General features: G+C 44.6%; 1 protein-coding gene and 1 long non-coding RNA gene across 3 annotated transcripts; one reads left to right on the forward strand and one right to left on the reverse strand.

Annotated features, from left to right (window-relative positions):
* Positions 1-30,268: 30,268 nt before the first annotated feature.
* On the reverse strand, positions 30,269-114,671 carry STAC (SH3 and cysteine rich domain). 2 transcript variants are annotated; one of them, XM_081164774.1, is made up of 11 exons: positions 114,046-114,299; positions 74,961-75,237; positions 52,982-53,082; positions 50,872-50,953; positions 48,867-48,982; positions 44,567-44,648; positions 42,197-42,267; positions 41,511-41,599; positions 38,656-38,707; positions 36,401-36,538; positions 30,269-33,205 (listed from the first exon to the last, which is right to left on the reverse strand). In XM_081164774.1, exons 1-11 carry the CDS (start codon positions 114,160-114,162, stop codon positions 33,107-33,109), a joined length of 1,224 nt encoding a protein of 407 aa, XP_081020900.1. In that variant the 5' UTR covers positions 114,163-114,299; the 3' UTR covers positions 30,269-33,106. The 2 variants fall into 2 exon arrangements, with proteins under 2 accessions (XP_081020900.1, XP_081020899.1); XM_081164773.1 differs by lacking the exon at positions 74,961-75,237 and having other exon boundaries at positions 114,046-114,671.
* LOC308570326 lies at positions 31,411-39,908 on the forward strand. Its single transcript, XR_014001127.1, has 2 exons — positions 31,411-31,480; positions 39,700-39,908. It is a non-coding gene; the product is annotated as an uncharacterized lncRNA (long non-coding RNA).
* Positions 114,672-121,896: the final 7,225 nt, after the last annotated feature.

Below are 121,896 nucleotides of genomic sequence, written 5' to 3' on the forward strand. Positions count from 1 at the left end.
TCCCTGAGCTCTGGCCTAGCCAGCTAGGGGTGATGGGAGTTGTAGTCCAACAACATCTGGGGACCCACAGGTTGTGAACGGCTGCCTTAGGGGAACAGATGTGGCTCATTGGTTGATAGGGATGGGCTAATCCATCAATTCTTATACAGTGGTACCTGGAGTTACAGAAATCGTACCTCGAGAACGGAAATCGTGCTCCAGCGGCACGGCAGCAGCAGGAGGCCTCATTAGCTAAAGTGGTGCTTCAGGTTAAGAACAGTTTCAGGTTAAGTACAGACCTCTGGAACGAATTACCGTATTTTTCGCTCTATAACACGCACCCAACCATAACACGCACATAGTTTTTAGAGGAGGAAAACAAGGAAAAAATATTCTAAAGGAAACAGTGGATGTATGATTTTTGTGGTTCATGCTGTGGCCACAGACATGTGATCTGACAGTGAGTTTGGAGTAGCCCAATGCAAAAATCCTGAGGATCCATGTGGATCCGTGCTTTGTAACCACGTTTTAAGTGGGGAGGGAAGGAAAAGCACTCAAGGGACAAGGAGCACGTGTGGGGTAGGTGGAGAAGGATGCTGCTAATAATGCAGAAGAGGGGTTTAAGGGGAGAAGAAGCACGTGTGGGGTGGGTGGAGAAGGATGCTGCTAATAATGAAGAAGAGGGGTATAAGGGGAGAAGGCTCCTCTCCTTTCCCACTTTGCTCCTTTAAAGCAAGCAGGCTCTGCTTTTCTCCCTCCTCCCCGCTCATCCCCGGCTTAGCGAGCTGAAAAACTTTGCTGCTATGTAGTGAGCTGAGTGGGGAGGAGAGAGGGACAGAGAGCCTGCTTGCTTTAAAGGAACCCACTTTGCTCCTTTAAAGAAGCAGGCTCTCTGTCCCTCTCTCCTCCCCACTCAGCGGCTCTTCTCCCGCTTTGCTGTTTCAAAGCGAGCCACGGAGGAGGGAAGGAAGGGGAACCATGGATTCTCTGCTCACAACTGCAGAAGATTCCGCCCCCCCCCCCGCCACCCCTAGGCATTCCCTCCATAACACGCACAGACATTTCCCCTTACTTTCTAGGAGGGAAAAAGTGAGTGTTATGGTGCAAAAAATACGGTAAGTACTTAACCCGAGGTACCACTATATCTCATTTTCCCAGTCTTAAGTCCAGTTTTCCACATTGTCACATCAGTGAGATTTTTTATTTATTTATTTTTTAAAAAGTCTCATAAAAATTCATTAGCCTTTTAGTGTGAATTTCTCCCAATATATGCATGTTGGTATGCAAATCTGCCAAACTGCTTACACTTGACCTCAGTGTTTGCATTTTTGTACATTTTACTTGCTGGAGAACTACATGGCAAAATCCTGAAATGTGCAAATTAGGAAGGATAGTCATGCTTCAGTTCTTGTATGGTTTCAGAAAATGCAAATTAGGTAGGTGCAAACTCTAGGAAGGGGGTAAGAACATTGCTCTGCATACATGAGAACTCTTTTGACCAGCAGCTATGGTGATGGAGGTAGTCAGACCTAAGCTACTCGCTTCCATATTTGAATTCAGTGGCACCTGTCTGTGCTGCAATACCTGTTGCACCCGTGCTAGAAGCTGGCTACGTGCTCTGCATGTAAGGTAAAGGTAAAGCGACCCCTGACCATTAGGTACAGTTGTGACTGACTCTGGGGTTGTGTGCTCATCTCGCTCTATACGGCGAGGGAGCCGGCGTTTGTCCGCAGACAGCTTCCGGGTCATGTGGCCAGCATGACTAAGCCGCTTCTGGCGAACCAGAGTAGCGCATGGAAACGCCATTTACCTTCCCTCTGGAGCGGTACCTATTTAGCTACTTGCACTTTGACGTGCTTTTGAACTGCTAGGTTGGCAGGAGCAGGGACTGAGCAATGGGAGCTCACCCCATTGCGGGGATTCGAACCACCGACCTTCAGATCAGCAAGTCCTAGGCTCTGTGGTTTAACCCACAGCGCCACCCGCGTCCCTGCTCTGCATGTACTATTCTACTAAAACTTTTTAAAATTCCACAGCCTCCTTTACTGAGCAGACTCTCCCTGTGAAGGGTAATTTATGACCTAAAGGGAGAGGATAGTCCTTGTTGACAGCAGTGATTTACGAATATCATCTGCTATGCACGGTACGTGGATATTATGGTTACTGCACCAATTTCTGATTGGGGGTAAAAAGCTTACAAGGCCCTAGACAAGGGACAACAGTATTGCTCTTTTGGAGAGATGTGAGCACATGAATGAACTCCATCGCCAACTTTTGCAGATGAAACAGAATGTATAAAGACTGGCTATGAATGTCAGCAAAAGTTCAATGTTTGTTTATTACCCTTTGGAAAATTGCTTCGGCAAATTTATGCAGGTAGCTTTTCTGGCTGGATAAACATAGCAATACCACTTGGAGAAGCCCATCACATTTCTCACATCAATGGACAGCTTTCATCAGCTTTGCTCGAAACAGCCTCTGAAATGTCTGGGCAGTTAAAGTGAGTGACAGCTTTTACGGCGATGTCCATCTCCGCAACGCCCGTTGCCCATTCCTTGCTTAAAGCCTCTGTAGCAGAAGAGCACTTAGCCAACAATGGCAATCCAGACATTATCAGGAAATAGCAATGATTCATGACAGATATTATGTATTATGGGCAGAGAAGCATTACTTAGCTACTGACCGAAAATGAAGGAGTAATGGCAAACGGTCTCTTCCTCGGATACACAGGTAAAGGGCCCAAATCTTGCCTAGAGCATAATAAAGACCGACGGCTCAAAGTTTGATTCTCTTTCTCCCTTTTATTTATTCCAGAAAACTTGATTTATAAATGAGAACACTTGTTTCATTACAGAAAGAAATCTATCTGCTGTGTGCCCCCGACAAAATGATTTGCTTCTAAGCTGTTCTGCCTGCTGATATGCATTTCCCTGCCACATTTGTACACCCGCTTGTCAGTTCCATAAATCATTACAGATAAGCAAATCCTTCTCTTAACCTTTTGGAGTGATAGCGTGACTAATGTTTTCTGAAAAGTATTACTCCCAGTCTTGCTTGAAGGGACGGATGTGGATGACTCCGGACTCTGCATGACAGAACCAACGCTAAGAAATGGGCCTCGCTCATTTCACAGGTCTTGCAAACCCCATTCCTCAAATACTGTGTTATGCCAAATTGTTAGCATTCATTGTATGATGCTCCAGCAAATATTTAGATTATGAACTGATCTTATTTAGGTCACCAGTTACTAGGATTTTTACTTTTTATTTTTTGCTTTTGCAGTCCAGCTCTAACCCTGAAGTGGTTTATTTCATGATGCCTCACAACCCCCAATTATAGATACTCACCTGCTTGCCTCTCAAGCAATTTATCAGACTAGAACACAATCAATTAATTTGTTTGCAACAATATTTTATTTATTCAACATGATTTATATACCACTTAATCATCAAAAAGCAGATTAAGCAGTTTGAACTTCCTACCTTGAGAAATTAGAAATCTTTTTCTCTTTCTTTTTTTTAAAATACTTTTTATTGAATTTTTCAAAAACAAAATAAAATAATCTTTACAGTCATTCTTAGTGTCGTCTTATTTACATTGCGTAAAATCACGCCTCAACTTCCTCCCTTCCCAGTTGCGGTTTTCTTAATGTACATCTTCTCTTACAGTTTCTTCTACATTTCTATACACATCACAAGAATTATATTAACCCTGCTGTAGTTTTTAAACTTCTACAGTTAATTCCTATATATGTTACAAATTTACCCCGTCCTTCTACAAACTTTTTGGTGTCGGATTTTATACGTCATTTTCGCTAATTCTGTATATTCAAAAAATTTAGCCTGCCATTCCATAACCGTTGGGATCTCCGGTGACTTCCATTTTTGGGCTATGAGGATCCTAGCTGAGAAATTAGAAATCTTTTTCTCATTGATGTGGGTTATGTAGTTGCATAGATGAGTTCCTAAATGGCATTGGGCTTGGTTGTAGCAGGGTGGAGTCAAGAGTTTTTTGTTCGCTCTGTTCTTGTTTGAGAAAGACAATAAAGTTCTTGTCTCGCTTTCCAACTTGTGTGCCTTCTGAGCTTTCCATGACATCTACTAAAGAACCCCTGCTTGTTGGCCATAGAACCCCCTTTATTGCACAGAGGTCTGGGGTCTTAACCTAGTGTATAGAGCTAGTGTTGGAGGCAGGACTTTGGGGGCACCCCCACCTCCATAACTGCCTGGCTTTAGACAGGCTTTTACAGAATGTTGTTTTTACTCTGAAATGTAAATCTTGCTGCTTCTTTTTCAAAAGAAGCAGTGGGCTAAAAAAGAAAGACATATTTTCATTTTATATATTTAGTTTTGAATTAAATTGTGAGCTGCCTTATGTGATGGGAAATAAATAAATAGCTAATCGCAGAGAGACACTATTGTGCTGAAAAAGGAGGAACAGAAAGGTGCTAACTAGATGACGATATTTGTTGAACAAAACTAAGTTCGTGCTTGAAGTAGCTAAGAATGAAATCAGATGTAAAGTTTTAAGTGTGGCAGACGTGGGTTGAATGTGCACTCGCTGTCCTGAAAAACAGTTGGTGAACGTGTATTAAAACCACTTCCACTGTACTTAAGATGTTATGACTGACTTTGCCCTAATGGTGCCTGAGCAACTTACTCGGGAGTAACAGTTTAGGGTATGCTTACTTCAGACAGGGCCTTGGCTAGGTCTGTTGTGCAAAATGATAATATGGTTAAGGAGGCTGACATGTAGGGCTTTCCCCATGCTTCGCCAGACAGGAAGTGTGGTAAGTGTGTGATGTGATACCAAAAAAGTCGTTCTGCACAAGACCAATGATTCATGTCGCCTAGCATCCACTTTCTCACATTGACCAATAAGATGCCTTTATTACTACTACTACTACTACTACTACTACTACTACTACTAATAATTTATTAATTTATTAATTAATTTATTAACACAACATTAAAAATAACTTTAAAAGGTAAAGGACCCCTGTCAGTTACATCCAGTCACGAACGACTCTGGGGTTGCGACGCTCATCTCGCTTTACTGGCCAAGGGAGCCTACGTTTGTCCGCAGACAGTTTTTCCGGGTCATGTGGCCAGCAAGACTGAGCCGCTTCTGGTGAACCAGAGCAGCACACAGAAACGCCGTTTACCTTCCCGCCGGAGTGGCACCTATTTATCTACTTGAACTTTGATGTGCTTTCGAAGTGCTAGGTTGGCAGGAGCTGGGACCAAGCAATGGGAACTCACCCCGTCGCCGGGATTTGAACCGCCGATCTTCCGATTGGCAAGCCCTAGGCTCAGTGGTTTAGACCACAGCGCAACCCGCATCTTACAATCACAGAAATCCAAATAAAAATCACTGGGAAGGAGCAAAGCGGCATAAACTGCTCTCTGGAGGTCTATATATTTGTGTTGTCCCAGTGAGTCATAATTTGGCTTATTGTGTTATGTGAACCAGGCTAGTAAAGCCATTAGCAAGTCTTGGTTAACAGTTCTCACATCAGAATGTGAGAATTGCAGGAATACCAAGACAGGACAGCCTTCCTTGGGTAGTGTCAGGGCTGCTCCAGGTCTCAGCTCACAAAAGACCAACGCCAAGTTCTTCTTATATACAAGGATGTTTATTGCAGTTCATTATTGGTTCCACAACCGAGGCGCGCAGCCCCGCGTCTCTTAGCCTTAGACATTAGAAGTCCCCTCTGAATCGGTCCCTCCCCTACACCAGTTTAATAAGCTAACGCTGCTCCACCTTTTTCTCTCTTTCCTTTTCCGCAGGGTCTTTCTGCCCGCCGGGGTTCCTCCCTTCCTGCTCTCTCCTGAAGCGGAGTCTCCAGACTGCTCCTCCCCCCTCCTGCGGGCTTTGGGACCTGGCTCCTCCTCCTCCGGGCTCCCTGTTCTCCCGCGCGCCTCCTCATTTGAACTTGGCGCGCGCGCCCAACCTCTGACCTTCCTTTTGACAGTTATGCTACTCCCCTCACTGCCCTCCTCCCCTTCCGGGAGAACGGCTTGCTCTGATCCCTCCCCTTTCTCTGTCGCCGGAGCTGCTCCCTCTGACACACTGGAACCTCCCCCTCCTTCGCTGCGCTCTGGTGGGGAGGCTGGCCCTGATTCCCAACTGCCGCTTTGGGGTCCCCTGCTGGCCCCCCGCTCCTGACACTTTCCCCCTGGGGCTCCCCTTGCCCTTACCACAGGCGCCCCCTTCTGGGAATCCTCTGATTCGCTGGAGAGACTCATGGAATCCCCTGCGTCATTGCTATCCTCTTCCTCGCTATCCTGGGATTCCTCTCCATCGCTCTCCATTTCCTGCCTTCCCTGTGCCTCTGCCCCTGTACCCCTGACAGGTAGTGTTGAAAAAAATTCCCCTCTGTGGAAGCCCCACATTGGCACTGTTGTTGAATCCAGCCGAAGACTTGACCCTGTAACATGGAAAGCAGAGTATCATTCTTGCATAGCATGTGCCACAGAAGGCAAAGGCAGCATTGATGTGGATGGCATTTGCTAATTTACAAAGAAGACAAGCGACAAAGTTTGTTCAGTCATGAGCATATAATCCATCACCACAATGTTGCTTCGGACAATGGACTGACACTTACTAAATTTAGAAGCTGCAATGTTCTTTGGGAGAGTGTGTGTGTGTGTTTTAGCACTCAATTTAATTTGTTGTCTCACATAAAACATTCCCCCTTTCTGTCTCTTAAGACTTCTCTAAAATTAATGTTAATTAATTTTAATTAATTAATTTTCTGTTCTTTAAACTGGGCGCAAAATTAATATAACGGGGTGCGGTTGGTCAAAGAGTACCAGTGTTGAAATAACTCTGAACAGTGTTTGATACTTCTGTAAACCTACCACAGGAGTAAAGGTAAAATTACATAGCGTTAAAATTAATTGACTCTTCAAAATTCATTTCAAAATTTTCCGAGTGATTAACTTTGTTGTTGATTGGATGGTGTGTGGATATTAAAATATTGCTCAGTATTCACAGAATAAAGGTAAAAGCTAAAGGTAAAGGACCCCTGGACAGTTAAGTCCAGTCAAAGGCGACTACGGGGTGTGGCGCTCATCTCGCTTTTCAGGCTGAGGGAGCCAGCGTTTGTCCACAGACAGCTTTCCTAGTCATGTGGCCAGCATGACTAAACTGCTTCTGGCACAACGGAACACATTGACGGAAACCAGAGCGCATGGAAACACCATTTTCCTTCCTGCCACAGCGGTACCCATTTATCTATTTGCTCTGGTGTGCTGTTGAACTGCTAGGTTAGCAGAAGCTGGGACAGAGCAACATGAGCTCAACCCATTGCACAGATTTGAACTGCTGACCTTCCAATCAGCAAACCAGTATATGACATCTAGTAATATTTAATGGCATTTAGTATTTTAAATTAATTGATAACTGATATACAATGTTATTTCAGATTTTATACCAGCAAAATGAAAACAATAAATATGGGTCAAATTTTGAGGTAACCTTTCACATTCAAAATTAGAACTTCAAATCTGAGATTTTACATTCAGAGTTTGAATGGTGATATCAGAAACTCTGGCAGGTTGTGTTGTTTTCAGCTCTAGCACAGGGCTATTAGACGGTGGCTTGGTGGTGAGTTAGAGATTCTGAGTGGCTCAGGTGATACTGAAGAGCTCTAATTTCTTGAGTGTTCCCTTTATTTGTGCCCTGCTATTATCAAAGGACTTTTTGCTTTGATTGAAGAGATAATATTTTTTATTAGTGAACAAGAAATGTAGAATTATGAATAAGGGAGGACCAATCTTTGTTTATAAAGACTGTTGGGATTTTAAAAGTTAATTATGGCAAGGATAGATGGTGTTTTTATTTTCAGTTGCAACTGTTCCCCAGATGCTAATTTGGAAGCCAGAACAATATGTCCTTGCTCCGTGGATGCTCAGGTTGTAAAATAAGGCCATCATATGAATAGAGAAATAGTTGTTGAATGTCTACTTTTTTGGCGGGGGGGGGGGGGGACGGACGGACAGGAAGCTGAGAAATGAATGTATTTCCATTATTAATTGCCTAATATGTATTAATTACTCAATTGCCAACATTTTCCCATAACACAGTATGGGTCTCTTCTCCATGTTGACCTTGGCAATAATCCTATGAGATTGTTGAATATGATGGAAATTGCGGATATGTGAGGGGTAAACTAGCATTTCTGGGATTCTTTATGGGAAGATATGATTTAAATGTCTGGCATGTACACAGCCTGCCTGGGCCAGAAGTATCCCCTCAGGAGTCAGATGGGTTAAGGGTTGTTGTCTTTCCAGAATGCACATGAAACAGTAAAGTGAAAAAATGTACATCCTATGCATACAAAGCAGATGATAAGTTAAAACCAGGGGCGGGGGTACACATGCAAGCCTTACACCCCCAAATTCCCAGACTCCTCTTTGCATAGTAAATATGAAAGCCTGAAGAAGTCTTCCTCAGACCTTTATAGCTATCACACAGACACTCTGCTCAGGCAGATAATCCTTCCTTTAAGTCAGGGGTCAGCAAACTTTTTCAGCAGGGGGCCGGTCCACTGTCCCTCAGACCTTGTGGGGGGCCAGACTATATTTTGGAGAAAATTAAAAAAAAGAATGAATTCCTATGCCCCACAAATAACCCAGAGATGCATTTTAAATAAAAGCACACATTCTACTCATGTAAAAACACCAGGCAGGCCCCACAAATAACTCAGAGATGCGTTTTAAATAAAAGCACATCTACTCATGTAAAAACACACTGATACCTGGACCGTCCGCAGGCCTGATTTAGAAGGTGATTGGTCTGGATCCGGCCCCCAGGCCTTAGTTTGCCTACCTGCACTTTGAGTGGAAATGAGTGTTCTTTCTCTCTGCTCCCATAACTTGATTAAAATTGGGTGAGTGCCAGATAAAGTTGCTTTGGTGGCCATAGTTGGCCATCTCTGTTTGACGCCCATTTTAATGAAGGCTGATGTCCCTAGGGCTATGTACTTCCATAAGGGATGGCTTGATTTACAAAGACATTGGGAGAGTACAGCTCTTGATGGCTTCAGGGGACTTTGCTAGCGTTCCTGGAAAAGTTTATAAAACTGCTGACACCCCTATGATGTGTCACTGTGTGTGTGTGTTTATGGAAAACACGTAACAAAAATCTGCATTTTCTTTGACTTGCCTTTCCAAGGGAGCCACCTGTTGAGCTGTCCTGTTGTCCCCTTGTCTCATTCATCATTTTGGTTCCCTTTCCATGCTGAGCAGGCTCACAGCTGTGCTGTGCAGCTGATGAAATTGCCACCGGGTCATGAGCCTGGCAGATATGGGGCCTTCCAGGTTGTGAGCTGTGGCTTCTGGGGAGAGAGAGGGGCTGGTTCTGTCAATGGCTCCTCCAGCAGATCACTCAAGGCTTGTGTGCTGATGGTTTTACCCCTTTGGTTGCTCGCTGTGTCAAGAAATAAGTTCTGTGTTTACGCCTTGAAGCAGCTGCAGATCTTCTAAGCTGTGACTAGAAGGAAGACTCTGTCAAAGGGTTTTTGTTATGTACTTTTAGGAAAACAAGCTAACAGGCAAAGCTACTCCAGTTTAAAAAACCTAATTTATTCCTCCAAAAACGCACTGTGAGCAGATGCACACCTTTCTAGAAATGACTGCTTTTTCCTAGGTGTATTTAAAAATAAGCCTTAAATGTTTTTAAGAAGCTAGGTTCTCTTAGTATGCTGGATCATCCAATAGTAAGATTTTGACTTATTACTTACACTGAGGGGTGGGGCAGTGGGTGCCAAGTCATTTCCCCGCATACAATACATTTTCCAATCTCACATTATTTGCCTAAAATTTCCATACCTCTTATGATTCCATTTCTCACCAGGGAAAGGAGATAATCTTAACTCAATTATAATAAGTATTACATTTCTTTTACCCCCCTCTGTAATTGGAAAACGGATTGGTAAAATAAGGAGATGTGAGTTGAAAGGCATTTGCATTCCAGAAAAGACGAGAAGCTTGTGTGATCAGGGTCCGCTTCTGTTAAATAAATTGGTTCGGGATTCATCAGGGAATATTATAAAGGTTTTCACCTGGGTTACAGGTAGCATCTTTGAACAGGCCGTCTTGAAATTGCTTCCCGTCAAAATCTGCTCTCTGGGTCACTATTTTCTTGTTTTCTTTGGTTAATTGAGCAAAGCAAGATAGCAAAAGAAAGGAGTGACGTTTGGGGTTCTGGAGTGGTTTTTACCAGCCCACCTGCAGTGGTATGTGTTATGTATTGAAGTTCTCACGCTGGGCCAGCAGGGGGATACTGTAGATAGTTCAGGTCCACATATGCAAATAAGGGATCAAAAGTGACGTTCAGTGATTGGATAGTTACAGAAAATGGTTACTGTTGCGTTCTAGTGGAGCTCTATATAAGCAGGTTGGCTGAACCCTTCAGTTCAGTCCTGTTCTGGCCTGTGAAGAAACAAGAGCTGTTTAAAGAATCTCTGTGTTGTCTGATATGTTCACCCACAACCTAACAGTATGGATGAGCTTCTGACTTTGGCTTGCTTTCTGATGAGCAGAAGAGTTCCCCTTATGATGTGTTTTCATTAATCTTGCCTGCATTATGGAATTCCAACCAGGGCCAGCCCAGTATGTTTTAGTGCTGAGGCGAAATGGAAAGTGCCATCTCTGATGACGATGTTGGCATGTTGTGGGTATCAAGGAGTTAACGCTCTGTGTTAAGTGGAAATGCTGACTCATTAGGTATGAGTCCCCACAGAGGCACATTATAATAATCCAATCTGAAAGTTAGTCATACCCATAAGTTTAAATGGGTCTACTCTGAGGATGACTAACATTGGATAAAAGGTCTCATACTTGTAATGAAGTTTTAGTGACATCTTTAGTTTTCTAAATGAATGCACATGTTCTTTGGGTTCTGCTCAGTCCTCCTGCACTTGCACTACAGAGTTTAAGTGTTTTTGAGAAGTTTAAAGGTATTTGTTGGAGCAACATCACATGGCTGTAATAACTCTGCTGAACCCTAAAGACGGCTTTTCTTGTTCTCTTGACAATTACTTTCCCCTTATTGCCTGCATGAGGATTTCTCATTGTGGGGCTGCTTGGGTGGCCCTGAGTTGTAATCAGATATTATTCTTTGAGAGAAAAATCACTGAAGCATTTGATGAGGAAACTAAAACCTAGTATGTTTTACCTTGGATTTGCATACTGATGAGAAAGGGAGGGGGAAGGGACGTCATTAAACTGGTCCTACTTGTTTTGTCAGCATTATTTTAAGATTAGCAGAAATCATTCTGTGCGGAGGGGCTCAAGATAGGAAGGATTTAGATAGCAAAAAGTTAGATTTAGATTAAATGTTGGGGAAATCCTTTGAGCTGAACAAAAAGATTGATGCTGGAAGCATGAAGTACTAAAGAGATTACAGAGTTACTAACACTTGATTGTTTCAGAGGTTATGAGAAGAAATATATGTCAAGAATAGTAGGCTATGCATGAAGTAGAGGGGGCAGGAGGACTGCCTTTCCAGTGTTTTGGAAATCTATGGGGTCCATAATGTGGCGGGGTTCAGGGAACTGAATCACATCTTCTGAAATATTTTTTCTTAGATCCTTTGCCAGGGAGTACTGGGTGACAGGCAACTTAGCAAATCCTGCCATAAAAACCCGGACTGTGCCTTAAGAAGTGCTCTAAGGGTCACTACAGGTATACCATTTAAGGCTCTGGGCTCATCTACACTCGTTGGTTATAATGTTAAAGGTACCCCTGCCCGTACGGGCCAGTCTTGCCAGACTCTAGGGTTGTGCGCTCATCTCACTCTAGAGGCCGGGAGCCAGCGCTGTCCGCAGACACTTCCGGGTCACGTGGCCAGCGTGACAAAGCTGCATCTGGCGAGCCAGCGCAGCACACGGAACGCCGTTTACCTTCCCGCTGGTAAGCGGTCCCTATTTATCTACTTGCACCCGGGGGTGCTTTCGAACTGCTAGGTTGGCAGGCGCTGGGACCGAACGACGGGAGCGCACACCGCCACTGGGATTCGAACTGCCGACCATGTGATCGGCAAGTCCACAGCGCTACCCGCGTCAGATTAGTTATAATGTTAGAAATGCGTTATAAAAATGTGGCACCAGAGGGCGCTGTAGAGCAGCACGCCTTTGACAGTGGAAAACTGCTTTGACAGTTATATAATGTTATACTGCATAACGTTTTTACAGATCAATGTAGCTCCAGTCTGTGTTAGCTCCTGGTCATGCATCTACTATCTATCTCGTTCTCTATACAGTGGTACCTCAGGTTAAGTACTTAATTCGTTCCAGAGGTCCATACTTAACCTGAAACTGTTCTTAACCTGAAGCACCACTTTAGCTAATGGGGCCTCCTGCTGCTGCCGCGCTGCAGGAACACGATTGCTGTTCTTATCCTGAAGCAAAGTTCTTAACCTGAAGCACTATTTCTGGGTTAGCGGAGTCTGTAACCTGAAGCGTATGTAACCTGAAGCGTATGTAACCCGAGGTAGCACTGTATATGTAAAATCCATATAGCATGCGAGATGTTGGGTAAGGTAAAGGTAAAGGTACCCCTGCCCGTACGGGCCAATCGTGTCCGACTCTAGGGTTGCGCGCTCATCTCACTTAAGAGTCCGGGAGCCAGCGCTGTCCAAAGACACTTCCGGGTCACGTGGCCAGCGTGACGAAGCTGCTCTGGCGAGCCAGCACCAGCGCCGCACACGAAAACGCCGTTACCTTCCCGCTATAAAGCGGTCCCTATTTATCTACTTGCACCCGGGGGTGCTTTCGAACTGCTAGGTGGGCAGGAGCTGGGACCGAACGACGGGAGCTCACCCCGCCGCGGGGTTTCGAACCGCCGACCTTACGATCAGCAAGTCCTAGGCGCTGAGGTTTTACCCACAGCGTCCCCCGCGTCCCCGAGATGTTGGGTAGGAGGGATCTAATCTAGATCCACTGTCCTAGTTCTCAGTGGGGGAAGAACTGAGTATAGTTTCTGCCCAAATCTTTTAAAGCTCTGATCAGTATGATACATAGGGAAACTAAGGTTCGAAGGTGGAGCAGGTGCTACACACGCTAAGCAAGCCAAGGTGTTGATCCAATAAACAACATGTGCCCTTGGGTGCCATTATATGGGAAAAGGGTGGGCAAAAGTTTGTCACACCAAATGGGCAAGGAAATCAGAACTCCTTCTGGAGAGCTGGACCTGATCTAACTGGTACCCCCTGTGCTGGGGTCTTAATACCCTAGGCGATGGGGGAGGTGACAGCTGCTGCTCTGAACCAGACAGGGTATCTGACTTCTCTGAAGATGATGTGGTCAGGGACAAGCTAGAGAGTGCCATACAAGATAGGTATGCCCACATAGTTCATTGAAATTTAAGGAGCTTTGCATGGATTTTTATTTGCACAGTCAAACTGTGAATTAACATTGTGCTGGCATTGCGACGGAACTATTTATAATGCCACTTTGTATGTGTTGCTTTTGTTGTTGGCCTCCACCTGTCTGGAGAGGCAATGAAGTGTGCCTCCAGACTGCTGGAGAATCACAGCGCCTGCTGTGGCTATGGAGACTGGCAACTTGTAAGTGCTGCCGTTTTGTTGTGTTAGCAGCACCAAAGTGGCCTGTCTGGGGTGCAAGCCTGGGCTATATGTATAGAGGTCCTAGGCTGCCCATATGAAAGCACCCCCCCCCCCGGTCTCACTGATGTGGTCCAAAGGGACTGTAGCCATTCAGTCATTGGCTGTTAGTTTTAAAGAGTAGTTAAAGGCTGTAGTTAAAGAGGTTCTGTAGTTAAAGCTACAGCTGCGGGACGCGGGTGGCGTTGTGGGTAAAACCTCAGTGCCTAGGACTTGCTGATCGTAAGGTCGGCGGTTCGAATCCCCGCAGCGGGGTGAGCTCCCGTCGTTCGGTCCCATCTCCTGCCCACCTAGCAGTTCGAAAGCACCCCTAAGTGCAAGTAGATGAATAGGTACCGCATTATAGCGGGAAGGTAAACGGTGTTTCCGTGTGCGGCACTGGTGCTGGCTCGCCAGCTGCAGCTTCGTCACGCTGGCCACGTGACCCGGAAGTGTCTTCGGACGGCGCCGGCTCCCGGCCTCTTGAGCAAGATGAGCGCGCAACCCTAGAGTCGGTCACGACTGGCCCGTATGGGCAGGGGTACCTTTACCTTTACCTTTACCTTAGTTAAAGCTACTCTAAATACTTTGTAAAAAGGTAAAGGTAAAGGGACCCCTGACAATTAAGTCCAGTTGCAAACGACTCTTGGCACTCATCTCACTTTAAAGGCTGAGGGAGCCAGCGTTTGTCCGCTTCCGTAGACTGTTTTTCTGGGTCATGTGGCCAGCATGATTAAGCCGCTTCTGGAGAAACTAGACCAGCACACGGAAACGCCATTTACCTTCCCACCAGAGTGGTATCTATTTATCTACTTGTACTTTGACGTGCTTTCGAACTGCTAGGTTGGCAGGAGCTGGGACTGAGCAACGAGAGCTCACCCCGCTGCAGGGATTTGAACTGCTGACCTTTTGATCCGCAAGCCCAAGAGGCACAGTGGTTTAACCCACAGCGCCACCCGCATCCCAAATACTTTGTAAGTTTCCTTAAAGTGTTGGTTTGGGTGGCCAAACACAAAAGAGGATTGAGCTCCTGCACCTTTCTTAAATAAACTAAGACTTTCCCTGTATTTTTAGAAAGCAATAAATTTGTCACGAGAAGGCATTTTGATGATGGATTTGATGGTGGGATATGTCTCAAATATTCAAGACTAAGCCACATGCTTGGATCTGAACTTTCCTTGCTATGATCTACACATGTCCATGCTATTGCTTTGGGTCACAGTTTTTCCAATCAAGTTGCGAGAAAGAGGTATTTTTTTGAGACTCTTAAAGGTAAAAGGTAAAGGTACCCCTGCCCGTACGGGCCAGTCTTGCCAGACTCTAGGGTTGTGCGCTCATCTCACTTAAGAGGCCGGGAGCCAGCGCTGTCCGCAGACACTTCCGGGTCACGTGGCCAGCGTGACAAGCTGCATCTGGCGAGCCAGCGCAGCACACGGAACGCCGTTTACCTTCCTGCTGGTAAGCGGTCCCTATTTATCTACTTGCACCCAAGGGTGCTTTCGAACTGCTAGGTTGGCAGGTGCTGGGACCGAACGACGCAGTCCTATTCATGTCCATTTAGAAGTAAGACCCACTGAATCCAGTGGTACTTGATCCTGAGTGTAAGCCCAATTAAATGCAGTGGGACTTGCATTTCAGTAGACGTGTATAGTAGGGTTCAGCTGCAACAGAAGAAAGAGTTTATTAATATTTAAAGGTTTGCAAAATTGTGAAAGTTAAAAGGCACATAATTCCAACTGCAAGTTTTCTGAAGAGCTAAAAACATTAATTAGAGGGCTGTATCGAGGTGAGTGCAGGTTAATGGAATTCATCAAATGCCAACTACTGGCCACAAAGCTATTCAAAAAGCTGCCCTCTTTTCCAGGAAGCTAGCTCAGAGATCTCATTGTGTATAATGAAACCACCCAACAAGGTTTTTATGAATTTGTGATCTGGTTTTTTATTTTCCTAGAGTGAATAGGGTGGAAATGAAGCCTTGCTTTATTTTCTAAAGAAGCCTTTACTTCAGACCTTGAACTGAATCAAACAATTGGATTGGGCTACTTTCTGTGTTGAATTAGTGTGAACCAAATCTTGCAGTCAGTCCACACACCTAATAGATACCCCCCCAAAAGCATGTGCATTGGGGTAGCCAACATATGTTGTGGGCTATATCTCCTCCTCATCCCTGATCACTGGCCATTCTGGCTAGGGCTGATGGAACATTACCACTTTGGCTACCACTGTCATACATAAAAATTTGGACTAGGACTGGTATTTATTGTTGTTGTTGTTGTTTAGTCGTTTAGTCGTGTCCAACTCTTCGTGACCCCATGGACCAGAGCACGCCAGGCACTCCTGTCTTCCACTGCCTCCCGCAGTTTGGTCAAACTCATTTTAGTAGCTTCGAGAACACTGTCCAACCATCTCGTCCTCTGTCGTCCCCTTCTCCTTGTGCCCTCCATCTTTCCCAACATCAGGGTCTTTTCCATGGAGTCTTCTCTTCTTATGCAGTGGCCAAAGTATTGGAGCCTCAGCTTCAGCATCTGTCCTTCCAGTGAGCACTCAGGGCTGATTTCCTTAAGAATGGAGAGGTTTGATCTTCTTGCAGTCCATGGGACTCTTAAGAGTCTCCTCCAGCACCAGAATTCAAAAGCATCAATTCTTCGGCCATCAGCCTTCTTTATGGTCCAGTTCTCACTTCCCTACATCACTGCTGGGAAAACCATAGCTTTAACTATACGGACCTTTGTTGACATTTATTAATTATGTATAAATCTTGCACCCCAAATGCTATGCACACCTGGAAGTAAACTTGGCTAATTTTGATAAGAGTGGAATGGCAGGTTTGTTTATTTATTTCAGTATTTATACCCCACCATTCTAGGCCAAAGACATACTTAAAAGTATAAAATTACAACAACAAGAAATCCATGACAGAGTGAAAGGAAGCACACCAATAATACCAGATTATTAGTGTGCAAGGAAGCACCCTAATAATACCAGATAAAAACACCTGAACTAGGGTCCCAAATTGAAAAAAATGCACACCAAAAGAGTCTTAAGAGCAAAGAACAGCCAAATGAACCTCCCTTGCTGGAGACTGTTTCATACTTGAGGTGCCACAGTCAGAAAATTATTCCCTTTTTTCCCCTCCACCCTTGGCACCTTGGCTGGCAGGAGACCAACGGAAGGGGACTCAGGAGCAGAGCAAACATCCAAGCAATAATTGTCTGGCATTTTAAAGCAGTCCAGTGAACCAGACATGGCTTTCAGGTTGAGTGATTAGCTTTGAACCTTGTGCATTGCTCGTCATACAGAACTCTTTTTGTGTTGCCCAATTTCATTTTCTCTCCAGTCTGCTTTTCTCGAGCCTTGAAATAAAACGTAATTGAGGAAGCCTGTCTCATATTTTTCCCTGAAGGACTAGAGTGCTAACCAAATAATAAAGGCATTTTTACTAATTGATGGTTTCTCTGGGGACACGGCGAAAATTAGAAAAGAGAACAAGAGGCCTCTTCCTTTGTAGCCTGACACACCTGAGTCGCTATGAGAGGCTCTTGTTCTGCCTTTGTGGTTGTCATGTCTTGTGTGAACAGTAATATTGGAGGGTTCATGTTGCAAGCAAACCTATCCCTTATTGTACATTGTGCACCGCTGACAGATGAAAATCCATTCTTTACATGGAGAAGCAGCTTGCACTTTATGTGACCTTGCCCATTTCCAGGGCAGGAAGTCTTTGGAAAGCAAGTAGAGACTGCCCTTTCTCTGTCATGTTCAGTGTTGTGGTTGTTTGCTACTTCCAAATGACTATTCTATGCAGCTACTAGTTGCTTTATAGACGTAAGCTGCAAACCATTGGCACCAATTGACACTTGAAATGTAGGGCACATTTGATTGCTGAGCACTTTTAGGAGGTGAAAAAATATCTAAGTTAAATTTCCCCCCATGAGGTGCACACCCAGAAACTGGAGGATTATGTTGTGAGTGGCCATCAGGTGTGTGCGCGCACATGTGCGGTGTCGGGATAGTATATCTGTTGCCTGAAATTTGAGCCATCTACATGTGCCATTTGTCAGACAGCGGGAAGAGTTCTTGTTCTAGGAGATAATTGCAAGTTTTATGTAGTGGACAAAATGACATGGGTTTCAAATTCAAGCATAAAACACATTGGCTGGCCTTTGGTTGAACCTAATCTACTTCTGAATGTGGTGATCTTCTTGTATCTCTGATCTCTCGCTGTGTATAGTAAATGTGATGATAATCTCGACAGTGGAATCTTTGAAAGGAGTAAGGCAGTTCTTGCCTTATGGAGTCTAGAGAATTTAGACCCACTTTTGGACATTCCATGTGGCATATGTATGGCAATTGCAACAGGGAGAGCACATAATGAGCTACTTTATGCTGAGTTTGACCAGTTGTTCTTCCTCTATGCTAGGAGTTAGGACCCTCGCAAATAGTTTAGATGTTGCTTCCAGCATTCCTGACTGCAGATTCCTCACCTCTGTTCTAGCCTAAAGGTGTTTACCCTGCCTGTAAGCTGCTCTCTGAGTTCGTCTTCAGGGTTGCTGCATAGAATAATAGAATTGTAGAGTTGGAAGGGACCCTGAGGATCATCTAGTCCAATTTCCTGCAATCCAGGAATATGCCACTGTCCCATACGGGGAGCAAACTTGCAACCTTGGTATTATCAGCACCACTCTCTAACCAGCTGAGCTATCATGTAATCCTTTAATAAGTTACCAAGGATTTATGTCCAAAACATATGACCTATTCCATCACTGAGCTGCTGAATCATCTAACTAACTACTTAATTAATTAATTAACAAAACTAATGAGCCTAAAGCTGAGGCTCCAATACTTTGGCCACTGCATAAGAAGAGAAGACTCCCTGGAAAAGACCCTGGTGTTGGGAAAGATTGAGGGCACAAGGAGAGAAGGGGATGACAGAGGACGAGATGGTTGGACAGTGTTCTCGAAGCTACCAGCATGAGTCTGACCAAACTGCGTGAGGCAGTGGAAGACAGGAGTGCCTGGCGTGCTCTGGTCCAGGGGGTCACCAAGAGTCGGACACGACTAAACGACTAAACAACAACAAAATTTTCTTTTGCATGAGAATTTCACCTAGAACATAGGTCTTCAACTGGTGGGTTCTCAAATGCATGTTTGGGTTAAAAGTGGGTTCTGTGTCAGAAAAGTTTGAAGGTATAGACATATACTATGGATTCAGTAATGTAGTCCTTTATCTATCATGGGGTTTTAAAAATAAAAAACCCAGCCTAAATGTAAACTAATATATATGAATGTATATACACCTCTTCTCTTTTCCTGGATTTATTCTTCCAGGTGAACAATAACTTTTAAGAATAAAATTGACTTTGTTTAGACAAGTGAAATATCTTGTGGTTCAAACCTTCTGCCAGCATTTGTCTTGTTAAAAGTGTCAATAGAAAGCATTTCAATTTTTCTTTCCCAGATAATAAAATGGCTTGTTCTTGCCTTTTCATTGAGATCTATTGAGAAACTCAATAGAGGGGTATTTCTTTTAATGGGAGATTCCTTGAGAATCAGCAGCGCTCATTCATCCTTTTTCTTTTTTAGAAATAATGTCTTTCAGGAGGGATGTGATGTTGCTATCTAGAGAGGGGGAGGGGAAATCTCTGTTCTGGCTGTTCTTGAATCTTTTGAAGCAGGGACATGATATGAAAGATGTGAGTAATAGATGCTCGGAAAATATGTACCAGTATGATGAATTGACTTTGCCCTGGACTTGAAAGTCTTCACATATTATTCATGTGTGGCTCAATAACTTCTTTTTGACCTCATAAAGCTAAGCTTCATGGTTGATAACAACATGCAGTTGCAATTTTAAATCTATGTTACATCACAGTATAGAGGTGGTCTGTTCACTCTCCAGTGATGTTTGGACAGCAAATACTGCTAACTCCAGAGTCTTGTGACATCTTAAAGGTTCTTGTATAAGCTTTCAGGTGGAGCAGAATGCCCACTTTGTTGCATGGCGGTCAAGGAAGTGGTCAAATATAGAATACAGAGATGAGTTGTTTTTTAAAGAAAGTAAAATAATGCAATGTCAAATAATGCAAGAGGTGTCAGAAGCTGCTGAATAGCAATTTATGAAAACATTCAGTTTTATCCACTGGAGTCTGAATAGAGACAATGGTTTCCTTTCCCACCGAAGGTGTTAAATTTACTCAGCAATGATAAGATGTTTGCATCATCACCAGTTACTGTTGCTGTGAAGGTCATTTTGCATACAGGTGAGCACTTGCCACAGACTGTACTTTCTGCATGCCATTGCCATTTAACCTCAACCTTTACACGCACATGCCTTTTTTGCACCCATGTGTGTATTCATACCTTTACCTTTACTTTTTACACTTCATGCATATGATAAGGTTTAGCCTTGATAAGTCTTAAAAACCCACAAGACTCACTGCTTCGGCTGCAGCAGATGACAGCACTACCTTCTCGAAACACTACTATGTGGTGCATAAATGAATACAGATTTTTTTTTTTAAAAAAATCCCAGTTACATTTGAAAGAAACTTCAAAGGGTTACTTTTAAAATCTGTTGCAGCAACAGGCTGTCTGCCTCAAACGCTAACAGAACAATCAGGAGCTAGCAGGATTGTAATTAGCTTAATGTCCCTGGAATGACAATGTCTGATCCCTAATCACAGTAGTCCTGCTTGTTATTGGCCTTTCAGAGTTTGGACTAAGCCAAGTCATGCAGAAATGTCATTACTTAATTTCCTAGTGGAAATGTGACACAGTCCTTGCTTATAACTCCTCCAGTTCTTTAAGATTGATGCTATGCACATCCTGGGTCTGTGTGCTCCAGATAACAGAAGCAGGATAATTTTTCACTAACTTCCTTGTGCCAAATATTGAACTTTGATTAGAGGATGAGATTTATTCCAAATGACCCTGTTATGTAACAGCCATCAGGTGGTAATGAAAAGTGTAGCTGAATATTCCATGCTCATGGTCCAGGAGTTGGTTCTCAGGCTACTCAATTATTTTCCAATCTATGATGCAGATATTGGCTGGATTTGAAGCTGGAACCCAGTTGCCTAAGACTTAACAATCTCAGTCAAATATGTACTAAAAGGCAGAACTTATCACTGAACAAAACTCACTTGAGTGGATGCTTTTTATGGTAATGAATGGGAATTAATGTGCCTGTTGTAGCTCTTGATGCATGCATCTACCAACCCCCAATAGTTACAAAATTGGTCTCATAAGTAGTTTAATTTGTGAATTTAATTTGTGCAATAAAGTGTTTCTGGCATTAGTTTGTGTGTGGGAAGAACTGCATTTGAATATCAAGGGTTAAGTCAATACTTCTTGAATGGAATGATTTCACCTAAGGAACATGGATTTGCTATGAACACTGGAGTATCTGGGTGGAATTGCTGAGTAACGGAAAGTACCTCAAAGCTCATTAAATCTTGTTGCTCTTTTGAGGGTGTGGATGGTGATGGAGAAAGGGTTAAAGTCCAGCTAGTAGTGTTAGGCCTCTGTCCAGAGTACTGAAATGTCTTGAACTAGGCCTGGACAGATAGTCCTATAAGCTTGATGCAGATGGGCAACAAATAGCCTCTGCATACGACTAAGATTTAGAGACCGGGAATCCACATCCATCTATAGTGCATTTGTATCCACCTTGCAAGTCAGATGAGGTACCACACATCGCTTCCATCTTTTCTTTTGGATTTGGATTTGAATATGCATCATAATGTAAATATGCCATCATATACAAATAGGGCAATTGATTTCTCAAATCAACAAGGGCACGTGAATTTCTGTCTTGCTTGTTCATGGGCTGGGGCAAATACTGTACTCCCTGGTGATGGCTGACGTGGTTCTTTGTGGCTGCTCACAGATGGTTGTGGTTAGAGTGATAGTTTAGGGCTAGGAAGACCCAGGTTCAAATCTCCAGTAAGCCATGAAGGGTGCTGAGGGAGCTTGGTCAGTCATGACATCTCAGCCTAATCTACCTCACAAGATTGTTGTTGAGTATAAACAAAGGGTGCTGGAGGAGACTCTTGAGAGTCCCATGGACTGCAAGAAGAACAGACAACTCCATTCTTAAGGAAATCAGCCCTGAGTGCTCACTGGAAGGACAGATCCTGAAGCTGAGGCTCCAATACTTTGGCCACCTCATGAGAAGAGAAGACTCCCTGGAAAAGACCCTGATGTTGGGAAAGATGGAGGGCACAAGGAGAAGGGGACGACAGATGACGAGATGGTTGGACAGTGTTCTCAAAGCTACTAAAATGAGTTTGACCAAACTGCGGGAGGCAGTGGAAGACAGGAGTGCCTGGCGTGCTCTGGTCCATGGGGTCACGAAGAGTCGGACACAACTAAATGACTAAACAACAACAACAACATCATAAACAAAGGGCAGAGAGTTTTGTTGCCTTCAGATCTTTGGAGGATGGGTGGGTATACATTTAATAATTATATAACATTCATGGGGTAACTTTAATAATTTAGTAATAATGTTGCAACACGCTCTACATGGGGCTACCTTTGAAGGTGACCCGGAAACTGCAATTAATCCAGAATGCGGCAGCTAGACTGGTGACTGGGAGTGGCCGCCGGGACCACATAACACCGGTTCTGAGAGATCTGCATTGGCTCCCAGTGCGTTTCTGAGCACAATTCAAAGTGTTGGTGCTGACCTTTAAAGCCCTAAACGGCCTCGGTCCTGTATACCTGAAGGAGCGTCTCCACCCCCATTGTTCAGCCCGGACACTGAGATCCAGCACAGAGGGCCTTCTGGCGGTTCCCTCATTGCGAGAAGTGAGGCTACAGGGAACCAGACAGAGGGCCTTCTCGGTAGTGGCGCCTGCCCTGTGGAACACCCTCCCATCAGATGACAAAGAGATAAACAACTACCTGACATTCAGAAGACATCTGAAGGCAGCCCTGTTCAGGGAAGTTTTTAATATTTAACGCTGTACTGTTTTTAACACTTGAGTGGCTGGGGAAACTCAGCCAGATGGGCGGGGTATAAATAATATATTGTTGTTGTTGTTGTTGTTGTTATTATTATTATTATTATTATTATTATTATTATTATTATTATTATTATTATTCCCTGCCCATCTGGCTGGGTTTCCCCAGCCACTTTGGGGAATAAGCACTCCCTTGCTGATTGTTTTAAGACACCAAAAAGCCCAGGTTGACAAGCAGAAGTACTATTCATTTTTCTTTCACTCCATCTTATTTTACCTTTCCTCATTTTATTCGGCAAGGAAATGTCTTGCATCAATTTTCTTCTTATCAGCCAAGATCTGTTACCTATCACTTGCTCTTTGGTTTTCAAAAACCAGCCTGACGTTGTCTTATTCGTTTTAGTTAATTGCCATGGTTTGATGATCCCTTTTAAAATCCTTGGCAACTCTAATCCGCTTCCTTGATAGGTGATTAATGACTTTTCATTCCCTTGACCACCGTGACAGACAGGAAAGTAATAAGTTGCCCCAACAAAGATCTTTCATCTAGCCTTCCATATACCTCAATCATTCCAGGAAGAAAGGAAAGAGTAATGAATGTTTCTGAGTTCTTCAAGAAAACTCAGATGTGTTGGTAGCAAATGTTAATTAAATGGGTTGCTTCAAATTAAATGAATAACTGAAAAGACTTTATTCTTCGTTCAGAATGGGGCTACAGGGCAAAACTAGATTTCATTAATGGGTGGTTAAAAACGAGCCTACTTTTCTTTGCTAGAAATTCCAGCATAGTTCAGGTTTACTGCTTCTCTATAAATATTACAACAGAATCCTTACCTATGTAGTAAGGAGCGCTCAAGCTAGCATATGTGATTCTTCTCTGTTTAACTGCACAACAGCTTTGTGAGGTGGGTTGAACACAGTGACTGGCTCAAGATCACCCAGGGAGCTTCCTGGCCAAGTGGGAATTCAAACCATGGTCCTATTCCAACCACTAAGCCAAATCCTGAGAGGCTCAGTACCAGCAAAGTTTCTAGTGCTTGCGCTTAGCAGGATAAGTTTAAAGATGTGATGGCAAAAAGCCACAGAACAGCAAAGAAGGAGCGAATTGAGTGACCAGTTGATCCTTCTCAGCCTTAGCCTACCTCCTAGGGTTGTTTTGAGGATAGTGAGGGAAGGGGAGGGAAGAAACCAATGCACCATTCCTTCAGCTCTTTGCAGGAAAGGTAAAGGGACCCCTGACCATTAGGTCCAGTCGTGACTGACTCTGGGGTTGTGGCGCTCATCTCGCTTTATTGGCCAAGGGAGCCGGTGTACAACTTCCAGGTTATGTGGCCAGCATGACTAAGCCGCTTCTGGCGAACCAGAGCAGCGCACGGAAGTGTCATTTACTTTCCCACCAGAGCGGTACCTATCTATCTACTTGCACTTTGACGTGCTTTCGAACTGCTAGGTTGGCAGAAGCTGGGACAGAGCAACGGGAGCTCACCCTGTCGCGGGGATTCGAATTGCCGACCTTCTGATCGGCAAGTCCTAGGCTCTGTGGTTTAACACACAGCGCCACCTGTGTCCCTTTGCAGGAAAAGCTAGAGTGTAAATCTAATTTTAAAAATCTGCATATCTGTTCTCAAAGCCACCTTGCTCAACAGAGTTACAGCATTCCCTGAGCATCGCCTGAGCCCTGTCGTATATTATTGGCTGCCTGTCATGGTGGTGCATGAGCTCTGATGCGGATGTTAGACCCTGTTTCACTGGTGCCTCATGCTCGGTCTCAGTCCGCTGCATTAGTGGTTCTAATCGATTTAGTACTGATGAGTTTTATTGCCCCTGGCCGTTTGTCGGGAGCGCTCTCTGCCAGCTGCAAAGAGCAGGCAAAAGGACCATAGTAATTATGATCTTCCTCTTTACAAATGGAATGTGACTGATTTACATGCCCTTTCTCTATCTCCTCTTCCCTGTCCCCCCCTTGAGGCAAAAATCAGGATTCTCCACTCTCCGGTAAGCTGAGTAATGGTCTGTCAGACTTTATTGCTCACACTTGACTACAAATTGACACATCACTTTGCCTTTTATGTGTCCCAGGTTGCCTTGTACATTTTCCACCACAATTGGAGCCCCAGCCATTCATCACAGATGCTCATATCTGTTTGATCAGGGAAATGCCAAGCTTCTTTCCTTGTTACATCCTCCAAGCTTAGAGGTCTATTAATTAAATTTGCACCCTGCCGATGGTGCAGGGAGGCAGCTGGCTCCACCGCTCTGTGTGAAGTTCAAATATCCCCCAGGTAGTTGGAGAATAGATGCCAGCAGTTTACAGACTTTTAAATCCCGGAGATAAGTTCTTGAAGTTTCAGTCAGTACATGAGCTCAGCTCTCTCTCTCTCCCCCCCCCCCGCCCTCTCCCTGTCCACCATGCAACTTGCACAACACAAAACAACCCTCTTATTGGTTTGCTTAAGGCCCATGGGTAGGCAAACTAAGGCCTGGGGGCTGGATCCATCCCAATTGCCTTCTAAATCCGGCCCATGGACTGTCCAGGAATCAGGATGTTTCTACATGAGTAGAATGTGTGCTTTTATTTAAAATGCATCTCTGGGTTATTTGTGGGGCCTGCCTGGTGTTTTTACATGAGTAGAATGTGTGCTTTTACAGTGGTACCTCGGGTTAAGTACTTAATTCGTTCCGGAGGCCCGTTCTTAACCTGAAACGGTTCTTAACCTGAAGCACCACTTTAGCTAATGGGGCCACCTGCTACTGCCACGCCGCCAGAGCATGATTTCTGTTCTTATCGTGAAGGAAAGTTCTTAACCTGAAGCACTATTTCTGGCTTAGTGGAGTCTGTAACCTGAAGTGTATGTAACCTGAAGCGTATGTAACCCGAGGTACCACTGTATTAAAAATGCATCTCTGGGTTATTTGTGGGGCATAGGAATTTGTTCATTCCCCCCCCCCAAAAAAAATAGTCCGGCCCCCCACAAGGTCTGAGGGACAGTGGACCAGCCCCCTGCTGAAAAAGTTTGCTGACCGCTCCCTTAAGCCCCCCTAAGCATATAGAGCCATGAATTGCCTTTCTGCCTGCCAAACAATTTTGGATGTGTTGGTTTTTTTTCCTGAAGAGCCCAGCATTTCTCTCCAGAGGTCTAGGGCAGTCTCTGCTACCTTCAAGCTCTACGAGCCTTTCTCAGCCTCAATGCCTGCAGGGTTCTGAAGAGCTCAGCTTTTTTTATATTAAAGCAGAACAATGTAGGATTGAAGCAAACAAACCTTAAGTGAAGCTTTTAACCTATAGCACAGCAAAGGATGGCTTTTCTAAACAGAGAAAGCAGCCCAGAGCTCTTTGCTGTCACATAATTAATATTTTGAGTAGTCTCACTCCCTGCAAAGGCCATGAACCTAGAGCAGCACAAAGATATAGGAAAACATAGAGCCATAAGGTCAGAAGCAAAGGACAGGGGGCACCCCCCCGTTACAAATATAGAGCCATAGGAGCCAACTCCTAGGGCTTGTGGGGGCTTCACCCCCCAATAAAATATTTGAGGGGGTCAAGCTCCTCCAAAGATGATGGGCACTGCCATTCAAATGATGTGTGTGCACAGCATCATGCGATCAATTATGCAGGGTGGGGCTTACCTAGCCCCTCCACAATATTTTATTCAAGTTGGCACCCCTGTATAGAGCTATACCCAATGCTGCATGAAAATGCTGCTCTTGCAACTGGGACGCCTCCTCCTCTCCTCTCCCCACGTACCCTCAAAATCTGCTCCAGGGCTGCTGAGGCGGGGGGGGGGGGAAAGGTCTATGTACAAATGGAAATCTGCTGTGTGAGTGGAACCCACTGACTTCACTGTCCCAAGCATCTGTGAGATGCTGCTGGAGAGGAGAAAATCCTGAAAGCTGGGGATGGGAAATGGATTGCCCTGAAAAATGCAACGACTGGCTGGCCAGAATCCTGGAAGGAAGCATCTCTAATGGATAGATTTTGTTGCAGGTACCATTTTGTCCTTACTACAAGCTATCTAAGGTAAAGGTAAAGGGACCCCTGACCATTAGGTCCAGTTGTGACCGACTCTAGGGTTGCGGCGCTCACCTTGCTTTACTGGCCAAGGGAGCTGGCGTACAGCTTCCAGGTCATGTGGCCAGCATGACTAAGCCGCTTCTGGCGAACCAGAGCAGCGCACGGAAACGCCGTTTACCTTCCCACCAGAGCGGTACCTATTTATCTACTTGCACTGTGCTTTCGAACTGCTAGGTTGGCAGGAGCAGGGACCAAGCAACTGGAGCTCACCCTGTCGCGGGGATTCGAACCGCCGACCTTCTGATTGGTAAGTCCTAGGCTCTGTGGTTTAACCCACAGTGCCACCTGCGTCCCTACAAGCTATCTAGGTTTTACTTTATACTGCAGGAAGCCCATTTTCGTCTGCCTTTTGTTTTTCCTGCGGATGTTTTATGTCTACTCAAGCTGCTTTGAAGGAATACCTAGAATCAGAGAACTGTTAAGAGTTGGAAGGGACCACGTGGGTCATCTAGTCCAGCCCCTGCAATGCCAGAAACCTTTTGCCCAACGTGAGGCTCCAACCCACAACCCTGAGATTAAAAGTCTCATGCTGTACACCATCTGAGCTATCAAGGCTGGTATCCGAAGGAACATTCTGGGGCTGTCCCTGTTTAGCAGGGACATTCCAATCACACACAAATCCCTAATCATCGGGGGGATTCACTGAGGTATTCCTTGTATGGTGACCCAGATAGGCATTCACCATAAGGATAGTCTTTTGCAGCTGGTGGGTGGGAAATGGGGATTCTTTGATTTGGGCATGCAATTGAATACACAGAATTAGACATTCTTGTTTTAGTTGTGTGTATCCTTTTTTCTTAAGTCTATCCTTTTCCATCTCTGCTCTTCTGGCTTTCTTTCTGCCTTTTAGCACTAATTGACCCAATCACATCCCACTTTTAGAGGAATGTTGAACAACATTGGCTCAATTGTAGACTTTACTTGCTGCTATTTATCAGTGTTTATAAATGGATTTAAAATAACAATGGGCTGGTGACTTACCGGATGATTTATTTTTGTAGTTAACCATGGAGGATGTGCTGACAGTACATTCCACTTAGGAAAATGATTATTTGTCCAGCATTTTATACTTTGCTGAAATACGGCAAATGGAGTAGGTGTTAAAATGTGCTAACGGGTTTGTGCCAACAACCTAACATTTTAGTACTGCGACACCATGAAGATGTAAAGGGGATCTTCATTTAAATTAACATACCACGGTTGAAACAGAAATGTTTGGTTTTGGGAAGGTTTCATAGTCTTTTTGTTAGATGTACAAAATATTTTAATTTAGCACATGAGATTTCCAAACATCAGTGGAGGCAGGTGGGGGCTCCTTGGAAGAGCAACCACATTTTCTGGAATCACAGTTAGGGGGAGAGCCTCTCACTGATTTCCCTCTTAAAAATCACTCCACCTGTTCACAACTTTGCCACTGTATATGTTGTGGTCTGGCTGGATGCACTGGAGTGGTGGGAGGCCTGAGCTGCAGGGGAAGAAGGCTCAGAACCAGGGGAGTGGTCAGAGGGAGAAGAGGAAGCAGACAAGGAGGAGGAAGGGTCAGAAGCTGAAGAGGCAACAGGGTTTAGTGAGCAGGAAGAGGCTGTGGCAGAGAGCGGTCCAGAATCAGAGGCAGAAGCAGACGCTGGCGGCTCCAGAAAAGGGGGCCTTTTGGCCCTTCCTAGAGTGAGATGATGGAGGGCCACACCGCTGCTGCTATCATATAACAGACCCTCCAAATGTTCCTATTTTCCAGGGATAGTCCTGGATTTACAGATGCCATCTCGGTTTCTGATTTGATCCCGGAATGTTGTATTATGTTTTTATATATGTTGGAAGCTGGGGCAACCCAGTCAGATGAGCGGGGTAATAATAATAATAATAATAATAATAATAATAATAATAATAATAATAATAAGGAATAGGACACCCCTATTTTCATTGGACGCGGGTGGCGCTGTGGTCTAAACTACTGAGTCTAGGGCTTGCCAATCAGAAGGCCGTCGGTTCAAATCCCCGCGATGGGGTGAGCTCCTGTTGCTCAGTCCCAGCTACTGCCAACATAGCAATTTGAAAGCACGTTGAAGTGCAAGTAGATAAATAGGTACCACTCTGGCGGGAAGATAAACAGTGTTTCTGTGCGCTGCTCTGGTTTTGCCAGAAGCGGCTTAGTCATGCTGGCCACATGACCTGGAAAAAACTGTCTGCGGACAAACGTTGGCTTCCTTGGCCAGTAAAGCGAGATGAGTGCTGCAACCCCAGAGTCGTTTGCGACTGGACTTAACTGTCAGGGGTCCTTTACCTTTACCTTCATTGGAGAAATGTTGGAGGGTGAGGGTATGATATAAGCGTGAAGAAAAGTCATAGAGTGGGTCTAGGGAAAGTAAGCTGTGAGGGGGAGACAGGGAGATCAGCCACAATCATCATGAAGAGAAGACAGCAGTGATTCAGGTGGCTCATTCTCTGGTTAGATTGTGGAGATTATCAAGTGATAGGGTATGCCAAACACTATGCTTAAGAAAAAGCTAATGTATTTTGTTTATCATCGCGCCCTGTAAATTGAAAGTGAGCAGAACCGAAAAGAGAGATGAATACATGTTTGATCAGATGAGCATCCATTATCATTGCTCTGCTAACTGATGATGTAGACAGTATGTTAGCAAGTAGACCTTAGCTGATGTCACTAGATAAGGACAAAGTATTTTGGGAAAGGAGAAGCCTTTGGGGGTGACATAGTGACAGCAGCAATACATGTCCCCATCTTAATTGTGCATTGCAAAGTTCATTGTAAAAGGAGGTCCTTTGTGGCTACTTAAGCAAAATGTGCTGACATAAATTGAGCAGCTCAGTCGAAAAATGTTCGGTTGCATGTACCAAAGGCCCACACTATGACAAAACCCAGTGAGAGGAAAAACAGGTTCAGCAGCGTTTAGAGCTGGAAGATGTATTCTGTGTTCTTCTGGGAAGGAGGCGGCAGTGGGCACTCTAAGAGAACTCTCCTATCTAATGAAGAGGACAAAGTGCATGTTCTCCTTCCAGTGACTGTGGGTTCTTTATTAAACAGCATATTAAATTAGATGCAAACATCTAGCCTCTGAAATTAATTTTTCCTGTGATCCAGTGTCACACGAAAGCTCGTCTGTCCAAAACTAATCAGTTTGTTAGTGCTATATCTGTTGTAACGGCACACATGCAGGGCAAAGGGAAGAGAATAAAACCCTCTGTGAGGCAGTAATTTGCAATGTTACCAAGGTCCACTGTGTACATCCTATATGCATTTGCCTTGGGGACACACAAGGGCTGGGCACACACCAGTGTGTTAATGTGCATGCGCATCACACAGATCCCTTTTTCCTGTGTACGTTGATGTGCACCTTCATCCACACACGAGCATTCAGGTGAACTCTGTTTTTCTCTTTCACATCAGTGGGTGGTGCTTGGCGGGGATGTATTAGCACGTAACATGCATGTTGGATTTTTTCTCTCCTTACTGTGTTATCTGCAATTGTAGGCCCGGCCCACCCATGAGGCAAGGTGAGGTGGCTGCCTCAGGCACCTGCTTAACATTAAAAAGCTGAGCACTAACACAAGTCTCTTTGATGAACCAAAGGAACACGAGAACAGTGATATGCATCAGTTTATAACAGTATGGTTAATTCAGGAATTTTTTTCTTACAAAAAAATCTTTATTTTATTGCTTAGTATCAAAAGAAATGAGACGTTGATTAAAGGCCATTGTGAACTGAAAGTAATATTCATCTTTATCCTATGAAGCAGGATTGAAGGAGGAACTTGAAATTAACAGAAGCCACTGAAACAGGACAGAATCACAGTATGTTGCATTCAAGTAAACAGTAGCATGTATGGATGGATGTATAATTTGACCTAGTCTTTGCGGATCAGAAGACACTAACTATAGCACTGAGTTTGATTTTTCGGCAGGCATTGCAGGATCCCACTTTGCTCAGATCAGTAAATGTCAAATAAAGCCATGACATAAAAGAGGCTGTGTCGATAATGCATCTGCTGTTCTCCTCCTTTGTTATAAGGGACTTTTGTTTCCTAACACTAAGGTTGCAATCCCATAGCCACTTACCTGGGAGTAAACCTCATTGAACTCAGTGAGACTTAACTTCTGAGCAGACATGCATAGGATTACATTTTAAGTTGCCTGGTTTTCCTATGCAAAAAAAAAAAAAAAAAAAAGGAATCGCAGATATATATATATATAGTATATATATTAAAAGATATGAAGCTGAATCCCCCTTCTCTTTTGGGGGATGGCTTTACTATTTACATGTTCAAGAGCTAGAAAATGGATGGAATGGTTGTCATCAGTGTCCAATTCTACTCCATACAGTAACAGGCAAACTTCTTCAAGCTACTCAAATATATACATGGACCTATAAGCCCACATATGGCTCCTGTTGTACGGATGAGCCATGCACACATTCAACATTTCCATGTCGGCAAATGTAACTGCAGGATCGGGATGCAGAGTTGAGTATATGCTAGACACAGGAGCCCTTTGCTAAGTACAAAAAAGTGGCCATGAACGTCCCAGCTGCACCATCTTTGGTAGCAAATACGCACTGGGTTTCAGCCACAGATTGGAGTGCAAGGCAAGAGGTGAAGGTTGAACAGATGTACTTAGAGGTACTGGAATACAGCTACGTGCTTCTTGCTTAAGAGCTGCCAGCTAAGCAGTTTTCAAAAGTGTACAACTGTGGAGTTGTTGTTTTTCTTCAGCAGGGGTGGGTAACCTGTGGCTAACTGCCAGAAGTTCTTGGACTCCAACTCCCATCAGCCCCAGCCAGCAGAGTTGGTGGTCAGAGATCATGGGAGTTGCAGTCCAGCAGTATCTCCTGGGCCTCAGGTTAGCCAACCCTGTTCTTCAGCCAAAGAGCTGAAGTGTTTTAAGGGTGGCACATGATTTTCTGTGGAGCTGTCACACACGATACCAAGGTCAATTGGCTAAGGGGAAATCGCCACTATCTGCAACCCTTTCATCCTTTACAAGTGTAACTCTCACCACCTTCTTTTCCTTCCCTTATGTTTATATTGCCTTTGGGATTGTGTGCACGTTTTAAACATACTGGTAAAACTTGTTCAAAGGGGAATTTCTAGATAGTTGATTTATAAAAAGAAGAACGAGAGGGGCTTGGAACTCTTAAAACAGTAAATGTTGGGCAACAATAGATTCCTTGTTACTTAAGTCTCTGAATTCTTGTGTACCTTGTAATTTCTGCACAGGCCCATAAATTCTGCACAGCCTCAAGGATGATTCCTTGATGCAGACAGAACATCTGACTAGATTGCTCGTTGAACCACAATTTGAAACAGTGGGTGAAATTTTGGTTTTATAACTGCGGTTTCCATCTGTGGCCAGATTCCCAAACTAGGTGTGCTTATGTCTTGTAAGTCAATAAGCTGAAATGTGCCTAACTTTACATTGGATTGTTTCTGGCATGTGCTTCAAGGTGAATTGATACACCTTTGGTCTTTTGAATTTGGTTGCTTTTGTTCACAAATGTATTAGCTCAGTATGTTTTTATTCCACTCGTTGTTTTTTGTCAGCTAGAATCTGTTTTCCCCCTGTTGTGAAATGAAATTGGTTAACCATATAAACAGGAACATGCTATATACACATATATATTAAAAAATATGCTCAAACAATATCAGAAAAATAGAAAAATTCTGCAACCCAGTTTTTTGTTTCTGAGACCTGCCTCTTTCCTACAGAAGGAAAAGGAAAGACTATTTTGGACTAGGCCTGCTTTGGGGAAACAGTGCTTGTTCATCAGCTGTTTAAACATTTACATCCAACATGTGCTAAAATCTTTGCTTGTATACAAGAAACCCAAAGGACGTACAAGATCGCCACAGCAACATATATCAAAAATCACAGAGAAGTCCAGACCACAGACTGTTTCCTAAACCAACAGCTCCACAATTCATCCAAACTGCCTTGTTACTGAAACTGAAAAAAGTCAGAACCAAACATTATGCCGATTCGCTAAAATCATGGACAACATTTTAGGACCAGACTCACACTATATACTTCAAGCTGTAGTAATACAATGAAAAGGTCTGAACCCTTACTCACTCAATCACACTTCAAATGAGAAAGAAGTCCCAAACAGTTTTCTTAAGACACGTGAACAGGGTGCAAATCTAAGTTTAGTTGTCTGTTCCCATCAGTGTAATAGTTAGCAGCCTTGCTCAAAAAAATTATCCAGTTTAACTTTTCACTTATTTTAAAAAGTAGACAAGCTATTCCTTTCCTAAGCCTCGTACCACTCTTGTCTGGCTCCATTCCTGATTGTTGTTGACCAACCATCTCTTGTTGCTTAAATGTCTGATATCAACTGATCATTGTGGTTGTCATATGATTTCCTTGGTCATCTGCAAGACAGCTTCATTGGGGGTTACACAGTGCAAGATGAGGCAGGCAGATGTTGCCAGCAAAGCATCACAACTGCAGTGGTTGAACAGGGAAAACTCAGATGTTTTCTAGGGCATCTACGGGGACAAAGCCCTTTTTCTTTCCACTGTATACTTTGATAAAGCCGTCCTGTTCCTTTTCTGAAGTAATACAGATCTGTAGACAAAGAATGGAGAGAAAAGTTTAAACACCCCACACTCAATAACCACTTCTGTTTAGGAACCCAAATAGGTGTAGGTGATGCTTTGTAAGGTCTGAGCTGAAACAGACCACCAAATTTCAAAGCCCATGACAATGGGATGGCAACCACACAAGAAACAATGGGGCCTGCATAATACCACTTTAGTTATCAGCTGACCATCAGGCAAAATTTGTAATGTGTGCTTTCCAATTCAGCCTCATGAACATAATGCAAGATTTTCTCCTTCCTCCCACCCATTCTAACACTGGTGTGTGCCTTAAGTAGAGATTAGACAAAGGCAAGTTTCACGAGGCTCCTTGCAGTGTGTGGGTGGGTGGGTGGGTGGGTGGACACCTGAATCCAAAACAGGCCTAATGAGATGGCCTGAAATCTCTTGCAATCTTCAAAGGCCTCCTTGTCTGATTTCCTGGGTATGTTGAAATCTCTGGCTTTTGCTTGACTGGAATGTTGCCTGCTGTGCAGTGGTAAGCCACACCAGTTGCTCTGCTCAGTTTTGTCTCTGGCCTCATCTACCACTGGCATGTGGCCCTTGGAAATATGGGCCTCAGTCTAAAAGAGACCCCGCATCTTTCCTAGCCAATCAAGTCTTCTCTGCACCACCTCCCTAGATCTCCCCATGCCTTGGGCTCAGCGGTTCCTTTCTTCCCACATCTGTCATGCATTTAACTCCCAGCACAACATCAGGGAGATCTAGTGCAGAACTGGTCCCTATCTGTGGCTGCAGTGTTCGGGCAGCTCAGAACATCGCTCACTTGTTTTGAAGGAGTTCTTTGTGCCATTTCTCCCCAAGGCCCTCCTAAAGTCGGCGGGCAAGCCATGCTCTTTCCCACCCCTCTCAGGCTCCAGCTTTGTTACAAGGGTTTATATTATCTACTTGAAAGCAGAAGGGTACAAAGCTATATAAACACAAAGTGCTTTGCTGTCTGGGCAAAGCGACCCAGCATGCATTAGGAGGGCACTAAAAATATCTCTGCCTGTCTGAATGATGTTTTGTATTGCTGCTGTTGATATAACATTGTGCATAAAAACTTCCTCATTTCCTGCAATGGGCATTTTATGGTTTGTATGTGCACGTCTTGCCATACATATATAACCCTCATTAATGCGCTGGCGAGTTTGTGTAAGAAGGAGCAAGGATACATTCCTGTTTGTGACGTTCAGGACCATTTTAAAACATCAAGGAACTCCACCTCAGGCTTAGCAAATGAGTGTTCCTAGCAGTCTGTTTGGTTCAGTGATTTCGTTGTCTAACGTCTTTATCATGGTATCTGAAGAAGTGTGCATGCACACGAAAGCTCATACCAAGAACTAACTTAGTTGGTCTTTAAGGTGCTACTGGAAGGATTTTTTTTATTTTGTCTTTATCAAAGAAAGAGAAAGCAGCTCCGTACTGTAAATTCATATGTGCACAACGTGGTCAGATGGGTTTGTCACATAAATATGTGAGCCGGCTGAGATCCACCACGTGGAGGCTCCTGGAAACTGCAGCTGGCACAGGCAGTGATCTGCCCATGCACAGGGTCTTACCATGCAAGCTGGTCAGCACTATGCAGTACGTTTGGCGCATGAAATGTATGTGCCAAATTCTGATAGGGTTGCCATCATAGCTGCCAACTTACAGATTTAAAAAATAAGGGACCAGCAGCCTTGAAAATAAGGGATCAGCAGCCAAAATAAGGGATTTTCCAAGGAGCACAGTAATGTTCAACTTCTGAGCCCCTCCGAGCCAAAGGCAGAAAGCCCAGCCAGCAGCCAAACGAAGCCTCAAGGAAAACCACTGTCACCTCTCCGCTGGGAAGCGCTGAGCAAAGGCGAGTCCCCAGGCAACGCAGCCGATTTGATCGGCACAAGGCATGCAAGCTCCACCCCCCCCAGTCGTTCTTAGACTCCTTATTGGGTGAGCAACGCAGCCAAGAAACACAGTTGGAGCCTCCTTCCTCCCTAGCCGGCAGGCAGGGAGGGAGAGGAGCTGCTTCCTTTGAAACCCGGGGAATTTAAGGGACATCATCAATAAGGGACACGGCGCTGGGATAAGGGACGGTTGACAGCTATGTTGCCATACGTCCAGAATCTCCCAGGCATAGCTGGGATTTGGCAGTTGGAAACAGTTCCTGGGAGGAAATTGCCAAAATGTCTAGGATAATCCGGACGTATGGCAACCCATGCCGGAGGTGTAGATTTTGGTGAATTTCCTTTAAAACAGCTCAAAAGCTTCAAAAAAAAAATTTGGCCAAAAAGAGAGAGAAAAACAACAACTTTGTCAGAAGAAGCTCAACAATTTTTGTGTCCGGATTTTCACTTTTTGAAACATGGCAACCCTAAATTCTGAGCACATCACACAAGTTCATCTTCAGGGGCAGAGTGCCTGCTTTGTACACAGAACATTCCAGGTCCAGTGTCCAGTGTGGCTGGAAAAGTCTTCTGTCAGAAAGCCTGGAGGGTTACGACCAGTCAGTGCAGATGCTGAGCTAAATGGACCAAAGGCTTGATTTGGTGCACAGCAGTATTCTGCATTGTTTTTGTTCATCGGCCATCCCTGAACTTTGGTATCCTCCCAAAACTGATTGCGTAAAAGGGCTATAAGATTGACCAGTGGTCTGACTTTCTTCCCACGGTAGTGGCAGAGTACTTGTCATTTCACTCAGTGCCTCCCCAAAATCCATTAATAGCATCAACCAATAGCATTATTTTGACTTAACTGGCTTTTTTTGTATGAATATTAAAAAAGAAAAATTACTTTCACTTGCTGTGACTGAGAGGCAGTGGAGGTGCTAGCAAGATGGACGGGCTTTTTAATCATTGCTTTTAATTAATGGAGACTGTGAACGACTCTTGTCTTATTCTAGACTAGTTTTCTATTAATTTGCTTAACTGCCTGGCATAAGCTGGACTGCCATGGGCTAGTAGGAAGCAACAGTAATTTAAAAAAACCCAGGTCCATATAATTTGCCATGGTAGTCACTTTCAGTTCAATTATGACTCGATTAATATGTACTTGAAGGTATGTATGCTAGGCATCACGATCTCAAATCTTCAGTCATAATACATTCTCTTGGAAGTATGTACCATGGGGTTTGATGGAGCATGAGAAAAGTAGAGATGTGATCGCAACGTTTTAATGCACAGGAAGGAATTCCACGTTTACTCACTTGGTTCTCTTTCAGGGTTATCTGCCCCTGCTCCTTGCATCCAATAAACGTTCTGATACACCTGAAGACATGTTCATCTTCTTGTACTCTTTGAACGAAATTTGCTGGGAAAAAGCCAACTCGGTCTTCTATTTTCCCCTGTGAAGAAGGTGAAATGACAGAAGAAGAGTTATGGGCCGCTGTAATGCTCTTGAAGATGGTTTTGAAGCTGCTGCTACTGGTACAGAAGGCAGTGGCCTGATCTTAAAGACTTACACCGGTTGCTGGTGTGCTTCTAAGCTAAATTCAAGTTATTTATGCTGTTGCAGAAAGCACTAAATGACATGCAGCCCAGATATCTGAAGGAGTTACTACTCCTATATAGATATGGAGAGAGCCTTGTTGGCAGTTCTTCCATCCTATGGGGTGATAGGGTATGAGAGGGTCTCTCTGTGGTGGCCCCCAGACTGTGAAATGACCTCTGTTCTGAGGTCTGGCCACACTGTATACCTTACGACATCTGTTCCATTTTGCATTGGCCTTTGGGGGTGAAGGATGAGCTCAGAATGTCCCTTCCATTTAATATTTACAAAGTACATTGTATTGAGTGGTACATAACTGCCCTGGGACTGCATGGCTGCAGCATTGCATTTTGTTTTGTATATATTACATTTTTAGCCTCCAAGATCTAAACCACTTGGCCTCTTGGGCTTGCCGATCTAAAGGTCGGCGGTTCGAATCCCCACGACGGGGTGAGCTCCCGTTGCTCAGTCCCAGCTCCTGCCAACCTAGCAGTTCCAAAGCACGCCAAAAAGTGCAAGTAGATAAATAGGTACTGCTCTGGTGGGAAGGTAAACGGCATTTCCATGCACTGCTATGGTTTCCGTGCTCTGTTGCGCCAGAAGCAGCTTAGTCATGCTGGCCACATGACTGGAAAAACTGTCTGTGGACAAACGCCGGCTCCCTCGGCCAGTAAAGCGAGATGAGCGATGCAACCCCAGAGTCATCTGCTACTGGACTTAACTGTCAGGGGTCCTTTACCTTTACAGGCATTCAAAGTGGTGTACGTAGTTCTCCTTCCTCCCATTTTATCCTCAAAACCACCCTGTGAGGCAGCTACAGCTGAGAGACCGTGACCAGTCCATGGCCGCCCAGTCAGCTATGTGGCTTAGTGGGGAGTTGAACCTGAATTTCTCCAGAGACTCTAACTGGTGCGCCACACTGTCTCTCACGTTATGATAATGCTCCCACCAAATAGGTGGGTGGGTTGATTGCATCCTTCTGTTTCAGCTACTGCTCTGAATCAGCACTCCAGATTGAGAAAGAAGGGAAGAGCCCTTAAATTGTTGCAGTGATTTGCCAACAAGGCGGTGCTGATGTTTGGGAGGTGGGGGCGTGAGGCTGCAGTTGAAGGTGCCTCTGGGGTTACTGCTGGGCAAGCCCACTTTCCTTCCACCCTCCCATCAACCAATGTTCCTTCCTTGCTGCTGCTGTGCCTTGCAAAGGCTTCCTTAGAATGCCAATAACAGAGCCAGATTTTGGTAATATGACGCCCTGAGCAAGAACAAAGTCCCCCCCCCCCATATTTCTAATTTTCACAATAATTCCTTTGGGTACAGTGGCTTTTTGTCGATGTTCTCAGTAGATACCCATATAAATATAGGCATTACAGTGGTGCCTCGCAAGACGAAAAGAATCCGTTCTGTGATTCTCTTCGTCTAGTGGTTTTTTCATCTTGAGAAGCAAGCCCATTGAAGGATTAGCGGATTAGCGCTATTAGCGGCTTTTAGCGGCTTATCTGCTGATCGGATCAGCTGATAAGCGGCTTAGCGGCTTAGAAAAAGGGGGGGAGGGGAAAAAAAACAGCAGGAACTCGCAAGACATTGTCGTCTTGCGAAGCAAGCCCATAGGAAATTCGTTTTGCGAAGCACCTCCAAAACGGAAAACTCTTTCGTCTAGCGAGTTTTCCGTCTTGCGAGGCATTCGTCTTGCAGGGCACCACTGTATTATTATTTATTTATTATGTGCCCTCTCGACTCAGTGCTCTGTGTGGGGGAACCGTCCACACTGCCAGTAAAGTACTACTTGACATCAACTACTGAGCGGCTACCAAGGAACAAAAGTGTTCCCTTAGACCAGAGTTAAGCACACAAAATGTTGCTCCAACGCACTGAAGCAAAGGAACGTGCCGTCGGTGCATCAGCACTAATGGCCAACACACACGTGCAATGTTCATTTTCTTTCTTTCCACATTACTTGGGTAATTGTGATCGTACCTTCCACCAGTCTTCATTTGAGTCCTCCAGAAGTGTGATCCTATCTCCTGGCCTACAATCAGAAGACAGAAGCATTGGGAACACGTTGTTTAGATAAATGAATATGTATTACGTTGGGCATTTTGTTTGAGTTCAGTTCAGCAAAATTTTATTCATTCATTCATTTAATTTGTACACTGCTTTTCATCCGAACATCACAGGGTGCTTCACAACAGGAAAAATACAAAATAAGAACATAAAATACGTAATAAAACAAAAACAGACCAATAACCCAAACGACAACAACAAAATAAATTTCTTAAACCCCGCCCTTCTGAGTGGGTTACTCCAGCCACTCTGGGCAGCTTCCAAGAAAATACAAAGGGGGAAAATCCTGCATCAAACATTAAAAGCTTTCCTTTCATTTTAAAAGGCACAGTATGTCAATATTTTCTGTGTTAATTTACATTACTATTAGCTGGCTTTACCGAGTTTTAAATGGTGATAAATTGTCAGCTGCTTTGTAAAGCTTATGCAAGCAGCCCAAGGATAATTTGAATAAAAACAGAAAGTTATGCTTGTTCATGTATAATGTCACCTATGAATTCCACAATTTTTTCAGTCCCCCAAACTGACTTTAATGATGATTTGTCCGTTTTATCCACATTCTGGGATTCAAACCTATTGGTCTAAATGAACCAGCTGAAGTTCCCACTGTGAAGCCAATGGAATAAGCTGGTCATGATTAACTTAGGCCCTATAGCAGGGATGGGGAACTTCAGGCCTGGGACCAAATGTGGCCCACCAGGTCTCTCTGCCTGGGGCTCAGAACTCTCCCCAGACCACATCTTCTCTTCCTACTTTTGGTCCTGCCCACCACTGGCCTGTGGGAGGTTACCCAGAACCCCTCAGGCTGAGAAAGGTCCTCTAGCTCTTGCCTACAGCTTTTGATGGGACTTAGTTAAGAAGCTAACTCTAGCAGGATGGAAATCATTGAGTCCTTTGATGCCCTCTCTAGATCCAGTGAACAATTATCTCCATTTTCTCTGTCGTTTTCACATCTAGGTGCATCCCTATTGCAAGGTTCCTAAGCACCTCATGAGGAAGCTTTAGTAAAATCCAAGTCGCTCCAATATGCCTGTTGGTTTAGCCAAACTTAGAGCAGCAGTGACAAAGAAAAGATGATCCTGTGTCAATTCCAAAATGCCGTTCTTCATACATGTCTAGTTTTTGGGTTAGCCCCTTGTTCTTGGCATAAAGTCATCGCCATCAAATGTCAGCTAAAGAAATGTTGAGAAAACCCTTATCATGTATGCCCCATGTAATCTGTTTATAATCAGGGAGGAGCACAGCTGGGCACTTGGACATTAAAAAATATACATGTTGAAATGTGATTGTGGGGACCGTTCATGCTAGGATCACAACAACTACTACTACTATCTGGGCCAGTGCTCCTCACTGGAAAGAAAGGTGAATTCCTTCTCCTAAATGGTTGCCAAAATGGATACTACTGGTTGCTGGCGGGGGGGGGGGGGTAATCCTTCATCAAGGGGAACTGCCTCAATATCAATATTTTTGAAACGCTAAACATCATCTTCTCCCCCTTCTTGATTCAGGAAAACACTCTGGCATATTTCCTGCTGCTCACATCTGGCTAAGAGTAAAAGTCTGAGGTCTGAGTTGGGGCCTGTTTGATGGGAGAGCATTTAAGAAGGGAGGTGGAAGCATGTAGGGGGTGACTAGGCAACCACAAGACTTGTTCCTTAGCCCCAATTTTCCTTCTCCAGCTGGTCAGGAGGTGGCAGCTGCCATGGTTGGGGTGATGAAGCGGCAGGACAAGGTGGGTGGTGGCAACTGTGACTGGAGTCTAATGCTGAGTAGTTGGCCAGAGTGATTCACCTGATGACTCTAGCTCTGAAGACAAAGATTGTATCTAACTTGGGGCTGGGATTTACATTACATCCAAGCATCTGCAATGGAAGATAAATGGCTCTTTGGGCACAGGAAATGGGGATTGTGAGAGTGGCAAGATGCGTGAGCCAGAGGCCAAACACAAAACCCCAAAATGAAAAGTTGTTGGGAGAAGCTAGAGAAAGAGGGAAGCAATCCGCTTCTCTGTCCCTAAGTGTCTCCTCCTGGAAATCTTCTGCAGTTTTAAAGGGGGCTATTTATCTACTTCTGCATTTCATTAGGTCATTTGTATAATGAAACCATCGTCACAAAATGTAGCTCTCTTGGATTCATTGGTCTTGTCATTTTCGGTGAAGAAGGAGCAAGATGATGCCCTTCGTGACAGCCTATCACTTCACAGAATAGACTTCTTTTTTAAAGAAACTTTTATTTTTATCTAACCAATCCCTTTTTGCCACACAGTCATGTATTGTCCTGCAGGTTCTGTTTTTACATGCTGTGAATAAATTGTCCGGGGATGTTGTGGTGGATGGAGCCTGAATCGCTGCAGAGGTAGAGAGGTATGCCATCTAGCCTCTCAATTCAGCCTTCACTAACCTCCTTGAAGGCCACAACTCACACCAGCGCTCCTTAAGTGCTTTTCCTGGCAGGAATGGGTCCTTGAACATTGATAATACCTCTTGCTTTCCTTGTCTGGAAGATGGAGAGAGATGTGTCTGTAGAAAGCGTGGCTGGAATACAGCCTACTGCATGAATTTACTCTTGCTCTGTCCATTTTTGCTTCTGTCCCTACCTACTTTTTCCTTTGGCGTTCTGCTCATTACTGGCATGTGTACCCTGGAAAGTTCCCCTCGAGGAATTGTGGCCTTTGGGCTGGCTTGGCCCTGCTGTTACATGAACACATCTACACAGAAGGTCAGATCTGCGTTCTTCCCAATTCCCATTAATAAAATACACAAGTCTACCTCATTTCCAAGTCTTCGTTTTCTTGTGGTACAAATTTGTACAAGGCAACATAGGCATTTGTCTGTACTGCGTCTTTACTGAGAGATCCCTTTGGTGTGGAAAAAAAAGAAAGAAGAGGAGATATTGGAACCTGTTCTTTAACAGTAGCGTTATGTATAGAACAAAGCTGAAGACAAATTCAGCAACATGCACTCTGAAAATGAAGTACTGATTTGATGTAGGGTGGTTTTGTTTATACAGCAATTGGGGGTAATAGTCAAGTTCAAGCCAAATATACTGCCGTGTTTATCTTAACCTGGCTTCCGGATGGAGAACCCAAATGGGGAAAATCTATTACTCTGTGGTCTCTAGACTAATTTTGAAACAGAATTAACAAGCTGCCGGATTTCTGGATTTTGGCAGTGGGCTCCATGCTTTAGAATCTGTTAATCACTTTGTCATGGGCATAAATAAGGCCTCATTCATAGACGCACATAGGAGTCACTTTGCTACTATGTGATCCCAAACTGCCCTATATGTAAAAACCACCTTCTTCATAGGAATGTGAAATTTAATTTCGGATTTGTTACAGCACAGTCTATATACATGCCTACTTAAATGTAGGTCCCATTGAATCCCATGGGGCTTACTCCCAGGAAAGTAGGCACAAAATTGCAGCTTTATTGCCACATTAAAAAAAAATCACCTGTAGCATGGAGTTTATTTTCTTCGGTTCATCTCCAAAGTCCGCGGTACCATTTACAGAGTATGTGAACACTGTAATTAAGGGGACAACAAACATTAGGACCAAATTCCTAGCTGCCAAACAAGCCAACCATTTGTTTCACGTGTTTCTTTTATTCCAATGCTATTATCTTTTTGCTTTTATTTCGAAACTTCGCTCATAATGCGCAGCACCTTCTGCAAATGAAATAGCAAAGCAGTTGACTTTGATGTGCTCCTATTGACATTTCTGTAAGCCTTTAATGGGTATGTAGGATTGTCCACATCCACATGTGATCGTCAGTTGTCATCACGTTGCTCTTTAGCCATCTCGACTCTACATCTCCACCACTGGTGAATCCTTGGTAGTGCCAAACCCTGCTTGGGGTTTTATATGCAAAGTACTGCAGCAGCTATTAATAGCGTCTATGAATAGCACCCACACTATTAATAGCATCAACCTGTCATCTCAAGGAACAGTTCCATAATCAAAGGCAGTTGCATACTGTGTCTCTGGTGTGAAATGTTTCCATTAGCTCTTTGTAATGCTGGATGACTTCTTGCCACATGTGGCGGCAAATACAGCTTTTCTGTGGCCATGAACACCTGCCTGACCAGCCTCATTATTGAACACCCCCCAGTAGCTGGCTCATGTAACAACTCTTGCTGGGAGATTTTAAAAAACAAACAAAATGGAAATGATGCTCACGTGTAAGAGGATCTTGAAAATTACACAAACTAAATTTATTTTATTATCTGATCCACTACAGTATGGCTTTGAGCTAAGGAAGATGGTATTTTCTCACGTAGCCAAAAAGACCAGAAATCAGCATTTGTAGGCTACCTTCCCCTGCACTGAATATTGAACTCCACCGGGCCACATGATGTGTCTTGCAAAAGCTCATTACCAAACTTAAAACCATAGAGAGACCTGGTCTGAACAGAGACATTGGATTCTTATCTCATTATATATGACTAAGCCATTTCTCACTTTCTCACCCCTTGCCTTTTCCTGTAAGACCTATTACAGTCGTTAAGAGTCGTCAACAGGCTCATCTCAGCTATCTGCCAATCTCCCATTCCCACCACCCTTCTGAGTAATACCCCTTCCCACCTTCTCACTATATAGAAGGGTCTGGCAACTTCTGTTTCAGTGTATCTGAAGAAGTGTGCTTGCACACGAAAGCTCATACCAAGAACTAACTTAGTTGGTCTTTAAGGTGCTACTGGAAGGAATTTTTTTATCTTGCAAAAGCGTTAGACATAAGAAACAAGAGAAGGACTGTGGCTCAAGTGTTGGAGCATCTGCCTTGATGGTCCCTAATTCCATTCCTGTTGTCTCCAGGAACGGTTGAGAAAAGTCAGTGTAGAACTAGATGGACTAATTTTCCTACGAGACCTGCCATGGAATGCCCATTTTGTCCCTAGCCCTGTTTATCACTTGTGGACTGGATTTCATGTTTGCATAGGAGTCTACGTGGGTCTACACTCATGCACAACCTGTGCAGTCTATAGAAATATTAAATGCAGTGGGTTAAGACGGGTGCACCAGACAGCAAGGGTGACTGCTTCACACAAACCAAATCCCAGGATCACCTAAGATATATGACATAGGATATGCTCTTGTACTGGGCTTATCTGCACTTTTGCCCTGCTTTCCAGCTCTTTCCACAAGCTCCATGTCTGAGCACTTTTTTTTCCTCCAGAGGTTTCCCTGCAAAGACCTGCTTTTTAAAGCTGAAGTGCAACGAACGGCAATTCGGGTTTTCCCGCAGATTGTTGTTTGCTCCAATTCCACTTTAAAGAGCGGGTTTTCGCAGGGAAAGCTGCACAGAGGGAGAGCACTTTGACACAGAGCTTTAAACCGCCTGGAAAGTGCAGAGGAAAAGTAAGTATGGTTAATAAGCCCACTGAACCAGAATATTGGCCCTGAAGTATATTCCTTTTCATATGCCTGCATGCCAGAAGCCCTGGAGACATGGGAACTTCAGGAACATGACAAAAGGTCTGTGCAGAGAGCACGGGCAATTCAGTAAATATTCTAAGAGGAACTTTTTGGAGTACCTGGTGTATAATTTATGTGCTGAGCTTCTGACTGTAAAGAAATCCAGTGCTGTTCAAAGGAATGGTTAATGTCCCGCTGGTGGGTGTTGGGGCACACACAGTCAGATCTGTCAACAAGTTACTCATACAAGGCCAAGTCAGGTAGATCCCACAGGCAACAGTTTCTTTTAAAGGTAGAACAGGTGAATGATAAACAGGGATCTGAAAACATTTAATGGGGATTATAATTATTTTCCCTTGGTTTGAAGATTGTTTGGGGGCCACCAAACACCTGAGCTTTTCCACATACCACTATTGCTGCGTTTCCTGTTTACGTCCAATACGCTTCCAGGACTGTCACCTTCCTCGGGAACTTCTGCCAAATCCGATGTCTGTAAGAAAGGAGGAGAAGGGGTTTGAAAGCGTGAAAGTGAGCAAAAATGAGAAACAGATGCGCAAGAGATTGAAGCACATGGTAACAGCTTGGTGGTGGGTGTGGAAGGAATCAGGAAGTGTCAACACTGACGACAAAATGTTATTGAGAGGCAGAGTTCAAATATTTGATGGGAGAATAGCAGGACATTTGAGATGCGCTGTAGACCTAGATGCTGAATCTAATTCAAACAGGGCTCTTTGTTTACACAGGAGAGGAAAATGGAGTTAAGGGGAAAGGACATGTGGTTTTTGGAGTTTACATATGCAGTAGATTATAATTCCATCATCTCAGCAACAACTAGCAAGGAGCACAACATAAATTATCATGCAACAGAATGTATTTATGACAGGAAGCACACATGAAGGGAGATCCTGCAAGACCTCTGGAGAGTATAGTGTCTGGTATAGCCATCTGGTGCCTGGGGAAGCGGACAGGTTTTGCACTACTGCAACCATGTGCCTTATTTCTATCCTTTCCCTAAAAGGGTATGCTCTGGGATCTAAAAGGTGTTCTCTGGAATCTAGATTGCACTGATTGCATCTGTTGAGAATCAAGTCCACCTGCTCACCTGCACATCACTTCATTTGCATAGCTCTACCCCTTTGCCTGCACAGTCTCATTCTAGGTTCTTTTATCTGGTCACATCAGAACTTGACAAATTATCGGGAACTGGCTTTTGGACAGAGGTAGAGGTTGATAGATGCATACACAGGAGATGTTGAACAGTTCTATCCCATGTCTGTTTACTTGTAAGCTGCCTCTCCATTGTGACTGATTGAACTGACAGGTCTTAGGAACAGTCCCAGGGACCCAAAGACTAGTGCTGTTAGGAAGCTGTTGGATATCACTGTTAATATTACTGAAATGAAATAATTGCTTGGATTGCTATATTTGAAATGGATTGGTTGCCAGAGCTGTTTATTGCAATGATGATACTTTGTCTTGATTTTGCATCACTGCCAGGCATGGCCAAACTTGGCCCTCCAGATGTTTTGGGACTACAATTCCCATCATCCCTGACCACTGGTCCTGTTAGCTAGGGATGATGGGAGTTGTAGTCCCAAAACATCCAGAGGGCCAAGTTTGGCCATGCCTGCTCTATACGTTCATGGATCCTGAAATCCCACGCTCAAGCGATCTGAAGTTCATGTGTTTTCTTCCAAATAAGACTGTGGTTTTAAGTACTACACACTTATGCGTAATCCACTACTTGACAGCCTGACTTGCCAAGGAGTAAATCCCACGACGTATTGCATTCTGTACTTACACCCACTCCCCATCTGATCAAAATTTCAAGGCAAACTGGCAATATGTTCATGTTTTGCATGCTTGAGTAATCATTTATTACTTAACAGAAAGCTTTACCGATTTGACAAGAAACAATTACATTTGTGGAAATTCTGGTCTGTGGACGAGCTAAAGAAACGAAGAGGAAAGATCACAACGTTTGAACAAAGCTAGCATTTGCTTTGGGGAAATACAACATTCATAAGCTGTGAGGGTTTATAATAGGGCCATTTCTCTAGGAATACGCAAAGGTCTCCATGTAGATGTGTTTAGTGGAATAGCAGCAACGTTAGCAGCTGTGGAATTCCTGCAGAACAGCAGCTCTGCCCAATGGAAGACACAAGTACATGCTTACTCCTGAGGAACCGTAAACTGGGTGGCTGGTGAGAATGGAGTCTGCCCAGAGACACCATTTGGGCCTCTATTTCAACATTCACTGGTCACTAGAGAGGTTCATTCTCAATGCCTTAACAGCAGTGAATGCCGGCAGAGGCTGTGCCAAAGAATGAACCTAAGTGTACAATTGGTTTGCATTTGGAGGAACTTGAAAGTTTGGAATCCCCCGTCTGTTTTCCACAGTTGTATACATGTTATTCTTCTGCTTATCTCTCATATTTCGAAGTATTAAAGCTTGTGGTGAAAGTAGATAGAAACGGATTAGTTCTTAGGAATACAGTGGTACCTCGGGTTAAGTACTTAATTCGTTCCGGAGGTCCGTTCTTAACCTGAAACTGTTCTTAACCTGAAGCACCACTTTAGCTAATGGGGCCGCCTGCTGTCGCCGTGCCGCCGGAACCCGATTTCTGTTCTTATCCTGAAGCAAAGTTCTTAACCTGAAGCACTATTTCTGGGTTAGCAGAGTGTGTAACCTGAAGCGTATGTAACCTGAAGCGTATGTAACCTGAGGTACCACTGTATAGAGTTAAAAATATTTGCCCTATGCAGCCTGTACTTGAAATCTACCCATCTTATGGAAAGCTGTAGGGAATTTCAAAGTAGCCAAGTTCATGGAGCACAACACACTTTTTTTTTGACACAGAGGCAATTTCAGAGGATTTAGGGCTTCCAGTTTAACAGAGACCCTGCTCTAGAGCGTATTTAGTTGGAAGGTGAATCCAGCCTTGCCACTGCTGCCATGTTGAAATGCTAAATTCTGCACAGGCCAGCTATTCGCTCCTCCAAATACTACTTTTTTTCACTAGAGAATAAGAAGTGTGTTTGTGTGTTTGTGTGTTTGTGTGGTGGGTCCCATTTTGCCGCTTGAGACAAAATGAGGTGCCACCCTACCTGCTGCTGCCGCCTGTGCCACCTGCACTGTTGCCTCTGCGCACTGGTGCCAATTTTGGGTCAGATCTTGCAGATTTTGGGTCAGCTCTTGTGTGCTCTGCAATATCTGGCCCGAAATAGGTGCCAGTGCTGGAGCCACTTCTCCACTGGTGGTAGAGGCAGTGGGCTACCCATGGAAGGGCTGGCTCAGGGGTTTGGTGTCTCAGGGGCTTTCAGGGGCTAATGCTGTACCAACCCTTGGGAGTCTATGCATGTTTTATAATACCAAAATTCAAGAGCAGAAGAGAAGTTCAACACAGGCAGGAGAGTGGGATGACAACTGAGAGGTCCTCTCAGTCCTCTGCCAGGTGATTATTAGACAAGCCAGTTTTATTTCATTTATTTAGCAAAATGTTCAATAAAATATTTATTTAAAAACACCATAAAATTAGCAAGGTCTAAAAATAAGTATACACATAAAAATTACTAAAACAGACATAAAAGTAACAGAATTAAAAAATAAGTGTACATAACAAAATTACATGTAAGGGTAGGTTTGCTGAAATAATATTTTTAAAGCAGTCATGTGCTTTGCATGACCCCAGCACTGTGTACAGCATCGTGATCCTATAGTAGGTCCAAATTTCTGTTTTTCGGGTGTTTTTTTAAATAGAAATGCTGGTGATCATTCCCAATCCTACCTGGGCAGCGCACAGTGAATTCCTTTTGCAGAAGTAAGCATCTCAAGTGTTTTTTTCAGACTGTTGGCTTCCCCATAATTATCAAAAATAGTTCTGGCCTTGTTTTCCTATCAGTGTTCTAAATCAAACCCATAAAATGGGATTTCCCATCTGTTCTGTTTCTGTTTCTCTCTCTCTTACAGAGTCATTTAAAGACTGTTCTTTTGTTTCATTCTACTGGCTATGCCAGCCAGATTCTATTGAGGGTGGATTTTTATTCTATGGAATTTGCGTCAAAGCCCACTAGTGTGGGGTTTCTGATGGCGGTGCTGTTCCATCAACTCTACCATCCTCACCCACCTGAAGATCTCACATCTTAAATTATTCTGTCCATTCTCAATTTCTGCCCCTGGAATTCTCTCCTGGAGCAATACCTCTATTGTATTTAGCATATGGCTCCTCATTTCCATAAACCGTTTAGTCCAAAACCCTCAGTGCAAATAGCTGCATTTGTTCACATCAACGCCTCCTTGCCATTGCCTCTCCCATTCTTGCTGGCTATTTACTATCATTGCCCGTACCTTGCTTCTGCTGTCCATCTTTTCCAATATTTTAAAATTGGGGCAAGGGTTAGTCGTCTTCTTTTGCCTACTATGAACCCCTTATAAATCGGTGGCACTGTTTGAAAAACCACCATCAGCACTGTGTCAGGCAGAGTGATTATGAATGGGGATGCTCAGATCTTTATTTTTTTATTAGAGAATGTTAAATTACCAACCAAGGTACAGGCAGTGAAGCAGTATATATCAGGCACCTGCAGAAAAGGTTTAGTAACTAATAGTAAGAAGTGGCACGTAACCAGGCACCCAAGTCCTTTCTGGGGAAAGTAGGTGGATATACTATGGAAAAAAATTGGCAACAACCCAAAACAGCACACTTACTGAGTTCCTTTTTGGTGAATCTGAGCTGCTCCCAGAACTGCCTTTCTTCATTTTTTGGGCTAAGGAAGTTCCAAAGCGAAGTGTTTCATAGACGGGGTCAACCTTATTGCCACAAGCTGCAAAAGAAACACAGATAAGAAGGGAGAAAAGATGGGACGTTAAAAGTGTTCTTCTTCCTCCTTGAAAAATATTGCTTATCCTTTCAAGATGGAAACTAACATCCACCTGGGCCATGGACCAAAACAGATGTTCAGCAGAGGGTCCAAGTCCAGGAAACATCTGGTCTCTGCCAAACATCTGGAAAGAGAGCCAATGTGATCAGTATCAGCACTACCTGTTTATTTGTATGCTGGTTTTCTGCAAAACTCTGCTCAAAGTAGCTCACAATGGATCAAATAAACAGTAAGAAACATAACAACAAACCCATAATGTAACGGTTCAGAATGTCATTATAGGACCAGGGATGCTAATGTCCAAATGGGCACTCACTGGATGACTTGGGCATCCCAGGCTTGTGCAGTGACTACTTTTAATTTTGCCAAGACATGGGCAACCCATATCTTGCTCCTCATCTTTGACTTTCAGTTCATTCAAGGATGACTCAAGACATTCTGGTGCCTGCGATGGAAAAATCTAAATGCTAACTGCTCCCGCTGATCAATATGGGCCCAAATCCACTGGGAAGCTCACAGTGCTAGTGCACTTGGTAAACTCTTATTCGTCTCAATGTGACTTGCAGAAAACAGAAACGCTACTAATTTTTTGTGCTCCATGGGTCAGTTCTGTTTCTTACATGGCATCCCATTTGTCACCTGAGACCTCACCTTGGTTTGTGACCTCTGCATTCATTTGAAATCCACGCCTTAGAGCTTCTTACTCAGTAATTTGATTAAGTTTATTTGCCAGTCACTTTCTTGTACAATATATATATACGAGATCTTTATTGTCATTGTCCCATGCAGAACAATGAAATTGAAAAACTACATAAAACTACATAAAAACTACATAAAACTACATAAAAACTACATAAAACATTCAAAACCCCCTAAAAACTCTGAAACCCCATTTTAAAATACTATACTATACTATACTATACTATACTATACTATACTATACTATACTATACTATACTATACTATACTATACTATACTATACTATAGAGACCCCTTATGCTGCGTTTAGAACCAGAATTGCATTTGCGTATAAACTATTTCTCAGGCGGCTAGTCCTGGCCTTTATAACCCTATATCTTCTTCCAGAGGGCAGAAGCTGAAAGAGATCATTTCCGGGGTGCGTACTATCCTGTGCTATCTCTGCCGCTTTCTTATGACACCTGGAAGCATAGATTTGATCTAAGGTGGGAAGAGTGCACCCAATTATTCTCTCTGCAGTCTTTACAACCCTGGATAACATTGTTTCTTTATGGCATTCTGAGCCTCGCAACCTCTGCATCAGGGATGGGGAAGGTCGGACCCTGGAGCCAAATATAACTCTCCAGGACTCTGTATCAGAACTCTCCCAGGCCATGCCTCCTCTCCCTTCACGCCTCTCACTGGCTCTGCTTTGGACTCTGTGTCTTTTTGCCTGGTTGGAATGTACCTGTGAACTCTGATAATGCCTCTGGGTGGAGGTTAGAGAGGAGTGTCTGTAGAAACTAGCCTATTGCACAAAGGTGAAACTTACATTTGTTGCTCTGCCTACTTTGGCCCTTGGCCCCAGACACCATTGGCATGTGGCCTCCAGTGAAGGTTGTCTTGGAGAGACTGAAAATGATTATTCCCCACTCTTGCTCTGTGGAATGAAATGATGTTTGCTAGTGCTACCCTTGTGAAGTTTTTGTTTTCCAAGAGGGAATTACCTGGGCAGGGACTCAGTCAAAGTCTTGCTGTGATTAAGCATCATTCGCAAAAGGGCACCGAAGCCTTTGCGATATCAATGAACGCTACAACTTGCAGAATTGGGGGGCCGGGACCATTAACAAAACAAGACTCTATCTGAACTTACCAATAGGCATTACTTCTTTGATGCAGCCAAATTGCTCGTGAATGAGTAGCGGAGAGCTGTAGTAGCGGCGAAAGCCTTTGGGCTAGAGAGTGAGCGAATGAGAGAGCGAGAGAGAGAATGAATATAAGGCAATCATGACCCATTCAGTTCAATGGGGTTGCTAGGTTCAGCGGACGTACAATGAAGCTACAGTAATATGGTATACAGTGGTACATTGGGTTAAGAACTTAATTCGTTCCGGAGGTCCATTCTTAACCTGAAACTGTTCTTAACCTGAGGTACCACTTTAGCTAATGGGGCCTCCTGCTACCGCTGCACCACCAGAGCACATTTCTGTTCTCATCCTGAAGCAAAGTTCTTAACCTGAGGTACTATTTCTGGGTTAGCGGAGTCTGTAATCTGAAGCATCTGTAACGTGAGGTACCACTGTATCTGCTAATTCTTTAGTGCAGAAGTCAGGAGCCTATGACCCTCCCAAGGTTGTTGGACTCAAATTCCCATCAGTCCCAACCAACAGAGTCAATCGTGATGATGGGAGTTGGAGTTCAACAGCAATGACATGTTCCCTATTCCTGCTTTACTGGGGCAACTTTGCTTTTTACTGCAAAGCTAAAACTGAACAGCGTAGATTCCTTCCTGTTGCTTGATCTGCATGGGATCCAGATCATAAGAACATATAAATTATTTTTTGTACTTTAGCATTCATACTTAGGGGAAGTATGTTTCATTTTTAATTGGAAATATTTTGAAGGCTTCCCCTTTCTGGTAGATGTCCTCTTTTGTGGGGGTGGGTTGGGGTGGCAAGCTTCTATGCTCAATCATGCCAATGAAACATCATTTATAACCCAGAAATACAAAGCAGCTAATAAAAAAAGACCAGCCAGAATTAGAAGATTTAAAAGCCTAGTGTATAAAAATGCTTCACTTGGTGTCTAAGGCTATAAAGCAAATAAATTAGATCTGACTAACTAGGTGCTAATTATGCAAAGCAGATCCCCTGCATAAGCAGTAGGTGTTTCTTTTCTGCCAGCAAAAACCACTCTGTGGTGTGGTGAATCCTGGATGGATCAGCTGCACCCAAATGCACAAAATGGGGAGACAAAATGGGATTTCAGAAGGTGCCATCAATTTAGGTCATGGGGAAGATAAATGCCATTTTTCCCATCCACTGGAGTAGCCAGGCAGGAAGGGGTTTTGAAGGGAGGCGTTTTTGCTCTGGAGGACCCCTCCCCATCTCCTCAAACCCCCTTCCTCTCTAGGAATCTAGTCTGGTTCATTTTAAGCCACAGAGAGAGCCAAGCTGCAGGATCAGATCTCTCTGCATCTCTGTCAAACAAGAAGCCAAAGAGGATGCTCGCTACACACAGAGGTGGGTGGTGGCTCCATGACACTTCAGGTTCCCAAATGAAACTGGCAATGGAAGGCAAGGGAGGAATGCAAAGAAATAGGGGCAGGGATCTAAGAGGTTTTGGACACAGAGCAGACCATCTCCGATGTTGCTGAGCAGCTTTGCAAGGGGGTGCAAACGAGAACCCAAAGTAAGTTGCTGCTTTGCTCTTTCCCTGGCCAAGAGATGGAAGGAGCAATGAAGGTAAAGGTGGAGAAAGATTTGAGGGGTTTTCTTTGGCCATTGACAGTAGCAAAGGCTTGCATTTGGGAATCTGGGACTCTGCATGACAAAGTGAGAAGCTATGATGGCTTAAGGGTTTTCAGCATGGGCCCTGGCATTTGGGGGGCAGTTGGAGACTATGGGATAAGCAGTGAGCCCGCCGTAGAAATATGGGCCTTGGCAAATGTCCAACAATGCCCAGTCCTGAGGCCATCCCTGCTGTAGCCCTGTCTGAAAAGCAACAACTCTTGTTTAACTGAGCCTGTAAGAGTCTATATTTCTCAGAGTTGGCATGTTCGGAGTATGATTTTTGAATCTGTGCCTGGAATAAGTTTCTTGCTAGATTACCTTTTCCTAAGCACTGTGTGCTTCTTCAATTCAGCCAAGACATTAGGTGGGACCTCCTGGGCCATATCTCTTGCCCAGTCTGGTTTGTGGCTGTGTTTGATCCAATTACTGCCTTCTATATGTATATATATAATTATCCAATTACCGCCTTACCAGTTTGCCCATGCAGCGTTGCTGTCCAATGCTCTCTGCACATCTGTGGTGAATGCTCAGCTTGCATGCCTTGCAGCGCAGTCCATGTTTAGCGTTTGTCCCTGTCAGAGGAACAGAAATAAGTTAATTACAGAATATCAATAGTTTCCACGCATCCAAGTGACCTCCTGCAAAGCTCAAACAGGTCTCAGCCTTACAGTCCTTCACAAACCTCCAGTCTTAATACAACTGTGCAGAATCCACAGACCTACGCCTGGTCCCTCCACCCACAAAGGGATGGTTTAATTTCTCTTTATTTTCTAAAAGAATACACTACAGCTCAGCTGAGAAAAAGATCTCCTTGCTTGCAAATCATAATTGCCTCTCAAAACATAACCCTGTGTCTTATGGGAAAAGTTATGCATTGTTGTCACCATGATTTGATTTGCAATTGGCTTCACAGTTGTAATAAATGAATACAATATTAGATTATACAATAAAAAATATAGCCCAAGTGATCCCGTTTTTAACTTCGTCCCTCTTTCTTCAATCCTAGAACATCTAGTCGCTGCAGATGTGATGTTAAGAACAGATGTACTTGGGCAGCATACCTTAGTTTATCATATCTGCATTCAGAGTATCTTAAAGGGCAGGAATGGATAGCAACTTTTAAAAATAAACGTTAATAAGCTCCCTGCCCTGCAGGCCTTTTTCTACCTGGCCTGGGTGGGCGGGGCCCAGACTGACTCCAGCTACAAAAGCTCAGGCTGCTGAAAAGGTCAGAGAGCAGCTTGGCTGTCTCTTAGTGCAGACCCAGATCATCGAATCTGAGCTTCCACAGCTGTTGTCTGCCATGAACTACCACTGGCAGGATGGGCAGCAGATATATTATATGCCTATTTTATTCTCTTGCTAATTATGCTGTTTTAAATGTGCATTTTCTATTTGACTTCTTTTGGTCATGATTCCTTTTGAAATCTTTAAGATTATTTTCTGTTGTTGATTTTGCTGCATTAAACATGCATACTTTGGTTGCCCTCCTTTGCAATGTCTTATTTTGAAATCCTTATGGTAATATTTTAGTTTCCCGTTAATTATGTTGTTTTGACTGTATACTTTATATTTGACTTTGTTCAGTAATGTTTGTTCTGGGTTGATTTATTTGATGTTTTAATGTGTTGCAAAGCACTCTGAGGCTTTTTCTTAAGATATAAAGCAGTATAAAAATGAAAGAAATAATGATGATGATAATAATAAATAAAATAAAAATATTCAGAGGTAAGCCCACCTGAGTTCAATGGGGCTTACTTCCAGATAAGTGTGTGTGGAACTGAGGTCTAATATATCATGGTCCTGATACAGAAATAGAAAAAAGAGGGAAGGCTTCTTAGCAGTAGAGTCTACTGACACAAAAGAGACAAGAAGCATCTGGTCTTGATCAGGTATTGATTCTGTAAATCCCATGCGCTGTGCTTCTTGAGTCACATCTTTCAGTTGGAACAGGGTGTACCTATGGCTAATCCTCATCACTTCTGCACAGTACAGAAGAAAGACTCACATCCATCAAAGGCACATCTGTATACCATCTCTGGGGCCATGGCAAAGGATTGTTCTTTGCACATTTTTTTGTTCTGTGTGACTGTCTCTGAATCAGGAAGGATGGGGAGGGTGTGAGGGGCAGAGAGGGAGCAACTGGGCGCTGTAAGTTATTGATCCTATAATCCAGTGCACTTTTAGATTTGAGCTATCATCTTCCTCAGGGGCAATGTCAATACACTAATTCAGCCAAGCAAACTTTTGCTTTTGCGTGGCTTTGTGCAATTGTTACCCCTGAAGAAGAATGGTTGCTTTGTTACAGGATTTGGGGTGTACATCTATGAGTCTGAATGCCATCTTGGGGTCTCCCCCAAGCCTGTGGTTTCACATCTCTAAGCTGGGGTTCTGTAGAAAAAGAGATTCCTAAAGTTAATGCCATTAACTTAATGCTTCCAGCCAGGAACGCCTCAAGCCAGGTCTGTTAAGTATCTCTTAGCAGCACGACCAAAGAGTGCGGATAACTTACAATGTACACACGTTTAACACGTGCAGTTTCAACTTTTATGCAGCTGAGGACTGGCCAGTTGAAATCGCACAAATTAAATGCATGGAAGGTGGAGAGATTAAAAGCTCTTTTTGTGCAGGGTTTTCCCAGTGTGGAAAGAGCTTTTAAGCTCTCTGCCTTGCTTACTGGGCTCCGAAAGCGCCTCCTAGATCCCTGAAAACATGCTGGACAGCTTAAAAACCCTCTGTCTTGCTTAGGGGGCAAGACCTGGCACACTGGTTCCAGATTATTTCTCCATCTAACCCAGAACTGTATGCTTTGATTGACAGTGGTTCTCCAGCAGGGCCAGCCCAATACATTTTGCTGCCTGAGGCAAAGGATATAAAGGTGGCAACTCCTCATTCCACATACAAAAGATGACTGCGCTGTACACTTTTGAGGGTATAGCACCCTTTTGCTGCACCTGAGACAGCAGGCCAGGCCATGTGGCAACAGGGAAATACCTGGGGGGCTTAGAAGCAACAGCTGAGGGCTGCTTTTGTCTCCCCCTCCCCGGCGTTTGCTGCCTGAGATGATAATCTCACTTTGCCTAATGGTAGGGCCGGCTGTGTTTGCCAGGCAGAGGTACTTCCCAGCAGCTGCTGCTAGATCCTTTAAACCGCAGACACCAGGGATTAAGCTGAGGATCATCTGCATGCAAATCACATGCTCTACCATTGAACTGCTGTTCTCCCCAACATTTAATTTATGGAATAAAGAAGCTTTGGCAACTAGCAGCTTCCCTCTCCCATTTTTCCTTTTCCAAAGACAGCCATGCCCCTTGATTAGTAATACACTGGGATCCACATAAGAAGCTGCTGCCATATGAGACTATGCATCTGATGGATGGAAGTGCGACCTTTCATCTGCACTAATGGGGAGAGAGCATTATGCTCAGTTATTAGAGAGCCAGGGCAGGCAAAAGATGCTTTTTAAAAGGGGATCAGACAATTTCATGTGGGCAAAAAGCCATCAATGGCAACGAATCATTATGGCTATATGCATCCACCAGATTTCTGAGACAGTATGCCTTTGTCGGTGCCAGTGCTGGGAATTAATAGCATGACAGGACTATTGCCTTTCATGTCCTGTTTGTGGGCGTCTGTGTTAGTTTCTGTTTGCCACTGAACAGTGCTTTGGCGTCACAAGACTCTGTTTACATTCCTCACATTCCATACTGTTGGAAGTCTCACGGGAGACAGGAGACGGATGTGACGTTAGTGATTTCCTGTTCCTTTGTTGGTCTCTGCTCTCACAGAGAGAGGGTGTGTTTTTTGTCTGCGTAGTTAGGAAAATAAAACTCTTTGCAATGTAGCCATAAATCTCATCACTTCCGCGTGCTGCTTTGATTCTCTGCTGCATGAGAATGTGCCTGAGGCCTCATCAAAGGCTCAGGTCTTTAATCACGTCGGAGGTGATTCCAGAAGACTCGGCCGAAGGAAAATGAGCTTTATCAGCTTGGCCGAGCGGAGATCCCGACAGTCTGGTTGGCTGCTGTGGGCTGCAGGATGCTTGACAATGTGGGCAATTGGTCTGCTCCAGCAGAGCCCTTCTTATGTATTCAAAGGTGTACTCCAGAGCTTTCAAAACTGTGTGTTGGCTGCAGTGTGTACCGTATTTTTCGCCCTATAGGACACACTCTTTCCCCTCCAAAAATGAAGGGGGAATGAGTGTGCGTCCTATGGGGCGAATGCAGGCTTTCGCAGAAGCCTGGAGAGCGAGAGGGGTCGGTGCGCACCGACCCCTCTCGCTCTCCATGCTTCAGGAAGCTATCTGCAAGTCTTGCAAGCCCGGCGGGATGTCCTGCGGGCTCGCAAGGCTTGCGGGCAGCAGCCTGCAGCCCAAAAGCTCGGGGGACAGCGGGGAGGCACAGCGCCGCCGCCCCGCTATTCCCCGACCTGATCTGGAGGCTGGGGGGGGGGGAGAGAGAAGCAAGCTTGCTTCTCCCCCCTGCTAGCCCCACAAGCTCGGGGGATAGCGGGGAGGCGGAGCGCCGCCACCCCGTTATTCCCAGACCTGGTCTAGCCCCACAAGCTCTGGGGATAGCGGGGAGGCGGAGCGCCGCCACCCCGCTATTCCCCGACCTGATCTGGAGGCTGGCGGGGGGAGAAGCAAGCTTGCTTCTCCCCCCTGCCAGCCCCACGGGATAGCAGGGAGGCGGAGCACCACCACACCGCTATTCCCCGACCTGATCTGGAGGCTGGCGGGGGGAGAAGCAAGCTTGCTTCTCCCCCCTGCCAGCCCCACGGGATAGCGGGGAGGCGGAGCGCCACCACACCGCTATTCCCCGAGCTGATCTGGAGGCTGGCGGGGGGAGAAGCAAGCTTGCTTCTCCCCCCGCCAGCCCCACAAACTCGGGGGACAGCGGGGCAAGCTGTCCCTGAAGGCAGAAGAGGGAGACGGAGCGCTCCATCTCCCTCTTCTAGCTTGGGGATGGTTGCGCAAAGTCTCTGCAGGGCAGCGCAGAGGCTAGGGAGGCTGTCCCTGAAGGCAGAAGAGGGAGACAGAGCGCTCCGTCTCCCTCTTCTAGCTTGGGGATGGCTGCGCAAACGTGGGGGGGAAATAACATTTCCCCCCTTGATTTCCCCCCCAAAAAACTAGGTGCGTCCTATGGGCCGGTGCGTCCTATAGGGCAAAAAATACGGTATTTGTGTCATGCAAACACTCTCCACGCTCCTCCAGGGGCTGCAAAGGGGTTCGTTTAACCTCTGGTTTACTAGTAAAACTGAGTTAGTGTGTCACGAAATGATGCAAGTCTAAAAAGTGTGTCACCAACATGAAAAGTTTGGGAAGCTCAGAATACTATTGGCAGAAAAATGGAAGCAAGAAGAATTACTGATGAAAGAAGAATGGCAAATGAAATTAATGGACTATGCAGAATTAGATAAATTAACAGGAAGGATTCGAAACCTGGGGGACCAGAGATTCTTAGAAGACGAATAAATATTTGAACTATTTGAAAAGCAATTGTAATAAGCAGATTACGCTAGTAGGACTGCAAGAAGTTCTGTAAGATTATATGGAATATTGCAAGGAAGACTATGAAGAGAATTATTAGTTAATAAAAATTAAAAGTAATAGAGAAATTAAGAAATGCAGAATAAGTGATAAAGAACTGAAAATCTTCAGAGGTTGTTGACTTAAGTATAAGATAAGAAGTTATGTTAAATGACTGTTGGAAATGATATGTTAAAAATTAATAAAAATGTGTATATATATATATATATATATATATATATATATATATATATATATATATATTTGCTTTCGTAGATTTTCACGGGTACAGGAATGCAGGTTTTGGTGTCTTCGGGTGTCTTCCCGTGTAAGAGTTGGGGTGTCTAGGCGACGTTTCGACGAGGTCTCACTCGTCATCTTCAGGCTGGTGCTTTCGGCTTCTTGTTACTGGAACAGAGCAGGATCTCAGTGTTTGAGTTCCTATAAATACTGTTGAGGGGGTGTGGTGTATAGCCTCCAACGTTCTGGGCAGAGAGGAAGTTCCCAGGTTAGTGTGCCTTTTCTTCTTTTGTTCATTAATTACTTGAGGGATATCTTGAGTGATTTCTTGAGTGATATACTGAGTACCACTTAGGAGGGTCATTAGGTGTGGATTAGTTGCTAAAGCTTTCGTGTCTTGACCTCTTGAGCTTGTGAAGAGTTTTTCTGAGAAGATGGCTGTACTGCAAATAGTTGTGCTCTGGCTTGGCTTCGTGTATAGGGGCGAGCTGTGGTTTTGTGCCCTGTGCCAGCCAGATCTGTGTAGAGATTGCAGGGGGGTGCAGCATCCGGAGGTGCCACTATGGTTTGGCTACTGGATGGTGTCTGTAATTTATCTGTGGAGAGGGTCTGGGTTTGGGTCTGGTGTGGTTGATTGGAGATGGCGTTCTGTGTGCCTCTGGTTCTGGTGTCGGTTTTTGTGGGGAGGGCTAATTTCCAGATGTCTGGCAGGCGGGACGTGTCGTCACGCTTGTTCATGTTGTGAGGGTGTTTCTCTATCTCGATGGCTTCCATGATTATTCTCTTGTGGTGATGTTCCATGTTAAAGAGCAATTTGGAATCTGCAAAATTAATTTCGTGTCCTGTTTCTTTCATGTGTTGGTAAAGAGAGGAAGTTTTTTCTTCTTTTTTGACGGCATTCTTGTGTTCTGCGATACGTGCATTTATTCGTCTGTTTGTTTGTCCAATGTACGTGGCTGGGCAGCCTTTTGCACCAACCAAAAAATAGCCAATATCCTCAGAAACCCCAAAGATAAAATCCAGCTAGAAAACCAAGGGGTCTATGAAATACCCTGCAAAGTCTGCCCAGCCACGTACATTGGACAAACAAACAGACGAATAAATGCACGTATCACAGAACACAAGAATGCCGTCAAAAAAGAAGAAAAAACTTCCTCTCTTTACCAACACATGAAAGAAACAGGACACGAAATTAATTTTGCAGATTCCAAATTGCTCTTTAACATGGAACATCACCACAAGAGAATAATCATGGAAGCCATCGAGATAGAGAAACACCCTCACAACATGAACAAGCGTGACGACACGTCCCGCCTGCCAGACATCTGGAAATTAGCCCTCCCCACAAAAACCGACACCAGAACCAGAGGCACACAGAACGCCATCTCCAATCAACCACACCAGACCCAAACCCAGACCCTCTCCACAGATAAATTACAGACACCATCCAGTAGCCAAACCATAGTGGCACCTCCGGATGCTGCACCCCCCTGCAATCTCTACACAGATCTGGCTGGCACAGGGCACAAAACCACAGCTCGCCCCTATACACGAAGCCAAGCCAGAGCACAACTATTTGCAGTACAGCCATCTTCTCAGAAAAACTCTTCACAAGCTCAAGAGGTCAAGACACGAAAGCTTTAGCAACTAATCCACACCTAATGACCCTCCTAAGTGGTACTCAGTATATCACTCAAGAAATCACTCAAGATATCCCTCAAGTAATTAATGAACAAAAGAAGAAAAGGCACACTAACCTGGGAACTTCCTCTCTGCCCAGAACGTTGGAGGCTATACACCACACCCCCTCAACAGTATTTATAGGAACTCAAACACTGAGATCCTGCTCTGTTCCAGTAACAAGAAGCCGAAAGCACCAGCCTGAAGATGACGAGTGAGACCTCGTCGAAACGTCGCCTAGACACCCCAACTCTTACACGGGAAGACACCCGAAGACACCAAAACCTGCATATATATATATATATATATATATATATATGCAGGTTTTGGTATCTTCGGGTGTCTTCCCGTGTAAGAGTTGGGGTGTCTAGGCGACGTTTCGACGAGGTCTCACTCGTCATCTTCAGGCTGGTGCTTTCGGCTTCTTGTTACTAGAACAGAGCAGGTGAGATATTTGCTTTCGTAGATTTTCACGGGTACAGGAATGTAGGTTTTGGTGTCTTCGGGTGTCTTCCCGTGTAAGAGTTGGGGTGTCTAGGCGACGTTTCGACGAGGTCTCACTCGTCATCTTCAGGCTGGTGCTTTCGGCTTCTTGTTACTAGAACAGAGCCCTGTTCTAGTAACAAGAAGCCGAAAGCACCAGCCTGAAGATGACGAGTGAGACCTCGTCGAAACGTCGCCTAGACACCCCAACTCTTACACGGGAAGACACCCGAAGACACCAAAACCTACACACACACATATATATATATATATATATATATATATATATATATATATATATATATATAAAAGTTTGGGAAGCTCTGGTGTACCCTGTTCCCACTGATCTGCCTAAATAAGCGTTTGCATGCCAAGTCAGAAATCCATTGGGTGGTGCTCCTTCAACTTTATAATGATGCTTCAACTGCCCTCAGACACAGCTGCCCTGGCAACACATGGTGTGGCATCCTTTTGTATATATAAATCTTCCTGTAATAAAGCAGAATTCTGCAATGAAAATATATTTTCTGAAGCCCCTTTCCAAGAAGGAGCAAGCGGTATTTTGGCTCTTCTGGCACTTGCCTCCAGATCTGTGTTGTGCTCTTAACACCACACAAGATACCCTCCTCCTTCCCACACATGTCTGCGCAGTCGACATTATAGCTCAGAGTGGCCAGCTGTTGATATCATGTGACAGAGATCATGTGACAAGGAGAGGTTACTTAGGGAAGAATAGGTGATTAGTTACTTTAGTCTATGCTTCTTTACTTTATTTCCCCCTAAATTACACATCTGGATTATGTGTTTTTATTTTGCTTTTTTATGCTGGTCACTGACTGTAACAATAAAGGTTTGATTTGAAATGCACTATCCCCTTACAATATATTCCAGGAACAGGTTTAGCACCCCAACCACTCTATATGGACGTAAGAATACAAACCCCTTTGCTTTCTGATGGGCATCCTCTTACTGAAGTTGTTTGGATTTGGTTTTACTCAGAGCTACTTCAGGCAATCTATCAGCCTCGCTTACTTGCAGAAATGTAAGGAGCCCGCTTGAATGAACAGAGCAAGATTGGAGGAAGGGATTTGTACGAGATTATTAAAGCTCCCTCTGAAATTCAACCATGCTGGTTTTTTGTTTTTTTTAATTTGACCAGCTGTAAAACCAGCTCTTAACCTGTATTGGATTTCACAGAGCTAGATAAGATACCTAATTAAGGGTTTTGGGGAAGGAGGTTATCAAGCAGAAAATAACTAAAGAAATGGTAGCCTCATTAATAGGGTTGTTTTCAGGGATGAGGTTACCTTGCCTTTCAAGTATCTGAAATGGGCTCGTGCTAGAAACAATTAGAACAGTTGTTATTAAGGTGTGTTTTTAAAATACTGTATTTTTTTTTTACTTGAAAGCCATCTCTTGATAATTGCTTTGAATGAATAGAGCTAAAGTCAAAAATGAAATCTAAGCCAATCCTGTTCATCAAATGTTTCCATAGGAAGTTTGTCTTAGAATCAAGGTATACTTCATGCAGCAAGCATGCTTTGTGGTCATGTGCTGATTCTGATGTACTGATGTGCATTGTGCTCAAACACCAGAGAGTGGGGCCTGCACAGTTGGGGCTGACTAATGCGGCCCAGTCGAGGCTCTGACAAATCTCTTACCTCCTTGGAGATGGCGGAAAAGGAGGAATGGCAATCCATGCCTGACAGATTGAATTCAGGCTGGTGGCTTGCCAGCTGGACAGGCTTGCTCTCAAGTAGGAAGGAGAGACGTATCCTCCAAACTGATAAGAGGCACAGCAAGCTGGTATGAGGGAACTGTGGGCAGTCATGATTCCCTTGTGTCCTCTGCCTGTCCCCTAACAGTTGGAAACCCAAGTCTCCCCTCCATGCTTTGTGGAGTTCAGTGCCACTAACTCTGATGTGTGTACATGAGAAGTGCTTCTGGTATGTTCGCTGTGTGCTGGTCACCAGAGCTGTGAGTACATGAACGTAAAGCAGGGGTCAGCAAACTTTTTCAGCGGGGGGCCGGTCCACTGCCCTCAGACCTTGTGGGGGGGCTAGACTATATTTTGAAGGGGAAAAAATGAACGAATTCCTATGCCCCACAAATAACCCAGAGATGCGTTTTAAATAAAAGCACACATTCTACTCATGTAAAAACACCAGGAAGGCCCCACAAATAACCCAGAGATGCATTTTAAATAAAAGGACACATTCTACTCATGTAAAAACACGCTGATTCCCGGACCGTCCGCGGGCTGGATTTAGAAGGCGATTGGGCAGGATCTGGCCCCCGGGCCTTAGTTTGCCTACCCATGTCATAAAGCAGCCTTTCTCAACCTGTGGGTCCCCAGATGTTGTTGGACTACAACTCCCATCACCCTAGCTAGCAAGGCCAGAGCTCAGGGATGATGGGAGTTGTAGTCCAACAACATCTGGGGACCCACAGGTTGAGAACCACTGTCATAAAAGAAGGGAGAGGTAACAAAAGGAACTCTGGATGACGGCTGAGGCATAGTTTCAAGAGCTTTCTCCGCCCTCTTTTACACCTTCACTGAAGCACAGAGGAGGTGGAAACAGGATGGCAAATGCTGTCTTCACTTCTGAACTCTGCGGATTCATTTGCAGCCCTGCTAGGAGCACCAGGCTTTTTCCTGCATGATCAAAACTCTGCTTTTTCTGAATGGAGGGAGCACTCTACGTGTGCAGTTATACATTCAAAGGAATGCATGCATGTCGAAGCTGGAATGCATGTGTGTCGACCCTTGTCCTCCCACAACCATTGAGTGGACGAAGGTCAGAAAAAGTTTTCTGAGGGTTCATTGATTGCTGTATGTGCTCCCCAACCCCGGAGTTTCAACTTGTAATGAGCACAATAGGTAATCAAATGCTGAATCAGCCCCATGCCTTCCCCTTGTGAGTCATGCAGCCTATCCACCATTTATTTTAGTATTGTTTTTAAATGCCACATCTATGTTTGTAAGTGTGTTTATGACTCATGCCGGGGCGGGGGGATGGCCAACGTTTTTGGAGATTGGGGTGAGATGACAGGTTCATGATATCACGGGTATATTCTTTTTTATTCTCCTAACTCAAACATGTATAACCACAAATGCAGCAGCAATTTATTACGGAACAAAAGAATGCTGTGTGTTTACTGCTTTCAGGGAGGAACACCCACCTGCGCTCTCTGTGTCTGCAGCACTACAGACCTGTGCACACTCATCTTTCTTCCAAAACCAGAACCATCCTTTTCCTTTTGGGACTAGAGATCCATTTTAAGAAGTAAGCTGCAAGGACCTTGGCAGGCTGAATTCTAAATGAATTCTTTATATTTCTGTTAGTTATTGCCATTTGTTACCTGAGGATATGTTCGTAACAGCTTCAGAGAGAGGCTTGCCATCACACATGCACCGTGGGGCGCAAAGGCAGGCTTTGTACATTAAAATGGAGTTTCCTTTAACCATTGAAGTTTTGTCCTATCCAACTGTGCAGGCCGAAGCACGAGCCATATAGCCTGAGATCAGCCTTTGCCACATGTCTGCCTGGCTTCCCCAAATTTTTTTGGGGGGAATAATCCCCTTGAATACTATAGTTTACATTTTGCTATCATTTCTTCTTCTGTATTGTAGTACAGATTACAGTTTATGTTCCATTTTCTGATCTTTACCATTCCACCCACAGCTTGTTCTACAATCAGAGGCCAGTATAGACCTGAAGACAGGCATTCTGATCTACACAATGGGATCCAGAGAAGCAACCTATTTTTTCAAGGTACTTAGCAATGGTACTTTTGTTTTGGTTAGATGTAAGTAAACAGCGTTTCCGTGCGCTGCTCTGGTTCGCCAGAAGCGGCTTAGTCATGCTGGCCACATACGCCAGCTCCCTCAGCCAGTAAAGCGAGATGAGCGCCACAACCCCAGAGTCGTCCACAACTGAACCTAACGATCAGGAGTCCCTTTACCTTTAAGCAATTATTTTGTATTTTACATAACTACAAATGTGACCTGACTTAATTTATGGAATGTCTTTCGTCAGATTGAAGCACTACAAGAATGTAAGTGGTGCATGTTTTGAAGATGATGAGACTTCTAAAGACAATGATCCACATCTAAGAACTTTCTAATGCACAGTTGCTCAAGTGTAAACCCCACTGAACACAGTGGGTTGTATTCATTGTTAATCATACTCACAGAAGATTGATTGACATTAATGGACATCACTAGCTTAGGTCTACTAATTATAATGGGTCCACTCCGATACAACTCAGTGAGGCTTCTTTCTGAATAAATGTGAATAGAAGGATCACAAGTAGAGTCAGGGAGAAATTCAACTCCGTTCACATTTAAAGGCGAATTTACCTAATTCGCACCTTTCAAAATAATTCATTGAACCAAATCAAAGCCATCCTTCAAAATTCACACTCTTCTGAATTTTGCAATGTAGTTCGCCAGCCAAATACAGTGGTGCCCTGCAAGACGAATGCCTCGCAAGACGAAAAACTCGCTAGACGAAAGGGTTTTCCGTTTTTTGAGTCGTTCCGCAAGGCGAATTTCCTTATGGGCTTGCTTCGCAAGACGAAACGTCTTGCGAGTTCTTGCGAGTTTGTTTCCTTTTTCTTAAAGCCGCTAAGCCGCTAATAGCCGTGCTTCGCAAGACGAAAAAACCGCAAGACAAAGAGACTTGCGGAACGGATTAATTTCGTCTTGCGAGGCACCACTGTAATGGTTCAATGCACATAGTTAGACAGGGATGGGTATTTGTGTGTGTGTGTCTGCTGTGAAAGAACCCCCCCCCCCATACTGTAATGGAAGGCTTAAAAATTCAGCATGAGGCTGGATGTTTTGGAGGTGTTCCTAAAATTGTGTGAGAGGCCACAGCAAACAGTGACTCATTAATAAATGTGACAACTTGTTTTGGTCCTGGAGATGATTCTTTTCACACTGACATCCAGCTCTTGGCAAGATCGTCTCTATGATGTCAAAGGAGAGCAGGCAAAGCACAAATCTCAATGTGCCCCAAGCCTTAACTCTCGGATCCTTTCTAATCCAATTCTGAGACTTTCTGGAATGCTCTTTGCAAAAAAATTAGCATAGCATTTAGGTTAATTGAAATTTGGATAATGAAGTTTTACTGGCTATATCATGGAGTACTTTTTATTTATTTGATTTAATAAAGAAACTTCTTCTAGCCTGCATATCATACGTCCTATCCAATTTTTAATTAAAATGTTTTTAGGTTAAAAATTAGTGGTCTGCATTTGCTTCTGTATGTCTGTGCAGTCATGCAGCTGTGCTTGTGTGCGTGTTAACGGGCAATTAGGAGCAATTATATATCTCAATCCTGAGAGTAAAAACTTAAAAGAGACTCATCAAGAAGCTGATATTTGTGCCTGCTTCATAATTGTCCCTGGATTTCCACAAGGGATGAAATTTTACACAGTCAAAATGTATGTAACAAGAAGGCCAAGACACAGCACACAAATTCAGCTATAATATTCATGACGTTGTGCCTAGCAAACACTTCTGACACACCTTTTATTTGTAATGACTTAGGGCAGTTTTCCCCAAACTGAGACCTTCCAGGTGTTTTGAACTACAGCGCCCACCAGCTGGTAGCCCTCTGTCAGCTACCTTCTCTAGCCTCTAGAGAAAGAGTCTGGTGGTTTGCAGCCTGCAATCCCTGTCAGTGGAATTCCCTTTAAGGCAAACAGCTGGAAGGGCCAGGCCAGGGACTCAAGCGTGCAATGCCCTTACAACCCAAAGCAGAAGTCATATCAGTTCAGCCATCTGCAAACACAAGACCGTGTCCTTAGACCTAAAGGCAAAGCTATACAGTATGGAATTCCAGCATCTGAATTGCTGCTCTGGCTTCCTCTCTTGAGTGCTAGAGAAAACTATTGCTTTTATGTTTGGTCCACCTATACCCAAGTATTACCTCTGTGTGATCATGATCATTTAGTATTAATGTATTTTAAATACTATACACGTTGCACACATAAGTAGAGAACGGCCTTGCTAATAAGAGGGTCAAACTGGCTTTCATTGTTCAAAACACGCCCACAATTTAGTGCCATTTCCCCTGAGGGAAAGCAGAGCAGCAACGCTAGCCGCTATATATATAGTTTCACTCCTTGCCAGCCTTTGGATTCAAGACAGATTGCAGCAGTCAGCGAGTGCCTTCAGAATATATTTCCATAAGTTGCTGCTAGCAGAGTATCAGGCAGGGGGTCTGAGTTGCCCCAAAATGGTGCTGCTGGTGGCATCGCTTCTTTGCTGCTGGCGGAGACAGGGTGGCAGGCAGGGCGCCCGCAGGCATGCCATTTGGGTAGCTCCTCCCGCCTGAGGCAGTGGCCTCACCCTGCCTAAAAAGCTGAGCCAACTTTGCACGGGACATGAAGGCAGCAGTCTTCTCCCACAGCTGTTTCTCATTGCCTGGATGAAGCAAGCCGCCATTATGACTAGCAGTCACAGACTTCCTTAGACCTCTCTCTCTCAAAGCCATCTAAGCTTGCGGCCATCGCTGCCTCTTACGGCAATGAATTCCACCAACTGAGTATGTGCTATGATAATAATAATAATTATTATTTATACCCCATCCATCTGGCTGGGTTTCCCCAGCCGCTCTGGGCGGCTTCCAACTGAATATTAAAATACAATAACCTATTTAAACATGAAAAGCTGCCTTCAGCTTTTGATCATGATCATGATCAAACATTAAACAGGGCTGCCTTCAGATGTCTTCTAAGAATCTGGCAGTTGTTTTTCTCTTTGACATCAGGTGAGAGCGCGTTCCACAGGGCGGGTGCCACTACTGAGAAGGCACTCTGCCTGGTTCCCTGTAACTTGGCTTCTCGCAAGGAGGGAGCCGCCAGAAGGCCCTCGGAGCTGGACCTCAGTGTCCGGGCAGAATGATGGGGATGGAGACGCTCCTTCAGGTATACTGGACCGAGGTCGTTTAGGGCTTTAAAGGTCAGCAACAACATTTGAATTGTGCTCGGAAACGTACTGGGAGCCAGTGTAGGTCTTTCAAGTCCGGTGTTATATGGTCTTGGCGGCCGCTCCCAGTCACCAGTCTAGCTGCTGCATTCTGGACACACATCTGCTGTGTGTATAGCTTATGAAGCATCACTAATGGTTATTTTCCTTTGCTTCTGGTTCCTTGAATCAAACTAACAATAGGAGACAGGTTTTTGTGTGTGACAGCAATCACTCATTCAGACCACTTCACCTCTTCTTCTTTTTTGCTGTCTATGGCAGCCACTGTGTTGGCAACCTATGAATCTTTTACCAACAGAGGAATACTGTCACCTCATTTTTTTACTCCTCAAAGCACTGGGGGTAATAATAATAATCTGTTAATAATTGGTCAGTTAATTAATAGCTGTTGTATGATACTACATATGGCCTGTTTCTTCCATGCTTGAGCTTCATCTATTTGTGGCTATTTCACTTGAAAGACATAAAAGGCAGAAAATCTGCTTGCTCTGTGAGATTAGCAGTAGAAATTTTCAGTGCCAGAATTTCAAGTGGAGTTCCATAGCCATTAAATTGGATGCAACAGTTGAAGGTGAATCTTTTGGGATTTTTAGACAGTAGGGAAGAGCAGTATGATTCAGACAGCAGGCTTCAGATAAGTTAGCTGGTGATGTTGCAGGAAGCACAAATTCCATGCTGCAGTTTTGTTAATCCAGCAGGGAAGGAAGAGAGGAAGACTCCTAAGGCAGCTGTAGCAGGAGATTTTAAAGCAAGCTGTAAAAATTTACAAGGAACGGAAAGTCTATTGTGCCACTAAGGCAGCGAAGAACAAAATCGCCCAAGGTATGGAGAAAATTGTATGGAGAAAATCAATAAAGCTCGTGCTCTTTCAATAATATCATTTGAGCTAGTTCTAAATGTGCAGCCACATTCTTTTAACAATAAGAAAGTATACAAGTGCCTCAGAAGTCTGACATCTCACAGGAGAAGTTGTGTGCTAGGCTGCTGTAGCAAAAACAGCAAGAGCAATTTAGCAAACTAAAAAGAGTAACAGATTCATTGCAGCATAAGCTTTTACAGCAAGCCTAAGAGAAATTTATTGTAGGGAGAGAGTAGGTAAATGTGTGTATTCACACACAGAATTGGATTTGGAGTCCTCTCAACAAAATTGCAACAAGTATAAAGAATTATAGGCAGGTCTACAGCGACACAACACATTTCACTGAATTGCAAAATGTAATGATAGGTCTGGTGTCCCCACTTGGCTTTTCCAGGTGGATTCTTGGGTTCATGGCTAATGGTGATGTCAGTTGGGGTCTACTGAAAATGGCGATGCCTGCCAGAGCCTACAGTCAATAACACCATGGGTTTTAACCTGCCCTCCAGGATGATCGCCATGTCTTTTTAAACTCACAGTCCCTCTGAATGGTGGAATTTCTGGGACATGGCATTTTGGGAGAGCTAAGGAGTTGACCCTATAAATTAAATTTCCCAAAACTAACATATTTGTGTGTTTTTTCTCTCATTCTGTGATAATTAGTTATCATCCAGAATGTGTCTTCTAGGTCCTGATGGATTAAAAAAATAAAATCCCCATTCGAAACAACTCAATGTGTTCTTGCATGTAGGCATGCTAAAAACAAGCTTAAAATTAGAACTTATTTCCCAGGGACATATCTTTCTTTGGAAACAGCATTAAAAAAGGAAGCATTAGGAGTGAGCTATCTTCTCTGGAGACTTGAAAAAAAAAAAAGAATAAAGCAGCAGAAACAGCAAATGCTAATAGTTTCCCACAATTAACCTATGCTGCTCTCCATCAGTTTCAGCGTAGCTTAGCTCACTTGTCTCAGCTGTAGAAGACTTTCTAGCCGGCCCACAAGAGTTGCCCCACATCTGAAACTGTAGGTGTACTGTTATCTGGCATGTAACTAAAGACGGCAAGAAGATGGCTCCTGTGAGCGATTGCCCACACACACACACACACACACACACACACACACACGAACAAACACAATATGAGAGTGCAGAAAAAGTGCCAAAGGTGGCATGAGCTGTATCAATGTATGTGGATCTAAAAGGGATAGGACAGCAAACAGGGAGAGAAACTTAGAGTAGCATTTGCACATTTCAAGCATTGCAGGGGGTTACACTAGATCATGGGTAGGCAACCTAAGGCCCGGGGGCCAGATCAAGCCCAATCGCCTTCTAAATCCAGCCAGTGGATGGTCCGGGAAAGCCATTTCCGACCGGGGAGGAGAGGGGGTTGCGGGCAGAAATCCTCCCACATCCCACGCGGGGGCTGGCCTTTGCCCCCGCGAGATTAGGGAATCCCCGGGCGTGTCGGCAACGGGGAGGCGTGGCCTAGCCTATTTAAGGCTAGGCACGCCCGGGGACCGCCCTCTTTGCCCCTTGCCAGCTGAGCAGTTTTTCCCCAAAAAGAAAAGGGTAGTCCGGTAGAGGACTCCGGGGGGCGTTGCCTTGTCCGAAACCTAGGGAGGTAAGGGCCTCCGGCACGCCCCAGAGCGGTGACACCCGTGGGATCCTAGTTGGCGTACTTCAACAGGTCTCCCACGGCTTGTGGATAACCCTTCCCGGTCTCCATGCCGGGTAGTCGATAGGAGCCAATGCCTAAGGCCAATACCTTCCAATTCTGTAATCAATAAAGTTGTGGCCTTTTATGCCCATTAACCTTAAATACTGTGTCCAGTGTCTTCATTTCACATGGGGGGGGGGGACTTGCCACGCAATCAGTGTGTTTTTACATGAGTAGAATGTACAGTGAATAGAATGAGTACAACTAATCCAGAATGTGGCAGCTAGATTGGTGACTGGGAGCGTCTGCCAAGACCACATAACACCGGTCTTGAAAGACCTACACTGGCTCCCAGTACGTTTCCAAGTACAATTCAAAGTGTTGGTGCTGACCTTTAAAGCCCTAAACGATCCAGCGCCGAGGGCCTTCTGCCGGTTCCCTCATTGCGAGAAGTGAGGTTACAGGGAACCAGACAGAGGGTCTTCTTGGTAGTGGCACCCGCCCTGTGGAACACCCTCCCACCAGATGTCAAAACGATAAACAACTACCTGACATTCAGAAGACATCTTAAGGCAGCCCTGTTTAGGGAAGCTTTTAATGTTTAACAGACCACTGTATTTTAATACTTGGTTGAAATATAGTCTGGCCCCCCACAAGGTCTGAGGGACAGTGGACCGGCCCCCTGCTGAAAAGGTTTGCTGACCCCTGCACTAGATGACAAAAGTAGAACACCTGCATCAAGGTAGAGTTAGCACCTGTTCTGTTCAAAGTTCGGGGATGCAATGCTGAGTCAATTACTAAGTTAAGTTAACTGATTGAAGTGCTTTTGGCTGATTACAAAGGTGGGCTGGGGATACACAGTAAGTCTGGGCTCTCAAACTTCAGTGGCGCCCTGTGATTGTGTGCAAGAATGCCTATGTGGTCACCCGTGAAACACTTAATGCACGGGAAGAAGGATTAGGAATAGAGTTCAAGTTCAAAACACAGATAAATATTCATACTTAAGGGCTCCTGCAGTCTTCATGAGAAAAATGGTTTATGTATCTCTGATAGTTTTCAATGATGGTTGTATTTTGAGGGGAGGGAATCTAATTTATATTGCATAAAAGTGAAATGAAATTGCAATTGATTACATTGCAAAACACAAAGTGAATGATTGCACTTCCAGCTAAGGGGTGTCAAGAGAACATTCACCGAAGCAACAAGATATATTATGCAATCTTGCTTTTGAGTTCCTTCCTGATTCTGCTGCTCTAACCAGTTCTGGGTAGACGGATGTGCACCAAAACCTAACAATAAATTGGAGGGAATGTTTTTAGGGATTTGACACAAATGATGAGGCGCAGTATGCAAAGAATGTGTGGAAAGTGAAGATTTTTTCCATTCGAGTCACTACAGGAAATGGACTTCAGGAATAGCATGGGTTTGTTTTGTGTGTTTTTTAAAAAAGGATATATTTTTTTCAGCACTTGTTTTCTTCAGTGGAAAACTGTGTACATGAAAACACTGCAGAGGAAGAAGGAAAGAAAAGGGGCTGAAGCACATCAAAGTAACAGCCTGATGTTTTGATGTGCTGGCTTTGCAGTTTCAGCCCAGACTGGCTCTTAAATTGTATCTTCCTGCAGAATCTCGACTCCTGCCTACCTCACCAGCCCGAAAATACATTAACATGTTATCTCAAGGGTGAATGGAAAAATATGACTAAACTAAACCAAACCAGACTGGCTATAATGTTGGACAAGGTAGGCTAGGTGGTTGGGAATGATCATTAGCATTGCTCTTTTACATTCCTTGCAAGTTCTATATTATTAGCCGACAAATAAATCACATAATAAATCAGAACTAGTTTCAGCTAAAAAAAAGAGAAAAAGACTCAAGTGGTCATAAAAATTCAGGGCTTTGGAACCTGCCTTGCATTGGCAAATACTCTGATTCTCAATTTTTTCCTTTGCAAAAACTGAATATATGTGTATCTGAAGAAGTGTGCATGCACACGAAAGTTTATACCAAGAACAAACTTAGTTGGTCTCTAAGGTGCTACTGGACAAATTTTTTATTTTTAAAATATATTTTGACTGTGTCAGACCAACATGGCTACCTATCTGAATCTGAATACTTATTGTTAACTGAGCTATTCTAACAGCCTGAGGAATTAGAATATTTCTCGGCTTCATGGAATGTTAACATCATGCATAATCTGTAGGCCTCGGTGGTATCCTGAATCCGTACATAACAAGAGTCTCAACATCTTGTACAGGAAATATTAAATCCAGCATTCTCATTGTATCTGCCTCTTATTAGGATAGGTTAGACAGCAAGGACATATCTGGTGAAAAACCAAGAAAACTCTTAGTTTCATCTGAAACAAAGGGTAGGTTTACACTACTGCATTTTGCACACAATTATATTTGTCAGTACATGACGTATGGAGGGCCCTCCAGATGTTCAAGGGGAATTCTCATCGTCTCTGGCCATTGGCCATGCTGGGTGGGGACTGTAAAAGTTGGAGTCCAACAACATCTGCAGGGTCAGAAGAGGTTAAATAGGATATGTTGATACCCTATTTTGCATGGAGAATTTAATAGCATGAAGACCCAGAATTTATTCCTAAATAAACACAGCTTGCGCAGAATCCAGAACAAAAAGCTTTCACTCTTTTTGAAAGATAAGCACTTGTGGAATTGATTCAGGGATCTAGAATTTTTTGTTGGCAAGCACAAACACAATTACACAAACATCATGGTTGTACATGTGTGTAATACATCTCTTTCTGTAGCCTCCAGATCCAGCCCTATATCTTCGTATTGAAGTTTACTTGCAGCCTTTGAAGTGTTTTATTGTTAAATATCCAGCATTCGCTTCCACTGGTGCAACTTTACTGTTTGTCTGCTTGCTTGGGGTGGTTCTGCAAAAACATTATTGTTCCACCACATCTTCCCCGGTTTCCATAATATTTGTGCATGCATTTTATTTTGAAAGGGCTGAATATGCCTCCAGACACATGTATGTAAAGGTCCGGGGGGGTTGAAGGTTTTTAGAGTGCACTAATCAAAGCACTGCATTTTGTTGCATCCTCTTCTCTGTCCCCAGGCCTCATGGTTGCCATTCAGTTTATCCAACAACTATTGTAATGATCCAATGGCAGTCAGAAAGACACCAGCTAAATTTATACATTGGTAAGAGTAAAAAGGATATTCTGGATATTCACCGAATCTTGGCTGAAAAGAATACTAAGAAAAATATCCTTGTCTTGCAAAGCTCTTGCAAGTTTTTAAATTGCACACTTCAATTCAGAATATGTTTTATACATTTTTTATTCAAACTTGGATAGGGGAAAAGTATGCCCTCTTATCTTTGTAAATTTCAAACTCTCCTCTCAAATGCGCTTCCACTGTTGCTGAAATTAACTTAAATATACAGAAAATATGTTAAAAGCACAAATTTCCCAATATATATTTGGGGATGGGGGGTTGTGGGGGGACATGTAGCTCTTGTTTCTCGAAAGTCTACAATGCTCTCCAAGATCAGAATTCCCTTGATATTAATTTGCTCAACTTGAAAAGCCCCTGACAAACAGCTTGGTGAAATAAGTGCTGCATAAGATTGTTGGCTATTTGGGATTTCTGCATTACCGCTGGCAGACAAATCATATTGGACAAAGTTTTGCCTCCCTAGTTAGCGTAAAAGACCATTATGTTAGACTATATCACAGAACAATCTTTGCCTAGCCGGTACAGAAAACAGACTTATTTGCTTACATGAATCCTATCAGTGTGAGAACTTCCAACATATGCTGAAGGAAGTATCTGCTTATGAAACCTTGTATCAGTTATCTTCAAGAGTATATTTACCGTTCCTCTTCCAGCTTCCTGCCAGATACCACTTCTTGGATTCCATCTCTCTTTCAACATCATTACAACTCTATGAATCTTTCTCGTATGATATACTATTCTTTTCCTATAGAAGCATGGCTTCTAACAACCTTTAGGTTCTAGGACCGTAGAAATACATTCTCAGAATTTGTAGATCATTAGGCTTATCAGGAGAAATGTTTGGTTAGCTCTGGCTAACATGCAGAAAGACCACAGTGCACAGATGACATAATGATTCCTATATAATTCCCCTTCTCTATACAATTATGACCTCCACCCAATGTCACATGCAGCTGCTCACCCACCTTGCAAGACCACAGTGGTTCTACTTTGTCACAATTGGCCAATGATCTAGTCAGAAGATGGTTTTGAGTGATCAGATGCATTAACTAGTCCAGTGGACTCCCATGTCAGTGAGGGGGAGATTAGTACAATATATTTTATGGCATCTTGTCGCAAAATCTTAACCACTAGGGTATGAAACTATTAGAATCGTCCAGTGGCGAACAGCTGATCTGCACAGCAAAGATATCATAACCACCATGCCTATGGCTCAAGAACTTGTTTATGAGATGTCTAACAAGTAAAATACATAATAAATAAATAATACACCTCTTATTAGTCTAGAATGCTCTGATGTCACAGAAGGGTGGGCTAGCAAGGCATCTGAGCACTATCAAGGATTTTAGAATTTCATTTCTAAATTTCATGAATATTTCTGAAAATTTAACTGCATAAATATTGTCTACAGGCCTAAGCTTTCAAGTGGCATCTTAATTGGGGCAAACTGCTTGATTGGGTCCAAAGGCTTGCAATCATTTCAGACTGATAGCATTTGCTGCTTAAGCCTTGGATGTGATATTATAATGAAAAGCTTACATAGTTATTTGATTCCTATTTATATTATTCTGCACACTTATAAGATTCAGAGCTCTGGAATTCTCAAGGGTCAACAAACCCTTCTACGTATCATGATAAATACATAAAAGGAAATGGATCCTTTGGACAAAATTTTGCCTAGAGGTCTTGCATGCACATTTTAAAAGATTCAAATAATCAGCCCAAGTTTTCTTTATCACATGCTGGAAAATACCATTGTACATTAGGTGCTTGGGAAGAAGCAAAACCATTCTTACCTACAATCATGTGGTTGCAGATGTCACAGAACGTAGGTTTTTTGAATATGTGCTCCTGGAAAACGTGAGTCTTGTTGCTTTCCTGTTGGTGTTGGACTATGGTGGGAGTAGATGTCTGACTTTCAGAGGCTGAGAGCTGGCCAGTTCTGGGGCTGATTTCTGATAGCAAATCTACCTGCAACTTCATGTCACTGTTTGTCCGCTGGAAAAAGTTGTCTGCACTTTTACTCCGTAAACTTTTGGTCTTGAAAGACAGCGATCGTTTCAGTTTCTGGAGCTGCAATGCAACAAAACATTGTTCAAATAGCAAAGCTCATAGTATGATCAGATTCCTAATGACATGCAATTCTTGCTGACCTTAGTTGCATACAATGAATGTAATTCCAGTTACTGGAATTTGAATACAATCCAGACTGATGAGCAGCTTTGCATTACCCCAACAATGCATTGCATATGTGCCAAATTAGAAATGGTTACTATGATTTAAGTGACACACTCCAATGGGAAGTTCCCTGTGCAAGTTATAGTGAAATCCATGGGAGTCGTCTCCTCTTGTGCAGTTCCCATTCTTTTCAATGGGATGATTTTCCTGTTGGATTTTGCTCTTTATATTATTTGGGTTTTTTGTCTATTGTGGGAGAGGCCACACGTAGCCAGAAATAGAACCTGCACCATTTTGTCATGCTTCTCCATGACAAAATGACATCAAGCAGGTAATGATGGCCACCTCTGAAGTCACAGGGGAAAGGCCATAGTTCAGTAGTAGAGCATTGCTTTGTATGCAGAAGGTCCCAGGTTTGATTCCTAGGAGAGACTCTTGACTGAAACCTTGGAGATCTGCTGCCAGGCAGTGTGGACAATCCTGAGTAAGAGAAGGACCAATGGTCTTACTGAGTTAAGACAACTTCCTGTGTCACATGTGTTCACAAGTACAGGAAGAGACACATTCCTAGGGACTTTTGGTCACATGCAAAATTGCTGTTTACTGCATCCCACACCATTAACTCCCTTCCTAAACACACAAGCACCACTGAGTTCTTAATTTAAGGATTTTTGAGATGAAAATAAATAACAGGACAAGCCAATAAACAGTGTCCTCCATCTTGTGTTTCCAGTCCCTTGGCTCATCTTCTCAGAGAGTTTTGCAGCCAGCTTTCTTCATTCCTCCAGTGGGAGCGCTGAGCTTCATAACTAATCACCTGCCTACCACTGAAAGTGCTCCTGCAGAAATCAAGACTCATTATCATTCCCCCTCGTTTGAAAACCAGAATTGCAGTTGCACAAGGTGACTGTAATGACATTCATTATTGATTTGCCATCCATTCCCACCATGCCACATGAGGTTAATTAAATGGTAAACATTATTCTTCTTCTACCAGGGAGCGAAACTAAGCAGTACAACTAAGTGCTTGTTTTTCTAAATAACAACCCTCTTGCTGGCTCAGCAATAGGCCCCGAGAAACTAATTTAATGCTATAAGCTCAGTTTCAGACATAACATGATTTGCTAATTAATTCCACAGAAGCCGTTTGCCCGAATGTACAAAAAGGCTAGGTTGTGTCTGGGCACAAAAGGAGGACCAGGGCAAATGGACTATGGATTAATATTCGCAATAGCTTCTATCAGAGTAATCCTTCCCATTACTTTAGGCCAGCCTTTGCCAACCGGTGCCCTCCAGCTATTTTGGACTACAATTCTCATCAGCCCCATCTGTCATGGCTTATAGTCCAAAACATCTGATGGACATCAGGTCAGTTGAGGTTGCTTTAGGCAACCATGTCAGTTATTGCTTCAGTTGCAACCAGGTTGTAGACTTGGACAGGACAGGAAGCATAAGGAGCCAGTCTTCCTGTTACTCCCCTCCCCCCCTCCGTCAGAAACTAATCTGAAGGATGCAAAAGCCGCCAATACAGGGACAGTTGGAACATCTCCTGAGTGGAGAGATGTGAAAGCAAGATAGAAATGTGGAGAAACAGTAGACAGAGGCCCTTGCACTTCTTCTTCCTTCTGTAACATTACGATGCCCAAGGTTGACCTCACTGGTGGGGGAACCCATTTACCACTAGGTTTTCCTCAGAGAAGTTTGTTCCTGAGAACAAGGACCCTGTTGCCACTCAGTGCCCTTTTATGTAGCAATGACCCTTGGCCAAGAAAGCCCGTCTGCAGGACACACCAAACCACTGCACTTCAAAAACTGACCCATTGCTAATTAGTGTTGGGTTCCCCCTCTTTCTCTTATGAGTTCTTTTCAAGAAGTGATGTGCTTAGAGCACTCTTCCAGCAGGAAGCACATGCCTAGCGTAGAAGTCCTCCTTTGCCTCCGCCTGCTCTGGCAATCGCCTGATCAGCGAAAGCTGTCTTTGGAATCAAGAGTACATCAATCTACCCATGGTGCAACCGAAAACCTTGGGGTACATGCATTTCCACATGCCAGCCTTGGGTTTGTATGAAAGGGAGAAATGTGCAAATATTTCCACTGTGCAGAGATAACTGAGCAGCTGGATCCAAGGCGAACACCTAGTCTGGGAGGGACCTAGGAAGCTCCCTTACAGTGGGTCAGGCTGATTGTCCTCCTAGTCCAATATTATCTACTCTAGCTGGCACGGGCTCTCTGGGGAGTCTGGCAGAAAGTGACCTCCAGGGGCAGCGCAAAACATTTTGCTGCTTGAGGCAGATGGCGCGACTAGTTCCCATATCAAGGTAGAGAAGCAAGTCTTGAATGAAAGAAGAAGAAAGGCTAAGACAGTAAAACCCCACAACTGCGTCTCCATGGGAGTGAAATTACAACAGTAAAGTAAAAATTGTGCTGCCTCTTCCTGGCAGCCTAAATCGGCTGCCACAGTCTGCCTAATGGTAGAGTCCCTGGGTCTTCCACACATCTCTAGCAGCCCAGGATCCCTTTAATCTGCATATGCCAGGGACTGTTAACCTAGGACGTTGAGCATGCAAACCACGGGCTCTGCCTCAAAGCTCTCTATCTGGAAAGTTGCTGTCAGTCGAAATTGAGCTATAGGAGCCATTGGTTTGACTGGGTATAAGGCAGCTTCCACGAACTACTTTGGGTCTCTCCCCAAGTGAGTAGTTTCTGACACTTAAGTAAATGGTTACTGAAGAATAATTCAACCGAAGGGTGCAGTGGTTTTATGAATTAACTCCTTTCCTTACAGGCAGAAAAGGTAGTTTCTCCAAAGTATTAGGACACCAGCCGGATGTTGCTTTTGATACTGTTTTGTTTGCATGAAACTTAGTATGAATAGTATCCAAAGCAGTACCACTATATTAGTTTATTGGAGTACAGCAGATCCTCTAGCGGCTTTTAAAAATTTCCTTGCAGTAATAATAATAATAATAATAATAATAATAATAATAATAATAATGATAATAATAATAATAATAATACTTTATTATTTCTACCCCGCCACTCTAGGTGGCTCCCAACAAAATATTAAAAATACAATAAAACATCGAACATTAAAAACTATCCTAAACAGGGTTGCCTTCAGGTGTCTTCTAAAAGTCAGATCGTTGTTTATTTCCTTGAAATCTGATGAAATGTCAAGGTTGATTTGAGACAAGCAAAGTTTCTGGGATCAGGTGAAAGCGATGATTTTGTTTGTAGTGATAGAGCAGGGTTATACACGGCACAAACATTTGGGGGGCATTCAGGATCATGGGTTTGATTTGAAAGGAATAATCGGGGGGGGGGAATTGAACACAGAGAAATCCTACTTGAAAGCATTAGATTATCCTAGCAAACTGGCTGCAGTGATCTACCCTGGCCCTCGATCCTCAGGCAGGATGCTTAGAGCAACCGCCAATTTTAAAAAATGGCGAACTGTTAATCCTGACATAATACACGGTGAAGTTTCAAAGACTGCACTGTCAGAGTAACTTCAAGCATATCTGGATGAGGTACCGTATTTTTCGCCCCATAGGACGCACCAAGTTTTTTGGGGGGGAAATAAAGAATTTTTTTTTATTCCCCCCCCCCAGGCGCTTGTGGGGCAGGCAGCGGGGAGAAGCGCTCTTCTCCCCGCCGCCCGCCTGCAGACCAGATCCGGGGGCAGCGGGAAGATGCGCTGCGCCTCCCAGCTGTCCCCGGAGCTTGCGGGGCTGGCGGCTGGGAGAAGCACGTGTCTCCCCGCCGTCAGCCTCCAAACCACATCGGGAGACAGTGGGATGGCTGCGTTCCGCCTCCCCGCTGTCCCCCGACCTTGTGGGGCTGGCGCTGCGGCTCTCCTGAAGCCTGGAGAGCGAGAGGGGTCGGTGCGCACCGACCGCTCTCACTTTCCAGGCTTCAGCGAAAGCCTGCATTCGCCCCATAGGACGCACACACATTTCCCCTTCATTTTTGGAGGGGAAAAAGTGCGTCCTATAGGGCGAAAAATACGGTATTTTCTGGTGGCCCTTTTCAGTTGGGCTTCTGGCCTGGTATAGTAGCCTTGGTGGCTGATCAGAATGTAGAGGTTGGCAAACAGGAATCACTCCCTGTTAGTACTTGCAAACCTCTCAGCAGCGTTGGAGTGATTTAGAAACCAGGGGCAGCTTTGATCAGCAACCTATCTCCAGTAGTTGCCATTAAGGTGAGGGGAGAGACTCCATCAGGCAAGGCCTCCTTCCACCTGCTTTGCCCCACCCTCCAGTCTCTGCTTCTCAATTTGTACTGCATTATTTGATGCACTGTGGCTTGCCGTTGTTTTATTGATTGTAGTTTTGAAATTATTTATCGTAATTGTCAAGAGTGGGTTTCTGTTAAATTTTTATATGCTGATATTATTATTCTATACTATTCTAATGATTGTTGAATGTTACTTTTAATTGATGTAGATTGCTTGTTTTATTATCACATTTTTGTATTGCATTAGATTGTTATAAGGTGTACATTCTTTGTTTCTTCAGCTTGTAAACCGCCTTGAGTATTGTAAGATAGAAAGGCGGTATGCAAATTAAAGGGATGCGGGTGGCGCTGTGGGTTAAACCACAGAGTCTAGGACTTGCCAATCAGAAGGTCGGCAGTTCGAATCCGGGCGACGGGGTGAGCTCCCGTTGCTTGGTCCCTGCTCCTGCCAACCTAGCAGTTCTAAAGCACGCCAGTGCAAGTAGATAAATAGGTACTGCTTCGTCGGGAAGGTAAACAGCGTTTCCGTGCACTACTCTGGTTCGCCAGAAGCGGCTTTGCCATGCTGGCCACATGACCTGGAAGCTGTACGCCGGCTCCCTTGGCCAATAAAGCGAGATGAGCACCACAACCCCAGAGTCGGCCACGACTGGACCTAATGGTCAGGGGTCCCTTTACCTTTAGCCACAAATAGATGAAGCTCAAGATGGCAGAAACAGGCCATATGTAGTCTCACACAACAGCAATTAATTAACTGACCAATTATTAACTGATTATTATTATTACCCCCAGTGCTTTGAGGGGTAAAAAAAATGAGGTGACAGTATTCATGATGGCCTCATGACCCGGAGGCTGTATGCCAGCTCCCTCGGCCAATAAAGCGAGATGAGCGCCGCAACCCCAGACTCGGCCATGACTGGACCTAATGGTCGGGGTCCCTTTACCTTTATACAAATTAAAAGTGATGAGCAATAGAGCCATCCTCTCGACACCTGCATTACTGCAGCTTACTGGAGTGGGGAAGGGTTGCAATGAGGTCCTTGGTATCACCTTTAAGCCTCCACAGCCTAGTACCTGATTCACTTCAGGACAGCCTCTCATACATTCTACCACACCGATTAAGATTCCACGCTGGGTGTCTTGGCTCTCTGTTCCATCACTTTGAGAGCTGTATGAACCGATCTCCAGCAAGGAGCAGGCCTTTATTGGTAGAGGCTCTGGGGCTGTGGAATGGCTTTGTAGGGGAGATTTTTGCAAAACACACTTCTGATCATGCATTCGGCAGGGGGTGCATGATCTTTGGTCAAACGGAAGCTGAAATCGGCGAAGATGGGAATTACATTTGCTTCTGTTTCCTGTTCTCCTTTTCTAACTTGCTGTCCTTAATAGGGAATGTTTTGATTTCAGTTTTGGTTTTTAAGCTGTCTGCAGCATGGAATGAGATGGGCTGGAAAGGCTCTAAATAAATAAATAAGTGTTATTACCGAGGTTGCTATTAAAAATAGATAAATAAATCCCGTGACTCACCATCCTAGAAAAATCATCAAGTTTTGAAAGCTCATAATATTTCCTGGTCATTTTTCTTCTGGTTTGCTTTCCTCTGCGACGCACATCAGTCACACTTTGAACTTACGTGCCCCAGGTGGAAGTTTCCCTTTTTAAATTATTAACAAAATAAAATGTGGGGTTCTAGTGAGTCGCTTACAAATCTTGGAATGATAAAACTGCGATCAAGCAGAATTATTGGCAGGCAATGAATAAAGATGTGGCTTTGCTTCCTCCTGCTGTGCTGCTTCAACAATGTGCAAGTAAGCAAGGCAACCTATGCTTCAGAAATCAAGGGAGGACTCTATTTCCAACTTTGCAGAGGATTGAATTCAGACAGCAGAACACCATGCTTACACCAAGCCATCACACTAGCCCAGGGGTCGGCAACCTGCGGCTCCAGAGCCGCATGCGGCTCTTTAAAGCCTTTGCTGCGGCTCCGGGGCGGAGGCACGAGGGAAGGAGGCAAGGGGCGGGGGCGAGCGCGAGGGGAGGGCGCGAGGGAAGGAGGCGAGGGGCGGGGGCGAGGGGAGGGCGCGAGGGAAGGAGGCGAGGGGCGGGGGCGAGGGGAGGGCGCGAGGGAAGGAGGCGGGGGCGAGGGGAGGGCGCGAGGGGAGGGCGCGAGGGAAGGAGGCGAGGGGCGGGGCGAGGGGAGGGCGCGAGGGGAGGGCGCGAGGGAAGGAGGCGAGGGGCGGGGGCGAGGGGAGGGCGCGAGGGAAGGAGGCGAGGGGCGGGGGCGAGGGGAGGGCGCGAGGGGAGGGCGCGAGGGAAGGAGGCGAGGGGCGGGGGCGAGGGGAGGGCGCAAGGGAAGGAGGCGAGGGGCGGGGGCGAGGGGAGGGCGCGAGGGGAGGAGGCGGAGGAGTTAGTTGCCTGAAGCCACTGTTCAAAACTGGTCACTGTTTTGAAGGGGAGTGAAGAACACACACTCAAAAAAAGGTAACTTGTTAATTTAATGTTTATTATGTTTACTGATTTGTGCTTTGTGACTGTTTGAGGTGGGTTTTTTTTCTTGGGAGGCTGGGCGGCGCGAAGAGAGGGAGGCTTGTGGTAGCGTCGGGGCTTGTCTCTAGCAAAGTAAGTCCTCGCTATTTGGTCACATGCGCAGCATTGTGGCTTCGGAGCTCCAACACTTGCTTTGCCGGCTGCTTTCAAAAGCGTCGGAATCAGCTGTGCTGTTGCTGGGTAACCGGATCGTCCCAGCAGCCATCTTATCTGCCCATGTGGTCTTCTGAGGCGGCCGCCATCTTACTATAGGAAATTCCACGTGGGAGTTAGTTGCCTGAAGCCCCTTTTTAAACTTAAGCAGGGGAAAGTTTGGTGAATAGCTAACACTTTCCTTGGGGAACGTTATGCAACAGCTTATTGCTGGTCTTTGTCGTCCCGCCTTTGTAAGCAGGCTGCATTGAAAGGGGGCATATACACTGGTCACTGTTTTGAAGGGGAGTGAAGAACACACACTCAAAAAAAGGTAACTTGTTAATTTAATGTTTATTTCTATGAGGAGGAGTAATTCTGAGGGGTCAAACAAAGAAATAATAAAAAGTGTCAAAAAAGGTATTTTTATAATGACGAATGCCTCATTATTATATATTATTTACATCAGGCACTGATTATGATTTATGGTACACTGGGGCCCTGATTAATTTTCTATGGCATTTTGGGGCATTAGTTATTGGGCATAGCAAGTTGCGGTCGCGTGGAATTTGTGCTTTGTGACAGTTTGAAGTGGGTTTTTTTTCTTGGGAGGCTGGGCGGCGCGAAGAGAGGGATTATTTTTATAATGACGAGGATGACATTGGGCCCTCATTATTAATTATTATTTACATCAGGCACTGATTATGATTTATGGTTCACTGGGGCCCTGGTTAATTTTCTTTGGCATTTTGTGGCATTGATTATGCAGTTGCGGTCGCGTGGAATTCGACGTGGAGTTAGTTGCCTGAAGCCCCTTTTTAGTTGCTTGAAGCCCCTTTTTAAATGTAAGCAGGGGAAAGTTTGGTGAAAGTTTGGTGAATTGCTGCCAAGGAGTGTGGTGGAGTCTCCTTCTTTGGAGGTCTTTAAGCAGAGGCTTGACAACCATATGTCAGGAGTGCTCTGATGGTGTTTCCTGCTTGGCAGGGGGTTGGACTCGATGGCCCTTGTGGTCTCTTCCACATATGTATGTGAGCAGGTCTTCTCCAACATGAACTATATTAAAAACAAACACCGATCACGCCTCACAGATGACAGCTTGCAAGCCTGTGTGAAAATGAAGGTGACGTCTTACAGCCCTGATGTGCAGACACTGAGCACTGAGGTTCAGGAGCAAAAGTCCCATTAACCTGGTTACCTGGTTGTAAATTAAATATTTTAATTAGCTATTAATTTGTCCTTTTTTCTTGAGATTGACAGCTGACTGCACGATCCTGTATATATAGCATTAAGGCCAGAAACAATATATGCGGTGTTATATTTGTTTTAAATGTTGCAATGTTTTTGCGGCTCCCAGTTGTTGTTGTTTTTTCGGAAACGGGTCCAAGTGGCTCTTTTTGTCTTAAAGGTTGCAGACCCCTGCACTAGCCTGCCATCAACTTCTCCTACCTTGGTAAAGAAGGTAAAGGCAAAGGACCCCTGGACAGTTAAGTCCAGTCAAACCCGGCTATGGGGTGTGGCAATCATCTCGCTTCAGGCAGAGGGAGCCAACATTTGCCGCAGTACAGTTTTTCGGGTCTGAGGGACAGAATGGCTAAACCGCTTCTGGTGCACGGAAACACCATTTACCTTCCCTCTGTACAGTGGTACCTCAGGTTACATACACTTCAGGTTACATATGCTTCAGGTTACAGACTCCGCTAACTCAGAAACAGTCCTTCAGGTTAAGAACTTTGCTTCAGGATAAGAACAGAAATCGGGCTCCGGCGGCGCGACAGCAGCAGGAGGCCCCATTAGCTAAAGTGGTGCTTCAGGTTAAGAACAGTTTCAGGTTAAGTACGGACCTCCGGAACAAATTAAGTACTTAACTTGAGGTACCACTGTCCCTATTTATCTACTCATGTTGGTATGCTTTCAAACTATCAGGTTGGCAGGAGCTGGACAGAGTAACGGGAGCTCACCCCGTCACGCGGATTCAATCTGCCGACCTTCTGATCGGCAAGCCCAAGGGGCTCAGTGGTTTAGGCCACAGTACCACCCGCTCCCTATCTTAGTTTTGACTCACATTTGTGACAAAGTACAGATCCCACAGAGGAAGGAATTTTCACTGCAAAAAAACTCTAAAAGAAAACACTAGTGGAGATATCCAAGTCATTATAGATAACTCTCTCTCTCTCTCTCTCTCTCTCTCTCTCTCTCTCTCTCTCTCTCTGTGTGTGTGTGTGTGATATAGTCAGTGTGGTCTAGTGGGTAGAGTGTCAGTAATAATACTCATAAGCACTTATTTGGGGAAAAGCTCAGTGGCCACAGTGTTCATGTTTAAGCAACCACTAACGTTGGAAGCCGTCATCTGGAATCAAATAACCAGAACAGATTTTTCCATAAATCTTCACAGGAACCACCGCTTGTTATGATTTTAAAATGTCCAAATATCAAACCATTAGGAAACAAACTCAGTCTAAATTTCTCACCCACTGCATCCTCAAAACAAATACATTTAAAGTCAAACCCCCTCATTTTATTCATTTTGTTTGTTCCGATGAAATTGATATAACATTTCACGCATTATAAATAATGAAAGGTATTAAGAAAATTGGATTCAATCACCCACTCATTTCTTTTCCTTCTTTCCCCCCACACATAAGCCAGCTTTGTTTACTGGATTTTTAGAGTAAAAATGCAGCGTTGAAAAAATTCTATAGCCATTGCCAGCTAAATGTCCACCCTTCCTCTGAGTGATAGGACATTATTTTCTTTAAGCTTTCCAGAGATGCATGCAAAATAATCTGAATCTTGCATTGCAATAATAATAATAATAAAAATCCACACCAACATTTATCTGCAAGCTTGAAATGTGTCAGGTAAACCGTTTATTACTATGGAAACTAAAGCATTTCCAATTTAAAGTAATTGTTAATACCCCAATGTTACTCCAACTCACCTATCCCTTCTAGACACACAAAGGTCCTGTTTGGGCACCACTCTAAATCAGGATTCCTCATCTTGGTACCCTCCATATGTTTTGGGCTCAACTCCTTCATTCTTGACCATGCTGACCAGGACAGATGGGATTTGTAGTCCAAAGTATCTGGAAGCCTGTTTTAAACTATAGTTTAGTGTGATGCGAATGACTAGGAAAAGAGCTGCAGCAAGGTATGGGGTCGTGTGCTTCTCCTTTCCTCTTCTGGGGCAGTTGTGAGGAATTGGCAATATTTTGTTTCTGCTTTTGCTTAATCATTGCTGATTGTGACCTTTGAACCAAGAAACTGTGGTTAATGCTAACTATGGTCTGGTTAACCAAGCCAGATGCATAAACCATGGTTTGAAGTTGTCTCTTTCAACCAAACTGTACTTAACAATAGTTTGCTGGTTTGGACAAAAGTAACAAAGGTGGAAGTGTGAGATTCCAGATGCCTCTTCTTGGCTACACTAGAGAAAGTGAGGGGAGTGGAGAGCATGCAAACCCAAGGTTCAGTGCTGCTCATTCTGGCTCATTCAAAATTAGCCAGTGGTTCTGTGGTACCTTCAAAGCTCTCCTGCACAAAGTCATGCATACACAGAACTGCTCACTCCAACAAAGTGAATGGCAAAACCTATTTGTACCCAAGTTCTACATGAATTCCAATGCACACATGGGACTCTGAAGACCTTCATTTGAGGTCAAGGCTTCTTCAAACAGAATCTTAGCCTGCAATCCTAAGCCCACTTTACAAGCAGTAAGTCACACTGCACTCAGTTGGGCAAAATCTGTCTAGCACAGCATTGCATGAAAATATGGATGGAAAGTATGATACATGTAGCCAATCTGCTGCCCTTCAGACGTTTTGAACTATAACTCCCATCAGCTCCAGCCAGCATGTGAGTTACTTTAAGGTTGTTTCCCCAGTATAATAATAATAATAATAATAATAATAATAATAATAATAATAATAATTTATTTACACCCCGCCCATCTGGGTCGGTTTCCTGAGTGCTGCCTACCTGAGAGTAACACACAGGAGACAGCAGAATTAGCTTCATGTAAAACTAAAAGTAAATGTAGGATATTTTTTTAAAGAAGAAAAAACGAGTAAGATTTAAAGGTAATCACAGAACAGGCCTGAATAGCATTCTAGATCAGTTCACTGTGAGGCCTCTGTTTTAAACCTGCTAACTGATATTAGGTCATTTGACACCGTTGATATTGTGCAGACCAAGCAGGCAAAAGCTGAACCAAACTTATCAGACAATGAATACACTTAGGAAAACAGGTACAAAGATGTAAGCCATGCTACAGGAGGAAGCCAGATGCTACAAGGAAGCTTCAAACGTTCCCTGCCCCCAGACTCACACACCAGAGCAAAAAGCAGATCACAGCAGTGTATTTCCAAAACAACCAAGGAGCAGAAGTTGATCAAATAAAGCACACAGCTGTTTTATAACAGGAGCTATCGACCTTGCAGGCTGGGCTGATTCAAGTTGGAAGTTCAACAACATTTGGGGAGGGCAAATGTTCTTCACGCCTACTTTAATAGGAAAGTAGCAGACTCAACCCATTCTCACCTATGGTTCACCTGTTGATCAAAGAGGTAGCTTCCACCAATTTGCCAGCAAAACTATAAGGAAAACACTGTAGTGTCCCAGTGCTAAGTCAAACCATGGTTTAGTGGGAATGAGAAAACATGTGGTTCCTGGAGATAAGACTGCAGCTTGATTTGTTCTCTGTCCTGTCCTACAGCGGACGTGCTTTGTGGATTCATATCTAAATCTGGGCTTACAATTGATTTTGCTCCAGAAGAACCAAGGTTTGTTTTGTGGCTCACTGCTCATGGTTTGTGTGGAGAAGCTTGGATCTGGATGTAATGCAGAAATCATGGCTAATCTCACAGAAGAATGGCATTAGCAGAACCCATGGAGTGACTGTGGTCTTCTCTCATGTTTGCTTATTTGCACTAAGTCCTGCTTTGACCTAGTGTTACATGTGACCTGGACCAGGGTAGGGGTAGGGTAGGGGTATTACAGAGCAGAACTTTCCTCACCCCAAAATGCATTTAAATGCCAATGGCTTCCATTCAGCAAAAACCCCAAATAGAAATCTGAGAAAGAGCTGGATTCCTTGGCTTGAAGTTGAATAATTTTTTTTAGGAAGGATGAAGCTCAGGAAACCTCAAGAGAGCTGATGTCCCACTGTGCTCTGATTAGCTGCAGTTTGCTAGTGTAGCTCAGAAGGCCACCTTCTCATTTTGTGTAATTCATCCTTCTGCTGTTGCAATCACTTGAGTGACAAGGTTAGATACCCGCACCTGGTAGGCATCCTGAAACCATCTACAGCTTGCATATGGAAAGCTGATGATCTGAATTGTCAGTTTAAAGGGGAGGGGGCTATCTCTAAGTTTAACCTTGGTAATGGCACCCGTCCTGTGGAACACCCTCCCATCAGATGTCAAGGAAATAAACAACTACCTGACTTTTAGAAAACATCTGAAGGCAGTCTTTTTTGGGGAAGTTTTTAATGTTTGATGTTTTATCGTGTTTTTAGTATTCTGTTGGGAGCTGCTCAGAGTGGCTGGGGAGGCCTGGCCAGATGGTATAAGTAAATAATAATAATAATAATAATAATAATAATAATAATAATAATAGTAATAGTAATAGTAATAATTAATTATACCTCAGAACATTTTTTATGTTTAAGACCAAATATAGGATCATGGAACACAAGTAGAATAAAACATTTTAATTGTTATAACAGGAAGTCATATAAACATGTTTGCTCTGATGTCATAGTAATTCTATGGGGAAATGATGGCATACAGCCCATAAAGTAATAATGGTTCTGAGACACAGGCCAAGTGACCATTAAGGTTCAGAAATGTACCCTTAGTTTGTACACGCAACACTGCAGCGTCTCCTTTGACATTTTTGCCCAAGCAAACAACGATGTGTTGGCACTGGCTCTGAAAATCTGCTATGGTTTTTTTTTAAAAAAATAAAAGAAATAAAATTGGAAACTATGGATTTCACATTCCTCCCAAGACCCAGTCATCCAGCTGAGTTCATCGCATTGACTTCGATATCTGTGAATAATGACGCATGTGTGTGTGAGAGAGGGTGGGGGTGGAAACTGAGACTCCACCCTAATCCATGTGCAGAGTTCTACTCAATGTGCAATGGTGAGGGCTGGAGCTGGCCATAAATGTCTGTTACGTGTGGATTTTGAACAACTGAAAGGGGCTCTTGACAGAAGAAGAGAGCATGTATCCAATGTACTCCTTAAAACGTTGTGTTTACACTATACAACATAACCAGATTAGAAATTTCACTTCCTGGAACTTCTTAAGAATTTGGAGACCTCAACTCCGGATCTGAAAAAGCACCAGGAACTGGAAATACATACGAAGGGCACATTTTAAGCTATCAGGACTGACTGAAAATGCCAGGTCGTCACCACCAAGGACTAAATCTCCTTTATACGGAGGGAAAGAAATGCAAGAACATTCCAGAACTGACATATAAACTACTATTACCTCTGGTCTTGCCTGGAAGGTAGAGCAGTGATTTGTAACCTAGATCTTTTTCCTGCCGAGATTGAAAATAGAGGTTGATAGATGAGCTCCATCCCATTCTCACAGCTGATTGAACTCAAGTGATCCGGCAGTACTAGCAGCCAGAGCTCCCAAAATTGCTGCAGCTGGGCAGCTAAGGGGCAGAGCTCTTGGGGTGCAGGTTCTTTTCCGGTGGGTACTTCACTGTCAGTTACTGTGGCTGGCCACTGCAGCTGTAACCAATACTTCTACTGAGCCATGCTACTTGACAGTGGGCAGGCATGAGGGGTTGGGGGAGGCCTTCCAGAAAAGTCATTGCAGGACCTTAAGGGACGCGGGTGGCGCTGTGGTCTAAACCATTAAGCCTCTTTGGCTTGCCGATTGGAAGGTCAGCGGTTCTAATCTGCACGGCGGGGTGAGCTCCTGTTGCTCTGTCCCAGCTTCTGCCAACCTAGCAGTTCGAAAGCATACCAGCGCAAGTAGATAAATAGGTACTGCTGCGGCAGGGAGGTAAATGGCGTTTCTGTGCACTCTTGCTTCTGTCACAGTGTTCCCTTGTGCCAGAAGCGGTTTAGTCATGCTGGCCACATGACCTGGAAAGGTGTCTGTGGACCAACGCCGGCTCCCTTGGCCTGAAAAGTGAGATGAGTGCCGCAAGTCCATAGTTGCCTTTGACTGGACTTAACCGTCCAGGGATCTTTTACCTTTTTTTAACCTTGGCAGGACCTAAAGGAAACCTTTCTCCCTTCCCCACTCTCTGCAGCACAGCCACCCACCTGCAAAACAGGGATAAGGACCCACTGCCCTTCTAGGTGACACTGGACAAGTGTCAAGGATGATGGGAGTTGCAGTTCAGTATCACTGGGAGGTCCTACCTCATTGCAGCGGTTAGCGGGTTTGGAGTAAAGGGGGGGGGAAAGACAGGTTTGAAAGATGGGCCCCCAGTGGCCTATCCTAATGGGTCAACCTGCCTCAGTGGGCCTTTCCCAGTAGGCTTACTGCGTGCAGCAGTGGCACTGACAGGAGTAATGGGCAAAAATAAATTTAAATAAAAGAAGAAGAAGAAGAAGAAGAAGAAGAAGAAGAAGAAGAAGAAGAGGAGGAGGAGGAGGAGGAGGAGGAGGAGTTTGGATTTGATATCCCGCTTTATCACTACCCGAAGGAGTCTCAAAGCGGCTAACATTCTCCTTTCCCTTCCTCCCCCACAACAAACATTCTGTGAGGTGAGTGGGGCTGAGAGACTTCAGAGAAGTGTGACTGGCCCAAGGTCACCCAGCAGCTGCATGTGGAGGAGCAGGGAAGCGAACCCGGTTCACCAGATTACGAGTCCACCGCCCTTAGCCACTACACCACACTGGCTCTCAAGGACCCAGAACAGGCCCAACTTCAACAATGTGTGCTCGGGTGGGTGCTGGAAAACACAAGCAACAGCAGAAGGAAGTGTGCACCCTCAGAAGCCTATATTTCTTCCTCCCCCATCAGCTTCTTCTGCCATTCCTTGCAGTTGCAGTTGTACTGCTATTGGGCCTGGGCTAGAGTGCAGATGGGTTGGAAGTGCTGCTAGCTTATCTTGCTGACCACTCCAAGCCCAGGCACATGAGGACGTGGAGTAGCAAGGAATAGGGGCACGGAGACTCTAAGCTCACTAAGCACACAAACTCCTTACCTCCTTGCTTGCTAGTCCATCACTTCCATTGAGCTCAAGCATGAGAAAGTGATGAAAGCAGGAAAGTGGTGTGTGTTTCGTGCAGTGGATGAGACTGCATGGGAAAGAGCACTTTAACAGACAATTTTGAAAAAGGTAAAATAAAAGCTCCTTCTATGCCTGAATCATAGAATTGTACAGTTGGAAGGGACCCAATCCAGAGCTTTCCAAATTGCTTGTCGCAACACATTAGTGTGTGGCTGCAGTGTTTAGGTGTGTCACACAAACGCTCCCCGTGCTCCTCCCAGGGCTGGAAAGGTGTTAGTTTAACCTGTTTGCTAGTAAAACTAAATTAAAAAGGGAAAGGGAAAGGACCCCTGACAGTTAAGTCCAGTTGCGGATGACTCCGGAGTTGCGGCGCTCATCTCGCTTTAGTGGCCGAGGGAGCCGACGTTTGTCTGCAGACAGTTTTTCCAGGTCATGTGGCCAGCATGACTATGCCGCTTCTGGTGAAACCAGAGTAGCGCATGGAAACGCCGTTTACCTTCCCGTCAGAGCGGTACCTATTTATCTACTTGCACTTGACGTGCTTTCAAACTGCTAGGTTGGCAGGAGCAGGGACTGAGCAATGGGAGCTCACCCTGTCGCAGGGATTTGAACCGCGACCTTCTGGCCGGCAAGCCCTAGGCTCGGTGGTTTACACCACAGCTCCACCCGCGTCCCATAAAACTAAATTACTGTGTCGCAAAATGATGCATGTCTAAAAAGTGTGTCACCAACATGAAAAGTTTGGAAAGCTCTGATCTAGTCCGACCCCCTGCAATGCAGGAATATGCAGCTGTCCCATATGGGGACTGAACCTGCAAACTTGGCATTTTCAGCACCGCGCTTTAACCAACTGAGCTATCAGTTGCTGAGCTTCGATGTGGTTGCATAGACGCATCATTGGCTTAGTCCCAGGCCATGTAGCTCCTTGGTTCTCCCACTTGCCTTGAACCCCAGTACATGGATGTAGGGGCTGGGCCAAGAACCACATGATCCCAGGGGCGTGGGCATCTGTGTGGCCCCTCAGCTCTTTTCTATGTGTGAGACCCTTTCAGGTAAAACTATCCTATTTTGCTTAATGTCTAAATGAAAGATCCTCCTGGGAGATGCGTGCAAATCCAATCCAATCTTCAAAATGTCTTCTTCCTGAAAAAACCTTAGAATCTTCCTGCTATAGATATATAAATTAAAAAGGTCTTTTGGCATCCAACCAAAACCGTGAAATCTAGATTGCAAATCTGACAGCCAATACAGTCATACCTCGGGTTACAGACGCTTCAGGTTGTGTTTTTTTCAGGTTATAGGTGCTCCGAAACCTGGAAGTACCGGAACAGGTTACTTCCGGGTTTTGGAGGTCACACATGCGCAGAAGCACTAAATCGTGCTTTGCGCATGTGCGGAAGCGCTGAATCACAACCTGCGAGTGTGCAGACGTGCCGCTGCGGGTTACGAACGCTGTGGGTTGCAAATGTGCATCCTGCATGGATCAAGTTTGCAACCCGAGTGTCCACTGTAGTGTTTCCCACCCTGCAACCTGTGGCTCCTCTTCCTTTGTGGCCTTGTGCATAAGTCAGAAGATATTGCAGTCTAAGCCAAACAACAAGGATGTACTGTACATAACCCCATAGCAGGTGGCTATTGTTGTTTCCAGGAGGGCTTACGAGGCTATCATCCCATTTGCCCTTTACTTGCACTTTGAAGGGGAAAGGGCTGCTACCTCGAGATTAAAGTGGGAGAGTGTTAATTCTCCACTCCGTAGCACTTCCTTTCTAACTGTTTGCATAAAAGATACTCTGTACACAATCCCCTTTATTAGTCATTTTTACTCGTTGTCTTAGGTCAGCTTGCACTCTCTGTGTGCTTTTTCAAGGATGTGAAATGAGAGCAAATGCATGACCAGAGAGAACAATAAGGTGCTTGTTTTTGCTGTTGCTTGCATTAAACAAAAGAAAACAAACCCCAAATTAATGCTTACTTGTAGTATAGATTATGCCCCCTGTACAATTTGCTTTTGTGTCTGCTTTAGAGGTGGCAGTTCCAGCAAAGTCCTCTGGAAAGTGAGGAAGTGAAGAGCATTGCCAGTTGGGCGGGAAGGAGCAGGACTGCTGGCACCAGGTGCTGAACCGCTAAATGGGAGGAAATGGCACGCCCAGAGTTGGAAGCCACCCAGAGTGGCTGGGGAAAATCAGCCAGATGGTTGGGGTATAAATAATAAAAATTATTATTATTATTATTATTATTATTATTATTATTATTATTATTATTATTATTATTATTATGGCCCAGCTCCTGAGGCTCATGTTTTATAACATTTTGCATTTCATCTAAGGTAGCTAAGATAAAAGGAGCTCAAAATTATTCTGGACCAAGTTATCTAAAGGGCTTCCTTAACTATCAGGGGTGCCAACTATAGGGAAGTCTGGGTGTCTGAGCACCCACAAAATTTTTGTTGTGAAGCACTGGGAGTCAGCTCTGAGGTATTGCAAGACCTCAGGAAGCATCTCTAAGGCATCGCAAGACCTTGGAGATGCTTTCTCAGGTCTTGTGAGTGCCATTGGAAGTCAGGTTCCGAGGCTGAGGGGCATGTGACGTCGTGACGTCACGTTGCAACATGAGGTCATGACATTGTGCACACTGGGCACCCTTAACCTGGGGCCCAAGTTGGCTCCTCTGTTATCTACAGACGTCTTGCTCTTATGTCCATCCATAAGATAAATTTGGTAAGATCAAGCATGTGCTGAAGAGATTTGTAGTCTAAAACACCAGGGAGGCACCAGCTGGGGGAAGACTGGCCTAGGCTTTCTAAGAGCAAAACAGACTTCTTCATCTAACTCACTGAAGCAATCCAACTGCAGTTAACAGGACTTTTATATATTACTAATGTGAGCAGTCAGCCATTGGTCCTGCATGCTTAGCTCTCAAGCATTCCAAGTACACTGGTGTAGTTCACAAAACTACGCAAAAGAAAACAATTTGAATTGGTCTATGGGCTGTGTGTTGTTTTAACTACCTATGTGTCCACAGTATATTCTAAAAGACAGGGAAGCCCTAATATTAATACAACAGTAGTGTGTGAGATTAAGAATGTAGTCTAATGCAGTCAAGCTGAATACTACCATTATATCTGAAGGCCATTTTGGTTTCTCTCAGTTTCTTATTCTCCCAGTCTTAAGTTCATTTCTCCACTTTTCAGATCAGTTTCTGAATCATTATTCTTTTTAATCTAATGAAAATTCACCAGCAATTAAGAGTGACTCTTTCCTAATATACACAGTTTTGTATGCATTTTTGCCTAACATACTCATTTCCCCCCCAAATCAGTTCTCTCTAATACAGTGGTACCTCGGGTTACATACTGTCAGGGGCTCAGGAACAGAGGCACAGGGGAGAGAGGAAATGGAGAGCGAAGGGGAAGAATCTGAGGGCAGCGTAGGGGAGTATAGCAGTGACCCGAGAGATTCCATGAGCTTCTCCAGCGAATCAGAAGATTCCCAGTAGGAGGCGCCGATGGTCAGGGCAAGGGGGGTCCCAGGGGGGACACACCAGAAACAAGGGGCCAGCGGGGACTCCCAAAGCAGCAGCTGGAAATCAGGACCAGCTTCCCCACCAGAGCGTAGTGGGGGGGAAGAGTCCCATGTGTCAGGGCCAGCGTCTCCTCCAGCAGGGAGAGAAGATGAGTCAGGGCTGACCACGCCTCTATCGGAGAGTGGGGGAACGGAGGGGAGGTCAGGCCCAGCTAGCCTCCCCGAAGGGGGAAGCAGTGACAGGAGCAGTGTAACGGTCAGGAGGAAGGTTGCCGGCTGGGCGTGCGCGCCAAGTTCGAATGTACAGGCGCGTGGGACCAGGATTGGGAACCAGGTCCTAAAGCCCGCCGGAGGCAGGGGGAAGACTCAGGGGACTCAGCGTCAGAAGAGTCTAGGAAGGGCAAGACCCCAGCTGACAGGCGGAGCCAGAGGAGGAAAGAGCAAAGGAAGAGGTGGAGCAAGGCTAGAGTCTTAAACTGGTGTCTGGGGGGAGGAGATTCAGACGGAGCTTCAGCGGTCTAGAGTTTCAGACGTAGAGCTGCACGCTGCGGCTGTGAAAGTGGAACTGAACTTCAATAAAGACTTTTGTATATAACAACGAACTGGCGTTGGTCCTTTGTGAGCTGGGACCTCGGGCAGCTCTGACACACATGCTTCAGGTTACAGACTCCGCTAACCCAGAAATATTACCTTGGGTTAAGAACTTTGCTTCAGGATGAAAACAGAAACTGTGTAGTGGCGGCCAGCGGCAGCAGGAGGCCCCATTAGCTAAAGTGGTGCTTCAGGTTAAGAACAGTTTCAGGTTAAGAACAGACCTCCGGAACGAATTAAGCTCTTAACCCAAGGTACCACTGTATAACTTATTTTTATTCTCACAAATATATGCATTTGGGGCATTACTCCTAACATATGCATTTTTACACACATTACTTGTCTGGAGAACAGCACTGAAGAATTTGGAGAAGTGCAAATGTCAAAGGATGATTCTGTTTCAGTTCGTGTATTGATTCATAAAATGCAAATTAGATTGATTCACCATTAAATGCAACCTGAATTAAATTTCTTCCCTACCACCCATTTATTTTCCACATTTGCCCTTTCTTTGTATAGTTGATTTGTGTTTACTCATTTCTAGTTCCTTTACCTTTTCTTGCAACTTGGGCAGAGGACTAGAATCCAAGCGTTTTTGTCATGAAGTTGCTAAGAGACTGAGTTCTGAATCAAGGAGCCGAGTCTGAGCAGGTACATCCTGCAACTGGCGTTTCTGGCGGTGAGGATGAGCCTATCCTCATACAAGCTACGCAGAGCAAGATTGCTTATTTGGCTCTGCTGCCAATCCCATGGAGGTCAGGAGCTGAAGCCAAAGGGACTATCATTTGAAAACATAGAACAGCAGAGCAGTCATTACTATAAAGGGGTCTGTTGCTAAAAAGGGAGGCAGAACTTTTAAGGACACTGATGGAAATTCTCTCATAGTAAGGTTTTCAGGGGAGGAGTAAAGTAGGATGGAGAACAGGATTTAATTTATATATGTCTGTAATTTTATGCCCCTGGTAGCACATTTCGCTCTTGTGTTATCAGAAATCTGAGTTTAGTGCTAAGAGTTACTGAAACTGACTGAGATACTTAATTCAGGTTCCTGAGCCACTTTGTATAGTTAATGTGTACTATGGCACACCAACATAGAGTTGTTTATATTGATTCCGTCTTTGCTAGCATCTTGGTTTTCTTCTTCTTCTTGGATTTGGATGAGTTCCACCAAACACAGGGAATAGGGGCAAGTGAAGCAAAGTAACAACTGTATTAAAACAGGAAGAAGAGGGGTGGGAAATATCTCTAACAATGAAGGTGGCTTCCACATGGGCATGTGTTGTGTGCTGGGTGCTCCTCATGCATACAAATTTTTGTAGCATCCACACGATGGCTGTGGACATAAAAAATGCCAGTCTGTATTCCTGCACACCCATTTACCCATCCAGATTTACTCTTTCTGGGGAAAAGCTGCTAAGTTAAAAGCAAAACCCTGTTGCAAATGACCTACTTGTGATATTTGCACGACCCATTTCCAGTATTAAGCCCATGTCTGGAAACTGCTAAAGATAATGTGCTCACAGCACAGTCGGGTTTCTCCAAATCCTACACCCAAGCCTAACAGCAAAAAGTTATACAGTGGTGCCCCGCAAGACGAATGCCCCGCAAGACGGAAAACTCGCTAGACGAAAGGGTTTTCCGTTTTGGAGGTGCTTCGCAAAACAAATTTCCTATGGGCTTGCTTCGCAAGACGACAATGTCTTGCGAGTTCCTGCTGGTTTTTTTTCCTCCCCCCCTTTTTCTAAGCCGCTAAGCCGCTTATCAGCTGATCCGATCAGCAGATAAGCCGCTAAAAGCCGCTAATAGCGCTAATCCGCTAATCCGTCAATGGGCTTGCTTCGCAAGACGAAAAAACCGCTAGACGAAGAGAATCACAGAACAGATTCTTTTCGTCTTGCGAGGCACCACTGTAGATCTGAATCTGAAATGTTTACAATCGCAAAACTAAAATCATGGTGGGTGGGAGATGAATTTTCATAATCTGGTCTAACCCTTCTCCTTTAAGGAGGGACACACTTTTTGTATCTGTTGCGGCAGCATTTCACATTTTGGTTTGATTCAGAATATCCCTCCACTGCTATTATTGCACCTCTTGCCCACATGTTTGTCCTTCTTTCAGGGCTTCATTCTGTTCTTTGGGTCAAGTAGTTAGGAAAGAAACATTCAGTCTTCAGAGAGACAATGTGGGCCATCATCTCAAACAACAATTTTGCTGATCTACGAATCTCACTTTTTGTAGGATTTGGAGCAACAATAACCCCCAGCTAAATGAATTGTCTCTTAGAAGCTGGTAGGGACAAAGCATAGGAAAAAATAGATGTAGCATATACAGTGGTACCTTGGGTTACATACGCTTCAGGTTACAGACTCCGCTAACCCAGAAACAGTGCTTCAGGTTAAGAGCTTTGCTTCAGGATAAGAACAGAAATCGGGTTCCCACAGTGCAGCAGGAGGCCCAATTTAGCTAAAGTGGTGCTTCAGGTTAAGAACAGTTTCAGGTTAAGAACAGATCTCCGGAACGAATTAAGTACTTAACCCGAGGTACCACTGTATTACTTTATACCAAATTAAAGAATAATAAGCTCCCTTCCTCAACATTCATTAATTGGACTTTGATCTGCCACCAATCTCCTCTGGAAAGGACTCGTATGCCTTTCTGTAAGCTGGTCACTTAAAACTCTCTCTGCCCGTATCCAATTTTCATGGGAATGGTATATACTGCTTTAGTGCCTGTCCCTTGCTTAATCTATTCAGTATTTGGTACTAAGCAACAACCAACAAAAACAATAGGAATAATTGTTTCAGGGTTTGTTAGTATGAATGTCTGGGAAATAAAGAAAGGTTACAACTGAAGAAAGAAAAGCTGCTTCTTTGTCAAACACTAAGTACTGGGCAGCAAACATCTAGCAGAGATAGATTTCCCCTTGGTCATAGCAAGGCAGAAGCATCAATTTGTTTTTCTTGAATACGTGACTCAGTTTTTAAAAAAGTAAGAAAGAACAGCCAAGTCTTTGGCATCCACTGTGCCTGGCAGTTCTCTGCAGGCCTAGAATCACATATAAAACATCCCTCTCCTATTTAAAAAAGGGCTATCCATCTTCTTTATAGGCTCTGTGACACTTGACAAGACATGAACTTGGAATTTTGTTTTCTGCAAGGGATCCATCCATGCCCACTGCGTGAGAAAAAGAAGAGAATAAAGACTACAGAGTGAGGAGGCAAGAGAGACAGATTAGAACAGGCACAGGCAAACTCAGCCCTCCAGATGTTTTGGGACTACAACTCCCATCCCTAGCTAACAGGGCCAGTGGTCAGGGATGATGGGAATTGTAGTCCCAAAACATCTGGAGGGCCGAGTTTGCCAATGCCTGGATTAGAACTTGGCTACATGGGTCCCAGGGAATTAGGTATGCTTGTCATTTGGAAAAACAAAACAAAACACCACACTGAAAATTGAGCTTAATTGCATTGAGCTAGTGAAAACATGCACAGCAGTCAAGTCCTGTGAAACTATTTTGTAATTTAGCATAAAGCCCACAAGAGTACCAGGCAGACTGGCTAGTTTCAAAGCTCCCCTCCTGCCCACTTTTTCAAACTTTTCAACAAGGCTGAAGGGAAACGTACAAGCAAACCTCATCCCTGTTTTCTATAAAGCTCTGTAGAAAAACCCGAGATCACCACTGCCCAAACAAACAGAGGTTTAATGAGATACATGGCAACTGATAAATGGGATCACATAACAGTGAGTACGATGTTACCCTATGTAAACACTTATTTGTGTGCCTCCTCCACGAGAGATCTGAAGGGTGGCAACACAAGAACGGGGCCTTCTCTGCAGTGGCTCCCCATTTGTGGAATACTCTCCCCAGGGAGACTTGCCTGGTGCCTTCATTAGGGGAAAACATTTATATTTGGTCAGGCATTCTCCTGATTCAAAGTGTTGGTGCTGACCTTTAAAGCCCTAAACGGCCTCGGTCCAGTATACCTGAAGGAGCGTCTCCACCTCCATCGTTCTACCCGGACACTGAGGTCCAGCACAGAGGGCCTTCTGGCGGTTCCCTCACTGCGAGAAGCCAAGTTACAGGGAACCAGGCAGAGGGCCTTCTCGGTAGTGGTGCCTTCCCTGTGGAACACCCTCCCACCAGATGTCAAAGAGAACAACAACTACCAAACTTTTAGAAGACATCTGAAGGCAGCCCTGTTTAGGGAAGATTTTAATGTTTGATGTATCACAGTATTTTAATATTCTTTTGGAAGCCGCCCAGAGTGGCTGGGGAAACCCAGCCAGATGGGCGGGGTATAAATAATAAATTATTATTATTATTATTATTATTATTATTATTATTATTATTATTATTATTATTATTAACATTCAATGGCTTTTTAAAATGTGTGTGTGGTTATCAGTTTGTTCTTGTTTTATTATATATTTTGTATTCTCATTTTGTATTTTTCTGTTGTGAATCGCCCTGGGAACTTCAGAGGAAGGATGGTATACAAATTTAATTCATATAAACAAATGAACTTTAGAGTCACTGTTTTGTCTATGACGACCATGTAATGTTAACCCAGTTTAAAATGAAAGCTGTGTTGTGTTTGGGAGTATCTGTCACATGCATGTGAGGGGTGACTTACCATTTCTTCATGGTATCAGCTTTAAGCATCAGCTTTAAGGGGCAACTAATAGTGCAAACAGGGATGGGTGGTGCTGTGGGTTAAACCACAGAGCCCAGGGCTTGCCAATCAGAAGGTTGGCGGTTTGAATCCCCGGGACGGGGTGAGCTCCCGTTGCTCGGTCCCAGCTCCTGCCCACCTAGCAGTTCGAAAGCACGTCAAAGTGCAAGTAGATAAATAGGCACCGTTCCGGCAGGAAGATAAACGGTGTTTCCGTGTGCTGCTTTGGTCTGCCAGAAGTGGCTTAGTCCTGCTGGCCACATGACCCAGAAGTTCCCTCGGCCAGTAAAGCGAGATGAGCGCCACAACCCTAGAGTCGTCCGCGACTGGACTTAATGGTCAGGGGTCCCTTTACACTACCTGAATGATACAGGATCCGGCCCATAAGAAAGCCATTTTGGTAATGTATGTATTAGGTCTCCATCTTCATAGGTAGGTGTTTAGAACAGTGTCCAAATCTTCATTGCTTTGATCTCTTTTAATTAAGTACATAGCAAGCTACTTTATACTGAGTCAGATTGTTGGACCAGCATGGTGCAGTGTTAGAGTGTGAGACTAGGTACAGGGGTCAGCAAACTTTTTCAGCAGGGGGCCGGTCCACCGTCCCTCAGACCTTGTGGGGGGCCGGACTATATTTTGAAAAAAAATATGAAAGAATTCCTATGCCCCACAAATAACCCAGAAATGCATTTTAAATAAAAACACACATTCTACTCATGTAAAAACACCAGGCAGGCCCCACAAATAACCCAGAGATGTATTTTAAATAAAAGGACACATTCTACTCATGTAAAAACATGCTGATTCCCGGACTGTCCACGGGTCGGATTCAGAAGGCAATTGGGCCGGATATGGCCCCCAGGCCTTAGTTTGCCTACCCATGGACTAGGAGCTGGGAGACTAGGGTTCAAATCTCCACCCATGGTTGTTGTGTGGATTAATTGAGGAGGGGGAGAACTGTGAAAGTCAAACATATAAGATTCATAACCATTTTCAACAGCATCCCCGCCATTTTGCTGTGACCGAGGTTACGGCTTGCTTTATCATAACAAACCCACCCCACCCCACCCCTCAGTGCACGAAAGGATTGTTCTCCTATTTTTATTTAAAAAATAGCCCTAAAGCGTACGTCAGCCACAGTCGAGCATTTTACTCCCGTGAAGTCTGTGCCTAATTGGCATGTGACCAGGTCAGCAGTATTTTGCTTTCCATTCAGAATGGTTGACTTTACTGAAACGGGCCTCATTAATAAAGCAGTGCGCATGTTAGGTATGAATAATGCTCCATTTCCCAATGCCATTTAAAAGCTTATCTACATCAGGCAAAGGATATCTCCTGAGCTGCCGCTGACACTCCTTTTTATATACATATATATAAAGGGATTGACTCAGGAATTCAAACTGTGTCTCAAAAGCTCCTGAGGATGGTGGAATAACCTGATGGCAGTAGTTAATAAAACAGCTACTTTAGAGCTTGTTTACATGACGAGGGATAACAAGGTTGCATGAAAGATTGCTAATTTGCATCAACAACCTCACATTAGGTTTGTTTAAATGCCATGGGAATTCCAGACTGCAGGAAAGACGCCTCCTGCTCCACCTATCCCAAGTTCTTTTTCAAATCGCTACCTGTTCCTTGGGTAACTATTCAAATCCTTACCCATTTGAATTTCACTGAATTCAACCTTATCAAGCATACAGACCAGGTTTATGGCAAGAGAGGAGGTGGAAAACCCCTAGTTTTCTATGAAAGCCTTCAATGTCAAGTTTGTTTATTGCATGTGCAAGGAACACAAAGTAGAAAGATGCAAAGCGCGTTCAGCCTTGTGAAGAGAAAACAAGCCTAGAATTTGGTTCTTTAAGACAAAAGTTGTGTGCAGGTGTTAACATGAACACACAGAGGGTTAAACTGGGGGGGGGGGCACCCAAGCCCTGCCCCCAACATCCCTAGGTGCAGCTGCTCCTCTTCAGATGTTTGGGCAATTAACGTAACAGGCGTAACCAGAAGGGGATTTTAATGTGCATTCAACTGAATGCACTTACAACCTGTGCATTGGGCATTCATCCACAGAGTTTGCAGAGATGCTATAGAATACCCACTGTTTATTGAGCATTCATTCAGATCCGTTTGTACAATGTTTGAGGGGCGTTATCCAGTGTCTGCAGTTTATTCAGCTTTCATTCTGATTTGTTTGTGTGGAGGCTATGCAGTATCAAGGAACTGCAATCCCACACCATCCAGTGTCTTTCTCTATCATTTCCCTTACCACAAAATGTCCTTTTTTTAGGGTGTGTGTGTGTGGCTTTACTGCACAAGAGCATCAGAACCACTTGCACAACCAGAATTAGCAGATATGCGATTGACCCTCACCCACAAAATAGTGACACTTTGGAAGCGGAAACATCTTGAAACCTCCCCATGAGAGACCATCTTTGTTTATCAAGATTTCCTAACATTAGGGCTGTTTCTAAGCATATTTGAAAGAGTGCGCAGAACATCATCAACAGCTCACATGCATGCTCCCCACACCCCTGGTTTAACATGTCATAGCTAAAATTCACAACCTATCCTAAGGGTGAGCAAAAATGGACTTCAATAGTCAGAATAACTTAATCCTACCCCTACCTAAAATTTTATTCTGAGAAATTCTGGCATAGCTCTGCTTTAAGATGGCAAGTGGGGCAACTGCAATGGAACCCAATGGCTTTGAACTTAGAAACGGTTTTGTAAAGCTGTACGGGAGGTGACTAAACCCTGGCCTGGGGACGTGATTCAACTCAAGGAATTTCCTATAGCCCTCAAGATCCCTGAGAATTTGGCAGCAGTGGTGATGCCAAAGAAATTAAAACTGGCACCACGAGCTTTGGGGTTCTGCTGTCTCATGGTGGAGAATCCAGCATAAGTTTCTGCTGCAGAGTATAACACAAGATATAGGGGAAATGGTGTTGTCATGAAAAATTGACCTCAAATTGCTATCTAGGAGCATGCAACCCCAAGCACACTGTGTGTGTGTGTGTGTGTGTGTGAGTGAGTGTTTGGGCGTGCAAGAGTGGAGGAGCATAAGACCATGTAGTCCAGAGTTTAAAATTATGTACCTGCACCACTGAAGGGCATCCTAATATCTGAGCCACAGTAACCCTTTGAGAATGATTGATACAAATTTTGTATCGCGGCACATCTGGTGCCCTGACGTTGTATTACTGCTTGGCTTGCCAATGGACGTTCACCTGTGTGAAAATAGGTACAGTGGTACCTCAGGTTACAAACACTTCAGGTTACAGACTCCGCTAACCCAGAAATAGCACCTCAGGTTAAGAACTTTGCTTCAGGATGAGAACAGAAATCGTGCGGCGGCAGCGGGAGGCCCCATTAGCTAAAGTGGTACCTCAGGTTAGAAACAGTTTCAGGTTAACAACGGACCTCCAGAACGAATTAAGTTCTTAACCCGAGGTACCACTGTACTTGCTTTACTGCACTAGAGTTTCTAATACGAGGACGGGGAACCTAGGGGGAGCAGGCTGATTTCTCACAAAATTGAGAAGAATAGTGTCTGTACATCCCCCCCCCATCATAGCTCAGGTTCTACAAATGCTAGAAACTTTTATTTTGTAAGAAAGCTGGGAATCTGGTGATAATGGTTCATCTGGGGGTTCACTGGTTGCCTCCTCTTGCTTCCCCTCCTGTGGGTACCCATTCATCTAATCCAACATTTTGCTGCAAACAGCCGTCAGCCTCTAGGAAGCTGACAAAAAAAAGCCATGAAGGCAACAGCTTTGCCCTGCTGCTACCAGGATTTGGTAGAGGTGTGGAGCCTATAAACATGGGTTTTCCACAGCATTTTGTAGGAAGGATTCAATTGCATATTGAAAATTTGGCTTTGTGCATTAAAGTAGATTAAAGCATTTTGGTGCAACACTTCTACTCTCTTTAAAAAAAACAAAAACCTTGTCAAGTGACGAAAGGAATGGGGAACTAAGAACTGATTAATGCGAAGATGTATAACCACAGATTGAACTTTGGCAAACTTAACAAGATTTATCTGTCCTGGAGGCGGGTTAGTTGGGATTTTGCTTTTGTATCTTTTTCTTGTAATTGTTGTTATATATTGGTAATCAATGAAAATATATTTAAATAAAATAAAATGGAAACATTCGCTAGTGAGACAATATTCAAATCTAGGCAATATGTACAAGTAAAGGGGGGAGATACATTACACGCTGGTACCTCAATCAAGACAGAAGTTTAAAATCAGTTATTCATAGATAAACACCAGCTCTTCCTTGCTCAGTGAATGGATACACCTTGAAAAGTTCACAGTGTGTATGTCCAGTTTAGTATCTAATTCACCCCCTCCTCTGTATAAGAAGTCTCATTTATGCACAATGTGTACTCACCATTTTATGCAGAGTATGGAAAACAGCTTTGGAAGAGCTGGCTGTTTTCAAATCCTCTTTGGAAATATTTTTAAAAGAGTTTCCCTCCTTGAAACTGAAGTTTGCATGCTGAATGTTTACTCAGCAGACTGAAGGATGGATGAACATAGTCTGCATGCCATTTCCTTGCCCTTTTAAAATATTCAGTAGCTAGTAACCTATCCGTCACCAATAGAGACTCAAAAGGTATTAATTCTATTATGCAGGGGAAATCTCCATGCAACTCGATCGGTCAAACACACCATGACTTAAAACCAATTAGCTTCAATAGGATTGCAAGCTGGATAATCTAGCTCAAGGGCTGGGTCTTCTCTGCATATCTATATTGGAAACTTAATTTCATTAGGATGTATTTACTATCCATTAAGCGTATGGGGGTATGGGTTTGTGGGTGGGTGTGCCTACCAATGCATAGCAGTCTAGGGAAATTCTTTGAAGACAATGTTTGCAATAGGCTGTAAATGAACCTTTCTCATACTTTCATTAGAACTGTGCTGAGCTGCTAAGTTATAGCTGCTTTCTCATGGAATCCCCTTTGGCTCAGGAACAGCTCATCCTTTAGAAATCCGCATGCTTGCTGGCAGGGACAGGATTGTGTTGACCTGACACTTCCTCTGAGGTTTAAGGAAACTGAACAGACAATAGTGACCCTCCCTTCGTAATGGGTCAGCACAAGGGCTATGAAGGGTAATGCTACGAAGGGTAATGGCTGTGACTCTCTCCCATGTCTCCCCAACCCCCTTTGCTTATACAGTGGTACCTCAGGTTAAGAACTTAATTTGTTCTGGAGTCCCGCACTTAACCTGGAACTGTTCTTAACCTGAGGTATCACTTTAGCTGATGGGACGCGGGTGGCGCTGTGGCTTAAACCACAGAGCCTAGGACTTGCCAATCAGAAGGTCGGCGGTTCGAATCCCCGCGACGGAGTGAGCTCCTGTTGCTCGGTCCCTGCTCCTGCCAACCTAGCAGTTCTAAAGCGCGCCAGTGCAAGTAGATAAATAGGTACCGCTCTGGCAGGAAAGTAAACGGCATTTCCGTGCGCTGCTCTGGTTCGCCAGAAGCGGCTTAGTCATGCTGGCCACATGACCCGAAAGCTGTACACCGGCTCCCTCGGCCAACAAAGCGAGATGAGTGCTGCAACCCCAGAGTCGGTCATGACTGGACCTAATGGTCAGGGGTCCCTTTACCTTTACTTACCACTTTAGCTAATGGGGCCTCCCACTGCTGCCACACGATTTCTGTTCTCATCCTGGGGCAAAGTTCTTAACCCGAGGTATTATTTCTGGGTTAGCCAAGTCTGTAATCTGAAGCGTCTGTAACCCGAGGCATCTGTAACCCGAGGTACCACTGTATGTGAATAGTGCACCTTGTCTGAATTCAACTGCTCCAACACAAGGATGGGCAACTTCCAGGCTGTGGACCAAATTTTGGCCTGCAAGGTTGTTTCAGCCAAGCTCCACCCACCTGCTCTACACACCCACTTGTGGGGTAGGTAAGTCTGGGGCTCAACTGAAAGCAGGTTTGCAGGTCCTGCTGGCTGGTGGTGCCTCTTGCGCTCTGCTTTCCAAGAGCTCGACAAGCAGCTGATGACCAGGCCCTTCAGAAGTGCTGCACTTGGGAAGTGCTGAGCATAGGGCTTTAGGAAGCTTTGCGCAAATCTCTGACAGGTGCCAATCGCCTGGCATCAGTATGACATCAGATGATTGACCCAGGGGTAGTCCTGCCCAGGGGTCTCACTCAGGGTCTACCTGGAGATTCCAGGGACTGAACATGGGACATTCTGTGTGGAAAGTGATGCTCTACCACTGAGTTGTGGTCCTTCCCAAAGGGCCGTATGCAGTGAGCTGCTGTCAGTGCATGATTCTTGAACCCTCGTTCCAGGAGTTGCTCTCTGAAAGTGTCCTGCCAAGGGAGCTATGTGGGTGTTATATAGGGTGCAGTGAAGTCATAGGGCATTCCAATGCTATTTTTTTAATTGGACCTAGTCAAGTGAGGAACTCAGACACTTTTATTGCTTTGCAAATAACAAAAACCAGAACATGCTGTAGTGCACAAATGTTCACAGCAGCCAGCTTTAGGATTTTGCACAAGGGGGTAGGAAGAGGCACGTGCTGTGAAAGGAGACCCTGATTTTATGCAATTGGAGATGCATTAAAACATAAGCAAGGAATCTGCAACCTTCCAGATGTTGCTGGACTCCAACTCCCATAATCTCTGGCCTTTGGCCACAATGACTGGGGCTGATGGGAACTGGAGTCCAGCAATATCCTGAGGGTCACTGGAGTCTCCCTATCACCATATTAGAAGCTGGGAACATAACACTTGGTTAGAGTTTGATTAGAATTTTTCTAAAGACTCTGCACTCAAATCTCACCTGTAGCTCCCAGAAGCTGTCAATAATACAGTGGTACCTCGGGTTAAGTACTTAATTTGTTTCAGAGGTCCGTTCTTAACTTGAAACTCTTCTTAACCTGAAGCACCACTTTAGCTAATGGGGCCTCCCGCTGCCGCCAGGCCGCCAGAGCACTTTTTCTGTTCTCATCCTGAAGCAAAGTTCTTAACCTGAGGTACTATTTCTGGGTTAGCGGAGTCTGTAACCTGAAGCGTATGTAACCTGAAGTGTTTGTAACCTGAGATACCACTCTAATAATAATTTATTATTTATACCCTGCCCATCTGCCTGGGTTTCCCCAGCCACTCTGGGCGGCTTTCAACAAAATATTAAAAATACAATAAAACATCAGACATTAAAAAACTTCCCTAAACAGGGCTGCCTTCAGATGTCTTCTTCTAAAAGTCAGATAGTTGTTTATTTCCTTGACATCTGATGGGAGGGTGTTCCACAGGGCGGGCGCCACAACCGAGAAGGCCCTCTGCTTGTCAGCATGCGACAGCGGCCACACCTCGGGAACAGCTTTGACTGGCCATCTAAACCATGTGAAGGTGGCTGATGGGTCTCAAACCCTCTGTGAGTTAGAGACTTCCCCTGCATGTGAAGACAGGCTCTGGCCAATGGAGTGGACAAGACCAAGAGTGGGTCCAATGGTCAAGAAGGTGGTTTCTGAATGTGTTAAAGAGGGAAGTGAGGGCAAATGGGGCTCGTCAACCTGAGAAGGTAGCTCATCAAGGAGAAGGAAGTCAGGTCCTGCCTTGTGTGTCATCTTTGAGAGAAGAAAAGGCTAGGGAGTAAATCCAGGGTGCGGTCCCTAAGACGGTTGGATGGTGCTTTGTACACCTCCTTCTGGCAACTCCTGTAGCTGGTGCTAAACGTATTGCTCTGCTTTCCTTTGGACGACATCAGTGAGGCCAAGAGTGGAGCCTTGTTGTCTGGGCAGCCCAGGACTTCCATGCCCTCTGCCCAGGATTGTGCCCTGGGGAGATCACTTCTGTGCTGCTAAAGCAGCGGTTTGACTTCACCCTGGAGGTCCATTGTCTCTCAAGACAGACAGATACCAACAACAGTCATGGAGCCTAGTATGACTTCACTTAGAATAAAATACCCCTTTCCCTTCTCATAGTAAAGGATGACTGAATCATAGTAAAGCACTGATAAATTTAGCATGAATGTGGTAGGATTCTACAGAAACCGCTCTAAAACTCTGATGCAATTGTGAACAGATCGTTATATTCCAATAATTACAATGCCAAGATAAATTTCTATGATTCCTTGGGCTATAATTTTTAAATTGAAGCTTAAGAGACAGGAGTCAGAAGAGACAAGTAGAAAGATTTGAATGAGAAGTTATAGGAGAAAGCATTAACTGGCCAATTTCTCCTGAAAGAGGAAAGTTGAAAACTCTTCCAGAAGTCAGGATTTGCTCCATCCCTAAGAATATTGGTAAACATACAAATTGGACCCATCAAACTCTACCAAAGCATGGACTGTATGTATAGAAGAATATATAGAAGAATCACAAAACCAAGCCGTAAAATCTATAATCTATCATGTAATAAACTATCATGCGGAAACTAAAAAAGGGAACGAGCAAGCAGCAAGCAAATATTATCCAAGATCAACACTGCACTTCAAATAGTAACTCAACAAAAATATCCCAAGTACTGTATATTATAAAGGTTAAGCATTCGTGTCAAATAGCAGAAATGCCTATATACAATAGAACATAGATAAGACCAGTCCCCCACCTATATAATAAGCTGAAGCAGACAGGCAGACAAACAAATAGATAAAAGTAATTAAAAGAAATAATTCAGGATTGTTGCTAGCAATGGGATCAGATATATTAATGGCCCAATATGCTGTCTCCATAGGATCAGGTTTTATGCTACAATGCAACAGTTGCAGTGGTGAAGGCTGCTGACCAAGTCCTAATATAGTAAGTGTCTATTGGCAAACACTTCCCTAGCTTCTGCAAACCATAGCTTTTTAGGTTTAGGTTTTGTGTGCCAGGTATATATCACATACAGCAGTAAGGTATGATGCATCAATAGGAGTATAGCATCTGGATCAAGGGAAGTAATAGTGCCACTGTATTCTGCTCTGGTCAGACCTCACCTGGAGTACTGTGTCCAGTTCTGGGCACCACAGTTCATGAAGGAAACTGACAAACTGGAACGTGTCCAGAGGAGGGCAACCAAAATGGTCAAAGGCCTGGAAATGATGCCTTATGAGGAACGGCTAAGGGAGCTGGGCATGTTTAGCCTGGAGAAGAGGAGGTTAAGGGGTGATATGATAGCCATGTTCAAATATATAAAAGGATGTCACATAGAGGAGGGAGAAAGGTTGTTTTCTGCTGCTCCAGAGAGGCGGACACGGAGCAATGGATCCAAACTACAAGAAAGAAGATTCCACCTAAACATTAGGAAGAACTTCCTGACAGTAAGAGCTGTTTGACAGTGGAATTTGCTGCCAAGGAGTGTGGTGGAGTCTCCTTCTTTGGAGGTCTTTAAGCAGAGGCTTGACAACCATATGTCAGGAGTGCTCTGATGGTGTTTCCTGCTTGGCAGGGGGTTGGACTCGATGGCCCTTGTGGTCTCTTCCAATTCTATGATTCTATGATTCTATGATATGATTCTATGTGATAGTAAACAGAGTACAACCATGCAACCTCAGGGGTGTCTGTTACTGCTTGTTCCACTGAAGTGCAAGTTAGACTTCATTCAACCAATTAAGGCAGATCAAGTTGTGTGACCCTTGGCAGTTTTATGGACTGGAGTCAATACTAATAAATGCACTCAGAATGAAGCAGGTGGCGTGTTGTGTGAAATACTAATCAGATGTCAGCACAGTACCAGTAATTTGAATAAGGGTAGTAGAATCTGGCCTGTCATTTTTGGGGAACTCATACCTAAATCCAAGACACATTTGCTTAGGGTGATGGAGAATTCATGACCAAGTATGTGTGGTTAGGATTGCTTACTTAAAGCATCAAGTTTAACTAGGCAGGCTGCAAGTGTTTTAAAACAAAAGTCAATAGGTTTCATTTGCAAGTAACCCTAAGCCACGGTTTGTTTTAGACAACTTGCAAGCAAGCCATATTGATTCTCCCCAGCTTTCTTTGTTTCCCATCAGCCCTTGCCTTGGGCTCTTTAGCTTTGCAAACTTCTGGAGTGCAGTGGCCAAACTTACTAGGGTGAGTTACAGCAATTTAAAAATACAGTATCAAAACGAGTTTTAAACAGATTGGTGCAATTAGCACAACTCAGTCCCACCTCCCACCCCAGTTCAAGCTGATCTGTAACTCACAGCCATTTCTCACAACCAGCAGCAACACACGGTAACACTTCATCTCGACTGCAGCCTGACAGTTGGAGAGGGCATGTTTGGAAGGGGGTGGGGAAATCTTACTATACAAAATAAAACTGGAATGCAAAGGAGAGACCAGTTTATGTTTCTTGCCAGCATGCTCTTAGAGGTTGAATGCATCGATGTATTAACCCACCTTAAAACCTTCTACCTGCAGCTGGACGCGAGTCATCTGGTGAAAAACTTGGTAGCTAAGTTGGTAGTCCATGGGTTGGACTAAATGACCCTCACAGCCCCTTCCAACTCTACAATTCTACAATTCAGTGATTCTGCTGATTGGCATTCTGTTATGGTTTAGAGCAGGGATAGAGGTCTAAACCACAGAGCCTAGGACTTGCTGATCAGAAGGTTGGTGGTTCAAATCCCCATGACGGTGTGAGCTCCCGTTGCTCTGTCCCAGCTTCTGCCAACCTAGCAGTTTGAAAGCATGCAAGTGCAAGTAGATAAATAGGTACCACTGCAGCGGGAAGGTAAACAGCGTTTCCGTGCGCTGCTCTGGTTTCCGTCATGGTGTTCTGTTGCGCCAGAAGCACTTTAATCATGCTGGCCACATGACCCGGAAAGCTGTCTGTGGACAAACACTGGCTCCCTTGGCCTGAAAGTGAGATGAACGCTGCAGCCCATAGTTGCCTTTGGCTGGACTTAACTGTCCAGGGGTCCTTTACCCTTTACCTTTTAGTGCAGGGATGGGGAATCTGTGGCCCTGCAGATGTGTTGGTCTTCAATTCCCATCAGCCCCAGTCAACATGACCAATGGTCAGGTTTGATTGTTGTAGTCCTACCGTATCTGGAGGGCCACACATTACTTATGCATGGTATAGTGGTTAGAATATCTGACTAGGCCAGGATCAAATCTCTGCAACAGTCAAAGTCCACAGACTTCGCGAGGGATTAGATCCCGCAAGGGACATCCCGAAAATCTAATTATAAATGATGTAGGCTGAATGGGGCAGGAGTGAGGGAAGAGTTATGAAAAAGTGTCCAATTGCAACTATCCATTAAACAGTAATTTGAAAATAATTGCACCAAGGATCACTTGCAATCCCTTCTCAAAAGACAGGTACTTGGCAATAAGCCTCATTTATTTCAAAGAACTTTTCTCAGAAAGTGAAAAAGTGCCCACTGTGTTCTTGGCTCTCTCCCGGCCTTCTTTCTAAGGCCAGAAGGAAGTAAGAAGATCTGCAAGAACAGTTGCTTTCGCATGTTTCCATGAAACAGTGCTAGGACCACACAGACGTGTAAAGGACCTGTAGGAGCAGCCGCCCTGGAGCGCAGGTCTCAGAGTTAAGGCCAAAAGGCAGCCACCGAATTGCAAAAGCCGCCACCTTACACTATGTAAAAAGCCGTGTTTACATAGTGCACCAGTATAAAAACTGCCTGACTTTGCCCTTAAACCTGGGATCTGTACTCCAGAAACAAAAGCTGCCACATGAGTGTTGCACCCATGGAAACAAAACACCCAGTTATGATATCTGCCTGTTACACTTGTGGGTAGGGAAGAGGGAGCAGTGTGCTGTACTTCCCTCCCCTAATTATTTATCTACAAAGCGGGAGTATAAAGCAATTTCAGATTAAGCAGTAACCAGCAGGGATCTGAAACATATTTTTTTTTGGGGGGGGGGGCATGTTTCTGTTCTCTAACCCTCTAACACGAATGCCCCTGGCCAAGATAGAACAGGGGCCTTTGGAGAGCATTCTGGGGTTCACAGTGGAGTGGATAAAGTTTCAGGATAGATGAAGAAAAAGGACACATTTTCCCTTTCCCATCATCTTGAAACCTTCCCCTGTTGTGCTGCATAACATCAAAGGCTCTGCAGGTGAGGAGCAAGGGGGCCGCCCGAAGGCGCAGGGGGCCAGAGTGGAGTGCAAGCGTTTGCAACATGCTTGCCTTCTCCTGCGAAAAGGGGCATGCATGCCGGCTGCCTGGTCTATGACCGTAATAAATTGATTGATTGATAACATCAAAGGACACCAGTCTGGGACTGGCTGCCACCCTTTAATATTTTTAATAAAATAAACATATATAAAATTTCACCATCAATGGCTGCAGATATGTACTAATAGTACAACCCCAACATGTGTTTGTTTGAGCCAATTACCAAAAGGAAAACTAGCATGGATATTTCAGAAAGGCCATGGTTTCCCACCTGATAAGAAACAAACTCCAGAATGCCCCATGTAGTTTATCTTTTCTTTCCAGATTTAACATTGGAGGGTGTAACACTGACTGAAATTGGTTTCAATGGCAATTGGTTTCAAACTGTTGATTATTTGTGGAGCCAACATTTTAATTTTGCCTAAATGAAAAAACTGACCAAATAAGAATACAGATCTTTAAAACGTGTATTTCCAAATGCAAATTCGAAATCTGAGATTATTTTACCCCTCCTAATTTTGTTTTCGAGTGTTGTATGAATATTAGCAAACTTAGTTGGAATACTGGCATCACATTGCTATACCACAACAAAACCAGTAGTACATTTTACATTCTTCATTAGAAGAAAACACCAAATATGCTGCTAAACAATACCTGATGTTTAAAAGCCCTTTTGAGTTTTTAAGAACTGTTGTGTCTGGCTGAAAGCAAAATTACCAGCATTTGAGACCTTGCATCAAAGCCTGAAGGACCAACAACACACTGGTGCTTACATTTATGTTTTAACACTCCATGTGTGTATTTTGAGAGGTGGATACACACAATGAACTCTGCATTGTGTGAAATATATTCATACACAATATTTCCTGGATAGCTCAGTTGGTTAGAGTGTGGTTCTGATAATTCCATGGTTGCAGGTTCGATCCCTGTATGGGACAGCTGCATATTCCCGCATTGCAGGGGGTTGGGCTAGACGATTCTCAGGGAACCTTTCAACTCTACAATCCTATTTAGATCTATGATCTAAAATATTTTGCTTTGTGCCCAAAGTGCATACACCCCTCCACATCAAATCATAGTTCAGTGGTGTCCAAACTTTTTTCAAAGAGGTCCAGACCAAGTTTTTTAGGATTGAAGTTCTTGAGCTTTTTTTTATTATTTTACCCCAAAGTTGTTGAGCTTCTTTTAGGATTGAAGTTGTTGAGGTTTTTTAAGGATTTTACCCCAGGAAAAAAACTGCCACAGGGGCCAGATTAAACTGACCAGCGGGCCGAATTAGGCCCCCGAAATGGACTTTGGACATGCCTGTCATAGTTAGTTACTATAAAAGGTAAGGAGAAAATGAAACCCTATTTATATTTCCTGAGTTTAGGCTGCAATCCCGTCATCAATTGCCACTGACTCATATATATCTCCCATAGATTTGGAAGGAAGTAACACATCAATAGCTATAATCAAGACTGTACGGTGCTGTAGCCACAAGCAATGAACAATCCCTCTTTGACAGCATGGTGGCAAGTCCATTTGTCCACATGACCTCCTCATTCAAAGCACAAACTTCCATCCTGCTGAGTACCACCTTTGAAGTGCCAGTTAGGATCATATCAACTTCGACGAGGATGCTCAAGGCCTGTCAAGGCGGCTACAGCGACTATCATCCGTTTAACCCTACTAATAGTAATACTATTCTGGAGGAGCGTTCCAAATCTCTTCCACTTTCAACAGGAGGGGATGACTGTAAAATGGCAAGGTGCTCATTTCGGAAGATGCTGCAATCCTTTTCAAAGGGCATGCCAAAGAATGGTGGCACATCATATCACTAAAATCCGCTGTGGCCAATGTGCAGGTTGTGGTCTTCTGTTAAATACCAGGGCACAAGGTCTATGAGAAGTTGTGTTTATCAGCAGCAACACTAATAGCTAACAAGTTGTTTTAGGTAACTCCTGCCCCTTACGTCATGCTCCCGTTAAACAGAACAGCATCGTTGTTCTGCTCTTCCTTCTGCTCACTTACAGATCTTTGTTTCTAATTCAGGTAATCCACTCAGAAACTTCTCACCTACTATATCACTTAATTTTGAGGGACGGAATGCAGAACAGAAGCATCATTTTCCTCAAACAGGTAAGCCAAACCAGGCCAATAAAATATGATTTTTGGGGAGGCAAGAGGGGGTGATCCTGTTTACCATGCTCTTTATATATGCTGGAAGCCGCCCAGAGTGGCTGGGGCAACCCACTCAGATGAGCGGGGTACCAGATAATAAAATTATTATTATGGATGACAGTTCTTCCCCTACAATAGCAGCTCTTCAGCTAGACTTCAGCTACTGACCTATTTATCAGCTGAATGGCAAAGTTCCTGGAAAGACATTTTTTAACACACACACACAGGCAACTTTCCTATAATAAATCTGTCACAGTCTATTTCATGAGGATCAACACGTGATGCCAGAGCAACCGGAGTGCCAAACAGAGGAATGGTCTGACAGAGTGCTTTGAAACCTCTCCCTCCAGAAAATAAATGCAATAAGCAAGCTAATTCCTAAACCCAGCCAGGTACCCCCCCCCGCCCCCCGTTCTTTCCCAGCCCGCCAGGTGAATGGCGAGATCCCACCTCACAGGCGCAAAAGGAGGACGGGCACGTAAGCGCGCCTGGCCGTGGAGAGAGATCGATCCCCTCTCCGAATAGGGATCCACGGATGGAGCGAGCGGGACCGACCTTGGATTCCTGGCTGGTGGTGGAGGCAGGCGAAGGCGGCTGCTCGGGGCTCTCCGGGTCGCGGTCCTTCTCCACGTCCTCCGGGCTGACTTGTGTCGCGTCGCTGGGCGGAATCATGTTGGCCTCTCGGACGGAAAAGCCTCCGTCTGGGGAGCTCCGGGAGCCGCTTGTTTATTTCACGTGCTCCGGCTTGGCCATTCCTGCCCGGCGAAGGAACTCTCCTCCGGCGGCGCGGCGCGGGTCTTATTCGCAAGTGGGGGAGCTCCTCGCCGCCTCCCCCAAAAAGGCTGCCCGCCTCCCCCGCCTTCCTCCTCCTCCTCCTCTTCCCTCCTCCTCGCCTTCTCCTCCACACACACACACACACGCCCCGCTGCAAGTTAGGGATCGCTCTCTCTACGGGCGGGGAAACTGCTGCTCCGCGCCTTCTCCCCGCGTCCGCCGGGCGAGGCGTGCCGAGCGGGGAGTGAGCCGGCGCGTAACGCATGGAGCCGCCGAAGGAGCGGCGAGGAGGAGGAGCCCGGGCGCCTGGCGCGGAAGAAGCATGTGCCGCCGTAGTAGTGGCAGGGGAGCCATGTGCAGCCCCACGCCGCGCTGCCGGAGGAGCCCCCGCCAAAGCGCAGGGCGGGAGGACGAGCCCACGGCTGCTGCTGCTGCCTTCGCCGCTGTGGATCACATTCTGGATCGCGCTTGTCTTTCTGCATTCTGGATCACGCTTGTCTTTCTCCAGTCTGGACCACGCTTTTCTGGCTGTCGCAGACTTGTAGAGGGGGTTCCGAGGGTCATCTAGTCCAACCCCCTGCGAGGCAGGCATCTCAGCCAGATTGTACACGACAGGTGGCCATCCGATTTCTGCTTAGACATCTCCAAGGGAGGAGAGTCCATCACCTTCGGAGCTTTACTGTCAGAAAGTTCTTCCCGAGATTGACTTGGAATCTTCCCTCTTGTTGTTACTTATTGAATTTATATATATAATTAGATAGATAGATAGATATATAGATTCTTTATTGTCATTACACTAGTGCAACATTGCACAAGTGCAACGAAATTGGATGCCATCCCTTAAAAACAACAAAAGCAAAACAACAACAACAACCAAACAAACCACCTTCCAACCACACCCACACCCACCCCCAAAAACTCCCAGATCTCACTATCGAGTTACAGCATTCAAAAAGGCCACAGCTCTTGGATAGAAACTGTTTTTCAGTCTATTTGTCCTTGACTTGATGTTTCTATACCTCCTGCCAGAAGGCAGTAGTGCAAACAGACTGTATCCCGGGTGAGATGGATCCTGCAGGATGTTGTTTGCTTTCCTAAGGCAACGGGAACCGTACAGTTCTTCCAAAGGTGGGAGAGGGTGACCAATAATCCTTTGGGCTGTGGTTATGACCTTCTGGAGCACCTTCCTCTCCCTAGCTGTACAACTGGAGAACCAAGCACAAATACAGTATGTAAGTATGCTCTCTATGGAGCCTCGGTAGAAGGACACCAGCAGTCTCTCACTCAGATTGTTCTTTTTTAAAAGTCTGAGGAAATAAATTCTCTGCTGGGCCTTCTTCACCAGAGCAGTGGTATTTGCGCTCCAAGTCATGCCCTGATCCATAGTCACTCCCAAAAACCTGAATTCCGCCACCCTCTCCACCCGTTCCCCGTTGATATACAAGGGCTGAATGTCCGCCTTTTTTTTCCTGTAATCCACCACCAATTCCTTGGTCTTAGCCGTATTAAGAGCCAGATTGTTCTCTCCACACCAAACACAGAGCCGCTCCACCTCGTCCCGATAGGCGGACTCATCCCCTCCTGAAATGAGCCCCACCACCGTAGTGTCATCAGCAAACTTGATGATTTTGTTGCTGGAGTAGATGGCTGTACAGTCATACGTATAGAGAGCATAGAGCAGGGGACTCAACACGCAACCCTGTGGTGAGCCGGTGTTAAGGCTAAGGGCTGTGGACACATGTGACCCTACTCTAACCCTCTGAGAACGTTCTGACAAAAAATCCAAAACCCAGAGACAGGTGGAGTTGGGGAGTCCAATCGTCTCTAGCTTGGACACCAGTCTATGGGGGAGGATAGTGTTAAAAGCAGAGCTAAAATCCACAAACAGCAGCCTCACATAATTCCCCGGCTGCTCCAGATGGGACAGAGCAGCATGGAGAGTGGTGGTGACAGCGTCTTCTATGGATCTATTTGCCCTGTATGCAAACTGGTAGTTGTCAAAAGTTGATGGAAGACAAGAAATAATATGACGGCGCACCAGTTTCTCAAAACACTTCATGATGATTGGAGTCAGTGCAACTGGTCTGTAGTCATTCAAACTACTGATTGTGGATTTTTTAGGCAGAGGGACAATAGTTGACGACTTCAGGCAGGGTGGGACAATAGACTGGTGTAAGGACTTGTTGAAGATCTTAGTAAAGACCCTCGCCAGCTGATCCGCACAGCCCTTCAACACCTTTCCAGTGATGCCATCAGGTCCAGCCGCCTTCCTCGGATTCACCATCCTCAATACTTGTCTCACCTCGTGCTCCCCTACAGTAAATGAGGGGCCCCTATGGGCTGGTGGCTGTAATACCGGCGTCTCAGGTGGCTCCTTCTCGAAGCGAGCAAAGAAGAGGTTAAGCTCCTCCGCCAGCAAAGGGTCGCCGTCGACAGCGCCAAGGTTAGGTTTGTAGTTGGTAATATGCTGAATCCCCTGCCACATCTGTCTTATGTTGTTGCTCCTTAAATTATCCTCAATCCTCTGCCTATAATCCAGTTTTGCCCGTCGAATACCCCTCTTCAAGTTTGCTCTTGCCACACTGTAAAGCTGCACCTCGCCCGACCTGAAAGCCCTGTTCCCACTTGTAGCTTGAATCCATTGGTTGAGATCCTGGCCTCCGGAGCAGAAGAAAACAAACTTGCTCTCCATCTTCCCTGTTTTGCTACAGTGGTACCTCAGGTTACAGACGCTTCAGGTTACAGACGCTTCAGGTTACAGACTCCGCTAACCCAGAAATAGTACCTCGGGTTAAGAACTTTGCTTCAGGATGAGAACAGAAATCGTGCTGCGGCAGCAGGAGGCCCCATTAGCTACAGTGGCGCTTCAGGTTAAGAACAGTTCCAGGTTAAGAATGACCTCCAGAACGAATTAAGTTCTTAACCCAGGTACCACTGTATTTGACATGGCTATCATATCAATTCTTGATCTCCCTTTTCCCAGGCTAAACATGTCCAGCTCCCTCAACCATTCCTCATAAGGCTTGGTTTCCACACCCTTGATTATCCTGGTCACCCTCCTCTGCACACGTTCCAGCTTGTCAATATCCTTTTTAAATTGTGGTGCACAGAACTGGACACAGTACTCCAGTTGTGGCCTGACCAATGGTCTGTTATTTCCCTTGACTTCTGTTGATGCAGCTTAGAATCATAGAACTGTAGAGCTGGAAGGGACTGTGAGGGTCATCTAGTCCAACCCACTGGAGGGCAGGCTCAGGTACCTGCTGGTACATGTGTACCCACCCCTTATGGGATGTGCAGCCTGGTTCTTTTCATGTTTACTAGAAAATAAATCCCACTGAGGTCAGTTGTGCTTCTTGCCATGTGCTGCAAGGAGCACATCCCATTAAGCCAGCTAAACTTCCTTCAAAGCACATTAGTATAGAATCAGGCAACAGCAAGTGCGCAATAGGGATGATTTAAAAATAATACGTTTATTGCTCTGATAGCTCATCCTTCACCTTCAAGGAGCTCAGACTGATGTAAATGTGACTCACATTCCTTTTATTCACACAACACCAGCCCTGTGAGCTTCATGGCTGAAAAAGGATTTGAACTCAGGTCTTGTAATTTGTAGGCAAAAGCTAATCATGAAGTTACCCATTCCAGACAAAAAGGCAAGGCGGATGAGGATGAGGATGAGGATGAGGAAGGGCAATAGCCTTTATTAACCTCACTCTGGGCTCCCTCAGATGACCTGCTTTTGAAGCATTCGACCTGATTTGCACAATGCTTCTGCGGAGGTGAGACAATGTCTGTTTTTAATTGATCTTTTATTCTGCTAGGTGGTTATATGTCTTCCTGTTAACCGTTAGCTCAACGACACACTTTTTGGTGCATTTTCACATCACTTTCCTAGCCACAAAAGCTGTGTGAGCAGGGTTTAGGTGAATTTGTTGGCTTCAAGTTACAAGAAAGGAGATTCCGACTAAACATCAGGGAGTACTTTCTGACCGTTCGACAATGGAACGGTCTGCTCCAGGAGGTTGCAAACTCTCCTTCCTTGGAGGTTTTTAAGCAAAGATTGGATAGCCATCTGTCATGGATGCTTTAGCTGAGATTCCTGCACTGCAGGGGGTTGGACTAGATGACCCTCGGGGTCTCTTCCAACTCTACAATGATTTATGATTTATGTGAGCTGTGCTATTCTAGCTGCAGGATCTAGGAACAAATAAGCACTGATGAGACAAAGCCTGTGACAAAGGATGATGCTTATTTCCTCACATGTCACGGTGCATGAGCACTGAGGGATGCCGTTTAGTGTGAAGCAGGCAACAGTAACTGCATGCAAAAAGGTATCACCAGTTACTGCTGTCCCTGGTTGGGGATGAAGATGCACAAGGGCCATGGAAAGGTCAAATAAGGCATGCCTGTGCTTCATAGGGCAGTGTCTACAGGTTGCTACAGTGACAATGCTAGCACTCAGGGGACTTACTAAAGCATATGACCTCTGTTATGCAGGCTTCTGGTATTAATACACAATCTTTATTCTGTTCTTGCTCTCTCCCTCTATAATTCACTTCAGAGGCTCTTCTAAAGACCATTGTTTGGAGCAGTGGCATAGCGTGGGTTGTCAGCACCCGGGGCAAGGCAAGTAATTTGCGCCCCCTAACCCATGGATTATTTAGCAGGGGGCAGAGAGCTGCGAGTGCGAGCGCCCCCCCCAGATGTTGCGCCCGGCCCCCCTGCACCCCCACGCTACGCCACTGGTTTGGAGAATTGCATGCATCCTTTATCTCCATCCTCTCACTCAAATTCCACCCTCTATTTCCTGTTTGCTGTGACCATGGTTTCCTGTGACTTCAAAATCAGGTTTCTGAAGTTAGCTCAAACCTCTAAGCCATGGTTTGCAAACTCACTTCAAACCATGGACAAAGAGAGAGCTTAGATTCTTTTCCCCAATCCTGACATATTTTTTTTAAATCTAAAGCAGCCTCATTATTAATGCAGCTTGTTTAGCCATGTACATTGTTTAAAAAGCACCCACAAACTGAACTGCATAATACTGATGATTTATATGAGGCAGAAGGCAGGAAAAGGATCAGCATGACATTGAAACTCTTGTTTGGATTGTCAGATCTGGCAATTAAATAAAAAGCTTTTTCACTGTTAAGCAAAGAGCTGCAGAAAGAATTCACAATACATATGGCACCCAACAGATCTGTTAACAGTCAATAAATGTAGGGCAGAACTGCAAAACAGCAAGCTGCCATAGCCTTACATAGGAGCAGAAGAGCCTTCTGGATCAGGCCAAAGGTCCATCTTGTCCAGTGGGCAACCTGACACCTGTGCGAAACCTGCAAGCAGAAACGACACTCTCATATTTGCAACAGCTCTCTTGTATTTGCAATTTCCAGCAAAGGGCATTTGGAGGGATCCAGGCTCTGAAAGTGGAAGTAGAATAACCACAGTCACTAGTGGCACTGATTTATCCTTTTGCGAATTTGTCTAACCCGTTTTTTAAGCCATCCAAATGGGTGGCCATCGCTACCTCTTGTGAGAGGAAATCCCACTGCCCACTGCTGTGTGAAGTTGTTTCTTCCGTCTGTACTGAATCTTCCAACGTTGTATGCTGGATATGTTTAGCCTGGCAAAGTATAGACTGGGAGGAGATAGCCACCTTCAACTATCTCAAGGGCTGTCACACAGAAGAGGGAACATGCTTGTTTTCTCCTGCTCTGGAGCGTAGGATTCAAACCAATGCCTTCAAGTTAAAAGAAAGGAGATCCCAACTAAACATATGGAAAAACCTTCTGACTGTAAGAGCTGTTTGGCAGTGGACTGGACTCCTTTGGGTGGTTGTGGAATTGGTGTAGTGGGTTAAGAGCAGTAGACCTGTAATCTGGTGAGCTGGGTTCGCTTCCCCGCTCCTCCACATGCAGCTGCTGGGTGACCTTGGGCCAGTCACACTTCTCTGAAGTCTCTCAGCCCCACTCACCTCACAGAGTGTTTGTTGTGGAGGAGGAAGGGAAAGGAGATTGTTAGCCACTTTGAGACTCCCTAGGGACGCGGGTGGCGCTGTGAGTTAAACCACAGAGCCTAGGGCTTGCCAATCAGAAGGTCAGCGGTTCGAATCCCCACGATGGGGTGAGCTCCTGTTGCTCGGTCTCTGCTCCTGCCAACCTAGCAGTTCGAAAGCACAAAGTGCAAGTAGATAAATAGGTACCACTCTGATACAGCAGTCTTTGCTAACCGGGACTACAGCTCCCATCAGCTGCAGCCAACGCAACACAACTGTGTCCCAGAGTCCGACGGTGTTGTGTGATTGCTACATATTTATAAAACGTAGAAGCTGAGCTGGCACAGAGTGACTGTTCAAAATAGCATCGGTTTCCTCCAAAGCAAGCAGCCACAAGGCACATTTGTGACCGACAGTAAAAACTCAGGTGTGTTCCTTTCTGGCTACTTAACAACTGCCAAACTCTTCTTCTCTGCTAAACATGATGGAGGCTCAGTGGTTGTGGTATCCTCCAGATTAGTTGTTGTTGTTAGACTACGCTGCCCATCATCTCTGGCCATAGGTCATGCTGGCTGGGGTTGATGTGACTGTCAGGAGCTTGTCCTACACTTGAGTAGGACCCTGGCAGAGACACATGCCCAACTGGCATGTTCTCTCCCTCCTGGTCAATTGTTCTGGAGCTTCAAAAGCTTTCTTCAGCCCAAACATCACAGCGACCGATGCCACAGACACCGGCACACTTAGGGATCGGCAGAGTCTTCGCAGTTTGTGTGACAGACCTCAGCAACTCAGCATTTTGGCTAATCTACTTTATTTACATATAAACATACATGGAGCACTGCAATATGGCTCCCTCTCTCTCTAGCATCAGACAGCAAAGAAAAAAAGAACAAAGGACAATAGTCCCACTTCACGGAACATAGTAACACAAAGATCCTGTCTCCGTCACTTCCCACTCTGTGGAGTCAAAACATATACCGTCATGTAAAAGACAACAATCCCATGACTGCAATCATGGAGCAGGAATTCCAACAGTGACTTTGAGTAGCACAAGACTTGTTGAGCCACAGGTTCCTTGCCTCTGGGTTATGATATGAAATTTATGCTGGTTGGATCTTTAATCTCACTGTGGATTTATATGGTACCGTTGTGTTATCGTTAAGCTTACTTTCTCTTAGAGAATGTGTTTTATTAGGAGTCTCTGAAATCTACTCAGTCAAAGAGATAAACACAGTGATTCAAACTCTGAGTGAATGCATTCCTTGTAAAAAAAAGAAAGAAATGTGTTCCTTCCCTGAACTCATTCACAGAGGCTGCTCAATAGTTAACGGCTTTAACGTTATGAAATCAACCTAATTTCCTTTCTTGAAAATAAAGCACGTCATGCATGTGTTAAGGACTATGTCATGCCATTTTCTGGCTTCATAAAAAGTAAATAAATCACCAAATTAGTACCGACACCTGCACTCTCCCTGCTCATCCAATTACTCATCTGACAGCTTTGACTGAATTGTCAGTTCCTTGACAGTTATCCCGGAAAAAGATGACTAAAAACATTAAGTCGCAAAATGTCTCTCCCCCTCCCCGCCACTCTTATTTGATAGTAATGCGGTAAAGAAGGGTGGGTGTGGGGG

This window comes from Podarcis bocagei, assembly GCF_964188305.1.
Source record: "Podarcis bocagei genome assembly, chromosome: 12".
Lineage (NCBI taxonomy): Eukaryota > Metazoa > Chordata > Lepidosauria > Squamata > Lacertidae > Podarcis > Podarcis bocagei.

Coding starts and splice junctions, on each gene's coding strand:
- STAC (XM_081164773.1), bottom strand. CDS start 114,529: ATGCGTTACGCGCCGGCTCACTCCCCGCTCGGCACGCCTCGCCCGGCG. Junction 42,268..44,566: donor CAGGAAACGCAGCAATAGTG/GTATGTGGAAAA, acceptor CCTTAATTACAG/TGTTCACATACTCTGTAAAT. Junction 33,206..36,400: donor TAACCCTGAAAGAGAACCAA/GTGAGTAAACGT, acceptor CTTTGTCTACAG/ATCTGTATTACTTCAGAAAA.